We start from the raw sequence: 133,712 nt of genomic DNA, 5'->3' as shown, positions 1-133,712 counted from the left end.
TTTTCTGACGTTAAAAAAGATATGACACTCCACTTAGCATATCTTTGTGATGTGCCAGTGGAGTGTCATCTTGGGACTCTACAGTTTTTCTAAGATCCAAATAGATAATATGCCATATTCTGGGAATATGGTTTTTTTTTTTCATTTTTTGCGTCACTTGACTTGAGTTGCCCAGTAGCATGTTTTGGCTTGGAGTGGAAACCAATTCCATGGAAATTCAATACCTGAGGGCCCATTTGCATGTTGCAGAAAGCTGGGGCTTTCTGCTAAAATGCACAGCATTTGATAAATTTCCGCAGGAGGCATTATGGAAATGCAAACGTGGGGCTCCTTTTCCTTGTCCTCCTCGTAGAAATAGAGCCCCCAAAATCAATGCTGGACCCATGAAGGGAAAATGTTTCTCTAGAGTAGGCAAACGTGCCCTGAACATGCTCATGAAAATCAATGATTATTTCGTGCCCTTTGATTGGAAGAATTGTGCTATGAGTACACATGATGAATGGGAATTCACAACCAATCAAGAAAGAGGCCCATAAGGGCTTCACTCTAGCTAGGCACATCTCAAGTCGAAGATGTGTCACAAATTCGATACCCGTGGCATGTCCTTAGCCACAAGGACAAAGAAATTTTTTTTTTAAAAGGCAGTCTAGGGTTAGGCAGACTCCTACCAGTTATTATTCAACCTACCATTGGGGTTTGAACCTGCAATGTCCCACCACAAGGAGATGTGCATTGACAGCTCCTACCAACCAGGTGGAGCCCCCCATTAGTACCCAAGGCCAAAGATGGAGGCTCCACTCATTGGGCAAGGACTGGATGCAAATAGGTCAGATCCAGTGCTGGAGTTTTGTGATTTTTTATTGTTCTGACCTGATTCGGATCCGACTCTCATGTATTTAACTGATCTGAATCCGATCCGTTTGTAACCGTAGCCGCAAGGTCTCTTACACTCTGGTCATCCATAAATAAGACTTGGTAAACAATATTAGGTATCATCGACCAGCAAATTGATGATTTTCTTCTCGGTTATCTAAAAGAAACTATCAAGAAATATAAGAAAAAATAAATGAACATTTTGTTCTACAAGTGCTGTGCTTATCTAGTAAGAGCAGCTTGTGAATGCCACTAAGTTGACAGGACATTATAAGTTCGAAACTAATGGGGCAACCCCTACCGCAAGGTTGAAGCTGGTGGGAGGGCGACCTCAAGGGTTTTACCAGCTAGAGGCCTGCTAATATGTTGTCAGTGATGGGTGGGTTTTCCCTTGGCTTCGCGAAAGAAAAATCTAAAATATGAGTTTAGAATGCTCTTTCTTCATTTTATGCCACATCCAAAATGCAATTCTTGATAACATGACTTCCATTTCCATAAACCAAACATGTTGATCCGAATTACATAAAACACAAAACACATGCTATATATAAATAATTCATGAGTTTATGTTTATTACCAATGAAGGTATGAAATTATTGAGCTAGAAATCATAGGTACAAGTTGTATTGACTCAATCTAACCACATAGATGTGTTCCACATGGTTTGTTTGCTTAGGATAGAACATTGAATCGCACTGTTTTGACATAAAATATGACTTTTTTCTGTCTTAAGACTTTGGTATATTGTGAGCCATTGATTTTTGGGGACCTTGAAAATGAAACTTACATGCAACAATTACATAACTTTAAACTCATTTTCTACTAAAAAAAAACATTGTAGATGGCAACCATAACCTCCAATATATAAAAAAGAAAAATAAATGAAAGCTATTTCCTATCAATAGTTCTGTACCTTCATTAGTACCAAATATTTATCTATAATTCATTGCATACAGACATGTTCTATAAAGTATAGAGGGTTTTATTGGAATGGTTTGACATATGCCACTTGTCTCAATAGGGAAAATGCATAAATCAAGCAATCTCAATTGAGTGGCATCTTTGGTACCTTGATAGCATCGTGTTGATGTTGAAAGCCTTTTTTTTATTACTTTAATAGATGATTTTTAAAGCCTTTTGGCTTGAAAAGAAATAAAGGAATCCTAGCTCTTGCCAAAGGAAAATATTTTTTTGATTTGTGGTGTTGCAGCTATTTTTCTGCATGTTTAAGAAAGGGGAAATATGTGTTACTAGAAATAACTTCTCAAAATAGCAATTAAGGGCATGTTTGCAAGTGAAAATAATATAATTGCAAAAATGATCACCCTCCATCTTGAGGATGTGGGGCCCAAAGCCTGATGGAGGGCAATCATTTTATGCCATGTGATTGCACGGGATTGTGACTGTTTGCAAGCAGGGAAAGTAAAGTGCTGCATCTGAAAAAGTGGTTGAGATTTGTTCCCCATGGCTAGGGATGGCAATGGACCCGGGTGGAGGAGGGAGACAAGGTCTCCTGGCTCCATCTCAAAATTTTGCCATCCATCTCCGTCTTCATCTCAGCACCAGTTTTTATTTTAACCTCTATCCCTGCCTCCATCCCCAGTGCAAACGGGGCGAGGCGGGTCTCCACGGTCCACTGCCATCCCTAAAGGTATTTTAGTTGTTTTACTAACGGGGATTTGAGACGGAGAAAAACGTAAGTCCATCCCAGCACAGGTTTTGATTTTATACTTTATCCCTGCCTCCATCCCCATTTCATGTCCTCCATCCCTGTTTCAAACGAGGCGGGGCGGGGGCTCATTTTCCCCTGGTCCACTGTCATCCCTACTCATGACCAAGAGTGAAGAACACTTCCACTGTTTCACAGGTATATTTTCTCACCTACAGAATAGCCTGACTTTTTGGGTCATTGTGCTCTGAGAAAACGAATTAGCATGTTTGCAAAGCGGTAAAAAATTTTCTCACCCGAGAAAAAAGTAGTCCAATTTCTTAAACGAGAAAGTGTTTCACAGGGCTTGCAAGAGTGCGCTAAGTTTAATGTTGCAAGTTATCAAATGCACAACTATCTTTTTGAATCAGTTAAATCAAACATGAACCCCCCCATTAGGGAAGTTCGTTTTGCCACAAATCCAAATCCAACTGTAGCTTATGCAAAACAATAACTTTTTACCCACTCAAAACTGAAGCATTGCCTTTCCAACTGCTACCATTATAAGTAGAGATGCATACGGATCAGATCCATGATAGAGGTTTTGTAATTTTTGGCTGTTCTGGATCGACGAATCTGACTTCCCCATCTACTTAGTTCTGGATCCGACCCGTTTGCATCCGGGGAAAGATTGCTATTTCATGGATGTATATACAGTAATCTTGATCTAACAAAAACAGTGAAAAGTGTATACTTGTATCAATTCAAAGAAGCTTAGTTACTTTTCTTTAACTCCTAGAAATGTGAATGTGCTTTTGGAAAAGCTCAAAACATGTGCACATTTGAAATCCTCCCTTATATTTTTATTGCAAAACCGAAGCATCATAGCTGTGAGATTGCACTCGTGAATCACATGAGTTCATTCATTAAATATGTCGGTTGCTTTGGTGTCTATTGATAGGAGCTGAAAATCCTAACATTCCACTTTTTTTTTTACTTTTTTTTTTGACAGAGAAAGCTAGGGTTAGGCAGACCCTACCAGTTATGCAACCATACCATTTGGGGTTTGAACTTCCAACGTCCCAACACAAGGCGACGTACACTAACTGCTCCTGCCAGACAAGCGGAGCCCCCGTTGATCCTATTCCTACCATCCCACTTTGAAGAAACGATGGCACCAACATTTTTCAAATGATATAATATAGTATTGACTAGTGCACATGCCATAAATAACTTCTATACATCATAATTTCCTAGTGTGGCCTTGTAGTTGAAAGGAACAAAGAAGTATTTTAATGCTAAGGAACTTTGAGGCAGGACCTCAAGGGTTTTAACAATTGGAAGCCGGTCAATTTGCGGTTGGTGATGGATTTTTTTAGTAGCCCCCAAAAAAGCCCACATTACTAATTGCTTGTCTCAATGATGAAGGGCCAATTTTCTTTTGTTTTATTTATTGATATGGTACCAATAATTTTCAAATGATAAATAGCATTGGCTAGTGCACGAAAATGATGATATTGTATGACAAATATGATATATTTTTTTAAATGTCCTAAAATTTTCAAAATCTGCTTGTGTCTAATATAACAAAAAAGAAAGTTTTTAAGACCTTTTCACCTTTCGCACAAGCGAACCTTATGAAGTTTGCACAATATATCATATCGCCTATCGGCTAAGGCAAAACCTCACTTAAATGAATATTCACATATATTTTTTTTGGTTCTCAAGAATATATTATATATGTGGTCTTCTTTGTTAATCGTAAAATAAAAAAAAATCTTAGTAAAATTACATATTTTATACCAAAGTCAGAGGACACCGTGCAAATCTTTTTTCTCCTATTTTTAATCATCACTTAAATATATGTTCACACCGAATTTTTTATGATCTTCATGAAGCATACAAATATAACTTATGTGAACCTCCTTATGATCGTAACTTCGTAAATACCTTAGTAAATTCGCATATTTTATAAGAAAATCACATATCTAATTGTGCGGACCGATGCAAATATATTACTAATAACAGAGTAAAATCACATATTTTATAAGAAGATTACATATTTTCTTATTATTTGTTGTAAAATTCTCCAAAATTGTAACTCTTTGTTATTGTTCGCAATAATTATTTGTGGCGTTCCTTAAAATCGTGAATCCATCATTTTTTGTTATAATTCAGCATACATAATTTACTAAGAATGATGAAACTCATAATTTACATCCTTAAGTTTGACAATTCATAAAGTTTAACAAATTTAAACTCATTAAATATGAAAATTTTAATCAATTATAAGTTTTGGCTTAGTTAATCATGAAATATTTAAAGAATAAATTTAAACTCATAATTTACATTATTAAATTTTATCAATTAATAAGTTATAATATTAATCAACATATAGTCCCCAGAATTGCTCACAGTTGTGCAACCTCCATCTTTGCAGCCTTCGTCTCTACAACATTCGTCTTCAGAGCCTCAGTTTTGGCAGGTTTCATCTTTTTGGTATCTGTTGTTTTATGTTGTAGTCTTTTTTTTGTTTTTTGCCTCCTTGTCAGCAACCTTTCTCATTTTTCTTATAGAATGGGATCATACGATTTCTATAATTTATGACATTATTCTGAAAAAAATATTATTAGCAAAGGACTAATATAGCTTAACTCTCATAAATATTACAAACAATGACATATAAATACGTACTTTGGTAAAGGTCAATTCCTCATTTTCGCCCAAGTATTGCATGTACAAAATGATAAATATATCATAGTCATATATGTAACAATCATATTCTAAGTCAATATGTACAAAATATTAATTAAATTAACAAATATATAAGCAAAGTAATTACTTATTTTCTTGCTAAGAAATATCATCCACAAGTGAGACCATCCACTATGAGTAACAATCGTTGCCCATCCACACTGTAAAAAATTCAACCTGAAACAAAACATTAAACCTACTGAGCATGAGAGAGCAATAAGATCATGTTTAAATAAGTAATCTTAACTTACTATGTTGCAAATGTTGTTATGTGCTCAAGTTTTGTTACAAATTGAATTATAGAGCTTGAACTCATTCACCTTCAAGTTCATTTCCTAAAGAACCCAGTGTTGACAAAAAATAAAATCTACAACATAAATCAAATTTAAGGTCTTTTTGGGCACCCAAATATATCTTTGCTATGTACGCAACATTGTCCAATAGATACCTTATCAGCTCTAAATCAAACATAAAACACATCGTCAACATCCAAGCATCCAACAACTCCCTCTTGTTGCCCTTTAGTTTTGAGCATTTGATGTGACCAGTCAATGTTTATAAGTTAGTTTTAGTTAGTCGATAGTAAAACAACAAAAACATCAACTTTCATACTCACAACAACATAAAAGGTAAGGTAAAGGGTCATTAGCAGATTATGTCATTTTTCTATGTCTTGATTGTGGGCTTTTTTGAGACTTTTTATGAATCTTGTTAAATGCTATGTATGTAGTATATTCATGTTAGACTCATTTGAGTATATATACAAACACAACAAAAAAACAAATAAACGAACGTGCAAACCTAACACTTACGTCACTTGCCATCGAAGTATCTTTGTAAAATTTATATTCTTTCGGCTTATTTTCCTCCTACAAAATTTAACTTTCATGACCAACCTATTCTCATAAATAATTAAAATTGAATATAAACACATAAACATGTCGAAACAACTACTTAGAATTAAATATAAACACACAAACATGACTGAGCACATTTACAAGTACCTTGGACACCACAATTGCTTCTTTGCTTGGGGTTGGGGTTGAGGCTGAGGATAAGGATTTGAACTGCTTTCTACTGTGATGTTTTCGATATGGTTTATAAGTATTCATCATGAACTACTTAATATATACATAGAAAATATAAGATATTGGAGCAATTCATTAAAAAAAGCTATATAAATACAAAGAAAAAATCCATTAAATAACTCTTAATGAATAAAGATTTTGCAAACAATCAGTATTCTAACATATTGTTATTTGTGCTTTTGCATGTTGCGGCTGACATCACCACAACGACTCCACTTGTATGACACAACATTTTTGTGTTATATTTTTTTTCTCTTCTTCTTAGGGCACCTCAGTTTATGACTCGCTTTTGTTGGTAAAACAAGAATAAGGTTCGAAGGAGCGACGTGCGAGACATTATCTGACGTCAGCATGAATGAATAAGTATTATATGCAGCTTGATATAATTCAACAATGTAGAACTTGTCACAATAATCCTCTGATAGCTTGCCTTCATACAAAATGCATGTGATCGCATGTTGACACAAAATTTTATTAACCTGCCACACTACAAAAACATGTATATTTCTCAAAATTAATATTGAGATTTTCATATGTCATTAGTGCAATATTTTTAGCAGCAATTATTTGTCTCATGTCATCACCATCTTCATCATCTCCTCTTAACCGCTCACTATATGGTGGCATTGCTCCACCATATACTTACAGGAATCAAATTCTCATATACTTTGAGGTGTGTTTTGTTTCCTTTGGAGGGTTATCTTTATCGGTACTTATGTACAACCAAGATAATATCTTGCCTTGTTCCAAATTCTAAACACTATGTAACATCTGATGTTGCAGGCAATGTTGTCAAAATCGATTCACTAGGTGACCGGTTTAAAAAACAATGTTAAAATCAGTTCAAATTAAAATGAAGTGGATCCTTTTCAATTGAACCATTTCAAAGGTTAATCTTTTCTATAACTTTACTTTTTATAAATATATTTTTTAAAACTATATCAGTAAATTGATTTAGGGCAGAAGTTGCTTATGCAGCAAAAAATCGACTGATTTTTTAAGGGGCCAAACAACTCTTGTATTGCTTATTTGAAGGACCAATTCAGATTGATTTCAGAAACATTAACAAAGACAGACATCCCAGTTGTCTGAATAGGTAGAACCCACCAGTTATACAACCATATCACTTATCCAAATTTTGGTTAATATTCAAGCCTTAAAAGATGGTGCTTTTTTAACAGACAATAACGTCAATGACATCAATTTTTAGCACGATACCATATTTGATTGTAAACTAGAAAATATACCGAATGTGACCAATTTATTAATTTTTTCTCGACAGTTTTGCTCTTTATTTGGTCGAAATCATGGTGCCTGATCTTTTTAGGAGACCCTACAGAGCGCCTGATTTTTTAGGTGACAACTTAGACAAGTGGTTTGACCAAAGCACCTAATTTTCAAGCAACAAAAAGGTAAAACTATAAAAAAAAAAAAATCAGTTAGCTAGATTTTGTCAAATTTTGAGTTGTGAAGTGTCCATGTTTGTTATATCTTTGTGGCCAAAACAGAAAGTGGTGTCAAAAGTGAGTGTCATCCATGTCTTTTCTCATTTGTTTCAATGAAAAAAAAAAAGATTCAAACTGTTGATTCATAGCAAATGAACCATCCCCAATCTGGTGGATCAGATTTGTGAAAAAACTACCAGAAATGCTCCATTTATACGTGATATGTGCCCCAAAGATCTCACACACATAGTTTGTAGATGCATAATTACAACAAACAATTATATGTCCCTTTGCACATCTGGGTCAGGTAGGACAGTTAAGAGTCTACTTAGTAGGGACATTTTGTGCAACTCAGTGTATGTTTGGATGGGACGTTGGTTGTGTTTAAATCAATTGCATCCTATTGTCATTTCTGGTATTGCTTATGTAAAAGCCTGATGTAGTCTCCCATTTGAGGCCAGTTTTAGTGGGCTAGGTATTACCATGCCAAGAGTATTGAGGATCTGTTCTAGTTTGGGATTGGTCGTTCGACTTGAACGCTATAGAAGATGGGAAACATGTTTTCTGGGAAACCTTTTTCGAAACAAGAAGCACTGTGTTTTCGAAACGTGTGAAAAAGCCAAAAAAAATTATAAGAACAATGTTTTCCATACTGTAGAAAGTGTGTTCCCCCATACTGTGGGAAGCATGTTTCCCACCCTAAGGGAAACATGTTTTCCACCCTAAGGGAAATTTGTTGCCCATGCGTTTTCTACATATTTTTCATGTGTTTTCCAAGTGTTTTCCTTTTGTGGGATACATGTTTATCATGTTTGATAAGTTTTTTCTTCTTGTTAAACATTTTCTATTAGGTTTTCGATTTGTTTTTCGGTTTGGTTCCCATTTCTTGTTTCTCATGCACTTGAAAAACCTCATTTCCTGATTCTATTTCCCAAGACTTTTTCGATTTTGGTTTCTCGTTCTGACAACCTTGGTTCTGCCGCAACCTCAAGCAGGTCATGCATTTAGAACTTTTCTTGGCTACATGCTTTTTTAACATAAAAAAAAATTGGAAAAATGAATCAGTTTTAATTCTCGGTTGCTGCCACTAAAGATGAGAAACATGCAGGGTATGCAATGGGCGCTCGGGTAATCGGGACATTTTAATAACACAAAATGATTGTACTGTACGACAAAAATAATGCATTTTCCTAAAAACTCAATAATTTGCTAAAATTTGTCTGATGATCAATACCAAAAATAACCAACTTTATTACTTTTTACCCTTCGCATGTGTGAAATTCACTAAGTTCGTGCAATATATCGCTCCACTCATCGGGTATCTCAAACTCTCTCTTAAAAGGAATTTCATACATTTTTTTTTTGCGGATCTCACGAAGCGTGCAAAAATTATGTTATTTATGTGGTCTTTTCTAATAATCGTAAAATCACAAATATCTTAGTAAAATCATATATTTTATACCAAAGTTGCGAGAAGCCATGCAAACCTCCTTACTCCTTTATTTAACCCTCACCTATATGTATGTACACATATTTTTTTGTGGTCTTCACGAAGCAAAAAAAAAAATGAGCTTTTTGAACCTTCTTATGATAGTAACATCGCAAATACCTTAGAAAAATCACATATATTTGGTACCAAAGTCTTCAGTAAATTTAGGAATCTCTTGTGCACTATTTGCAAAGTTTCGACATGTTTTAGTTATAGGAAGTTTGTAGATACATTTATGCGAACTTCGTTCTATATATGTGAATTTTATGAATATGTGCAAAACTCATAAAGTTTGTGCAATATATCTCTCCACTCACCGAGCATCACAAATTCTCACTTAAAAAAAGTTCCACACGTGTTTTTTTGCGAACCTAATGAAGCATGCAAAAAAAATTATTATTTATGTGGTCTTCTCTGTTAATCACAAATATCTTAGTGAAATCACATATTTAAACTAAAGTCATGTGAAACTATGCAAACTTCATTTTCTTAACCCTCACTTAAATATATGTTCACACATATTTTTTGTGGTCTTCATGAAGTGTGTAAAAACAAATTTTGTGAACCTTTTTATGATAATAACTTCATAAATACCTTAAAAAATCACATATATTTGGTACCAATGTCGCTAAAAATCATGTGAGCTGACATAGAATAAATGCGACTCTTGAAGGGTATATGAAGCGATTGTCTGCATCTAAGGCTATTTTCGCATATTCTAGGGTTTCTTTGTGGTCTCCAACTTGTGATTATCTTCTTGTTCTTCAGCAAAAGAATTCATTGACTTTTTTGACAACTATTTTCGACCACTAATTTTCTTCAGCGATTCATCGACGATACTTCATCATTGAGTTTTTTATATTCATCAATGATGAGTTTTCTGGTAAGCACATTCTTAATGACGAGTTTTTTTTGACAAGTATAGTATTTTTGATGAGTTTTTCGATAACATTTTTTCTTAAGTTGTTGCATATTTTCTCTTGTACCACATTTTATGAGTTTTTCGGTAAACTATTATAGTAATAGAGGCATCACAATTTTTGTTCTCTCTTGTGCTTCTTAGTGTTGTGTATACTTTAATGTTAAGTTTGCAGAGTTTGACAAAATATGACGATTGAGAAGTCTGGTCTGAGGAGTTGACACCCATGTCGTCTACTAGTGTTGGAGCACAACAAGAAATATCAAAGAAGAAAAACTACATACGGGGTCATCCTATCTACTATGATGTATGTAATAAGTTTCACATATGGATAAAATGAGAGCATGCTCCTTTGTCAAAATACTAGTTGCCCAACATTTACCACAAAAAATGGACACTCAGTTATGAGTCATCCCTAATGGAGAAACACAAAACACCTGAAATGTTGGTCAAATTGTAGTTAACAACTCTTGAGTGACGCAAAACTGAAGCAAAATATGCAAAAAAAGGTTGAAGAGTTTGCAAACACAATCATGTATTTATCCCAAAAGCATCTAAGGAGAGAAAGGTGGAAGGGGACTTAGCGAACAAAAAGTTTGATCCATGCACTCACTTTGAGGTTATTGCTAACCTCAATAACCAGATAGATGAAGTATTTGAAGGGTATGCAACATACATGTTCTACAGGGCATCGAGCACATGCATAAAGATATAAAGCCCTTACCTTTATTTGACAAATCAAGTCACCAACTAAACTCCTGTAGTATGCCGGATCAAGAAGGCATCTTTCCCAGTAAGTTGATAGCATTTGACTGTTGAGGAAGAAGAGAGGAGAAGAAGAGAGAGATGGGAGAGAGGAGAAGGGGAATATGAGAGAGAGATGCAAGTTTGAGAGGGTCATGCATGTGATATGGCTTTCAAGTATAAAACGAAAACCTTAAAAAAATCTTGAAAAATGAAAACCCATAAAAAATCTTGAAAGTTTTTTCTTTTGAAACTTCTACATTAATTTTTGATGCCTATATTGTTTAGAAACATCCCAATATGCGTGTGAGAGGGCTAGTCTTTCATTTACACTATATTATTTTTTTATAACACTTGCCTATTATTTGTTTATCCTTTCAACCTTATTCCTTTTTCAGGCATGCTTAATTGGTAGTAATTCATAAAAATGTGTGAATGAGGGAGGAATTCAATTCTTATCATAGTGGGATGAGATTCCCTTATTTTCTCTTTCCTCTTTGTTTCTTTTCATTATTTTAGAGTCAACTCAAGAATAAGAAAATATGTGGGTGAACCTCCACTTACCCATATTTATCTTTTTTTATTTTCTTATATGCCTTATTCAAAATTCTCACTTTTAATATTTTTTTTACTACTTTCCTTATTTTTTAAATCTTCCCTTTGACTTAAAGGTGAACTCTAAAAAACATGTATGGTTTTGAAAGTAAGCCAACAATTTGTCTAAATGGAAAGTAGCATCACCTAAATCTACAAAATGTGTGGGGGGTATGAGAGAAATTCACATTAACTAATTTAAATCTTTATTATCTTATTTTTCCCTCTTAAATAATACATAAAACATGTATTTTAAAAGTAGTTGAAGTTTGTCAAAAAGAAAATATAGCACATCAATTTATATAAACCATGTGTAATGGGATTTGAACCCAAGTCATCCCCTAAAGAGGCAATGAACCCCTCCACAACACTAACATCTCTTTTCGTTGTATTTTATGTCTACAAAAATTTATTTGTATACATTCTGGTTTCTTAAGAAATCTCGGATCTTGGTTGGATCATATAATATTTTGGATTTCTAAAAAAAAATCCATCTCCAATATCCAACTAGATTTCGAATCTATCCAAGATTTAGATCCAATTACCAAGTCCAAAACTGAATACTGAATCTAAATGATTTTATTCTCCAAGATCCATTTAGATCGAATTTATTTTATTTAAATTCATATCCGATATAAAAAAAATCATTTTATTTATTTCAATAATTATCAAAAAAATTCAGGTTTTACGTAAAACATAAGAAATTTGGTCTTTTATGATTATGAGGCAAGCAATCACCCAGGTAGGACTTCACACTCTAGGAGATTATAATATACAAAAAGTTCCCATGGTCGGTTTCCATGACAAACACGTGCACTAGTCCATGCTATTTATCATTTGAAAAATTATTGGTGCCATATCAATAAACAAAATAAAAGAAATTTGGCCTTTTATTATTGAGGCAAGCAATTAGTTACATGGGATTTTTTTTTCGGGCTAAAAAAAACCGTCACCAAACTGCAAATTGGTGGGCCTCCAATTGATAAAATCCTTGAGGTCCTGCCTCAGAGTTCCATACCACTAAAATACTTTTTTTCTTCCTTTCAACTACAATGCCACACAGGGAAATTATGATGTATGGAAGTTATTTATGGTCAGTTTCCTTGAGAAACATGTGCACTTGTCAATACTATTTGGTTGTGTTTGAAAGGAGGCGTTTAGAGGTTTATGAATGGAGTTGCAAGAGAAAGAGAATTGGTTTCGAAGGAAAATGTGGATTCTGTTTTTGGCTTGGAAGCACTAGGAACTCAATTAAGGGAGTTGGGGCATTTTGTTTTCATGTGAATACATGACACTTTTTTCATAAAGATGCTTGCACACAGGAACTATGCCGAAATCCTTTTGAATGAGGGGTTGTAGATACATCCTCAATATTTTTAGCCCATTCTTAAGTCTCCCTCAAATCCATTCTTCCAAACGGCAGGCAAATACATTGTGAATGCTTAATTGCCTGTAACTAAACTGCTTCTGACACCCTCTCATTCCCTCCGATGCCATCCTCCCAAGCACAACCTTATAGTATTTGAAAACTGTTGGCGCCATTGTTTCTTCAAAGTGGGATGGTAGGATTTTCAGCTCGTACGTATGAATAGACACCACAACAGGGGGCAGGTTATATGTTCCCTTACGAAACATGCACTGTAGCTATAGTGTGTGTTTCGGGGTCCCGACTGAGCGCCGCGTGGCGCTCAGTCGGGTGTACAGTCATGTCGTACATCCCTGTACATCCCGCAGGAAGGTGTACGGCATGATCGTACACCCAACTGAGCGCCACGCGGTGCTCAGTCGGGACCCCGAAACATGCACTGTAGCTACAATGCGTGTTTTGGGAAGAACACGCAACACCCTCATTCAACATATTTAATAAATGAACCCACGTAATTCACGAGTGCAATCTCACAGTTGTGATGCTTCGGTTTTGCAATAAAAATATCAAGGAGGGATTTCAGATGTGCACATGTTTTGAGCTTTTCCAAAAGCACATCACACTTTTAAGAGTTGAAAGAAAAGTAACTAAGCTTCTTTGAATTGATAAAAGAATTACACTTTTCACAGTTTTGGTTAGATAAAGAATATTGTTTATATATCCATGAAATACCAAGCTTTCCCCATATAATTAGGGATGCAAACAGGTCGGATCAGGAACAACTAAGTATATGGGAAATTCAGATCCGGCCACATCGAGAACCAAAAATTGCAAAACCTCCATCCTGAATCTGATCCATATGCATCCCTACTTATAATGGTGACAGTTAGAAAGACAATGCTTCAGTTTTGAGTGGGTAAAAAAAGTATTCTTTTGCATAAGCTACAGTTGGATTTATAGCAAAATGAACTTCTCTAATGGAGGTGCATGTTTGATTTAACTGATTCATAAAGATAGGTCTGCATTTGACGGTGTTCCTTCTCTAATGATTGAGTTTTTCATCTATTAGACTTTGTGTTTTGGATTTTTATCATTCATTTAGTGCGTGACATGTTTTAGATTATGAATTTTTTATGTTTAGAAGTGTTTTTTAAAGCATTAAAAATTAACGGCTCACAATACTTTGTATTGTAAAGTTTTAAATGCATTGAGTTGTCGATTTTTCACACTTCAAAAAATATGTCTGTATGTCTTAAAGTATTCGTGTCAAACATATTTCTTACTAAATAAATTATAAAGAACAAATATATGAGGTCTGATTGATGAGATGCTTAAGCATTGGAGGAGGAGAGCCATCTGATCCCCGTTGGTTGCAGATTTTGGACTTTCCTTTGGTTGTATATATATATATATATGTGTGTGTGTGTGTGTGTGTGTGTGTGTGTGTGTGTGTGTGTGTGTGTGTGTGTGTGTGTGTGTGTGCACGCGCACGCACGACTTATCTAGTTAACTTTCAATTTTGCTTCTGGTATCAAATTAAATATGAATGACTCTTTGAAACAAAGGGCGCTTCTGGTTTTATTTGTGCTTTGAGCAATTTTTCTTTATATTACCGTGTCTAGAGTCAATAAGTTTTTACGAGAAACTAGCGAACTCAATCATGCAGGTGTTTAAGCTAAGATGTATAAATTATACAAGTGATTTATTCTCGCATTTGAGTCCCAGTCTTGCAGGGAAATGAATTGGCATTTCCATCAGATTGGAGATGTAACAATGACTCCCTCATAACAAAGCTAGTACATAAGTAGTAGATTTTATCCTCATTTTAAAGGTTGTTTGGCTATTGGATTCGTACTCAAACTTCTATTTAGGTTAGCATGATTTCATGCATGGGCGTCATTATCTTTCTTTCAAGAACTTTTCCCCATTGAAAACAGCTAGTGGAAATTTGATATGCCAAGTTGCATCTAAATAACCCTGCAGTGTGGTGTCGTGTCTATCACAACATATGATTTAATCTTTGTTCCCTTTAAGACGACACAAGATTCTTCACCTTTTTCTTTTTCATAGTCAAGCTGGCGATAACCCCATGAGATTCAAATCCAAGACCCCTCGGTTATGATAGTGCAACTTTAGCATCCAGCTATCTCATTCGACCCCACTGAAGATTCTTCTCTTTCATGCCAAATAGGCATATTTTAGTGTTTACCAACTAACCAAAGGACAACCAAGCTTGTCTGGCAGGAGCAGATAGTGCAGGTCACCTTGTGTTGGGATGTTGCAAGTTCGAATCCCGATGGTATATGGTTGTATAAGGTCTGCCTAACCCAAGATTTCTCCGTCAAAAAAAAAATCAAAGGACAAAGATCTGATCTATGTATTAGATATGCTTGTATTAGTGAAACAAGTATATGTCTTCCAAGGTTAGTCTCCTTTTGCATGTGCTGATCACTTTTGACATATTTTATAGGCTAATCAAATGAAATTCTTGTCCTATTTTTTTCCTTTTTTGCGAATTCACAATCTAATGCAGTCCAAAGACAAATTTTTAGTAAGCAAGCTGGGGATAACTTCCATGGAAATTAAAATCCAAGACCCTTAAGTTATAATAGTGAGACCTTGAGAGATCTTCGTATTTGTCAACTAGCCAAAAGGACAAACGTCAGACCCGATGCATAATCTGATTGTATATTAAACAACAAGCTTAAGTTGTGCAAGATAGGCTTCCTCTTGGAGGGAGGATCTGGTACAATGTGATTGCACACTTTTACTGTGTTGTTGCTGAGGCCTAGATTCCCTCCATTCCACTTCAAGGTTGTTTTCTTTTATCTGACGATGGCCATTGCTCTGCCCCCTCCAGCCGAAAGCCCCCTATTGTTAGGGATGGCAGTGGATCAAGGCGGAGGCAGGGGACAAGGTCTTCACCCCTGCCCTATCTCAAAATCCTATCCTTCATCCCCGCCTTCATCCTTGCACGGGTTTTGATTTTAACCTTTATCCCCATTTCATGACCTCCACCCTCGGTCCAAACTGGATGAGGCGGGGTGGGGCTGAGTTTCCCCTCCACTGTCATCTCTAAAGAAGAATCGAGCACGGGGCAGGGCAAGACGAAGATTGGGGACTGGGCAGGGCGGGGGAAAGCGTAAGTCCATCCCCGCACGGGTTTTGTTTTTAACTGTTTCATGTCCTCTATCCCTAGTCCAAACGTGGTGAGACCCCGTTTCCCCCCGGTCCACTGCCATCCCTACCTATCGTAGTCTCTCTCTCTCTCTCTCTCTCTCTCTCTCTCTCTCCTTCTCTCTCTCTAACTTCACAATCAAATCCCAATCTCCATCTGTTGGCCTTCCGTCCCTCGTAGGGCAGAAGGCCAAGCGGCTGTTTATTTTGGCTTCACTTTTATTCATAATGAATGGTGTAAATTGGGAATACTTTTGTTAATTACTGCTTATAAAGAAAAATTAATGTGCCTTAATCCTTTACTTTGGCAAAAAGAACGTGGATGAGTTGCATCAAGTTGGTATAGATCTGTATAAAAAATATCATTGATATTTTGATTTTTTTAAGGAAACATAGATGTTTTGAGTCCATAGTTACAAATTCACAAAAAGCGAAAATAATAAGATACTTACAAAAAATTCAATTGATCATTTTCTCGATATTTTGTGCATTATCATGATTTATCTCATTTTTATTTTTTTACATTTTCTTATTTTGCATTTGCTAAATTTATTCTAAATTCTAAACATACTAAGACTGTCAATAATTTTCTACACGAAATAAAGTTTTAAAATTATCACAAAAAAAAACTCATGAATGCGACCCACAACATTGGAATAAACATGAAAATGCAAATTATCAAACCTAGATTCTCGCTTTTTCTGCGATGAAAGTAGCCCCCACATTTGTGTTGTTATGGTGGGGGTCCAAAAATAAATAAACGGGTTTTTTTGTGTTTCCACAAAATCCTCAGTTTTTTATGGCACAAAACCATATATTAAGATGAGATGGAAAGCAGCAATTACATTAATGAAAGAAGATTAATTAGGAAATGGGGGAGAAAAAAATACGGTTACTACCACTAGCCATTATATTATTGAAAACAAGTCAGTGTTGCGCACAAGGTCTTTGCCTTTCTGGTTAGAGGTGATGTTGGTTTATCACTTGACATGAGATGACCATGGTTTCATACCAATAGGAAAGGGCATCTGTTTTTTAAACTAAAAATGAACATGAACGGTAAAAATGATGCATTTTCTTTAATTTAGAACCCTATAATTTGTTAAAATTTGCCCGATAACTAAAATCACAAATAGCTAACTTCGTTACGACCTTTTTACCTTTCGCATGTACGAAACTAACAAATTTTTCGTGATATATCACTCCACTCGTCGAAAATAGGTCTGCACTTTTTTTTTATGGACCTCATAAAGCATTAAAAAAATTATGTTATTTATGTGGTCTTCTCTATTAATGGTAAAATCGTAAATATCTTAGAAAAATCACATATTTTATACCCAAGTCACAAAAAACTGCACAAACTTTTTTCCCCTTTCTTTAACCCTCACCTAAATGTATGTTCACACTTTTTTTTTTGCAATATTTATGAAATGTACAAAAACAAGTTTTGTAAGCCTCCTTATAATAGTAACTTCAAAAATACCTTAGAAAAATTGCATATATTTGGTATCTATAGAATGTGATTTTCATGTTTGTGATTTTTCATGGTATAAAAAGTGATTCTCTGCACTCGAGGGCTATTTTCTCGTTTTCTAGGGTTTCTTTGTGGTCTCCAACTTGCTTGCGCTTTCATAAAAAATTTAATGACTTTTCGACAACAATTTCGGGTCTATTTTCAGCGATTCATCGACAATATTTCATCGTTGTGTTCCAATGAGATTGGGTCCATAGTTAGGTCAAAAGATGAGTTTTATACAAACAATATTGTTTTATTTTTATTCATATTTTTTTTGTAGAAATGAGCATCATCTAAGCATGTGCGTATTTGCATGTCATGTATTTTATTTAATATTTTTTACATGATTTACGGTTTAGGATTTATTATGTTTGTGTTGTAGATGATTTATGTGTGCTTGATTGTCCTTTATTTAATTTTTGTCATTTCTGTGTTGGTGTAATGTGCCTAGAATAGTTTGGTGTTTCTTTATTTAATGATGTCTTATGACTTCTATGTATACCTTCGGTAGTTCATGATGGATAATTATAAACCATACCAGAAATATCGTAGCAAAAACTCGTTCAAACTCCCATCCCTAACTCCAAGCAAGAAAGCAATTATGGTGCCCGAGATACTTGTAAAGGTTGGTAAGGAAAGTAAAAATGTGCCAAAATAGTATGAATTTTACAAAGATACTTGGAGGTTTGCATGTTCATTTGTTTGTTCTTTTGTTATATTTGTATGTATACTCAAACGATTCTAAAATAAATTTATCACATACATAGAATTTATCAAGATTCATAGAAAGATTAAAAAAAGCCCACATTTGAGTCATGATAAAGGATATAATTTATCAAAGACCATTTACCATACCTCGTATTTCTTTGTGAATTTTAAAATCGATGTTTTTATTGTTTTATTATCGACTAACAAAAACTAAATTTAAACATTGACTGGTTACAACAAATGCTCACAACTAAAGGGTGGGAAGATGGGGTCGCTACATGCTTGGATGTTGACGATACAAGGAATTGACCTTCACCCAGATACGTATTTATATGTCTCTATTTTTTATATTTATAGGAGGTAAGCTATATTAGTTGTCTTCTAATAATATTATTTTAGAATTGTGTTACAAACTGCAGGTATGGTATGATCTCATTCTATAAGAAATTGAGAAAGAATCCAAAGGCAAATAACAAAAAAGACCGCAACATAAAACAACAGAGGTTGTGGAGATGGATACTGTGGAGACAGATAATGCGGAGATGAAACTATGGACAATTATGAGTTTAAATTTATTATTTTGACTAATAATATAATTTATGAATTGTCAAACTTTAAGGATGTAAATTATGTATATTATGAGTTTAAATTTGTTCTTTAAATATTTTATGGCGATGAAGACAAAACTGTGGACAATTATGAGTTTAAATTTGTTCTTTTCATTAATATTGTAATTTATGAATTGTCAAACTTTAAGGATATAAATTATGTATATTATGAGTTTAAATTTATTCTTTAAGTATTTCATGACTGTGGAGACAAGACTATGGACAATTATGAGTTTAAATTTATTTTTTTGATTAATATTATAATTTATGAATTGTAAAACTTGAAGGATATATTATGTACATTATGAGTTTAAATTTGTTTTTTAAATATTTTATGTTTAACTGAGCCAAAATTTGTTCTTTAAATATTTCACATATATTCATTATTATTCGCAATAATTTGTTATAGATTTTTCAAAAATCGCAACTCTTTGTTCGCAAAACCTTTTTTGAAAGTCATGAATGAGGAAAAATATTTATTTTTTGTTACAAATGTCCAGAATTTCTTCTATATCACATATATTCATCATTGTTTGCAAAAATTTATTAAAGATTTTCCAAAAATCACAATTCCATAAGTTCCCAAAACTATTTTCGAAAGTTGTGAATGAAAAAAAATGCCTATTTTCTATTGTGAATGTCTTAAATTTCTTTTATATCATATATATTCATCATTTTTCGCAATAATTTGTTGTGAATTTCATAAAAATCATCACAACTTGTGTTAAAGGCATATTGGTGGCCCCGCGAGCACGTGAAAGGAGCGGTCCTGTTCCATAAGTTCACAAAATTGTTTTTGAGAGTCACGAATAAGGAAAAACACTTAATTTTTGTTGTGAATGTCCCAAAAAAATTTTACATCGGATAAATTTATCATTGTTCGCAATAACGTTTTTTAGATTTTCCAAAAATCATAATTCTATAGGTTTACAAAACTATTTTTGAAAGTTGTAAATGAGGGAAAATGCTTATTTTTTTTGTGAATGTCTCAAATTTCTTTTACATTGCATATATTTGTCATTGTTCCTTCATCATCGTCGTACCAGCCTTTAAGTTCAAAGAAAAACAAATGGGGTAATCCTTTGTCCTATATATCCTTTATTGTGAGTGGAACGGTTTTACTAACTGCATCCGGTTGGTTGCTAAATATAGCCAAATTGTTGAACCATTCGACTAGTCATTTGACGCTCAACTTCATTCATGTTGTGCAACCAAGTGTTTGTTTTCAAGATGGTCTTTTCTTGCACAACCATATTCTGATTCTCCTCCTCCTACTCTGCATCTTCGTAAGGGCAAAACTTTACCTACATAATAAACATTCATTCATGGTTAGTCATATATTGCATTATTTATAAACAAGTATGAAATATTATAAAAAATATTTATATTTGCCATGCTCATTGTTCACAATAATTTTAAGTAAAAGCCTCTATCCATATGATGACCATACACTCTTCAATTAGTCTCTTCTTTGTTGCTTGACCGGATCCACATTACAACACATGGAAATTCATAAAAAATGTGACATCTCATAGGCCTTCTAATAGATATGTGTTCCCATATCCAAGCCCATAAAGATTCATACAAGGCTTCTAGCCATGTGAATTAGTCATGGCGGATGTGAAATCTAATCGGTCCTCGGTATGGTGAATAATGGACTTGCATACGCGATGGTTGGATCTCGTGTCATGGGTGTCGATCTGTCCTTAATAGGGAGATCGTAGACATAACTCAGGTAGCTAGATCATGCTAATAGACATGTATCATTTGCAAAAACATATATATATATATATAATAAAAATAAACATGTATGCGTAAAATGCTAGATTTGTGTGTTTGTTGTTATTAGTTTTATTACCAAAAACTTCTCAGAGATGCATAAAATGCAATTAACGGCACCATGCACAAAAAAAAAATAGTTGCATATAGATCTTAGGTTGACATACATTTGTTAATGCATATGGTTCTTTTTATCCAAAAATGATTCTGGTATGGTCGATTAAATTAAATTTCTCTAAAAATAATAATGTATATATATATATATATATATATACCAATTTTATCATACAAGGTGCATACATTTATTTGAGTCTATTAATGAATATAGTCATGATCATGCATGAGATCGTAGTGTGTTTGTTTAAATTAAGTTCTAAAAAATATATGATTACAGTAGCATGTATGCCTGATTTGGTGCCACGACTTGCACTGTTGTGTTTTGATTTCTCCCATTCAAGTTCTAAAAATATAAGATTTTAGTTTTTTTATGTGATATGCTTGTTGTTTAATCATATAAACATACACACACAACTTGCACTATCGTGTTTTTGATGTCTCTTATTTAAGTTAAAAAAAATGTAGGTGTCAATAATGTTAAATCTGAATTAAATTCAATCCCTACCTTGTTGTTTTGTTCATATACCTATTCAAAAAAAAATAGTTGTGCCTATGCTATGCGTAGGTGAGTCTGGAAACGGGTTGGGGGCTGTTTGACCTCAGCCCACTTTTAATTGTTGGTTAGAATGGGGTGTCAGACCATACATGTCTGTTCGACCTGGTCCGACCCGACCAAGGTCTATCGACCCCTATGCAAGCTGGGCGCTGCAAACTGCTAACGCACAGCCATTGCTAGTCAGCTTGGCTAGGCGTTGCAGTCCCGATTTAACTGCATTGTCCAGATGATTGGGGACTATCACATCCCAGTTTGTTTTTCAAATGGTAATTTTGTTTTAAAAAAAATACACCTAAATACATATTGCAGACCAGTTGGACCTGTCAACACTCAGTCTACTGCCAATGTTGGCTTGCAGCCTACTGTCACACCCTGCGGGTCACAATTGACTCGTGCTACTGTGATAAACAGGGGCAGCAGTAGCTGCACCCAACATGGGTGCAACGGGTTGGGGTCCACACGGCCTCAGTTTTCTCCTATCTAATAATCAGGTGAACCAACGGAGGCTCCGCTTGTCTAATAGGAGCAACTAGTGCACACCACCTTGTGTTGGGATGTTGCAAGTTAGAACCTAAATGATATCATTGTATAACTGGTAGGTGTCTGCCTAAACCCAGCTTGCCTTTCAAAAAAAAAAAAAAGGTAAACCAAAACATGAATTACCGGTAGTTGGCGTAATATGCATGTCCATGATGAGTGTGTGATAGAACCGAAGGTGGTCCACCGCAGCCCAGTAAAATTGTATATACGTGTGCGTGAAGTACATATATATACATATATATATATATATATATATATATATCACTTATGTCAGTCACAAGGTTTTGGTAAAATAATGGAATAATAGATTTGAAATAGAATGCTCATTACCAGTATGGATTGGATGCACGCTTGGATCCTCAAAGTGTTGTCATTCACTCAACTGAGTGGTCGTACATTTGAAATCCGGTAAAATAATAAAAAAATGTTTATTTTATTATTTTGACCATTATGTTATTGGAATGAGTATACATGTGTATGTTTCGCAAAAATATAATTTTTATTGTATGCACACAAAAATAATGTTATGCTATTAATGAGCTTTGACAAAGAATAAGATATCCATGATGCTAATTGTTTCACATATAAAGTGAATATGTGATTGTCATATGAATGCCATAACCATATCCAGTACATGGACCGCTTGTTGTTAAATACATGATCTTGATAATTGCATAATTATGAATATTGCAAGATCATGAATTATGCAAAAGCTCAAAATTGACCTTGCGGTTTCACAGAACCCTGGTAGTGCCATATGAGAACTTATGAAATTTTGTTCATTAGACATGCCATGGTTGATGCTATGTTTAATGCAAATGTTTGTGTGTGCTTCACCCAGAATAAAGCATGTGGTTGTATGAGCAATGGGGTACGATGCGTACACCCTAATTCAAAATAATATTTAAAATAATGCAAGCACAAGTACTCGGCTTGTATTTGAGCCTGTAATTCTAAGAAACATTATGTTAGTGCCTATTGTACACTATGTTGGTGATGTGCATACACTTAGATCACCCCGAGTGTGGGTTTGGGGTTTCAAAAATCCCTTGTAGTGCAATGACTCGTACTAAAAAATAAACAAAATTTAATCTATGTACATATAACCTAATTTATGGAATTCTAAGTATACCTGATGACAGTATATGTTACTGGTTTTCCTTGAGTTCTGGGTATACATGAAAGACTGTATATGTTATCAGACAACCCTAAGTTATGGGATTCTGGGTATACCTAAAAAATGGTATATGTTACCAATTTTTCTGGGTTTTTGGTATACTTGAAATATGATGTATGTTACCGGACCCATTACCTACCTTGGAGAGGGTAGATGGTACAAACTCCGTGGGATATTTTTGTTCTTGTGAGAGCTAGGCATCTCACCCAGTCCCCAGTCCTCGGAGTTAGGGGACCAAGACTACAAATGTGTCCTAGGTGGTAGATCTATGTCTTCTGCAGAAGTCTCAGAATGCATCATTTTCTAGTTTTTACCATTAGGGAGTATTATCGATCACGAACCATCCTTTCTGGGTATCTGTACGGCTAGTCACACGAGTTATTCAATGAAAGCCTAACAAACCCTCATGTGGTCTCAGTCCACTACGATGTCGAATACCTGTGCGTACCCATAGGGTAAGTTAAAAAGAGAAACATAAAGTCAATTTACTTTTTATATTTTTAGATACATACCTTACTTGATATTGTGATTATTGTAGTATGATTATGAGTCAATTAGATGATGCATAGCTCTCAGTAATGTTTTTCTTTATGTGCTAAACCATAAGATGCTTACATTGGGTGAACATAATAGAACTTATATGAGTTTGGGTATTTCGTACATCATTATTCGGATGTGTTGCACATATACTTGTACACATGACACGGAGCACATTCTTATTGATATTTTGTTTCTTACTTAGACTAGGTGTAGTCTTACTCCCTCTAAGTTATTATTTTTCAGGTAGCAAATAAAAATCACAAAGCAATTACGGGCATCATTGCAGGCACCATGAGACCATATCTTTCTGTTGATGTTCTGTGGAACTCTGATTCAAATCATTATTTTTATTATTTGTGAATTTACGCATGTAATTATCTCAAGACAATGTTTCAAATAATTTGCCTAATGATATAGAAGTATTAATCGCCTGTAACTCGCCCAATATATTTAACCAAATTTTTAGTAATCAATTCTGCTGTGATTCAAAAAAAAATCCTGTAAATTTTTGAGTTAAATATTTTGAGGCGTTACATTTTATGTATTCATACAGACATGTTTGAATTTGATCAGTTGGTTGTATAAAAGGTTGAGATGGCCAATGTGCCAAGGAATCAAATTCCCATATACTTAGTGGTGCGTTTTGTTTGCCTTGGAGGGCTATCTTTATCCGTATTTATGTACAACCATGATAATATCTACCCTTGTTCCAAATTTTAAACACTATGTAACATCTGATTCACTAGGGGATGGGTTTTCTAAAAAAATTTAATAAAATCAGTTCAAATTGAAATGAAGTTGATAGTTTTTAATTGAACCATTTAAAAGGTTTTCTTTTTAACTTTACTATTTATAAATATATTTTTAAAACTATATCAGTAAATTAATTTGGGGCTAAAGGGGTCTGTTCGAGCCAATTTTGGTTAAGCAGCAAAAAAAAATGGCTGATTTTTAAAGGGGACAAATCAACTCTTGTATTGCTTATTTGAAGGACCAATTAGATCTGAATAGGCCAATTCAGTTTGATTTTAGTAACAACAATAATGACAAAAGACAAACATCCCAGTCTAAATAGGCCAATTTAGATCGATTTCAGTAACTACATTGAGGCAAGCAACGCAGATCGGACGACTCCCCTTCTTCAATGTTTGAGTATCTCATCAATCGGACCTCACATATTTATTTTTTATAATTTATTAAGAAATATGCTTTATATAATGACTTTACGACATAAAGACATTTTTTGAAACATGAAAAATTGATAACTCAATGCATTTAAAATTTATAATATAAAGTATTATGGGATATTGATTTTTAGCGCTTTAAAAAATGCATCCAAACATCGAAATTTCCTAATTCAAAACATGTTCACTAAATGAATGATAAAAATCCACATATGTAAAACTCCAATCGATGAAAAACTCAATCGTTAGAGAAGAAACATCGTGGATTATCAGTGGTTATAGATTTTGGACCTTCTTTTGGTTGGATGGTCCATATATATATAGTGAGTGGTAGTTGCACAACTCTTAGGTGCGCATGTAGCAGTGGGACTCCGCTGGTTGTCCATCACAGACATGATGATGACAAAAAATATGGAAAAACTCAATAAAAGTGAGTTTGTTCTCCTTTTTGGCTTTAGTGGTGGCCAAAAACATGTCACTAAAGGCCCTAGCATAAATTGTGGCCTTTAGTGACAAATTTTTAACCATCACAAAAGGTCCTAGTTTTTGTTGGGACCTTTAGCAGCGGTAAAAACCCGTCGCTAAAAGCAAAAAATGCAAAATGTGAGTTTTTTGTGTTTTTTCGGTGTCTGTACATCAAGGCGGCAATGGACGGCCGTTAGAGTTTCATTGATAGCTGCGCACCTAAAGGTTGCACATCAACCACATTTTATATATATATATATATATATATATATATATATATAGAGAGAGAGAGAGAGAGAGAGAGAGAGAGAGAGGGAGAGGAAAATGAAAACCTACTATAACGCCCCCATAAATTTAACCTTAATTATTATTCAAATATTAAAATTTCAAGACCAATTTTATTTGTTTTATAAGTATAAGTAAATTAGATCTTATAATACGAAAATGATTTTAAAAAATGATTAAGACTTTGGGCGGGATTACACTAAAGATAACAATCAAATCAAAATGTACAGAATATACACATTTCAAACACGTATAATATAAGATTGAAATGTGAAGAGTTTTTATTTTATTTCAAATAAGAGTATAAAAACAATAGTTCAGTCTCTACATGATCAAGTACTTAAAACAAAAAGATCATGTCTACCAAGATCGTAAGGTAAGTGTGGACCCTCGAGGATGCAACTTGACCAATCATTTGCTTCAACTACCCATCATACTTTACCTACATTGCCTGTCCCCCATAAAACAGGGTCAGACTCGCTAAAGTCTGGTAGAGCAACCCAAACTCAAACTTAAAGAAAACATATCAAGCATTCAAAGGTAAATACATAGATTATTCATTAGTCATCAAGTGATAGACAAGGAAACCACATCTTATAAGTCATTTATTCAAGCATTTAAACATAAGGCATTTCAAAGTATTCTATCACTTAATATATCATTCAACATGAAATCACATCATAAAGCATAATTCATATGCATTCAAGACATCTCAGTCATGGCTGTAATATATACTTGCATCTAAGACATTCAGGTCATTGCATCATTTCCATATGCAGTCATAATTCTTATAAACAATAGGTCAAATCATATTTGATCATCCAGCGTGAAACACACGTACATACTTTCTAAGTAATTTAGTTAGATATTCGTGATACACATCAATCATGATGCATAGATGTGATATATTCACTCAGACAAATATAATGCAATCATTTGCAATGAAACTATGTAGGTGTGAAGTGTCATTCACCTAATAAGTCAACCTAGTCATTTATAGGCGTGATGTGTTATTCACCTATATGGTAACATCAATGTCACAATCATAACCTCATATCAAGATCTAAAATCAATAAGGATTTGATTTTCACATCTGAGTTCAGCATATAATCATGCTATAACATAAAAGCCAAATCTATAGATTTATAACTAGCTATCTCAATCAACTCAGAAGATCATAACATTTCATTTAATCATATAAATATTCACAAGATCCACGCCGAATCGCCTGATCTGAAAAATGTACAACCTCACAAAGAGTTATCGCCCTAGACGGATGGTTTGCCTGGTTTTGAACAATGCACTTCTTCACAAGAATATACCGTCTTCGCGGGCTACCAGCTCTTGGACAATGTGCTTCCTCACAAGAACTTACCACTTTAGTCAGATTACTTGATCTGGTCATGCATACCTTCATAGAGAATCCTTTGAAAACAGTTCCTCAATGGGTACCATATTCAGTGAAAACTATTGTGATATGTGCATCAATACAATTGACCACTCTCAAGATCGATAGCCACCAACACGGGCACATGCATATATACAATCAATATGCATCACATCATATATCACTTCATATGACACTTAAATCATAAAATCTTATATTTAACCAAATAAGGTTTCATGAACTATAGTTCACTGTTGAACATAAACATTTATTGCATGTATTCATAATTTCACATCACGTGACATTTAAATCATATCATAAAAAAAAATATTATCCTACGTATCATATCATCACTACAAGAAACATTACATTTCGTAAATTGAACCCCAAAGCATTCGTAAACAAACATGAGTTCTATTCATGCATACGTGAACATGCACATTTCATAATATGAAGCAACTAAACCTCAACATACATAACTCCTACGTAGTTCAAGATTTGCATACGGGATAAAAGTTACATGCATTTTTCACCACATGAATCGATATATCACCTTAGATATAATTGCGTAAAGGTAGGTCAAAATCTCATTGACCATCCCACCGTTCATCATACACTCATGTTTCTCCTGCAAACAAGACAATATATATTCAAAACAATCTAAAACATGCACATACATTCTTTCATACAAGAATAAACGAATCCAACATATGACAAGACAATATATAACATTCATAGGATGCATCGAACATGACTTACATGTATCCATAGTAGTTATATGTGCATCATGTATCAAATTCATACATTCACACAAAATAACAAAATATGCGCAAACCAAAGTATAATAGCATACATTGTATACATATTATACATTCATGAGTGCACAAGCATTCAAACTCATACACAGGTGTACCTTCAGCAAACACACTCCATATTTTGTTAACTACAATCATGACAAGCATGATCTCTAAACTACAATCACAAGAGCCCTAGATATCCACAACTAAGTGAAGTGTGTGAACATGACGGTGTTGCATACAATAAAATAAATTTTTGTAAGATGCATTTGCACCATGTACTTACCATAGGCATTTACCCGATTTATATTTCGCATTGCATTACTTTCAATGCATATTGGCTTATAGTCATTTTGATACTTAGCATAAGTATCACATTTTTGGTATATCCTGCATTCAAATCAGTTAAACATATAGGACAACTTATACATGCATAACAACCCTAGGTATCCACGACTAAGTACGGTGTATGCACATAACTTTTATTTGCAATTTATTTAAATATTCAGCGCAACAACATCATGCTTTCACAATTAGTGCCTAAACATACTCTCTACAAGTTCAATTAAGGTATCTTACCTTAATAATATGAAGAACAATGAATCAAAACCCAAAAGATCGAGGGGTTTCGAAGTCCGCAAAGACCGTTACCCAAGCAATACAACGAACCCTTCGTGTGCAATTAAAAATGCTAAAAACTCAAAAAATACCAATTATACCAAGATTAGCCAAAAATGACAAATTACCCTATAAACCATTGCCAAGAGTTACATAACACAAATACACTCCAATAATTTATAAACTCTATCAAAAATATATTTAAATATAATATATATAAATAATGATTTATAGCTTGAAATTGTTTTATAAATGCAAATTATGCCCTGATTGACCAGAAATGAACAAATAAACATGTAATATATCAATAAATGAAATTCAAAAGTTAGAAACATATTTCTAATTTGGTGATAAAAAATAAGTTTTTTATTTATTAATAATCATTAAAAATTATGGGTTTTACACCTACAAAATGGGCACGGTGTTAAATGAAACATGCTATTGGATTTTCAGTGTTTTTCTGAATTTTTAACCACATAGATGTGATCTATATACTTGTCTTTGTAAGAATCACTTCTTGGAGCATTTGATTCCATGCATATATATAGGTGTGTGTGTGTATTTATAAGGTTTCAAAAATTAACAGCATACAATTTTCATAAATTTTTTAGGCTCCAATTACCATCTTTTTCATTCAAAATGCATATCATGCTGAACACATCCATAGGGTTAGAATTTAAAAAAAAAACAAAAATCTAATATCATGTTTTATTTAGCATGGTTCCCATTTTGTAGGTTTTCATATATATATATATATATATATATATATATATATATATATATATATATATATATATATATATATATATATATATATATATATATAACACCGGTTAACAAAATACAAATTTTTGTGATTTAAAAAAACATATTTTTTAATTGAAAAAATTATGATCCAAGGATCAATTTCTGCTAAATCAATTGTGATGAATTCATCCATAAGGTCAGATTTGATCAATACAACTTGCATCATAAGATCTAAGAGGGGTATGAATATGGGGGATGACATTGGGGATGAGTGAAACCAAACTGCAACTACAACTGCAGTGATGACCAACGCTAATTGTGATGTTTGTACAAATGATGCACTGATTGTAAAACGGTAACAATTTGGAAATCATTAGGGACCAACTGGTCTCAAGGATTGGGAAGGGAAACCCCTTTCATTTGAAGTGAACACAAATGGGATCTAGTCATCCCTAACTTCATACCCTGTTATCATACCCTTCATGGGATCTCATTCTTGCAATTTGTTTTGATCAAGTCTGACTTCATAGATATGATTTACATGTTCTGTTTAGTGAAGATCAGCATTAATCACTGTCGAATGATTGTAAAAAATACTAAAATTTTATGGCTTAAAAAATCATGTTTTCCATAAAAAAACCACGACCAAAAGACAATTAGCATCAAATTATCCACACTGAATCTATTTATAGGATCAAATTTAATCAAAACAAGTTGCAGTGATAAAATCTCAGGTTGAGTATGATGTTAGGATGACCGGATCTCATTTCCTTTAAAAAAATACATATGGTTCTGCGGGAGAGTACTTCCCCACGGAGTACTGAACGAGAGGGTTTTCATATGGGCTCCACTGGGACTTACAGTGGCGCTGTGGCGGTATTTATTTCACCCACTACAGGAAAAAAAACCATTTTCATACGAAAATGTGTCCTTTTCCTGATTGATTAAGCTAAGCAAATGGGATCTAAAAGTAAAGTTTTTTTTTTCAGATGAGAACTTAATGTTTCAGACAACAAAAGGGCAAAATTATAAAAAACAATTGGTCATATTTGTCATATTTTCTAATTCAAGGCCAATCTTGGTATTGTACCTAAACATAGTGCTATCTATGTATTTATCGGTAAGCATATTAGAATGAAGTCAAATCACATGACAGTATTGCGTAGCCCCACCACACTTGTTGCTTATGTTTAGACAAGAATCATGTTAGAAAGTTCAAGGGAGAACTAAGGAACTCCCTATCTAGACTCATCAGGGAAGTTTTTTTGAGCAAAATCTAACCTTATATGTGTTCAACATGGTCAGTATAGTAGGAATAGACCACTGGATCATATTTTTTTGACATAAAAATACAATTTCTTGAGTGTTGAAATTTTGTACATTGTAGGTTGTTGATTTTTTAACCCGCGAAAAATGTCACGTACACTTCATAAAAACATGATCCAAAGGTCAAGTTCTATTAAACCAAACACATAAAACACATCTAGAGGGTTGATATGCTAAAAATATTAATGTTTTTCACTAGGGGTTCCTTACCCATGAGGGCAGCAAACTTTGATACAACCCTAAAAAGAGAAACACTCAGGTGGGGGTGGCGATGAGCTAGTAGGGGCTTTGCTTCAAGCGTAAGATAGGGAGGACCACTGACCTCAGCGGCTGAGGGTGTGTTAAGAGGGCGAGGAACCAGGGAAAACACACACACACACACACACACACACACACATATATATATATATATATATATATATATATATATATATATATATAGAGAGAGAGAGAGAGAGAGAGAGAGAGAGAGTAATGCACTCCTTTTGCCCACCTTCTCGTTCTGCCCTCTCAAAAATCATTTTTTCTCACATCTAACACCATAAGTGTGATCTATAGGTTTTGTTTAGTAAGAACCGGCTTTTGGATCACTGGAATCTGACTTGTATGCGGGTTTTTTCAGTGATCCAAAATCAATAGCTCAGAAAATACCAGTTTTTTTCCACTCATATAAACATGTTTTTTGGTCAAAAAAACATGATTCAAGAGTTGATTTCCACTAAATTGAGCATGATAAACACATCTAACTGTTCAGATCTTTCATAAAACACTTCAAAACTATGATTTCAAACAAGAATTGAAACCTAATATGTTCAGTTCTCATATATATATATATATATATATATAGATAGAGAGAAAGAGAGAGATGTTAACAGATCAGATTTTATCTGATATCCATCCAAAGCCGATTCCATTTAATTAGTTGGATTTGGTAAGCCAAAACCATTTCCAACTATAATCAGATGCAAATATGGTTTTCATTTTTTGTTACTGAGTTGGATATCCTAATTTGGTGGATATCTGAATTCAGTTACATGTAAAAAACTGGATATGGTATGAGCTTTTCACCATCCAGATTTGAATCTGAATTCGACTCCGGTTAGCTAACATCCGATTAGTCAAATCTGGTATTGGTCATGTCTAACCCGAATCTGAACAATTTACATCCCTAATGGAAAGGGACTAGCCTTCTTTTTTTGTTTTTACTTTTAGGGAGCTTAGACCCATATAATTTATACGGATCCAGATTTTATATGATTTTTTTTTCTTTCTTTTAAATCTTGGGAGAGCCTGGTCCTTAGGCCCTGGTATTATAAGGCAGTCACCAGCATCCGATCAAACGCCACTGCGTACGAGTGTGTCCATAACTTTCAGAGGTATGCCACATAAGGCAAGGTAGTCGTGGGGCCGGGTTTTTCATCGCTTTGGCAAGGGTTCCCCGTTATTAAAAAAAAAAAAAAGACAAAGTAGTCACCAGCATAGTGACAAACATTTTTTTTTTCGGCAAAATCTCATTTTTCAAAAACTCGTGAGAAATTAAAAAATTCTCATAAATCTTGCATTTTTTCGGCAAAATCTCAGCAATAAAAATAAATTAATAAAAAAATAAAAAATGGTTTTTTATAAGAAAATATTAATAAAAATTATTTAAAATAAAAATACACAGTTTTTTCATGATAAATAGTCATTTGAACATAAATATCACGTTTAAATCGTGGTATTTATGTTTTTTCATAAATCTCGCGATATTTTAAAATTCTCGCAAGAAATTGCCGTTTTAAACTTTCAGGCAATTTCTCGCGATATTTTAAAATTCTCGCAAGAAATTGTCGTTTTAAACTTTCAGGCAATCTCTCGCGATATTTGTAACTATGGTGACCAGAGCAGTTTCCATAATCTCTCTCTCTCTCTCTCTCTCTCTCTCTCTCTCTCTCTCCAACAGCCCCGTGCTACTCTAAACTCTCTCTACACACACGTTACATGGAAAGGAACTTTCTCTAGACACCCACACACACACACACAGTAGGAAGTCCAACAGTAGGGTTGTAGATTGTGGTTAACTTGAAATGGTGAGTTCAATTTCACCAAGCCAACATCTCTCAGGTTCTTTCATCTACAAACCCAACCCAGACATCCCTCTTCTTCGATCACCCACCTCAAATTACAAGCTCAAAACCAACACCAAGAAACCACCATCACCACAACTGCACACCTCAACCTCCACTGCATCAGATGTTCTGCGTCTGATGGACAGCCTCCGACTCCCCATCAACTCAGACATCTACTCTTCACTCTTGCACGAATGCACCCAAACCAGATCCTTGATCGACGGTGCAGAGGTCCATGCCCACATAAACCGGACCTGTTTCGAGCCCGGAATCCGGCTGGCGAACCGATTGATCGTCATGTATTTAGCCTGCGGCTGCTTCGACGATGCCCGGCAAGTGTTCGACGTAATGTCGAAACGAGATTCCGTCTCGTGGGCTGCCATCATACTGGGTGGAGTGGAGCGCAATATGTGCCAAGAAGCCGTTAGGTTATTCGTTCAAATGCAAGAGCAAGGCATTGTGCCAAATGAACTGATCCTAGTTAGCATTCTTAGAGCTTGCCGATCAAGTTTCGGAATCGGAAAGCAAGTTCATGGACTGGCATTGAAGATGGGAATGACAAATCATCCGTTTGTCGCGAGCTCGCTCGTGGACTTGTATGGGAAGAATGGTTGTTTGGAGAACCTGTGCAGATTGTTCAATGAAACAGTGAAAAGAGATACTGTGCTATGGACTGGAATTATGGTATGCTATAACAGAGAAGGGTGTTTCAATGAGGTTATCAGAACTTTCAATGAGATGAGAAGAGCCGGAAAGAAGGGAAACCATTTCACCTTTTCGACTGTTCTTCGTGCTTGTGCTGGAATCGGCAATGGCCAAACAGGAATGCAAGTTCATGCAGGGGCTGTTAAGGCTGGGGTTGATCAGAATGTGTTTGTTGGGACCAGCATGATCAGCATGTATGGGAAGTGTGGGCTTCTGAAGGAAGCTCACCAAGTGTTTGAGGGCATGGCTGAGAGAAACACTGCATGTTGGAATGCCATGCTTGGTGCATATGCCCAACAGGAATGCTGCTATCAAGCGCTCAAGTTACTGTATCAAATGAAGGCTCGAGGTGTGAAACCGCACCAGCCACAGATCGATAAAATCATGATCTCTTGTGGAAGTTCAAGAAATCAATCGTCTATAAACAATGGAGACCATGTATAGTTTAATGTTCCCAAGTATTGAAAAGTGTAAAAGTGCAAGACCATGGTTATACATATCAGCAATATTTTGCAAATAGCGTGATTTTTGTTATGATATTTTTAGAAACGAATAAAGTGTTCATAAAATCGTGATATTTTCACAATCCTAAGAGACTAACACTACGCCCTCCCTACTCTTTATAATTGAAAGAGTAATTTACAGAAAGCTGCCTAACTTATCAGCTATTTACAGAAAAGTCACCAATGTTTCAGTTATTACATTCTACTGCCTGCTTTATTTAAATTCATTTCAAGAATCTGCCTGAGATCTTAAATGGCATTCCTGTTCTTTTTCCATAAACAACTCATCTAATGTCATCTTATCGTGATGCAAATTAATAATGAAGGCATTTCAGTCATTTGTCTGACTAAACGAAGATCAAAGATCAATGAATGATTTTAAGACCAAGAGTCTCCTTGAAACATAACCTAAAAAACAAAAGCAGGCAAGTATATGTTATTTCTGAAATGTTCAACTTTTGTAAATTGCTTTATTTTAAAAATCTGTTCATGTTTTTGTTCGCTCCTTAAATCTCGTCGGTCCAATTGACTTTTTACCAAGATCATACTGGAAAACATAAAATTTAATTTTATTGCAAGATTTTTCCTTACCAAGAAGTGAAGCTGTCAACGGGTCAGGTACCCAACCCGTCTAGGTATACCCGCCAACCCAAATAATATATTGCCGGGTTCAAGTTTTGTAGGGGTCATGAAAATGAAATCCCAAACCCAGACCTGCATAACCGCAGAAACTTTTTTCTGCTGAAAATACATATAAAACACTCAGGTCGGGTTGGTTATCCCGCAAAAAAAATGGGTCAGGCCAGGTAGCTGGCAAAAATCATAACCCAAACCCAGCCTGCATATTTAAGGTCAGGTTGGGGTGGACCCAAATGTTATCCAGGTATGCACTTTTTATGTCCATACCCATAAATTCAGGTTCAGGTCAGATTGCTTAACTCAAATAACATATTTTATGACTCCCTCCCAAATGTTATCTAGATTAAGCATGTTTTGTCTGCGATTCCAAAAATTTTCATGTCGATTTGTGTCATGCCTGTCAACATTGAGCACCAGCTTAAGCGCATCCTGTCAAGGTTTTTGTGATGTAAATGAACCTTATAAGAGGCACTTGGTGGGATGAAACTCCATCGTTATGCCAAGTACTATGGCTGGCTTAAGAATCTTTGTTTTGCGTAAAAGGAATGTGACTTGACTCTGAAGTAGTGTTGGTTGCCTCATACTTCACAGGATGCATGTGCAAACTTCTTCCGACTGAAATATAGTCAAATCGATTCACTTCGTGGACCATACACATCGCATTTGAAGAAAATATGATTTAAGGCATTGCTATTGTTTTTTGACAAGGATTTGAACGTGGGGGTAGACGAATCTTGGCTTCAATGGGCAGTCTTTAATGCAAGAGTTTTCTAAGTCGACAGGGTCTACAGTTCTCTTTTACCTCCAGGGCCGAGCTGACTCCCCAACAATGCTTTATGGGCAAAGAGACCATCTCCAAAGACCAAGGTATTGGCTTGGTTGATTCTTAATGACCGGATTCAGACCCATAACAACATAGGAGGATGGGTTTTCAGTTGGTGTGTGCTTTGTTGACAGGTTGAAAAAACTACATCTTTTTTTGTTATGTGCAATGTTTGCAATGTTGAGAATTGTTTTCTAAAACTTGGACTCCATAAGTTGTTGTGTAGGAGGGTCACTTTGCGTTGGATCTTATCATCGACCCTAGATGCGAAAAGAAGTGGAAGACTATTTGGAGAGTTTGGTTATTTAGAGTGTAGTGATTCAGATGAATGGCCAGAAATGATGCAAATTTTTGAGATATCCCATTCAACCTTAACCGTCTGACTGATAAGGTCTTGGCTTATGTGTATGCTATCCTCCACATATACCTCAAAGACCTGCCTCTGCCACCAACCGATCCCCATCTAGATGTCTCGTCCTGGATGAGTTTTCTGTTTGTGTGCTAATGGTGTTCTCATGTTGCTGTTGTGGTTGTGGGACTCAACACTTTGTTGAGTTTCACTTTTAAGTTGACCGCTTTTCGTCTCTCTCTCTCTCTCTCTCTCTCTCTCTCTCTCTTCTTGTAAGTCACTAAAATTTTTGCATATATTAGGCTCCAATGTGCCTTCAATAGTAAATGGAACACATTCAGCTCTAAATGGTATGCTATAAGCAGAGGGGTTACATGAATCAAAGCTGGACGAAAAGGATACAATCTCAGGCATACAGTGGACAGAACGGAACCTGAGGAGCTCACTTCTGTAATCTTGAATGGTAATGCTTGGCCGAAACCAGGATCTCCAAATATCCAACTGATAGCTGACTGCAGCAGCATCCATTTGTGTCACTGCGAACCAGAATCTTTGACAGCAGGAACTTCTGAAGGGAAGTTGGCCAAGTCCAGATCTATGAGTGAGAGCTCATATGGCCGGGCGTAGGAACTTGAAGTCGCTACCAGCAATGAAGATTTCATTACTTCTGGATCAGCTGATTTCTGCTGATTACCAGCATTTTCCTCAGGGTTTCTGGTTTCAGAGGAAGAATCACTGGAAAGCTGTATATCATCGATCTTATTGTTACCAAAAATATGTCTGTTCTTCCTCACAGTATCCATCTCTTGGCCCATTGGCACAAATGTGCGTGATCGGTACTTTGTTGTTCCCTCATCACCTTCGTTCTTGTAAAGCACGTAGTCGTGATATGTAGGAGCAAACTGAAACACATGAAAGAACAGTATTAAATTCTACTTCAAACAGGGCTGTTAGAAACGGCTCCTACAATCTAATCCAACTTGTCGTCCAAGACAAATCGAGTGTCATGGGGGCTCAGGAAAACAAGCAAACATGATGAACAAAACTAGCCTGTCCATAGGCTAGTGAACAACCTGTTTGACATGGAAGAACATGTCTTCAGTGTCTCCATTCAAACTAATGAATGTGATTCTTCAAGTCGGATAGAGAAGACATGGACAGATTGACAACTGATAAGGTCCGCAGGACCATAACCATATTGAAGTGTAGGACATTAATTTTAGCTCACTTATAAGAATGCAGCTGAGCAACAACTGCATCACATGCAGAAGCTGTGCATGTTCCTTAACAAAGCAACCATGAAATGCGAACCAAGGAAATAGATCAGACTGACCTGATGAACGGTGTCATGATAGAAGTCATTAATCTTCAAAGCATGAGTCAAGCTTCCTGTCAGACCACCTGAAGCACCAATATTTGCACCAGCATACTCCTTATATGGAAATGCATAGAAGTGCCCCACTGCAGCGGCAAGCATCTCAACACAGATGATAAAATTTTGAAAATTGGCAGCTTCTTCAGCAGTCTTTATGATCCCATACTTGGCAGCCAGAAAAACCAAAACCCCCTGAAAGCAAGATTCTCGGATGTTGATTTCCGGTTCTAGTTTAACATGCAAACAGATCAATTTTTGCATTTTATGCAAGTAGTCTTTACATATAGAAGTAAGAATTAAACCTCCTTGCTGAAACAATGATCATTAACTTTATTGTTGTCAGAACTACCTGGCAGAATATGGGTCACAATCGAAAACCCATATCCATAACAAATTATCAGGAACAAACTATTTTCCTGAGAGTTTCCATAGCCTTCAAGGTTAAAATAGCATGTGTCCAACCACTTTACTTCCAAATGCCCTCATTAAAGTCAAGAGGCCAGCATGATTATCAACAACCTGCACAGACTCGTATACAATTTCCACATCCTTATTGTCTTATCAACATCCTCACATTTGGACACAAGATTTCTTTGTAAGTCTTATTATTATCTAATAAGTATTGTGGTACGTGAGTCACTCTCTCTAGTGCTGTCACCTGGGTATGGGTGTAACACGGCAATTCCAAAAAATGTGGGCACGGGGATTCGGCTATGTATATATATATTCAAAATAAACTAGATATAATCTAAATATATATGCTATATCTAAAATATATATTATATAATGAAAATATAATAATAATTATAAATTGAATACAAACTTTTATGTACAGAGTAAACTGGCGTGTTGACACGGGTACGGAGGGCAAAATGAAGTGTTCATGTGACATAGCTCTAGTGCCCTTCCTTCGTATGGCTTTATGTCACTAACAGCCCTTTGTTCAGCTTAAAAGTAGTTAATGAAGGGAATGGGTGTCTGTCGGTGTGGGTGTGGGTGTATACCATGAGTTGTTTAATTGACAAAAAAAAATCATGTCACAATAGAAAGTCCACAACCCCAAGTGTAGGAAACAATATCAACAAAGCAAAAAGACTCAAGGAAACGGTGTTCTCTTGGAAGTTTTAGCAAGTCTTAGGGCGTGTTTGAAAATGGGAGGGAAGTTACTGTTAAAATATGTTGTAATTTCGTATGTATATTTTATATATATAAGGTGATACATATACATATATTACATATGTATATGTATCTACCTATATATATATATATATATAATATATATATATTGCTAAGGGTAGTTTAGGTATTTTACACATATTCATTTTCGTGAATATGGTTTTGTATTTTTACCTTTTTCCTTTTTTACTTTTTCTTTTTTCATTTAATGCATTGTACTTGCATTGGGAGGGGCCCAACCCACTAGTCGTTGGACCCCAATGTGACCGTTGGAGGGGCTCCAACGACTATGTGGAGCCCCTCTCAATGCCTCCAAAAAGCCCTATAAATATGGGCAGCTCCTCTTGTATTTTCTTAAGGGTTTTGGGATTATAGCCCAACCTTTTAGTGGTTTATGAATCTTATGAGTGCAATTGCACATTTGTGATTCCGTGTGTTGTGCTTGTGTGCACAAGTGTTCCAAGTGTTCTTGTTGTGTGTATGTTCGCACATTTATTCTCAAAGTTATTGCGTTATCAACTAAAGTATCTTGTTGAAGATACTTTTATATGGTATCAGAGCCTCGTTGAAAAAGAAGAATTGTGATTCGCCCTCTCTTGCATTCCTCGAAAAGCGTGCCTTCAAGTTTTTTAAAATCAAAGAGGATCACCTTCTTCGAGCAATATTTTAGGAGCCTCTCTTGTCAAGGAAGACGGGAAAAGTAATTGAGGTACGTATTATTCCTTGGCTTCTTTCCTCTCTAATGGGTGAAAAAGACTCTCATTTCTCTCTTGGGTTTAAGCTTAATGGCTCAAACTATCATGTTTGGGCCGGTAATATGGAAACCCATATTAAAAGAAAGGGGCTTTGGGGTTACATTCATGGATCCATACCGGAACCGGAACCCAAAATTACCGTTATTGAAGGAGGGGATATTAAGATCCTTGAAGGGAATGAAAGACAAAAGGCCCATGAAGAGTATTTCAAAAAACATGATGATTGGGAAATGAAGAACTTCAAGATCTTATCTTGGATTTTCTCATCCGTTGAGACCAAGATAAACGCCAATATCATCAAATTTAAAAAGACTTCCGAAGCTTGGGTATATCTTGAGAAAATGTACACCTCAAGAGATCTATCCCACAAGTACTTTCTCCAAAAGAGGGCTTTGACCCTCCAACAAAATGACATGACCATTCGGGAGTACTTTGCCGAATTATCCTCTATTTGGGACGAGCTCGCAATTCTTGAACCTAAATGGAGTGGAGAGGCAATCGAATTAAGGCACAAACAACTTGAGGAAGATCGATTCTTCAACTTTTTAAATGGCCTTAGACCCGAATTTGAACAAGTTCGGTCCTCTCTTCTCTCCGCCTTCACATCCCCCTCACTTGAAGATGTTATCACCAAGCTAAGTGGTGAAGAAACCCGTATGGGGATTGGCAAAAATAATTCTAGCATTCTTGTTACTTCCTCTACTCAAGAAGATGGTGAAATGGCTAATGCCGTGTCAAGACCGGGAAATAACATGAAGTCCTATAGACCTCCTCATTTCAAGAATCAAGGTCAAGGAGGAAATGATCGGTATGGCAAAAGAGACTATAGCAAAGTAAATTGCTACTATTGTAAAGAACCCGGACATATCAAACCTTTGTGTCCTAAATGGAAGAAATTGATTGCAACGGCTATGGCATCCCAAGTTGAAGAACGACCTTCTTCATCAAGTGAGTCTCTTTCTCTTCAACAAATTGTAGAAACATTACAACCTCTTCTCAAAGGAGGTACTTCCGGAGCCGCTATGTCATCCTCTTCCCCCGGTAAGACATCTTGGCTTTTAGATTCTGGGGCATCCTTTCACATGACCCCTAGCTCTTGCTCTCTTTCAAATTTTTCTAAAAATTCTTTTCCATCCTTTGTCTCAACCGCGGACGGAACATCTCTTGAGATTAAAGGAATAGGTAATTTTGAAAAACAAGACTTCTTTGTTCCAAAAATTCATTTTATCCCAAACCTTAACTTAAATCTTCTTTCTGTCTCTCAACTCTCGGACAATGGTTGCGATATAAAATTCTCTTCTAATAAATGTTGGATACAGGATCGCCAGTCCGAGAGATTGATTGGGAAAGGCTCTAGAAGAGGAGACCTCTACTACGTAGATTTTCTTCAACTTCCCAAAAGTCAATTTTGCAACGTCGTCCAAAACAAAGATATTCATGTATGGCATAAGAGATTGGGTCATCCCAATATTGTTAAAATCTCCTATTTGCCTTTTGTTAAACATCTTTGTAAAAGTGACTTTTTGTGTAATGAATGCATTCTTGGGAAAATAAAATGTTTGCCTTTTCCTCAAAGATCCATGTTTACGACAAAACCATTTGAAATTGTTCATTCCGATGTATGGGGACCGGCTCCGATAATGTCAAAAGGAGGATTTTCATATTATGTGATCTTTGTGGATGACTACACTAGGTTTTGTTGGATTTATTTTCTTAAACATAAACATGAAGTTTTCTCAACTTTTAAAAGTTTTCACATGATGATTTCAAATCAATTCAATGGATGTTTAAAAATCTTTAGGTCCGACTCTGGAGGAAAATACCTCTCAAATGAATTTAAAAATTATCTTGAAAATTTTGGTATTCTTCACCAAAAATCTTGTCCGAAAACCCCTCAACAAAATGGGTTAGCCGAACGAAAGCACCGGCATATCATTGAAACAACTAGGACTTTACTCATTTCTCAAAACTTTCCAAAAAATCTCTGGGCTGAGGCAGCCCTTACTTCTGTCTATCTCATAAACCGACTCCCATCAAAAAATCTAAACAAAATTTCTCCCTTTGAAAAACTGTACGATAAGGAACTTGATTATAGCAGGTTAAGGGTCTTTGGGTGTAAATGTTTTGTTCTTACTGATAAGAATGACAAACTTTCTCCTAAAGCCATTCCTTGTGCCTTTCTTGGCTATTTTGAAACCCAAAAGGGGTTTCGTTGTTATGATATCAAAAGTGATAAATTGTATGTTTCCAGAAATGTGAGTTTTTTGGAAAATATTAGTGGATTTGATCGTTGTGACCCTTATAATGAAAATATGGATTATTCCTTTTTATTTGATTTACTGAATAAAGATGATACTAGTGATAATGAGTCAGATCAAAGTAACCCAAATGACTTTGAAACCGAGGAAAACATCTTCTTGCCTCCTCAACCTATTGATGAAGAATTACCTAGAGACCCTATCACCTATTCTCATAGAGATCAAAACAACTTTAAGAGTGCTCTTGACAGATATAATGATGCCAGTCCCAGTGCCTCTCAGAATGAAGTGATCCCTCGTAGAACCGAAAGAAGTAGAAGGCCTCCTTCTAGGTTCATTTCCTATGACTCTTTTTCACCAAGATATAGAGCCTGCCTTAGTGCCATCCACTCTTATATAGAACCTAGAAATTTTGAAGAAGCACGAAAGTGCTCTGAATGGATTAATGCAATGAACAATGAACTTAAGGCTCTGAGAAAAGCCAAAACTTGGGAGTTTCAAAATCTTCCTAAAGGCAAGAAAACAATAGGGTGCAGATGGGTTTTTAAAGTAAAAACTAAAAGTGATGGATTCCTTGAAAGGTATAAAGCTCGCTTGGTTGCAAAAGGATATAGTCAAGAATATGGTATTGACTATGAAGAAACTTTTGCTCCTGTAGCTCGTATGGTCACTGTCCGATGCCTTATAACTGCTGCTTCTATCAACAAATGAAACATCTATCAAATGGATGTTAAAAATGCTTTTTTAAATGGTGATTTAAGCGAAGAAGTTTATATGGATGCTCCTCCTGGAATGGAGACTCATAAGGGAAAGGTGCTTCGACTTCAAAAAGCACTCTATGACCTAAAACAAGCCCCCAAGGCTTGGTATGATAGATTTAACTCTGTAATGATTGAGAATGGTTTTTCCTCTTGTTTTACTGACACTGCTCTATTTGTTAGAAAATCCAATGCAGGGATTGTAATTTTACTTATGTATGTTGATGACATGCTCATCAGTGGGAGTGACTCTAACGGGGTTAAAAGTATAAAATCTATCTTAAAAGATAAATTTGAAATGTCTGACTTGGGTTTTCTAACTTGTTTTTTGGGAATTGAAGTAGCATACTCTCTTAGAGGATATTTCTTATCTCAAACTAAGCTTGCTTCTGAGATCATTGACAGGTCAGGTATTACAGATAAGAAGCTTTGTGAAACTCCTGCGGTAGTAGGAGCAAAGATGAAAATTGATGATGGGGTTCCCCTTTTGGATCCTACACCCTACAGACAGCTTGTAGGATCATTGATGTATCTGAGTATTACCAGACCAGATATATCTCATGCAGTCCATACTGCAAGTCAGTTTCAGCATGCGCCTACATCTGTTCACATGAGTGTCATCTTACGAGTCGTAAGATACATAAAGGGTACTCTGAATAAGGGAGTTTTTTTGTCCTCTTCTTCTGACTTAAAATTGATTGCTTATACTGACTCAGATTGGGAAGGTGACCCAAATAACCGTCACTCCACCACTGGTTTTTGTGTATTCTTAGGTGACTCACTAATATCGTGGAGATACAAGAAGCAACAAAAGGTGTCACTCTCCTCCACAGAAGCTGAATATCGTGCCATGGCAACTACTACCATGGAGATTGTTTGGATTCATCAATTGCTAGAAGACATGGGGATTACAATAGAAGGGTCCACTAAGCTTTGTTGTGACAACAAGAGTGCAATTTACATTGCGAAAAATCACACCTTTCATGAGCGGACTAAACACATCGAAATGGACTGTCACTATGTTCGTGAAGCATATCTCAAAGGAGTCATTGATCTTCCTTATGTCACGTCCGAATATCAGTTGACAGACTTCTTTACTAAAGCCTTGTGCGCTCCGCGATTCAACTTCCTTCTTGGCAAACTATCGGTCATCTTGCCCTAAGTTTGAGGGGGGGTGTTAAAATATGTTGTAATTTCGTATATATATTTTATATATATAAGGTGATACATATACATATATTACATATGTATATGTATCTACCTATATATATATATAATATATATTGCTAAGGGTAGTTTAGGTATTTTACACATTCATTTTCGTGAATATGGTTTTGTATTTTTACCTTTTTTCTTTTTTACTTTTTCTTTTTTCATTTAATGCATTGTACTTGCATTGGGAGGGGCCCAACCCACTAGTCGTTGGACCCCTCCAACGGTCACATTTGTGACCGTTGGAGGGGCTCCAACGACTATGTGGAGCCCCTCTCAATGCCTCCAAAAAGCCCTATAAATATGGGCAGCTCCTCTTGTATTTTCTTAAGGGTTTTGGGATTATAGCCCAACCTTTTAGTGGTTTATGAATCTTATGAGTGCAATTGCACATTTGTGATTCCGTGTGTTGTGCTTGTGTGCACAAGTGTTCCAAGTGTTCTTGTTGTGTGTATGTTCGCACATTTATTCTCAAAGTTATTGCGTTATCAACTAAAGTATCTTGTTGAAGATACTTTTACAGTTACACTGGGGAACTTCCCCGCTTTTCAGTAGGGCCCACACTCCCCCATCAAACATGGGGGAACCGCTTTTCCACCGTTTTGGGGGGAAGTTTCACTACAAAATTGAGGGGGGGAGAGTAGTGAGGTCCCCCTCGTGATTTTTTTCCCCGGGGGAAGTTCCCCAGCATCAAACGTGTCCTTAATGTCAATTAGTTATTGTGGGTATGTGAGTCAACCTCTTGGATTTTTTATATTCAAATTCATTTTGTTATTCAAGAAAAGTCACATTTCTTGAAATATAAAGTTTGTTATTTTTAACATCATAACACCTATATCTCTTTTGATTTTCATTGTAGCCAATAAAAGCGCATTCAAGAGCTTTTAGTGAAAGCTTATTTTGTCCTTTAAAAATAACAAAGCAATTACAACAAAAAAATCTTAATCTTTTGAAATCCAGAAATATTTTGAATAATTTTTCAAAGGGAGAAACATTTTTTAAGGATGAGGATGGCATCTTATTTATAAGATAAATTACGGAAAGAGTGGCTTCAACCCAAAAGTTCTTTGAAACATTTTTAGAAATAAGAAGAGTTCTTGTTGTTTCAATAAGATGCCTATGTTTTCTTTCGGCAAGGTCATTTTGTTGGAGAGTTTTAAGACAAGATTTTTTATTAATAATGTTGTTTTGTTAAAGGTAGTTTTGAAATTCATTTAACATGTATTCTCCTCCGTAATCATATCTAAAAATGACTATATTGCTTTGAAATTGATTTTGAATAAGGATATAAAATTCTTTCAAAATAAAAAAAGCATCCGATTTGTTTTTAATAAAGTAAACCCAAGTGTATTCAGGGAAATCATCATAAGTGTATCTAGGGAAATCATCAATAAAGATAACATAATATGAATATCTTCCTTTAGAGATAATGGGTGACGGTCCCCATACATCCGAATGTACTAATTCAAATGGTCTTTTAGAAATAAAGTTGCTATGTGGATAAGGAAGAAAATACATTTTTCTAATAATACAATCATTGCATGTAAATTCTTTTTCATTACAAAACTTTTTCAAAATAAAAAAGATACAATTTAGAGGCACTAGGATGACCAAATCTTGTGTGTCTAGACAACATATTTAGATTGGACATGATTACAAAATAATTTGGATGGCAAAGACAAAAAATTCATGTAACATAGGTCTCCTTTTTTATGGCCTTGCTCAATCCGCTTTCCGGACCACATATTTTTTGCATAGCAATTTGTAGGTAAAAAAAAAACACAAAATCCAAAATCAGATACTCGATAAACAGAGAAAGTATTTAAGTTAAGTTTTAAAATAATTTTAATTTTTAGAACATAAAATTCTTTGTCTTGGATTAAAAAAATTTCAAAGTTTCTTATTCCTTTAACATCTAATGATGTTCCATCGACCGTGAAAATGAATGATTTAAAAGAATTAAGACTTGGTTTGGATAAAAGAGATGCATTTGGAGTCATATGAAAGGAGGCACCCAAATCAAGAATCCAAAAGGACATACCGGGAGTCGATGAGAATGGGGCACCGGAGGTGGAAGGTGAGGAGGACTTGTTTCTCAAGAATTGTTGGAGAGTTTTCATAAGTTAAGCAATGAAGTCTTTTATGTCTTCATCTCTTCTTGATTCTTCACTTGAATTGTTTGGACTATCTTCAACGGAAGCCACCTTATTTTTAAGTTTAGGACAATCGGGTCTAAGATTTTTTGGTTCATTATAATGGTGACAAACAATTTTTTTGCATCCACCATTGTTATTCCTCCAAAAGTGAGGAGGTTTATATGTCCTCATATTATTTTTCGGGTTTAGATACCGCATGAACCTCATTAAAGTCTTTTTTAAGAGCCAAGTGAGTTTCTTCTTGACATAGAACAGCAAGAACTTCACTAAAAGGATTAGAAGCCCTATGAAAAAGGGAACTTCTCAATTGTTCAAATTCGAAACAAAGCCCATGAATGAATTGAAAAAATCTCTCTCCATTTGTTCTTGCCCTATGGCAATAGTACTTTCTTCCCATTGTGGTTGAAAGAGAGCAATTTCATCTCATAGAGGAGATAGTACTATAATAGTCTTTAATATTCATATCCTCTTGCTTGGTTCCTCTTACTTTTTCTTGTAAAATGAAATGCATAGCAAGATCCTTTTAAATATAGATACTTTTCATGAACAAGTATGCTTTATTTGCCTTATTAAATTTGGCTAGATTCGCACAAATCTTGAGCTCCACATTATTCATGAACCATGCCAATATTTTGGCATGCCCACTTTCCTAATCTTCAACTTTGGATTGGTATTCTTCAATATCTTTAGCTTTTTCTTCATCACCCAAAGTTTTTTCTTTATTCCTTTCCTTCTTAGTGAACTTTAATTGTGGTTCTAGAATGGTGTCACATGCATATCTCCAAAGTTTCTTGCCTTTGAGGTTGTTTTCCATAACGGTCGTCCACTTGGTCCTATTCAATTTGAATGAAAGGTCAATCTTTGCATCTTTGTCGGCCATTGCAAAAGAGTTGAAGAAGAACAAGAGTGTGAACCTCAATCACACTCAAATACAAAACAAAGAAGTCCCAAGAGTATTCAAACGCATAGGAGCTCTTATACCATGTAATAAAATACAAATGTCAAAAAACAATATCACAAAGTGACTAGAAAGCACAATCACATGGGCACAATGTCTTTAATGGACAAGGGCAAACACCAAATACTCACAAGGGAGAAGAGAGAACTTAAAAATATAAGGAATCTTATTATTGAAATGCTTGAAAAAACATTGAAGAGAGAAGGGGAGAAGACCCCTTTATATACACCTCAAGAGGGGCCAAGGGGAGATCCCAAAAGAGTGTGACCGTTGAGGAGAGTCCCAATGACTTAAGGGAATCCCCTTTTTACCCCTTTAATTAATACAAAAAAATTAAGAAAAACTAAAATATAAAAATACAAAAATATTCCTAATGGACATGTCTATTTACAAATGGATGAAAAGACCAAATTGCCTCTAGTGGACATTACAAAAGATATACATAAATATATATATATACATATATATATATGAAATATATATGTATATATATATACATATTTTAACAGTTCCATCACCCTTAAATGATCACCATGCTTGGCTGTTTCAGTTCCTAATGTTCAATCACCCTTAAATGAATAACAATTTCCATCAAGCTAGTAGCTTGACTTGCTATGCTGTGTACAAAACTTACGCGAGGAATATGTCGGCATGTATAAAGGAACTTTCCTGATCCAGCAGAATAAGATATGAAGTATTCTTATTGTTGCATGCTGACATAAAGAACTTCTCTCTATCTCTACTTATAAGAGATTAGAAAAGAAGGTTTTTTCTCTCACCAGAAAAAAAAAGTGTCTTCCCGAAATCTTAGAAAGTTTAAAGGGGGAAAAAGGAATTTGAAGATAAATTTTCTTCTTAAAATTATGGGACCATCCCAACAGATATCAACTGAAATTCATAAAACTACTTGAACTTTGACATTCATCTTTCAAACATCATCCTAAATTCAAAATCCCAAGGAAATATTTAGGAATGCTCTCTTTTTCTTCTCTCCCTGATGAGGGTTGGAAAAATCTGTTACCTCAAGGATGCTCCTTGATTATTATTATTAGAAATGCTTACTCCTCCTCTGTGCTTCACTATATTAGAGTTTGAACATTTGATCCATCTCCAAAAATGATCATCCACATCATATGTTTTTGAAACCAACTATCATGTCTAATGTGATAGTTGTCCATGAAAGAACCGATTGAAGTGCTCAATCATTGTTTTAGGGGAGAGAGAGAGAGAGAGGTTTCCTTATCTACATGCCTACTTATGCATCTGTTATTTGTTAATCATGAAGACAGTTAAAATCCATCAAAAGCTACAGTAAGACAGGATTTGTGAACTTGCTAGAATAAGAATCACGGAAATCTATGGACGATTTATTGCAGTGATGATTCAGAGGGTATTTGTAATCGTTTAGCCCATATGTGGTCCTTAAATTTTGTTTTCACCTCAGCATACCAAAATGGGCAGATGTCTAAACAGAATACGCAATTCTGTAATGGGCACAAATATATGATAACTTGCAAAACATAGAATTGGAATTTTAAAAGATTTACCTGCCAATAGGTAAGGAAAACAACTGATTTGATCAGGATGAACTTTGGAACAGGATTGAATGGACGAAGCAGATCTCTACATGCTACGTAGAACAAGGCCAAAGCGTACAAAGCCATTGAATAAGAGACAGTGTAAATGATTGTGACATACAAATAGGCTTGCATTGGATTGAAATTTCCATCTTCATATTTTCCTTTTGCATAAAGCACAAAAGTGACTGCAACCAAAATAGGCTTAAGGATCACAAATTGCAAACCACCTTGTTTGCACCTCCGAATAAAACGGCTGTTAAACAATTAACCACATCAGCACATGCATAAAATAAAAAGAAAACATTAAAAAATAATTTGCTTCCAAGATTTCCAGAATACTAGGAAAAAAATATAAAACTACAACAATTCAAGAAACATTGACAAATCAAGTACAATAACCTATGATATTCTCAGGTTAGATACACACCCATCAAGAGGTATGGCAGGCAAGCAGCATGTCATGAGAGACCACGATGGTTTCAAGACCCTACCGCTTAAACTCAATACAACAGCACCAGGTCCGCCTACCCATGCAAGGCACAGTGAAAGGAAATTGTAAATGACCCATGCTTCATACCTGGAAGCACATCAAAGAACGTTCCACTTAGAATTCCATAACGAATTTCCACAAATGAAAATCGCTACTACATCACACATTGCTTAAGGAATATATTTTGATGTGTGCCAGAAGGAACTGAAATTGTGCTAAAAGCACAAATTGCATCAATTTCTTGGGCATCTCCAGCAAGTGGCAACAAAATCTCTCTCTCTCTCTCTCTCTCTCTCTCTCTCTCTCTCTCTCTCTCTCTCTCTCTCTCTCTCTCTCTCTCTCTCGATATATATATATATATATCGAGAGAGAGAGACATGCACAAAGCTTCGACATGTACGCTCTACTTACAACATGATGTAGCTCCAAAAGAAACTTCTACTAGAATTGTTAACAGAGGAGTAACATGGGGAAAATCTACTGGTGTAGATATGCCAATGACTGAGTACATATATTTAGAAGACTCCAATAAAATCGGGACCATCATATGTTGTAGAGTGTTGGAAAACAAAGTAGTAACAATAAGATAGAGCACATAACAAGCCTGCAGCACAATGTCAAGAGGGATGACATTAGCTAATGTCAGGAGTGATGACATTAGTAAAGTATATCATATGATAATAGGGTGCCTCTCTGATTCATGACACTTTTCCAAGGCTGCAAGAAAGTCCACATCATTAAGGATGCAGAGTATAAGATAAAAAACAGATGTCAAAATACATGCGATTGAGATACATATGTGAAGATGAATGTCAAGCACAATAAGAGCAAATACCATAATTAGAAGTTTATTGTAGCAAAATAAACATAAAAAATAAGGGACATTATGCAGAATAGGCATGCAATACAAGGACATGAAACAGCATTGTTGTCAAAGAGTGACATGTTAAAGGTGGAAGGAACTAGCAAAAGTGGGAGACCCTAAAGACTTGGGTTGTGACAGCGACACGGCAGATGCAGACATGAAATTTGTGGAGTAAATCATGGTTTATCTATTATATGAAAAAACAGGACTTGGAAAGCTGGGTCCATGCAGATGGACTGAGGCATGCAATGGTGATGATGACATTAGTTCCCAAAACACAAGCTCGTACATGTGGTAGCATTCTGCTAGCATTATGATTTTTAAATTTGAAAGTTGACCAATATATCCATTTTCATTGACATCAATGAAGATTTAATGTAAGATAAAAATCCATTGAACAAAATAAGAAGCCGGAAACACTTTTATTCCAAAAATCCATCACTAATATTTGTAGTTATATGCTATGTCACATAGACAGATGCGGATATGCTTAGTATGACGAGTTTTGTAAAACTAGGACATAGGGACACAGCCATACATTACAAGTGTCTGTGTGTGAGTATATGCATGCTAAATTCTTAATCTACAGTAATAAAGCATGAATATCATCTAAAATGCAAATTCTTAAATAGCAATTCTAAACCATTATGATTAAAAGCATCAAATAATAAAACTAAGTTGAACATCTGAAATATAATGTAATCAATGACCCAAAAAAAAGTGAGTATAAAATGAGCAATGAAGATCATAAAGGAAACAGATAAAGTTAAGAACATGGTGTTAAATGTGTCCAACACTAGTTTGACTGTGTCCATTAAGTGTCATGGTGAACCTGGTGTCATGCCGCATCAACACAGGATACACATGCTAATGAAGCATCTATATGACATAGGTTATGTGAAAAGCTGATGAGCGTTCACACCAGCTTGTGCAATTAATACTCGATAATAAAAAGAGTTACCAAAAGCTTCTTCGATAGGTGGGAAGCCCGCTTCCCGGAAACTCGCTTTGGAAGCGCAATACTTCTCACTTCCGAAACTTGATGAGAATCTCTATTATTCTTATATGTTCTCTCACTCTACTTTTCTTGTTTTTTATGTGTTTCCTCTCACGCTTCTCACTCACTTCCATGTGCTTTCTCTAAATTGGCAGTCATCAATTTTAGATTTTGTTAAAAATTTAATTCTTGCACTAAAATATCATGAAATTTAAGAATAGTCACTTTTATTTTAGTTTTTATTTGCATTCCATTTCGATTCTCATTCAATTTTTATATTGCTTCTTTTTTTATTTCTCGCTTCCCACTTCCTATACATTTTAAAATGCATCGCTTCTCGCTTCTGCTTCCCATATCATTTCCCGTTTCCATTTACTAGTCTGGCAACCTTGAACTTAACCCCCGAAAACAAGTCACTGACTTAAGACCTAGTAGAAAAAATCCATGTAATTAGCCTAGCAAATTTGGCATGGCCATCTACTGAAATAACAAAAAGATAACTTCCATTAGATATACATCATTATGATTCTCAAAGACGTCACATTATGAGTCTAGTTCTGTTCTGCTCCAGATTTAATCAGTATCAACCATTTTGACTACAAGCAAAATCAGAACCTTCAATTGATCGCTGAAGGAACTATGATATGATCTGTATATGGAGCAATGTCAAAACAGCAAGTTAACATTGTTGATGCGAAGGAACATAGTTAAAAAGCATTCAGACCAACATTTTGCAACCTAACACTGCATAATGAAAATATACACTTACACTTCCCGAATTGAATTAAAATAGATTGACTTTTCATTGAGCACAAGAGACATAAAGGACATCAATGCATAAACCTGTGAACAATAACAATAAGTTATTAAGATAAAAAAAACAGACAGGTAAGAATCAAGCAACAATTGGAAGTAAAAATTAAAAAAAGCAAATGATGAATGTTTAGAAAAAAAAACAAAGAAACAAAAGCAAAATCCTTAATAAAACAAACAAGTAGGAGCAAGACAAAATTCAGGGGGGAGAAGGGTAGCAGCCTGCTCATACTTTTTATGATTAGAATAGGACACTATTGACTCACAAGCATCTCAAACATGATGGCTTCAAAAATCTAACAACTACATCATCCTTTTCAGACAGAAACGAGCGTGCATTCTGCTGCAAGTGACTTTAAAAAGAAAAGGCATATCCGGATAACCCCTTCTAAAATACTATATAAATGTAACTAAATGTATTGTATCAGGGGTTAAATAGTAAAATACCCCAGGGTCGTTAGATTTCTTTGAATATAAATGTTTGAGATATCCCAAATGAAGCAGTTATTGGATGTCAACTTAAAATTTTGTGTTTCCTCTTATTCCCCTTTTCTCTTGTTCCTTTCTTCATTCCGATCACTTCATGAAATGAAATACTGAAGAATAAATTTCAGGCAAAGCACAACTCTGACATATTAAGCAGGTATGATGAGAAGATCATAGGCATCCATAGTTGGCTGTGAGATCTGCAACATTTTTTTCACCTTCAAAAGAATGACCAACTGTAGGTATACACCTCCACTGAAAACACACTCGACTGGTTGGCACCATATTCAATCTAGCTTAGTAGACAACCAGAAAACCGATTTCCATATTCTTGGTCATCTCCTAGGGTCCACATTCACTAAATGATGGCTCTCAAACTGTATCTCACAGAACCCTATGTCCCCATTTTTTCCACATCTAGCTGCAATAGTCTATTTGAGTGCCTTGGCTTTTCAATTTCTTTTTTCTACCTTGTGAAAAACAAAAATGTACTTTCTTTATCAGAAAAATACTAGTTCTCTTTTCAGCACTTTTCATACTAAACAATTGGAAATCGCAAAACCCACTCAAGTCACTGATCTGCTAAATCCATCAGTTGCTTCGCAGATCACGGACAGTTAATTTTTGTTTGTTGGTGTGTGTCTCACTAGTATATGCATAGCTCATTCATGGCTTGCATGATGATTTCTTGTCAATTAAAATGCTTTAAATAGATTATCTTGACTAGGTGCATGGTGCATCTGTCTAGATAAAAATTCTTGTAAACAAGTTGAGATTTGATTACCCATATTCCTACTAGAACTACCTAAGAGAATTGATACTGCACCGAGGGTCAGTCTGACACGCTAGTATGTTCAAGGCTAAGAGTTCAATATCATAGAATACTCATATATGATCGAAAAAATACTGTAACAATGTGAAATGACAGAAGCAATCTCCTAGTGATGCCAGTGATCATGAAAATATCATAGGTGATAAGTAGCTTCATGATATGCAATGCATATACTCATGTAGCATTAAGCGCACACCTGATGAATGGAATATAATACCAATTCCAATATTGGGAACTAGTAACTATAATGACCGGCAACTTTTAGGCATTCACCACTCTCTATCTTCTCCAGTTGAACACTTGTCACTCGTTAAAAGGAAAAAAAAATACTGACCCCTTGTTATTCATCTTGACAACCTATATCAAGCGACACACATACGGCATAATTGACCAACACATATATGGAAGAAACATTGTGATAAAGGAATATAAGAAAAACTACCTCTCAAGAAACCATTCAGATAAACGGGAAAAGCGGCAGCAACGACTTACCGGAACCATGAAGATGATGCGAACGATGTAGCGTTGGTACGTAGGTTCAGTGTAATTCAAGAGGTGCCTGTATATGTGCCAAACCGCCAACCCAATTGCCCCAATTGCACAGGGGAACGCCACCAAAATGTAGTAAACCGGACCCATTTTAACCCTCTTAGCGGCAAACCATCAACAAATTTGCCCCAGAAATTTCGAAGAATCACCACAACGATCACGAGTCCGCTATTTCACGAGGAATCCCTTCAGCCGATTGGCGCCACAGACCACGGCCCCGTCATCGTCGCAAGTGAATCGTTTCCGATCATCAGAAACAACCAGAAATCTCATCAACGCGCATCGGAGATGATCGAAATTCCAATTAGGAGGGGAAATAAGATGTTTCGCCACTTCGCCACTGATCCGATCTCTCAACTCTCCGCCCAAATCGATCGCATCAACGTCCTCAGTACCTAAAAATACCGAAACCGACACTTAATAGGGCAGAATGCGTTAAGAGGGAACCCTAATTCACAGAGAAAGCGAGAGAAACCCCCGATTTTCAAAAAGAACAAAACCCCTAACCCTAATTTCCCGAAGAAAACGCGAAGCGTGGGTTTTCACTGCAGCCTTGGAGCAAGTTTCCCAAGTAAAATCGGGAATTCCGAGAGCACACGAACGAAATTCTCGCTGTTCTCAGGGAACTGGAAGGACTTTTCCGGATAAGAAAGAAGTGGGAAAACAGAGAGAGAGAGAGAGAGAGAGATTCGAAGCCTCGAGAAAAGTGAAAATGATGGAGCGCCAACTGGGAAAGTTGGATAGATACGAATGTTCTAATTTTACCCCTGGCTCGTTAGAAACCTTTCGGCAATGTCGTATTTCCGAATGGTTCAATTGGTCAGTTTCCGTAACCAGAAGCCGCCTTGGACAGCGACCCCCGTTAGGGTGATGGCGCTTGCGTAATTTATAGTAAAAAAATGGCTGTTTGATTTGGATGCCCTTTGTTTGCGTACCGTTAACGTGAGCGGGGAATGAGTTGATCACGTGGAAACACGATGTCGGCTTAACGTTTTGTATTTTAAATTATACCAACGCGGCTCAGGCTCAGCCCCTCCCCTCGGCTCTGCGTTTTAAACGGCAGTGAATATCTGCAAAATCTTGAAAAATAAATACATTTAAATTCATAATTATTAATAATATATACACAGATGTAGTTGATATTTGAAGGACGTTGTGCCAAAGCGCAAATAACACGTTTTTTTTTCATCTAAACGATAATTCAAGATATTTACAAACTGTTAGGATGCTTGGGCCGTTCAAGGTGGACTACCTTTTCAAAATATTGTGGATATTGGTGGCACTTCTTCTCTGTGTGAACAGTTCCTTACTCAGCTCGGTTCACAAGCTCGTTCATGATTGGCTCATACAGCTGACAAGCCGAGCAGGAAGCAACTAGTTTAGCTTAAATGACTCGAGACCAAACAGAGGAGAGCAGATCAGGTGACACCGAAAAATTATGGTTGACATTATGTCCATCAATTTCTATTAATTATAGATTATTAGTGCACAAATGTGAACTGCAGAATTGCATAAAAAACGTCCTTTAGATTTTAATCATCAATTTACAATAGTTGACTCCATGCATACTTAAACAGAATTTACAAAGGGCCCGTTTGTCATGGGAAGATGACCCTTTTCCAAGGGGTCCCACCCCAGGCGAAGCAAATCACCAAGGAATTGTACACACTGGCAGGTGTGGGCCCCAGTGTTTTCCACTTCATACCCATTTCATGGGTAAATCCATTCACTTCCCCCTTGAGGAAGGTGTTTCCCATGAATTGTACACTTTTTTTTACATATCCCATGCAACAAACAGGCCCTAAAGGATCAAAAGCAGTACACATCTAACATACAAGTATCTTCTACAAGTTTATCACAATTAAGAAAAGCTCAGTTAGTCACTTGGCGGGTTTCCTCGGCATCAGTTTGCCCTGCGCCCTCTGGCTCTGCATAGCTTGTAGGGCAATGCTATGCAACCAACCTCTCAACTGGAACCTTCTCAACATCTCGTCGAATTCCAATATCAGCTAGAAACCTGCTCATGCAATACATGGCCCCTGAAACCACAGCAAGCCCGGTGAAACTGGTAGTCATGAATCGAAGCGGTGTTGATACAATAGTAGTAGCAGCAGCCACAAATGACGCTGCTTGCCCGCTCCGACCAACGCTTATGCTTGTGATCACCAACAACCCAGTCTTGCAGTAGATTGCAAAATCCTCACAGTTATTTTTGAAGATGTCATAGGGCCCAAAACCATTTTGCAGGAGATAAGTAGCACGATGGAGGACTTCCTCTGGAGTGTCGGATTTGGCAAGTGTGCATGTGCCACCACGGGCTTTTGCAACAAAAAAAGCAGGGGTTACCTGATATTCGAAGCGGTAGAGTTCACCACCAGAGAGGAAACAATCAATGCATGAAATAATGACACCGCTAGCAGCACTATGATCACCACATTTTTCACAAGGGGTGTCAGTGTGTGAGGGAGAAGAGCTGAGGAGGATGCGGTCTAATACAGTTCCGGTCCCAACCTCTTGGCCTGCTCCTCTGGTAAAGTGAATGACTTTACCGTTACCAGTGTATATGCCTGAAAATACCAACATAATGTTAATATTGTACCCACGTCTGCCAAAAAATTTAAGAAATAACATTGGATGACAAATGAAGTAAACCAAATGTGAATTTCCATGAATATTATATATGAAAAAGTTGCCAAAAGTTTACACAATCAAATTATATATATATATATATATATATATATATATATATATATATTGAGGCATAGAAGTGAAATTTATTGCAGGAAAATAATAGAAGTTTCTGACTTTAACATACACAATCTTACCTTTATAACCCTCCTTTTTTTGTCTAGGATTCTGCCCCTTAAAAGATTATGCATCATTCACATTTCTTGCTTTAAAAATTCTTGAAATCATCTCTGTAAAGTTAACCAGATAATCTCTCATTTTCCATACAAGGCATAGGACATGTCCTATTCATGAATTGTCAGGAATGGTAAAGTTGCATCTAGCTTAGCTGAGAAGCCCTCATTGTACAAAAGAATATTGTTTAAATCATGAAGAAGAATACTTTTTAATCTTGATTAATAATAATTAAAGCTCAACAATAGGCTGCTGGCAGGCCTGGCCCTTCATTAAAAGGGAAAGACACCCAGCCTATCTCCATTTTTCACCGGGTCAGCCAGCCAGTTGATAGGTCAAGTCATAGTCCATCAACAGGACAGGCCTAACCCAGCTCAGGCCAAGATGGCCCAGGCCCGGCCCGGCCCACCCTTAATAACAATAGTGATAAAGGGAGGGACCTTCTTTATCAATATTTATGAGCTCGGATTTTCATTTGCAGCTTGCTTTTAAACCCTTTAATTATACTGTTTTCTATGTCCATAGTAATAAGATAAAAAAAATGAATATGAGGTAAAAAAAGACAGTAGTAGGATCCCTACAAAAAGCTACTAAAGGGGTCATCAATGTATCATCAGCATGGTGATTTCTAAGCCACGTAAAGAAACAAGCATAACAAAATGCAGTGGTAGCACAACTTTAAGAGAATGTGCAATAATAAAATCATGAAGATAATTTCAAAAAATTGTGTAACCATTTAAAATGACTAAGAAAGTAGTGATATTTTCACAATATTTTTAAAAAATGATTTATGACACTATAACTATGCAAGTACTCTGACGATCTGATCAGTCAAGATTCTATCTCATTTCGCCCTGAATATTTTTTTTTAGAGAATCATGCCCTCGATTGGATCACGAATCAGGGGCTCTGAAAAGATGCGCTCCAAAAGCCAACACCTTGCAACACAAACTGAGCCACCTCCTTGCAAAACAAACTGTAAACTTTGATGTAAGGATCATGATATCAAGGGGGTAATGATAACCCAATAGGAAACACTGTTGTATCGAGAACAAAAGAAAAGGCAGTCTACAAGCACATGTTGTATCCAACATTCTAGCCAGAATTGAATTGATTGTTCACATATCTTAAGTTGCCACGAATCAAATCTGGCTTTAGTCCTCCTAACAGGAACATCATATCCAAATCATTCTTCTTACATGAAGCTCACAATGCAAGTATGGGATGAAGAGACACTAACAAATAAGACTAGATTGAATTGTTACTCAGCATTGTTCACAAATCTGCCACATTTATATCCAGCATTAATAACTGGAAGCTAATGCTTCCTCTCATTAGCTGGCAAACCCCAATAGCATAATTACTGGAAGTTTCTAAAAAACTCAGAAGCTCGCTGCCCAGGAAACTCGCTTGAGAAGCATGAAACCATGCACTTCTTTCATGCTTTTGAAACTTTACGAGAAGCACTCAGACACCAATATAAAATTGTAATTTCATTGATGTTGAAATGCAGAACTCTTTTTTTCCTTTTGAAAATATTTTTCCTGGTAAAACCTGCATATGTTGGGTATTTTTGTGGGAAAAAAAACGCATCAATATATACTTAAGTAATAATAAGGTTTTATGCTTTTCCATTTTCTTTCAATGCCACTTCTTACCTGCTTCCTCTTATGCTTGATAAATGATTCATGCTTGACACATTAAAGTGGAGGGCCGCTATCAATAATTCGACATCAAATATTAAGACCTTGTAATGGCAATTAGTTTCTGCGGCACCATACCGTATCTATGTCATTCACCACAAGATGATATGTGGATGTCTAACCAGTGTTGTGAAAAGCGTTCATGCGTACCTCGAGGCGTAAAGCGTAAGCCTCAAAAAAATTGAAAACTTAAAAAAGACTATAAAAATATCTAAAATTATAAATAAATAAAAATTGTTTTATTGATAAAGCAATAACCAACAAGAAATAAAAAATCTCAAATAAATACTGAAAAAATATGAGATTAACATATAAAAGTAACATTAATCCAGTTATGATTAATTATTTTGGTTGATTGGATGACATGTATTCGATTTTGGTGCTACTTAAATCAGGCTTTGTAATGCTTGCCAAGTTGTACATGCGTTTAATCTTGTGGTTTTTGGTGTTTGATGCAGAGCACCATTAATGGATTCGACATATCTTCTGATTTTTTTTTCTTCCTCAACCGAATGTAGCAAGTTGTGCACGGCTTGCCAAATCAATTCAATGACGGGCAACTTTTAAATCTTTTTTTCTGTCATCACAATAACATGCTCAACTGACTACTAAAAGAGATAAAAGCCATTAGGAATTGATTTAGGATGATGACGAGCCAGTGATTTATAGTCAAAGAAGAAACAGAAAATACAAACTGAGAACAAGAAAGGGGAAAAAGTGGAACTTACCCAAAATGTAAAAACTGTGTGTTTCAAATGAACGAACTTGTCTCCTCCTTTCTCTCCGGCAACAAACCCTAATACACCCAAACAAATTTTGGCCCTCGAACTCGTCTCCTCAGCTCTCCGTTTTCAGAAAATAATAGGGCCCTCAACTGCGTGTTTCTCAGAAAATATAACATTAGGGTCGGGGGCCCTGTTATTAAAACCTAATTTTTGGTTAAATGAGGGCTTTGACCTTCATTTGACAAAAAATCCGAGGCGTATATGCCTCGCCTTGAGGCGCGCCTCGCCCCGAGGCGTGCACCTCAAGGCGTATGAGGCGCACGCCTTGGGGCATTTGCGCTTTATGCCTGCGCCTCAAGGCACAAAGGCCCTCGCCTTGAGGCGAGGCGCGCTTTTAATAATAGTCTAACAGACCCTACCAAAAGCCTAGACCAAGTCAACTTGGGTCAGACAGGCAAGCTCCATTTTAGAATAACTGGGTTGAGGGCAGACGATGAAGTTTTTAGTGATGTCCCTACAGATCAAAGCATGATAATTTTGTGCCCTAAAAAGAGTCAAGTGCATCATCCAGATCAGATTAAATTGGTCTGCAATGTAGCATCCGACATAAGATAGTTGTGTGCTACAAAGGATGCAGAAGAGCTCATTGTCTCAATGTTGTTTTTTCACCACAGTGATTGGTTACCAAGTACCCCGAACAACGCCATAGTCAAAACATGTTTCAAATTCACTTGGACGAATACATTTGGACAACATTAGGTTCATTTTAGGGGATAAGAACTACAGAGAAGTTTGTTCATTTTATTTATATGTACATACATACATATATAGGAAAAGTTTCAGGTTATCACATGTTATCCTATGATATCACGAAAATATACTACAAGGAAAAAGAAAAAAACTGATTTTCTGATAAAAAAATACCGTGATATTTTCAAATAATTTGAACATTTTTAACTTCACAATATTTACCTTTTGCATGGTTTCCGTAAAACCTTTATAAATGATATATTTTCAAAATATCGCAAGATTTGGTGACTAGGAAAAAAAGACATTTATTTCAACCATAACAAAAAGAAAATGAGAAAATAGCCATGTTTAATTGCATGTTTTTTTTTAAGTAACATGATAAATATGACAATAATATCGAGATAGTTTCTTGTTACTTCTGAGTTTTTGTTTCTTTCAACACGGCGATCTTTTGAAAATATGACGATATTGTGATGTTTTCAAGGTAACGCCAATATCTAAGAATTTGCTATTGAGTTTATATGCACCAGAAGAAAAGGAGATAACAAAGAATCATATCTTCTTTTTTTCTTTGGGGAAGGAAAAAAAAAACAGCATTCCAGCCAATGGTGTATACATTCACGTAAGATGATAATAAGCACAAAAAAAAACAACCGAACTTCATCTAAAAAGCCAAATAACATATAAAAAAAATATCAGAAAAAAAGACCCCACCAGCGTTCTTGCATTAAGCTCTATCCCAATCAAAACGAGGTTTAAATAAGGGGAGATCTTCGGATGCACCGACATAACCGGATAAATGGGGATAAATTGGGGACATTGCATTGTGCTCCATAATTCAATATCCCAACTTATCCCAGTCTTCTGGCTAAGAGGGTGGATACAAAACTTCCATAAAATATCATAGTTCTGCATGCAATGCAAGTCCCAATACCCAAAACCAACCGCATTCTTGCTATATTACAAAAAAAAAACATGATTTCTAATCTTTCCTTATTCTAACAACAAAGTTAGATCCCAAGAATATTTAAAAATAAAAATAAGAAACCAATGAAAAAAAAAATCGAGACCATGATGAAAGATCGATGAGAAGAAGGAAAAGGGAACAACAAAACGAGATTTATACCGTGATGGGCGTAGATGTAGGCGCCCCTCCACGAGTAGATGTGGTCTCCCGGTTGGAGGTGGCATCTTTGTATTTTATTGGAGAGCAGGCCCATCTCGGCAATTTCCGAAAATTCTTCCTCCTCCTCCCTTCTTCCCCTGCTCTGCCACTCAGTCTCAGTCCGCCCCTTCTTATCAACGACCCAATGAAGAAGCATTTTGACGTGTTGGTGACGAGGAAAAATTGAATTTACCAGAGAAGGTTCGCGATCTTGGTTATGTTTACGGAAACGCCCCTCGATGGTTCCTTCTAACAGCGGGCTTTGACTCGTCGGTTCGGATTTTTTTAGGTCAGAACGGGTCGCACATCAGATCCGGTGTATTTCAACTTAGGGCTGTCAATGGGCCAAGTTTGTATCGGGTACCCAACCAGACCTGACCCGAATGTTTTACATGTAATTTTAGTAATAGTAAACATCTGAAATTATGCGGATCTATGTTTAAGATTTCATTTTCGTGACCCGATAAAACTTGACAAATTGTTATTTGGATGGGTTTGGGTATACCCTGATGCCTGACCCGTTGACTGCATTGAGTCTTCAACCCCTCCAAATAACAAACAGTCGTTTTTGGGTTAGGATGAGTCGAGAAAATGGAATCCAAAATCAACTAGGCATAAACTAGGGGTGTTAATGGGGACCAAACCCTATAGGGTCCGGGTATGGTGACAAATAAGAAGACCTGATTATGACCCACAATTTTTTCAATGTAAAAATGATAAAAAAATTATTATTTTACTTGTATGGTCTGGGTCTCGTTCATGTAGCTTTTATTGGGTCCAAGTATGGTTTCTCTTATAGTAGACCCAATTAGACCCAAGGTCTGAACCCGATACCATACCCAAAAATCTAGTCCAAGTCTGATTCTACCTGGATCTAAACCAAACCTGACCCGTTGACACCCCTAGAATAAGCCACTGTTTTGGTTTGGTAAAAAAGCTAATGTTTGCTAAAACTTGGTGAATTTAATTTTTATATTGTATTTTATTTTTAGTACAAATACATTCTGAATTTTTATTTCTATCTATCTTTACCATAAAAACTAACAAATATGCAGATTTTCAGTTTCTCGTGGAATTTTGGTCGTCGTTATTTTGCCGTTTTTAAACGTTTAATCCACTTTAATGAAAGTGGATAAGGACTTGCATCAATCATGATCCGACCCACATCCACCTCATTTCAACTTTAGACCCGTGTGGGCCAAGATTTGGATTTGTATCCTACCTAATCCATGCTAGGAAAAAAGGCTACTCAGTGAGTAGGGATGCAAATGGGTCGGATTCAGGATGGATGCTGTTCCAAATCCGATCTCGATCTGAATCTTTATGTATTTAGCTGTTCCGGATCCAAACCGTTTACATCCAGTAAAGGGCATACTTTGTAATTTGATTGAAAGTTAAGGGTTATTTTGGTGCTGGACCATTGCTTAGTCGTGAAGCATCTGTGAAGACGAAGAACAAAAAGTGAAACACGCTTTGCACACAATCCGGGAAGATGTCACGTCTTCTATGGTCCACACCAGTTCTGGCTGTGAGATTGTGTTGGATTTGGATCGGACTATATCCAGACCCCGGACTGCTTTATCCTATTTAACAAATGGTTTGCTGCTCGCTTGTGGATTTCGGATACAGGGTCTGTTGTATTTCTGATCTTGTCCGCTGTTTGAGTCTACCTTGTTAAGTGAATGACGGGTCAGATATTATCTGTCATCTGACCTGAATCCGAATCTGATTAGTTGGATCCAGTAGCAAAAGTTGGATTTGATTAATAATCGGATCCGGACTCTGCATTGAGTCTGCATCTGAATCCAAGCTCGAGTCCTGCTAAGATCCGAATCTGACTAGAATCTGCCAGATTGGATTTTATCTGGTCCCATCTGACTTTGATTCCAAATACTTATCCCATCAGATTGGACTCAGTATTGCTTAGATCCGACCCGTTTACATCCCTATGACTGCGCCCATGTACACGGAGTCGGGTTGGGCCGGGTTTTACCGAGTGAACAATTTATCCAGACCAAGCCTGGCCTAGAATTAATTGGGTTTTGGGCTGCACGTCCCGGCCATCTGATACCTAATACGATGTTGGAGATGTGGGTCGATATCGGGTCGGGTACCAGATGAGTAGGTAAGTATCTGACCTACTACAGCAGCACAAAGCCCGATAAGTCCTGGGCCTAACACAGCCTGAGTTGTAACTTGTAAAACAGATCTCCAAATAAATTGGATGTGTTTGAATAGAAGGTCCGAATTTGAGACATACAACAACAACTACTACGCCTTCATCCCAAAATAATTGGGGTCGGCGATATGAACCAAAAAAGAAAATCATTCTTGGTCTTTCACATGAATCCTTCTCCTCTAATCATTTCTATCCAATGTCATGTCCTCCAAAAGCATTCATATACTTTTCTATCATCTTCATCCATGTCTTCCTAGGCCTACCTCGACCTCTTTTAACTAATATATTTTTCCATTTCTCCACCCTTTTAACTGGAGCATCATTAAGCCTCAGAATTTGAGACATAATTACCAAAATTTTATCCTTATAGTAGGATTTCAATATGGATTTTAGATTGGATCTGGTGCCCAAAAGAGTTCAAAAGACCTCCTAATCTACATCCGAAGGTAGGCTCAAGTTTGTCTCCAGCCTTTTGGCCCAATCCTACTACAAATTTCAGGTGGCTCTAAATACAATTTGGATCTCACACCTTAGTCCAATTTATTTGTGATTGAACCTGCGTACAAAAGGAATCCAAAAGCTAAATACGGGTTGGTCCACCTCATCATTTGATTTGGATCAGATGTGGACCCAGATATAGATAAAAAAAAATGGATAATGCAGAGGCTTCCACATGAAAAGGGACGTCAACAAATCAGATTTTATCCGATATCCAACCAAGTTCTATTCTGTTTAGTTGCATTTGGTAATCCAAAACGATATCCAATTATGATTGGATGCGGACATGGTTTTGATTTTTTGCTACCGAATCCAAGAAATATCCGAAATTAGTGGTTATCTGAATCCATTCATATGTAAAAAACAGATCCAGTATGAGTTTGTCACCATAGGAACCCAAATCCATCTAGCCAACTTATATGTTATTGACATCCAATCCAAATCCAAACTGTTTACGTCCCCACACGTAAGCATACATTTGAAACCAAGGCGACCCAAACTTCGGTTTGAACTTATATAAGGATTCGATCCAAGACACAAGTCTGTCAATCTTTTCTCGAATGGGTTTACTTCTGTACCCAAACAGCACCAAAAAGTATGACTGAATGTGACTGCATTTAGACTTAGATCGAAACCCAACCTTTGTTTTGAAAAATGGCCTATTATAGAGTTCAGTTTGCTATTATAGTTCAATATCACGCTAGTTTCGCCCTATGGTGGTAAATTAAAAAGATAAAAGTAAAAGAGTTGGATCGGGTAAAGTAACTTCCTATCCAAATCCAGACACGTCAATATTCTATCACCCAATTCATGAACCATAGGCACACAATTCCCGGTGAATTTGTACATGATCCAGTCCCATATAACGATATAACCATACCTCCCTTAAAATTTAATTTCAAATGCCTATCCAAAGATTGATTTTAATTAATATACCCACCATAGTTTGGAGAATTCTCAAAAGGCTCCCAAACTTTTACCATCTTTAAGCAAATTCTCCTGTTTTCCCAACACCCCCATGTAAGCCCTCGGAGTTTTACACTGTCGAGACAGCGACCCTAAGTACAGGAACCAGAGCCAGGTCAACTAGGCCTTTGATTCTGGGGCAGTTTCTTCGAGTAAAAAGAAAAATCAGGGTTAATGTTGATTATAGAACTAAAATTACAATGAATGTGTTGGCCATTTTCATTTTTTTAATAGTCAATATAATTTTGTTTTTTTCTCCTTTTTTGAGTTGAGAACGCGATGACAAAACATTTTCACCATATGATAATTTCATTTATTTATTTTTTAGATAATCATTCTTTCCATTCATTCAAAAATCAAGATTTTCATTCAATTCATTCATTCATTCAAAAATCAAGATTCTCGTACATACATTTATTCAATTCATTAAAAAACTCATATATACATTCATTCAAAGATCAAGGTTCATTTAATTCATTCAAAAATTAACCTCCTCTTTCATTCAGTCAATAATCAACCTCCTCATATATAATTATTCATTCCATTCATTCAAAAATTAAGATTCACATACATACATTCATTCAATTCATTTAAGAAATCGTATATAAATTCATTTCATCCATTCAAAATTCAACATTTTCACCACTACATAATTCATTCAAAAACTCATTCATATATTCATTCAAAAATTAACCTCCTCAACATTCATTCCATTCATTCAAAAACCAACCTTGTCATATATACATTCATCTTATTCACTCAACAATCAACCTCTTCATATATAATCATTCATTTCACATATTTATCTTATCATGTGTAAATGAGTGTATATTTGATAATTTTGGCACACTTGCACATGTATTTAAATTATTTATTTATTATATTTTATATTATATATATACTATGCAAACAATTTACCCCTCAATTTTTTTATGTTTGAAAGTAATTTTAAATGTAAAGAAATCGCCTTCGTTTATTTGGCCCTTCTTTTTTTGTTTGCTAAATAAATTGTATTCATTTGGATTGTAGAGTTGACACAACATCCATTCATATTTAAATCCCCATTTTATTTAAGATTAAATTTTTATTCATAATTTGTTGGATTTGGGTTCGTAATTTTTTTTTACCGTGAGGAATCAACTCTCACTTTTTTTAGTCTTACCTTTCTTTTTTTATGAGAAATCTCCAACATTTTATAAGATTCACACCCTCTTATTTTTAAGATGTGTTTTTCAATTTTTAGGAATTCTTTTAGTACCAAATATTTTAGATTTTTTGTATTTATTTATTTATTTTTAATTATATATTTATTCATGACTAGTAATTTAGGTTACCAAGTTTAGGATTAGAAAATGTGAGACCCAACATCCTTTTTTTATGGTTCTCATCTTTTTAGCTGGTTAGAAACCCAATTAATTGTGATTCCTTTCGAATTAACATTATCATAAGGACTCTCTTACTTATCTCTTAGAAAGTCGTCTATAAATAAGCATCCCTTAACACCAAATAGCAGAAGCCTCCCATGAGTCAAATTTTGATTCATAATTCGAATCTACGGTCCCGTGTTGAGTTGATCGACGAAGGACGTCAGTCAAGCCCACGTAGGTGTATGTATGGGAACCATTTTTTTTCTTTTTTTTTTCTTTGCTTTCTTTCACAACCATAGATGTTGGTTCAGTAGCAGTCCTTGTATTCATCATTTTTTTTCTGTGATTAAGTCGCCCTCTTTGTTATCTTAGAGATTGAAAACTTGCAACCGAAAATTTATTTGTTATGACCTTTGATTCAGGTTTGAGATTGGTTGTAATACTTAGATTGGATCTTTACTCACTTTATAAAAGGGTGCAAGGTTTGTATCTATTTACTTTTTAGACCCGAAACAACTTGAATTGGATTTTCACTCATTTTTTGAAAGGGCATGAGGTTTGGATTTGTTTCTTTTTTTATTGGACCTGAAAGAACTTAAGTTGAATTTTAACTCACTTCTCAAAAGGGCATGAAGTATGGATCCATTTTTTTTCTTGGACCCGAAAGGGCCGGAGTTGGATCTTAACTCACTTCTCAAAAAAGCGTAAGGTTTGGATCCGTTTCTTTTCTTATTGAACTCGAAAAAGCCTGAGTTGGATCTTTACTCACTTTTCGAATGTGCGTGAGGTTCGAATTTGTTTCTTTTCATATTTGACCTGAAAGGGGCTGAGTTGGATCTTAACTTACTTCTCAAAATGGCAAGAGGTTTGGATCCGTTTATTTTCTTATTGCACCCGAAAGGACCTAAGTTGGATCTTAACTCACTTCTCAAAAGGGTGTGAGGTTTGGACTCATTTTTTTTCTTATTGGACCCGTAAAAGCCTGAGTTGGATCTTAACTTACTTCTCGAAATGGTAAGAGGTTTGGATCCATTTCTTTTCTTATTGGACCCAAAAAGGCCTAAGTTGGATCCCTTTACTTCTTGGACCCGAATGGGCGTGGATCAGATCTTAACTCACTTTCTGAAAGAGCATGAGGTTTGGATCTATTTTACTTTTTGGACCCAAAAGGGCTTAGATTGGATCTTTCCTCACTTCTTGAAAGGACGTGAGATTTTGGATCCCTTTACTTATTGGACCTGAAAGGGCATGACATTTAGATCTTTTTCTTTTATGGGACCCGAAAGAGCCTAGACTGGATCTTCACTCACTTCTCAAAAGGGCATGAGTTTTGGATATCTTTATTTCTTAGTCTCGAAAGGGCCTGGATCAGATCTTCACTCACTTTTCGAAAGGGCATGAGGTTTGGATCCATTTTGCTTATTGAATCAAAAAGGGCCTGAGTTGGATCTTCGCTCACTTTTAGAATGGGTGTGAGATTTGGATCCATTTTATTTCTTTAAATTTAGTGTTGACAAATCATGGATCAGGACTCAATCCTCAAAAGGATTCAAGCTAGATTCAAACTTGAACATGTGTGGACATGGATCTGGGCCCATAGCTTATAAGTGTTGCATACTTTAGTCGGCTCCATGAACAATATCAAACAGGTGAAAAGTCATAACTCTAACTTTAATATTAGCATCCAGTGAATTTGTATTACCCACCAAGAAGAGAAGTTTCCCAAAGAGCTCATTAACATTTTTATGAGATGTTTAATTTATAGCTAATGTGGTCAATAACACCGAAGCCAAATTATTCAAGCTATGAATAACCGTTCTTTTCTTTTTCTTTTATTTGTATGGAGAATTGATATTTGCATAAATTTTAGAGTGCTTTAATTTTGTATTATTGTCTTTAATGACATTCTTCATTTCAAACCTTTGACGCTTCTTTAACAACTCCTTAGCCTTTTTCATACTCATCAACAAACTGTATTTGTTATTAAGCCATATATGAAAATGACCTAATAATTATCATGCAGTTTAACCTCTTGTGGCAAGGAGGAAAATTTGTTTAACTTAAACTACAAAGCAATTTATTAGGCACATTTTTATTAGCAGTTTATACTCGTACATAGAGTTACTATATTTAAAAGAGAAAGCAAAACTATTTGATGCCCCTAGGCAGTTTAAACACATGCAAGACTTTTCTTGGAGTAACTATCCATACAATGGTCTCCGTGCAGTTTAGGATCTTGCGGTTAAGAGCATTTTCTTATATGCAAAGTATTTTTTTAGAAAATGACCATTTACGACAGAAACAACAAATTCACCATATGGAGATGTCACCCTATAAGCTCCATTTGCAAACACCTTCTGAACCACATACGATCACTCTCAGTTGGGCTCAAATTTACCATGAGAACATCAAGATGGAATAATAGGGTGCCACATCACCAGCACTAAATCTACCTTTTTGAATGACCTATACTTTACATTTCGATCATAGGCATTAGTCATTCTTGCTTGATAAACTTGTAATGATTGATGAGCTTGGAACATTCTTTCATCTAAAGAATCAAGTTCAGCATAATGAATTTGAGCTCTTTCTTCTTGAGTCAATGAGTTGCTAAGTGCTACCCTTAAGGATTTGAGCTAGACTTCCGAGGGCAATATTGCTTCAGAACCATAGACAAGAGAATATGAGGTACAATTGGTGGTCGTTCTATATGTTGTTCGATACGCCCAAAGAACTTCACCCAACTTTTCATGCCAGTTTCTTTTGTTGTCGCCGACTATATTTTTCAAAAACTTGCATAAAGTTTTATTAAATGCCTCAGCCAATTCATTTATTGGGGGATGATAAGGCAATGAGATTTTTTGCTTAATTTTGAACTTTATGCGAAGTTTTCCTATCACTTATTTTTAAATAAAGTCATATTATCAAAAGTTATTGACTCTAGGATTCCAAATTGATAAATGATGTAGGTCCACAGAAAATTTACTACTATTGCTTTAGTTACCATTCTGACAGATATAACTTCAGCCCATTTAGAAAAATAATCAGTAGCTGTCAAAATATATTGATAAATTGTTGATGATTTGGGAGCAATAGGACCAATAACATCTAGGCCTCAAGCTGCAAAGGGCCAAGATGAGGCCGTAACATGTAGGTAGTCATGTGGTTGGTGTACAAGGTCACAATAAATTTGGCAAACCTTACGATTTCGTGCAAACTTAATTGCATCTGACATCATGGTGGGCCAATAGTAGTTGATTACCCAATTTTGGACCAGGTTAATGAGCACCACAAGATCCTTGATATACTTCATGTAACACTATAGTAACTTCTCTTCTTGTTAAACATCTCAAAAGAATTTTATCATAAGATCTTCGGTAGAGGGTGTCATTTAACACCACGAACTGGGGGGCCATTTTCTGATTCGTATATGTTTTTCTCGCTCTTGAGGTAATTGCCCATTTTATAGGTAGTCATAAGTAGGTTGTTGTCAATCCTCTTCAATAAATTGTATTATTACCATATTAATTGTGGCTACATTATCCTCGTTAGGGATTGGAGAACTACTTTGTGAACTTTGAACTTCTACAAAATCAAAATATTGTACATTATCTCATATGCTTCGACAGGCGATTTCACTTGGTCGTGATTGATAAGCCGCTCTATATTCTGCTTAGCTAACTATGCCAGCTCTTCGAGAAGGTCCTGCTTGCCCCATTATATTGCCTTCATGCTCAATATGTCTTGGCATGGAATGTGTCATAAATGGTATTGGCATATGATTATACATCATGTGTAGCACTGTTTGAGTTCCTATGCTTATCTGAAATTCACCTTCTTCTCGAATTGATATTTTTTTTGGCATATCGGGCTAATTGTAGAGCATGATCAAGTGAAACTAGTTTATTTATACCAAAAGTTATGATATCAAATGAATCTGCTAGTTCTTTGAGTATCCTATGATATGTGGTAAATCAAGGCCATTCAATGCCATTTAAAACACCGATGTGTGCCCTTTTGACTTAATAATCTCTATGAATGATGAGACACCGAATTCTTTTTTTTTAGCCATTTTTAATCCTATTATTAATGCCTCATATCTTGATGAAGGCAAATCTATTGCACTTATGAGAGTGAAGGCATGTAAATACTCTTTTGCCCTAAATAGGATGATGCCAACATATCCTCCTTGCGCGTATATCGCTTTGTAATACAATCTTCAAATAAGTTATTCTCTAGCAACATCACTCAGGTTTGTGTCATCCATATAAGTGATGATGTTCACAGATGCATTAGGAACATGTTGCTGACTTGTTCTAGAATTTGTATTTCGTGGTCTTTTGGTAGTGTGCGATACAATGCCACCGAGACTCTTTCTTGTATTTCCTTGATGATGTCAAATGATGTTGCTAACTTTGCAAGTGCATCTGCTTGCGAATTAAAACTTTTCTATATATGAGTAATGCTGACTTCATCAAAAATTTTGAGTAAACCTTTTACTTTTAAGTAATGAGGCATAAGAGTGGGTTTTTGAACCTCATATATGCCTTTTAATTGATTGATTACCAACTATGAATCGCCATAAACTTCAAGTTTTTTTATTTCTATGGTACCTATAATTGATAATCCTAAAGTGAGAGCAATATACTCGGCCTCATTATCAGAACAAGAGGTAGGAATTGTATATGCATAGGGTATCATAGCATTTTTGGGCGAAATAAATACTACGTCGACTCCAACTTTGTTGTTTATGATGCCCTATCAAAATACAATTTCCATGAAGGCTTTTCTTTTACAATTAACACATCTTCATGTGGTAGATCACACAAAGGTGAATTGTCTGGGACTGGATGGTCAGTAAAAAAATCGTCAATGCTTGCCCCCTGATTGATTTTTGGTGGATAGAGGAAATGCTAAATTCTGATAACATCATTGCCCATGTTTTAAATCTACGAGACAAGACTATTTTTTAGAGCAGATGCTTAAGAGGGTCTATTTTAGAGATTAGTTAGATTTTATATGCAAGTAAGTAATGCCTAAGCTTTTGAGTGACAAACACTAGTGCTAAGCAATACTTTTCAATTGTTGAATACTGAGTTTCTGCATCTAGCAGAATTCAACTAAGGTATTATAGAGCATTCTCATGCCCCTTTTCATTTTGTTAGGCAAGAAGTACACCCAACTATTTATCCAATGCAACAATATATAGGATGGGAGGTCGCTCTTTAATAGGAGCTGACAACACTGGAGGTGATAGCAAAAATTTTTTTATGGCATCAAATGCATTTTGGCATGACTGGTCCCATACAAATGAAACCCATTTTTTTTGTCAAATGTGAGAAGGGTTGGCACCTACTGACAAGATTTGATATAAATCTTTTGATATAGACTAATTGTCTTTGCAAACTTCTTAATTCTTTTATGGTTCTTGACAGAGGCATGTCCACAATAGCTTTTATTTCAATTGGATCAATTTCAATGCCTATGTCGGACAATAAAGCCAAGATTTTTTTTTTGAATTTACTCTGAAAGCACATTTTGATGGGTTCATTCAGAGCTTCATCCTACAAAGTCTATAGAAAACTCTACGCAGATGAGCAATATCAACATCTTTATTTGCAGATTTGACAACCAAGTCATCAACATAGCACTCAACAATTTAATGAAGCATGTCATCAAATATTATTTGCTTTGCACGCTGATAAGTTGCACCTGCATTTTTTAATAAAAAAGGCATAATTGTATAACATAATATACCTATTGGTGTTCAGAACATTGTCAACTCTTCATCACCTGGATGCCTCTTGATTTGGTTATGCCCTGAAAACCCATCCATAAAGGATACAATTTGGTATTTTGTCATATCATCCATAAGCAATTCAGTAATTGGAAGCAGGAAGTCATCCTTTGGGCATGCAACATTAAGATCCCTGAAGTCAACACAAATCTTTATTTGACTATTTTTTTTTATAGGCACAATATTTGCCAACCAAATAGGATATTTGACTTCACAGATAAAACCTACTACAATCAACTTTCTAACTTCAATTTTGACTTGCTTAGCGAGTTCTGGTCGCATTCTCTGTTGGGTTTATTTGATAAGCTTTTTACCTGGTAAAACTGATAATCGATGCATTGCAACATTTACATCTAATCCTAGCATATCTTGATAAGACCACACAAACACATCTTGAAATTTCTTTAGTAGTGTAACATATTGCTCTACTTCTATTTTTGTTAGAGATGCACTTATAAAGGTAATCTTTGGATCTTCTTTTGTGCCAAGGTTTACTTCTTGCAATTTATCAATTGTTGCCTGTGTTTCATCTTCGATGCTAGGAGGTGCTAGTTGTTCTTGAATAAACTCTCTATCCTCCTTTGTATTATTTGCAAATATGTGATATACTCCATATTTCCTTTTCAACATGATGGTTTGTTGGTAACCTATTCCTATTTTATCGTTTTGATTTAAGTCTCCATCTTTGGCTAAGATCTCATTTTCTCTAGGTCTAAGATAGGGCTCTACATGCTCAATTATTCCTCTAGTCTTTAAGCCTTGAGGGTTATCAAGGTCATATCCCATCTTCTACATAATCTTTCTAGCATTTTGACTATATTTTTTAGTAGAAATTTTGACATGTTGAGGCTCTTCTTTCTTTTGGGGGCATTGTATATCTCATATTGTAATATTTTTTCTTTTAGAAAGCAAATTGCCTTATCTTTCTTCTTGGAAGGATCATTATGGCTGAAGATTGAACCATTTCTTGATCCATATCAATTAATGGACAAACTTCACTCCTTGCATTTTTAGATAATGATGTTTCTTTTATTTTGCATCAACAGAGTCTGCTTCAATTCCAAAAAATGGGTTAGGATCAACCTTCTTTGTTTTCATGACCCAATTTTAAAGGAATTTAAAGCACTCTTGTAGTGAAGATGCTACCACTCCATTATCTTGTATTCATGGTCTTACTAAAAGTGCATTATATGATAACATCAATGACATGAAATTTAACCATTGACGAGAGCTCTTCAATGGTTAATTTAAGTTCAATAGCCCCAATGAATTTTCGACCATCTTGATTGAACCCTTGTATCATGAATTTGGATCTCATCAGCTGTCCCACAGAAAATCCAAGATCTAATAAGGCTTTTAAAGAGAGAAGGTTTACTCCAGATCCAGAATCAATCATGATTCAGGAAATCCTTTGTGATTCAACTGTTCCTGTGACAAATAGAGGTCGACTGTGGGGTTTTTTAACATTTTGAAAATCTTTTTCAGAAAATGATAGGAAGGCAAAACAACTTAATATCTCTTCAACAGATTCATCGCCATTTTTCTTAATTTATGTCATATAGCACTCTGATTGACTAACTGCTTGTATTAACGATTGACGTATCTCAGGAGATAACATGAGGGCATCATATACACTTAATAATGCTTGTATCTTTATTTAGATGAGCGGTTACATTATACTCGACAGATGCTTCAACATTTTCATGAACTATAGGCGGACACCCCCTTCTGTTTTGCCTTTTTTTTTGAACTAGTTGATGAGTAGGTGTTTCTCTTTCTAACAATTGCATGCCTGACCTCAGTACCATAGCTCTTACTTCAACCACATCGATATGATTGCATAGTGCGATGAATTTTGATCCTTCATATTTTGCTTGAATTTCTTCAATCTTTATATTGTGAGGTATCATTTCAACTTCAAATTCTTCTCCCCACCTTGTAGGTATGATGGGTTCATAATTTTGTTTTTGACTTTCTTCAATCCAGGCATAAACATGCTCCTGGTCTTGCAACTTTTGGGCACATGTTATATACCTTGGATTGTCGTCATACCCATAAGCCAATTTATCCACTGTATATGAAGTGGTACCAAAACACTTATAGCATGAGTTCAAATCCCAACAACAATCTCTATTTATTTGAACTTGTTGTGTTACTAAAGAATCTGGTTCTGTTATTATTTGAGATTCAGAGAGGGGAGCCATTTGGGGATCAAGAGGCAAAATTGGTTGAGCCAATACAGCTTGTGAAAAGTTTATTAGAGGAAGTGAACCAAATTGTATGGTGGTCATATTTGTCGATACTTCCTTTTTGGATGGTGCACATCTTTCCAAGCTTAGCTTTCTTTTATTAATCTTGTCTTGAATAAAGTCCTTAAAACAAAGCACTCTTTCATCTTATGATTAGTCAGATAATGATATTTGCAATACTTAAGACTGTTTATTTGTTTCACTTCCCTTGATCTCTTGCACTCTGGAAGCTCAATCATTTTCATTTCTAACATATACTTCAAGATCTCTTTTACGTCATCATCATTAAAAGCGTACTTCTTCTTTAACTTCTCTGCCAAGGAAGTCTTTACCTTGCCCTCTTGACTACCTTTCTTGTTACCATCATCTTTGGTGTCTTTACTCTTTTTATTCTTAGGTTCATTAACCTTTGATTTGAGATTTGACACTATGTCATCCATATTGCAATATGCATTACCCTTATTGCGGGTATTTTTTTTCATCAGTATTGATCTTAGGCTTATAATAGGTCATTTCGATGTTTTAAGCAATATCTTAGAGCTGATTAAATGTTTTTTGTTCTATTGACATCATGTAACGTGAGATAGATGGTTGTAAGCTTTTCATATGCATCTTTACAGCTCATGCTTTCATTGATTGCTCTTCACATAAGACAACCATATCCCTCTATCTGGATATAAAGATCATGATTGGTTCATAGGGTCTTTGCTTAGTTTCCACTAAATCATAAGTAGTGATGATTCTTTGTAGACTATAAAACCTAGCCAAGAATTTATCCTGCATTTCTTCCCAACTCATTATCGAGTGTAAACTTAAATGGCTATACCAACTAAATACAGGTCCTTCCAATGACAAAACAATTTGTCTTAAAATATAATCACAGTTATTTCTTGTGTCCTCGCATTGGGCTATGAAATGGGATAAGTGTTCTCTTGGACACCCCAAGCCATTAAATCTCTTAAAGTCTGGGGTTGATAATTTGGAGGATAAGGGACCTTATCCACATATTCTAGATATGGTTTAAAATAATTTTGAGAAGGTCTAGAAGTCATTGTTACCTTAAATTGCTTAAATTTTCTATTAAACTCTTCTAAGAACCTTTCTTCTGAAAGAAATGATTCTCCTCTAGATTGTGATATTGATGATGATGCATGAGGAGGATTTGATGTTCCTTATTTTTTCATCACTTTATTAAGCAAAGCATTTATTTCAAGTTCTTTCTCTTTTGATTTTTTTTTGAGTAATGCAAATTGCTCTTCTAGGGTCAATACTTGTTATGCTCTAGCCATTATAACAGACACTGCCATTGAACTATTTGGAAGTGAGATTGGATCTTATTTAAATAGTGGGTTTGAATATTCAGATCTAGGAGTATTTTTCCAAAATCATTTTTTACATGGCTTGTTAAGAGTAAAATACAGCATGTGATGGTAACTTTTGTCAGTTAATGCAACCTTGCATGGTATATCCAGTTGTGCAGGCGTTGAGAGGCTTTGGCAAGTAGGTGATGTCATCACTTTGTATGCAAGTGTTGTAACACTTTGGCTGATGGCATCATTCTCCAGCCAGGAGTTAATTGACTTTGACTGATAGATGACATCATCTTTCCAGCTGAAGTTTGGTTGGTTGGTGGTGTCACTTTTGTAGCTTGTGACTTCACCTTTGTTCGCACAGGTAAGTTCTAGCTAGTTGATGATATCATCTTTCCAGCTCATGACATTACCTTTTTTGGTACATATGACAATAAACTTTGGCTGGTAGGTGATGTCATTTTTATTATCGCAAGTGTTGGAGAACCTAGGTTGGTTGGTAATGTCACCTTTGCTTTGGGTGATGCCACTTTTCCAACTAGAGAACCTTTGTTGGTTGGTGATGTCACCTTTGCTTTAGGAGATATCACTTTTTCTTGCACAAGTATTGGAGAGCTTTAGCTAGTAGATGATGTCATCTGTGCTGACATAGGTGCTAATGAAGTTTGGCTAGTTGGTGATGTTACTTTTGTTTTAGGTGATTTTATTTTTCCTAGCACAAGTATTGAAAAACCTTGGTTGGTTGATGATGTTACATTTGATTTGGGTGATGTCAATTTTTTTGTTAAAGAGCCTTGGCTGGTTGGTGATGTCATATTTGCTTTAGGTGATGTTAGTTTTTCTATTGGAAAGCCTTGGCTGGTTGGTAATGTTACCTTTGCTTTGGGTGATGCCAGTTTTCCTACTGAAGATCCTTGGTAGGTTGGTGATGTCATATATGTCACTAATGATGTCACATATAAACTTTGGTTGTAGGTGATGTTACCTTTATTGAAAATATTTTTTGGCTTGTTGGTGATGTCACCTTTTCAGCCCATGACATTATATTTTTTTGTATAGGTAAGTTCTGGCTGGTTGGTGATATCATCTTTTCAACCAGTGATGCCTTCTGTTCTGGCACATGTGTGAAAGAAGTTTGGCTGGGTGATGTCACCTTTATTAGCATAAATGCTGGTTTCCCTTCTTGCATCACCATAAGAGACATAACACCAGATGCATTTTTTCAGAAATCTCTTATCAAAAAACGTAATTTTTTGGAAACTACCAAAGTCCAACAATCTTCTTCTTTCATATTAAGGAAATGACTTATCTTTCTTTGAATATAAGCAAAACCTTTCGATATCCCTTTCTTTGAAAATATGTAGAATCCCTTTGACATCCACTTTGTAGGAGAGTCTTTCAACATCTAATTTTTTGATAAAACTGAGGAGTCTTTCAAACATCCTTTGCATAGAAGAGTCTTTCAACATCTTATTTTTTTGTGAAAAACAAGAGCCTTTCAGCATCCTTTGCGTAAGAGAGACTTTCAACATCTCTTTCTTTGGTGAAAAAGAGGCGCCTTTTGACTTCCTTTGCGTAAGAGAACCTTTTGACATCTCATTTTTTGTTGTTGTGAAAATATTTTTTAGCATTTTTCTTTTTAGAGATGCATCAAATTTCAAGGCTAAGCATTCCAAGCTATCGAAGGACGTCGATATGTCTTTGACTATGCTTCTAGTAAAAGGGTTCTTGTATGCAGAAGTAGGCGAAGTGTTGGTGCCATTTAATTGGCTCACGAGCACCAACTTGATTTTTGGACTCTTTCTTCCTACCACTGTTGCAGTTCTTAAAAAGAGATAAAAAGTAGGTAAAGGTCCCACCGGGCGTACCAAACTAAAGCATTGTTTTTTTTAACACTCAAATTGAGATATAAAAGCTTTGAACTTTATTTCAGAATTTCTACACCTTTATAGTAGCCTTTGATTCCTAGGGCTTAGATTACAAGTGAGAAGAAGAAAAGAGAGAGATAAAGGGAGAAGAACATAATGGCTTGTGAGTTGATTGGATCCTCGTGTCTTCTTGGGCTCCCTTTAATGCATAGTCACTTTGGCAACTTTCTTTTCTCTATCTCCTCTTTTTTCTCCCGTTGAACTTAAGTAACTTCTTTCTTTTATAGAATTGTTCCCTTAAGTTTAGCATCCCATGATGAAAGTTATTCCATCATGGATATTATTTTTGCTAGATGGACTGTACTTGTAACAACCCTCATGCTCCTTGTGTTCGTACTTTATGGACACGAGCCACAACATGGGTAGATGCTTAATAGTTAGGGTGATACGTGACTGATTTATTACAACCAACACAAGTTACCCTTCTTTACCATAACCAACAAGCACAGTAAAAGGGGTTTACCATAACCTACATATTTATCTTATCAGGTGTAAATGAGTGTATATTTGGTAATTTTGACACACTTTGCATACATATTTAAATTGTTTATCTATTTATTATTATATTTTATAGTATATATATATATATAGTGTAAACACCTCCTCATAAATACATTCAATCTCATAAAAAATCAAGAAGTATATATGAGTAACATGCAATATTGTGATAACATGAATACAAGCGCAATACTGTAAAGTATATACTTTTTTATATACAGATATAATTACACAATAAACATGAATAACATGCACACAATCTAATAAGAATAACATGAATGCAATAAACATGTATATTAAATATTTAGCATTATGATAACATGTAATATTTGAACATTTAACACTCTTATAACAAACAACATTTCAATTGAAAAAAAATGTATATACACAAAGCAATATTAAATATTTAACACAACGATAACATTAAACAATCAACATAAGCGATTACTTGTGCAAATACATACCTAAACATTGGAAAACATTTTATAGTTCAACTAATCAATCTGACAAGTTGGATCCATGCTCAGAAACATAGTAGTGTTCCTAAGGGCTATTAATAATGCCTTCATGTGCATGAGAGCAGTAATCTCGCCATTATCCAACATTTCTTTTAATACACCATTATATTATGTTGCCAATTTGGAGGGTCCAATCTCCACTTCCCAATCTCAACTCTCCAATCTCCACTCTTCAAGATGAAAGTTAGTGAAGGTCTGATTTTTGGACCCTCCAGGTGCCAACAAACAAAACCCCACTTTCCAGTATCCACTCTCCATCATGTCACTTTTTTATTTTCTTATCAAATAAAATTAATTTTTTAAATCAAATCAAGTCACTTTTTAATTTTTTAAAGAGATTTTGTCAGTAGGTCATGATAGCGTGGTTTGATAGAAAAAAACAATGTCAAAAAAATAATTTAAACTTGCAAAATTACCTACCAACGTTGGTGTGATGCAATCCATATAAAAAAGCATAATAAAATATCTAAATGAGGTTATAATTATAATTACAAAAAATATTGTATTACTTAAAAATGTAATTGTTCTTACCAATCGATTTAAATATTTTTAATTATAAAAATCAAAATATTACAAAAATGCCATCATTATCCACCTTTTAAATATATATAAACAATGAAAATATCATTTCATAGTTATTAATTTGTCATGTTTTATGAAATTTTATATTATGTAATTTATATTGCATTATATATAGAATATTTCAATAATTTATTATATATTTATGGATTAAAATTATAATATATATTATATTTATATTATAATATGTATTTTTATGATGTCGTATAATATTTTATATTTGGGAATATTATGTTACTTTATATATAAAACATTTATTATATATTTACAGTTTATATATTTATGTTGTATATATTTATAATGTCATATACTATTTTATAGCTGGGGTCTTATATATATATATAGCAAAATTGATTCCTTCTATAGTTCGCATGTTGTGCACAATGCTACTTTTGGACCTTTTTTTTATGATGAAGTTCCCCACCAAAGTGGGTACCAACCATGTATGTGGTTGGTGGGCCTGTTAAAGGCTTGAATGTCGATAACTCCACCCTATGGTTACCGACTAATCATTGATTTGAGATGTTTTAAGTCATGTTTTGCAAAACAATCCGCACAAATGTGTTCAACATATTTTATTTGCTATAAATGGATGAATGAATTGTGTTTTTTAATAAAAAATTGATTTGATGACTTATGAGCATTAAAATTTATGAGAATTTTGAATCATCAAATTTTGAAGCCTTATAGAATCATGCTCATATGTGATACTCGAATCCAAAAGTTGATTATTTTTTTGGTAAATGAATTTTTAAAACTATTGTTTCAAAGAATTTGGATTTTCAAAAATATTTTTTCAATGAGTCAGTGTTTCTTAAAATATTCATTTAAACTAAATGAATTTTTGAGTGAGTCTGGACTTTTTTAAAATATTAATTGAATGAGTCAAAACCTTTTTAAAATATTTGTTTGCAGATGAATTTATAAAGATATTTTTTCAAAGTCTTTCTTTTTAAAAATAGTTTTTTTAATGAGTATGGGGTTTTTAGAATATTTTTTGCACTAAATGAATTTTTAAGAATATTTTTAGTGAGTCTGGGTCTTTAAAAAGAATTTTCAATGACTCAAATTTTTTTAGATATTGCTTTGTGCTAACAAGTCTATAAAAATATTTTTCAGTGAGTCAAGATTTTTTAAAATATTGCGTTGCTCTAAAATAAAATTTAATTTTTGTAGCGATTCTCAAATTTTTCATTATGGCAAAATTGCTTCCTTCTACATTTCACATGTTGCGCGTAATACTAATTTTGGTTTTTTGTTATGATGAAGTTTCCAGCCGAAGCAGGGGTACTAGCCATGTATATGGTTAGTGGGCCCCATAAGGGCTTGAATATTGATGACTCTACCTTACAATTACAAATTACCCATTGATTTTTAATGTTTTAAGTCATGTTTTGAATCAAACCTTATAGTTCAACATATTTTATTTGCTATAAATTTACAAATGGATTGCGTTTTTAATAAAAAATAATTTAATGACATATGAGTATTAAAATTTATTAGAATTTCAAAATCTTTGAATATTGAAACCTTATAGAAACATGCTAATGTGTCCTACTTGAATTATCCAAAAGTTGATTATTTTTCTAGTAAGTAAAAATTTTAAATTATTGTTTGGATTTTCAAACATATTTTTTCAATGAGTCATGATTTCTTAAAATATTGCTTTGAACTGAATGAATTTTTGAAAATGATTTCTTAGTGAGGTTGAAATTTTAAAAGTATTGTTTCAATGAGTCAAAACTTTTTAAAATATTTGTTTGCACAAAATGAATTTTTAAAAATACTTTTTCAGAGTTTGGATATTTAAAAATAATTTTTCAATGAGTCTGAATTTTTTTAGAATATTTTTTGCACTAAATTAATTTTTTAAGAATACTTTTCAGTGAGTTTGGTTCTTTAAAAATATTTTTTCAATGAGTCAGGATCTTTTAAATATTGCATGTAGCTAAATGAATTTTTGAAATGTTTTTCATTGAGTCAAGAATTTCTAAAATATTGTTTTGCTTTAAACTAATTTTAAAAATTTTGTATTAAGTTTGGATTCTTAAATTATTTTTCAATAAATTAGGATTTTTTAATGCGAGCATACGAACCTAAATGAGTAACCGAAGTCTAACGAGTTTATGAGCATTAGACGAGACTTGTAAATTGCTCGTTAAGATGACGAGCCTAAATGAGTTGAGCTAAGACGAACATGCACTGTTCCAGTATATATATATATATATATACAGAGAAAGAGAGAGAGAGAGAGAGAGAGAGAGAGAGAGAGAGAGAGAGAGAGCAATCTCCTACCTCTGTTGAGCCGAGCATCGCTGGAGGCCCAAGCCTCCCTGAGCCGAGCACCGTTGTATCCCCTCCCACGACCATCGTATCAGCTCATCCTGGTCTTTCTCTCACATTTCCCTCTTTCAAAAACTTGATTAGCTTTCCATTGTTTTTTTGCTCAACCCACAGAGGAAGAAATGAGGAGAGAGACAGTTCGAAATGCGCGATATCTCTCCTCTTTGTCTGTTATGAGGTTTGAATAAACCCAAAGGGGAAGATCCTGGATATCCCATCTCACTCCCACCGTTGTTTGATTCTCTTACTCAATTATTCCCCTTTCTTCATTCATGCCTTGAATGTGGAAGGAGGTTAGATCATGAATTTTAGTTTCTTCTGTTTAGTTGTATTTCGCCATTTTCTTCTCCTTTGTTGTTTAAACAAGGGGGGAGTTTAGGGTCTGGTTTTTCCCTTTTTACCTGAAATTCTGTGTTTCTCTATTTTTTAAAATAGTTTTTTAATGAGTAGCTCAGATCAATTCCAAGATTTCGTGTGTCTAATTTTTACTTTTCCATCTTATTCTTTGCATTAAAATGTGTAACTGGTTATGGTATGCATTTGTTTCTTGGTTTTAACTTTGCTTTATATTACATAATGAATACGACTCATAGAATCCAAAGTTTATGTTTTTTTATATATCACAAATCAGTTGTTGTCAATAGATTTTGGACCTTTCATATACTTGGTTTTGGAATCTTGTGACTTGATGTGTGGTTATTTTTGTTCTACCATCTTTCATGGATATATGTTTATCAAAAAAATTTGGGGTGTTCCCATCTATTGATTCACTGGGTGATTTCTTTTTATGCTAGTTCTAGGAATACAGATGCTCTTATTTATTTCAATTCAGTGCAAATAGATTGTATTTGATTTATTCAAGTTTTTAAAAATTTGAGCTGGGTTTCTAAATAACACTTACAAGTCTTGCAAATTGAGTTGGATTTTTTTAATTGTTCTTAAAATTGTGATCTACAAGACTATAATATATTAGGTTAAAGAAAAAAAACCCATTAATGGTGTTTGCTATCTTTTTAATCTCGTATTGTCTACATAAATATTTTGTAAAACTTATTAATCTCGTACTGAGATGCAGTTGTTACTGTTTTCATTTATGATGATTCAGGTGTGGATAGATGACATGTTGGTAATTGTTCTGCATCTTTCAATTGGTAGCTCATGCTATTTCTTATAATAACTCAATTCTAATTTGATTTTTACCTTGCATTTTTCTATAGTGAAAATACCAGAGTTATTGCATATGTCAATATGGAAGAGGAGACAATGAAACGGTTACAACAAAAGTTGCTTGATTTCCTCAAGTATGTTTCCATCCCTAATTCTAATATAGTGTAAAATACTTATTTGAAACTTCAAGCTAGTTGGTTTAAGTAAATCGATTGTTAGGTTCCGTGATGCAAGAGAAAACCATGTGTTATTGGCTTGTTAGTCCCCCTTAATCAAGTTACACAGACCAATAACACATGGTTTTCTCTTGCATCAAGGAACTTGTTTGAAGTTTAAAATAAGTTTCATATAAGTATTTTTCACTATATTAGAAATACGGATGGAAACATACTTGAGGAAATCAAGCAACTTTTTCTATAACCGTGTCGTTGTCTCCTCTTCCATATTGACATATGCCAATAACTTAGGTAATTTCACTATAGAAAATGCAAGTTTAAAATCAAATTAGAATTGAGTTATTACAAGAAATAACATGAGCTAGCAATTGAAAGATGCAGAACAATTACCAACACGTCATCCATCCACACCTGAATCATCATAAATGAAAGCAGTAACAAATGCATCTCATAACGAGTTTGCATTAACAAGTTTTACAAAATATTTATGTAGACAGTACGAGATTAAAAGGATAGAAAATATCATTCATGGGTTTTTATATGTAGCAGAACCAGTTTCAAAGAGTAATTAAACCAGTCCAATTGTTTAGACCCTTAAAACCCAAAACATACAACCATTTTACTCAAAAGACTGCACTTGTTTGGGAGCCAACACAAACTCCTTGAAATCCCAAAACCACCTAAAAAAAAAAGAGATCTCCTAAAAAACTTGTAAATTTGTCAACTCTGTGAAACTTGAATTCCATGTTTTGGCAATACATTGGAAGGTCGTTTCCATCCCGATGCAACACTCTCAAACATAGCCTAAATGGATTACCAAGACTTACCTTTTGTCTCAAACTATTTCTAAGATTACATGGTTTCATCATTGCTTGTTGATTTCGGTGTTTCCATATCTACACTCCTCTCCATTGTGATAATAAAAGTTTCATTCACATTGCTAGAATATTAAATTTCACGAAAGGATAATGCATATTGAGACTAATTGTCATTATGTTCACCACCAGTATCTTTCAAGTTTCAAGGAAAATTTCTTTGCCAACACAAGCAGATGACTGATTTTATGAATTCTTGTTCCACGTGTACATCCTCATTTATGCTATCTAAATCTATGGGACAGGTTGAAAGTATAGCATTCTAGAAAATGCGAGAACCATAATTATCATCTATCAACTTTTTGGTGCCTCTCAAAGCAATCAATGCATTGAACATCATCTCCAAGGATAACACAGTTTTGTACAATGCAATAAAAACAATCAAGCATTGGTAAAAGAATTTGACATGACCAAAGAAGTGCTAAAGAATCTCTATTTGTTTTTGCTTCACAACTTAGTTAACAAGATCTTGGACGTTTACCGGTAGACATTGTTTCCTCTACTTGTGGCATTCTTGAGAACAAAAAAACACTAGCTTGGAAATACGCAAGGCCTCTACATTATAAAGGCATAACATGACTCTCAGAGTCTCAGAGGATAGACTCTAATAACATTCTTTCACCAAGAGAAACATTGAAAAGATAAAAAATTTTCATCTTTGTGACATTCAGAAATATTAATGATCCAAGGAACAGGCGACCAAGAGAAACTAAGCAAAGACTAGAAGAACCAATCATGAACTTTATATCTCTAGAAGATGAACCGAACCTGAGAGAGAGAGAGAGAGAGAGAGAGAGAGAGAGAGAGAGAGAGAGAGAGAGAGAGAGAGAGAGAGAGACGGCTGAACAAAGAAAACAGAAAACTTAATCACTCATTAGGGCTTCTCTCTATATTAAATAGAGAGAGGCAAAACAAAGAAATTACAACTAAGACCTTATGAAAAAAGTATTTCAGAAAACCTCTAATAAGGAACAACTTAACCTAAAAACCACCTATTCTCAACACTCCCCCTCAAGCTGGAGCATAGATATCTATCATGCTCAGCTTGTCACAGCATCTGGAAAAATTAGGCCTAGCAAGAGGCTTTGTAAACATATCTGCAACTTGGTCTTCAGACTTTAGGTATTTTGTAGTGGTATGACCAGCTTGAATCATATCTCTTACATAGTGACAATCAACCTCAATGTGCTTTGTTCTCTCATGAAAGACAAGATTGTTTGCTATATATGTTGCCGCTTTGTTATCACACATCATGGTCATTGGAGAGGAAACCTTCACCTGGAGATCATTAAGAACAGTGCGAACCCATATCAATTCAGCAGTTGTTTGGGCCATAGCCCAATATTCTGATTCTGCACTCGACCTGGAAACCACATTTTGTTTCTTACTTCTCCATGAAATCAAGTTGTCTCCCAGAAACACACAGAATCCTGTGGTAGACTTTCTATCTACTACAGATCCAACATAGTCAGCATCAGAATAAGCTACTATCTCCAGAGTTCCACCTTTCTTGAACAGTAACCCCTTTCCAGGAGAGGATTTTAGATATCTAAGAATCATTATGGCTGCATTCCAGTGTACCTCAGTTGGTTTGTCCATGAACTGGCTAACTTTGCTTACTGCTAAAGCAATATCTGGTCTGGTCACAGTTACATATAGTAACTTCCCTACTAGGGAGCGATAGCGTTTGCTATCAACAGGTTTTGACCCTTCTTCAACCAACTGAACTTTATGGTCCATGGGAATATTTGCTGGTTTAGCTTCCAACATGCCTGTTTCCTTTAATAAGTCAAGAACATACTTCCGTTGAGACAGAACCATCCCTTCACGGTTTCTAGCAACTTCTATGCCCAGAAAATACCTGAGTGAACCAAGGCCTTTTGTAACAAAGTGTTTGTGAAGATGAGCTTTTGTGGCTTCAATAGCTTTCACATCATCTCCCGTAAGAATGATGTCATCTACATATACTACCATAACAACTATGCCAGAGCTAGTTTTCTTTATAAAAAGAGTATGATCTGCTGCTGATCTGTTAAAACCAAAGCTTGACATCACTTCAAACAACGTTTGAAACCATGCACGAGGACTTTGTTTCAAGCCATAAATCGCCTTTCTCAATTTGCACACCTTATGACACTCCCCCTCAACCTCAAAACCTGGAGGTTGTTGCATGTAAACGGTCTCGGAGAGATCCCCATAAAGAAATGCATTTTTCACATCTAATTGACACAAGTTCCAGCCATGTTGAACAGCTACTGAGAGAACAAGACGGATGGTACCCATCCGTGCAACAGGAGAAAACGTTTCAAAGAAGTCAATTCCATATGTCTGGGTATATCCTTTCGCGACTAATCTGGCCTTGTACCTTTCAATAGAACCATCAGATTTGTACTTTATTGTATATACCCATTTACAACCAACAATGTCAGCATCTGCTGGGGAATCAACTAGATCCCAGGTATGCTGAGATACTAAAGCTTTCATTTCTTCTTGCATAGCCATCTTCCAGCGATTATCAAGTGCTGCCTGCTGATAGTTCAGAGGAATGGTTTCAGCAGACAAGGTTGAAATAAAAGACTTCATCTTATGTCCAATTCTGGCATGGGAGACAAAATGAGCTATGGGATATAAGGTGCATTGTCTTGTCCCTTTTCGTAGAGCAATAGGCCTGTTATCATCATCCTGAAGAACACTATTGTCAGTAGAACTTACCTCAGGAGAAGAAGAAGATGAAGGCTCTTGCGGAAGTGGAGCTCTACGCACATATACCAATGGAGGATTATTAAATCTGGAAGAGGATGAAGTTTGGTTCGGTAAGGAGGGCACAGATTCCAAAGGAAAAGGAGGTATAGGTAATGGAAAAGACTCAGCTGGATCAACCTGCAGCGGAGAACCAGAACTAGAGTAATATGGAGAGGATTCCAGGAAAGATACGTCCGCACTGACATACTCTCGGCGAGAAATAGGATCATAACATCGATAGCCCTTCTGATTTTTCGGATAACCAATAAATATGCATTTTGTAGCTTGAGCTGCTAATTTATCACGGTCAGGGCCAAGTTTATGAACAAAACAGACACATCCAAATATTTTTGGTGAGAAAGAAAAAAGTGGGGCATTAGGTTTTAGGATATGTAATGGAATTTGATCACCCACAGAAGACGAAGGCATGCGGTTGATCAGATAGCAAGCAGTGGTAATCGCATCACCCCAGTATGACGCAGGAACATTGGATTGAATCATAATGGTCCTTGCAACATCAAGGAGGTGCCGATGTTTTCGCTCAGCCACCCCATTTTGTTGAGATGTATAGGCACAGAAAGTTTGGGGTTGGATGCCATGATCTTGGTAAAATTGTAACAGATCTTTTGATTTAAACTCAAGAGCATTATCAGTGCGAACAATCTTGACACTAGATTCAAACTGAGTTTTTATTTCAAGAATTAGGGATTTGATAAGACTTGGAACATCAGATCGTTCTTTTATTAAAAATACCCATGATAACTTAGAGAAATCATCAACAATAACAAGATAATACCGACACTGAGTCCTAGTAGGAATCTTACTAGGACCCCATACATCTGCATGAAAAAGTTCAAAAACTTTATTACTCGACTGACTCTGACTCAAAGGGAACGAACTTCGATGATGCTTGCCCAACTGACATGCTTCACACTGAAATGATGTGGTGGAAGGAATCTGAGGAAAGACCGACCGAAGCTTTGACAATGAAGGATGACCAAGACGACGATGCCACTGAACAGGGCTGAATGAATGGTCCAATGCAGCATGAACAGAACCCATTGGATGATGTAGGTAGTAAATTCCATTTTCTTCATAGCCTCCACCAATCTTCTTCCCCGTCAGCAAATCCTGAAAATGACAACCCATTGGATCAAATATTACTCTACAATTTTGTTCTTTTATAAGACAACTAACAGAAAGTAAACTTTGAGGAAAGTTTCGAGCATGAAGTGCATTTTTCAACTGTAATGAGGAGGATATAGAAATATTTCCCTGACCAACAACCGGGGAGGAACTCTCATCGGCTAATAAGACTCCAAGTTGAGCCTTAATGACCTTTAGATCTGAAAAAACACGAGAATTTCCACACAAATGTCTGGATGCACCAGAGTCAATAACCCACTTACTATCATTCGGATGAAGATGATTCCCGGTTGAATAGGCAATACCAGCTACAGGAGAACTGGAACTTAAAGGTCGGAGAGCAATCAACTCATCATATTCCGCACGACTAAGAGTGATATTATTTTCATTTGCAGTGATATTCTCTTGTGCATTAGTTGCCTCAATAGTAGTAACATGAGCTTTAGGATTATATGACTTTGATGCAGAAGAGAGTGGCCGACCATGCTTATCCCAACAACGATCTTCTAAATGACCAGATTTTCCACAGAATGTACATTGAAGCTTTCCTCTGCCTCCCATACCACGTCCACGTCCTCGTCCTCTGATATTCTGAATATTTCCACGACCATAACTAGATGGGGCAACAAGAGCAGATGTCTGAGTCACAGGCTGAGATAGTGGCAGAGATATCGCAAGTCTACTCAGACGATTGTAAGCGTCAGCAAGAGTGGGAACATCTGAACCAGTCAACATTTGAACTTTTGCAACCGAAAAATCTGAAGAGAGACCTGTAAGAAAACGAGCAACCATGGTTTGTTCTTGATGATCCTTTTGCTTCGAGCAACACAAAGGCCGGTGAGCATTAAGTCTTTCAAACGCAGCTTTGACAGAGGCATAGTACTGGGCCAAGGTCTGATCTCCCTGTTGCAAGTTATATATTTCCTGTTCGACTTGTAGGACACGACTCACATTCGTTTCTTGTGAGTATGTATCACGAAGATTGTCCCACATTAGTTTGGCTGTATTATAGTAGATCAATCCATCTGCAATATGGGGTTCGACACTGTTCATGATCCATGACATAACTATGTCATTATCTTCATCCCAAGTAACATATTTTCCCAATTTCTCAATGGGTTCGCCTTCCAACAAAATATGTTTTCGACGATGTCCAGATACTGACATCATAAAAGTTCTGGACCACCTGGCATAGTTGGTTTCATTCAACCTAACAGAAGAGCCATACGAGAAGGGGTTGGCAAACGCCTTATACTCCCCAATATGTTCCATTTTGGAATCACCTTTCGACGTTTCAGCCATACCAAAAAAACTCACTTGAACAACAAGTGTTCAAAAAAAAAATTTCTTCAACTCAGCAGGAAACCACTCCTGCTGTTCCACAAAATAAAGATCAATCCAGCATGAAATCACATTTGCTATTTTCCATGACAGAAGAGTAACTTCAACACTCGACACAACAGGGAGTTTAAAAAAAATTTCAGTTGCTGTAGTTACCACAGAAATTTCGATCCTTGTTGCACCCAAACACATCACCACACATGATAAAATGCAGTCGCAAGACACACTGTTAACCAAAACTTGCTCGACGAGAATTCAGCACTCACGACAACAGAAAAAAATTCTGTTATTTCCACCCATCAGGAATATCCTTCGACACCTTATGAACCAACACACAACTCGTCATAGCAGCAGGAAGACTCGGCACCACCAGGTCGCAGCAAACTCCCAACAGCGTAGGTAGTCACGAGGAGAGAAAACAAAAGAAAACAAGGAGATACGACACCCACAGCAGGCATCCACGACGAGCACGAGGAGATACGACCCCCACAACAGGCATCCACGGCCAGCAGATGATACGACACCCACAGCAGATGATACGACACCCACAACAGATGATACGACACCCACAGCAGGCATCCACGACCAGCAGAATGCCAAAAAAAAATATTTAAAGTGCTGCCCTGATTAGATCATTACTCAGCGTGATCGAAGTTTGATCATGATCATGAAAGCCTCCATGAATCGACTGAGTTCTGGTAGAGCACGATCACACCCACGTCACAGTCGATATCTCGATCACGCTCCCACTTCACAGTCGATCACGTTCCCACGATCGGCTGTGGCTTTGATACCATGTAGAAGATGAACCGAACCTGAGAGAGAGAGAGAGAGAGAGAGAGAGAGAGAGAGAGAGAGAGAGAGAGACGGCTGAACAAAGAAAACAGAAAACTTAATCACTCATTAGGGCTTCTCTCTATATTAAATAGAGAGAGGCAAAACAAAGAAATTACAACTAAGACCTTATGAAAAAAGTATTTCAGAAAACCTCTAATAAGGAACAACTTAACCTAAAAACCACCTATTCTCAACAATATCCAGATAGAGGGATATGGTTGTCTTATGCGAAGAGCAATTGATGAAAGCACGAGCTGTAAAGATGCATATGAAAAACTAACAACTATCTATCTCACGTTACATGCTATGTCACATGGGTGCGGGTGTGACACGGGTGCGGCGCAATTTCAAAATTTTTGGACATGGGGACTCTGCTATATATATATGTATATATATATATATATATTTATAATATATATATATATATATATATAACAATAATAAGTCGGCTATAGCCCATTAGGGAACACGGCTATAGCCCAGTCTACAGTTGCACAGTATGTGATTATGCAGTTGCTATATATATATATTTAAAAATATATATAATTTTTTTTTTGTTTTTTGCCCTAAAAAATGGACCAAAATAGACTCGGTCAAAGTTGACCGAGTCCAAAATGTGGACAGACTAGGCCTCAGTGCGTTGACTGAGTCCGACACTTGGTTGACCGTGTCCGCCCTGTGTTCGAAACCGCACTCGTGTCGGGGCATGTCGACGCAGGTGCATTGACCCCCTAGTCGAGTCCGTGTGACATAGGTTACATGATGTCAATAGAACAAAAAACATTTAATCAGCTCTAAGATATTGCTTAAAACATCAAAAGGACCTATGATAGGTCTAAGATAAATAATGATGAAAAGAAAAACAAATACCTACAATAAGGGTAATGCATCTTTCAATATGACTGAAACGGTGTCAAATCTCAAATCAAAGGTTAATGAACCTAAGAATGAAAAGAGTAAAGACACTAAAGATGATGGTAACAAGAAAGATAATAAAGAGGGTAAGGTAAAGACTTCCTTGGAAGAGAAGTTAAAGAAGTACTCTTTTAACGATGATGACGTAAAAGAGATTTTGGAGTATATGTTAGAAATGAAAGTGATTGAGCTTCCAGAGTGTAAGAGATCAAGGAAAGCGAAACAGATAAACGATCTTAAGTACTGCAAATATCGTCTTACTAGTCACAAGACAAAAGAGTGCTTTATTCTAAGTACTTTACTCAACACAAGATCAATAAAAAAGAGCTAAACTTGAAAAGATGTGCACCATCCAAAGAGAAAGTATCGATAAATATAACCACCATACAATTTGCTTCACTTCCCCCAATAAACTTGCCACAAGCTGTATTGGCTCAACCAATTCTGCCTCTTGATCCCCAAATAGCTCCCCTCTTTGAATCTCAAATAATAACAGAACCAAATTCTTTAGTAACACAACAAGTTCAAATAAATAGAGATTGTTGTTGGGATTTGAACTCATGCTATAAGTGTTTTGGTATTGCTTCATATGAGTGGATAAATTGGCTGATGGGTATGACGACAATCCAAGGTATATAACACGTGCCCAAAAGTTGTAAAACCAGGAGCGTGTTTGTGCCTGGATTGAAGAAAGTCAAAAACAAAATTCTGAACCCATCATACCTACAAGGTGGGGAGAAGAATTTGAAGTTGAAATGATACCTCACAATATAAAGATTGAAAAAATTCAAGCAAAAGATGAAGGATCAAAATTCGTCACACTATGCAATCATATCGATGTGGTTGAAGTAGGAGCTATGGAACTGAGGTCAGGCATGCAATTGTCAGAAAGAGAAACACCTACTCATCAACCAGTTCAAGAAGAAAGGTAAAACCGAAGGGGGCGTTTACCTATAGTTCATGAAAATGTTGAAGCATCTGTCAAGTTTAATGTAACCGCTTATCTAAACAATTGGATGCATCTAAACAATTGGACTGGTTTAATTACTCTTTGAAACTGGTTCTACCACTTGTATCGAATTAAGGCTCAACTTTGATTTGGATGTGACCATATTTGCCTATTTGGCTCGGACCCAAATCTGTGTATACCCAACCATGTTCGTTCCATATCTGATCGGGCCATATTCGAATATGTAATATCCAGATCTGATAATCTGAACCAGATCTTATTCATATCCAGGTCAAAACTTCAACCTGTTTTGCACACTCTAGCAGGGTCTCTCTCTCTCTCTCTGTCTTGAGTGCTTTCTGGACAGAATCAGGGAAGAGCACTTGGAGATGCATCGGAAGGGCGTCACATTCAGGAGTTGAAAACCACTTTTTTGTGTGGGTGTGGAATCTTGGTGTTGGGGATGGAGTTTGCGTCATCAAATCCATCCTCAACCCACTGTTTTGACCAAACATAAGCTTCCAAACAGCGGAGGGCACTGGGGAATCCGCATTGCACCTCTGGCACCCTCCGATGCAAGCCTCCCAAACAGAGCTTTAAAGAAAAAGCAAATCTTGGCTTTTGCCTTGATCAATGGGTAAACTTCTTATTTTTTTTGGTTGCCATTTTATGGCATTATTTGTATGATTAAGGAAATGTCATGAGTCTAACTTGAAGAGTACTTTGAAATTCCCGTCTTGATAGCTTCATCTGCCTAGTGATCGCAAAGCCCAAAATTCGTATCTGAACTTTTTTTAATCCAGTTTTAGATGTGGAATATGAGGTATATGTTTACTGCTTATAACAACTTGAACCATCTATATAGAGTATTCTTTTGGCATGTATATTTTTGATGGAAATGAGCTAAAAATTCCTAATTTTGTTTTTCCTTAAAAAAGTAGCAAAGCTGACTGGGAGCCTTGAGCCATAGATACAAATTTTGGAGAGACTTTCACCTTTTGCGTTTTTTTGTTAGTTCTTTTCATTTTGTTGGAGCTGTTACTTGCAAGTGCATTATGTTTTCGCTTTATTGACTTTTCTGGGCTGGTTAGTGATTGCTATGGTGACAATGCTCCAACTATGTGACACAGCAAGAAAATGGCAGAGCTTCTTAACATTGGTATATTATTGGATATTGTTGATGAAGAATGGATGAGAGACACTCTGCCCGATGATGGTACTTCTCATTGAACAATTTTCCTATGTTTAAAGACATAATGTTTTCTCCATCATTTTGGTAAAAAAAAATCTCCAATTGTTGCAGATATCCCGTTACCTCCTGTTGTAGCTGCCAGAACTGATGATACTGAAGACACAAGTACAATTCTAAACTTCTGGATACTGATAACAATCTAATGATTTGAAATTACTTTTAATTTTATGTTCGCATTATTCCAAACTTTTGGTCTCCTTTAAAGTTGATTTTTTTGAGAATATCTATGGGCAAGAAGAAGAAGTTTATTACTAGTAATAAAATTTAAAACATGAGAGCTTGGCTATTCCACTATTAATATGTTACTTCCATGCCTTACAAATATGAGATAATTGATGTAGATATGTTGATTGTTCTTTACCGCTTTCTTCCAAATTATCGAGGTTTTCTTTCTCCTTTCAGATCAGGAAAATCAACTACTTGAAGCTGACACATGGCGTGATCTTGCCTTGGATATTCACCAAATCAGCTAGACAGCATCAGGTAAGATATTGCGGAGTGTGTTTATAATATTGTGAACATGACTGTTTGTTGCCTTAGCTTTACTGTTGAGCTGAGTTACCCTTCTTATAGGACATGATTTGTTTGAAATAGATAGTGTTGCCTTTGTATTCAGTACTTGCTGTTGGTATCAGTATCCGGATGACTTACAAACTTATGCTTATGTTGATGTCCTCTTTAATATTCCCTCATATTTGTAGTTGTACATTCTTTTATTTCTATTGCTCCCCATGGTTGGATAGGCCTTTTGTTGTCTGAAATGGCAGTATATTTGTCAGGTCTAGTTTCCTTTATCTTCTACTATGTCACTCCTTTTCCAATAGATGAATGAATCTCTAATTATCATGGAAAATTGGAGTGCGTGTCTTAGAAAATGATTCGTCCAGAAACTGCATACTTATTACGACTCTTAGTGAGTTAAGGAGAAGTCTGGATTTTCTCCCTGGTGAAAGAACATCTGTATGAGTGGTTGTCTTAGAAAATGAAAGAACATTTGTCCAGCAACTGCAAACATATTTTGACTTTAGTAAGAAAAGTCCAGCATTTTTCCTTGGAGAAAGAGGGGTGACTTTGACTAAATTTAGAAATTCTGTCCACATGAAACAAAAATCCTAGAAGAAAGTTGGATATTCCATGTGTTAAATTGTTGATCTCATTCTGTATATGTAGACTTCTTTTGTGCATTAATCTCTTATGCATCTTAATATTCCAGTTATCCAGGATTTTTTTTCAAAAATCTAATCTTATGAAGTTGCTGTCAGTTATTTGTCCAAGGAGTTTACCTTGGCCCCCACGTATTTTTTTTCCTTTTTCTTTTCTTACTATCATTTAGCATCTGTTTAGCTTTCCTGTTTCTCATCTGGTTGGCAAATCCTTTGCCAACTTATCATGTAGAGTTCTGAGTTGGCTATGCTGTGATGCAAATATTGATCTGATTTTGTGTAGCATTTGAAAACTTAAGCTTTGCACCACTTGGTGTTCTTTTATCAGCTAATACTACCAGTTACTTTGAGTTTATCTTTTCTAGAAATTCCATTCATACCACCATTTATTGATTTTGGTATCAAGTTGCTGTTAATTGTGGCAACTAGCAAGTATTTTGGTGATACATAATAATTGTTTTGATCTAGTGGACGTAATGTAACTTTGGCCACTATGATTTTTTTGCATGTGATACCCTAGTAGGTCACAATTTCATTGATACTGTTGTGAAACAAGGTTGCTGAAGCTGTTGAACCAGTATACTGGCACTATCATAACAAAGGATGGGTTTGAAGTGGAGCCATCTCTTAGCTTTCCTATCAAAAAAATTCCATATATTGGTCAATGACGAAACCAACATAAGATTTTTGAATCTTTCTTCACCTAAGCTTTCCTAGCTTAGTTGACCTGGTCAGGCTAAAGCTGAGGACGACTAGGTTATGGTTTGGTTTTGGACTTAGATGAAGCAAGCTGGTTGATGATTGCCTTCTATTGGACTCTGTCTTAACAATTTGTTCTATGGCTCAACACTGGTAGGTCACTATGTCCGCTAAATCTTTTACTTGTAGAAAATTGGGTGCCATGTTAGTTATAGATTTGATGACAGGCAAAGTCAAGCTAGTGGTTAGGTGTCAATATGCATGACATCTCAATTCAACTGGGTATGTATTTTAGGTTTTCTACTGATGAGTCAACCCTACACCAAGTCCAGCAATCAGAGAATGACCTTTTCCTATAATGTTTCTGTTAGCATATGTTAAACAATGCTCCCCAGGAATCCAAATTGGGTCTTGATCCACATCTAGGTGGGACTGAATCCAACCCAAAGTTACCGGAAGCTTCTTAGGTAGGTGGGAAGCTCGCTTCGGAAGCACGATACTCCTCGCTTTGGAAGCGCGATACTCCTCGCTTCGGAAACTTCATGGGAATCTCGATTCCCCCACGCTTCTTCTATGCTTCCCACACACATGGTCTATTGACTCTATTCTTCCTATATGCTTTTCTCACATTTTTTTATGTTTTTCATGTATTTTCTCTCATGCTTTCACTCACTTTCCATGTACTTTCTTTAAATTAGTAACCATCATTGTTAGATTTTAACAAAAATTTACCTCTTTTACTGAAAAATCACGAAATATAAGAATGATCAATTTTATTTTAGTTTTTATTTGTTTCTTGTTCGATTCCTATTCAATTACCATATTGCTTCATTTTTTTTAATATTTCACTTTTAAATTGCTTCCCGCTTTCTATAAATTTTAAAATGCCTCGCTTCTCTCTTCTGCTTCCCGTTTACTGCATCCGCTTCCTAGTTTGGCAACCTTGATCCAACCTAATCTGATGTATGGAGTCACATCGGCTTCAAATTATCTAAAAAACATGGCTTGATTGCCTTTTGTAAAATTATGTACATATATATTTTCTATTTTTCTGTTTTATGTAAACTGGAATACCCATAAGGGGTATTTTAGTCATTTCACACATGTATAGGTGTCAGCCTATTAGAGGCTTACGTTTCTTTTTCTTTTCTTTTACAGCCCAAATGGACGTTGGGCTGCCCCCCTTCTCTCTCTCTTGTATTATAAATAGGGGATGAAACCCCTTATATCCTTTCCTATGCATTTCTTAGTGAAATTCTATATTTTTTTATATTGTGTTGTTTGTGCCCATGGTGGCTATTGTGTAAGTCCATAGTGGCTAATTGTGTATGGGTGTTATGTTCTTGAGATTGTTCTCACTTTGTATTATCTCTTGGTCAATTAGTGCTTGTGCACTCCTTATTCATTTGTGTTGATCTTTATTGGGATCTCTCTTTTGCATTTCCGCTTGTTTCATTACATGGTATCAAAGGTATGGGCTACTCTTCTTCTCCAAATGTTCGTGATTGCAAAGGAAGGTCCATCCATAAGCAGAATCTCTCTCGATCCAAATGGGCAAAAAAAATCCATGACGGTGATTGCCTTCAAGCTAAATGATTCCAACTATTTGATGTGGGCCGCCGCTATGGAGCACCACATTAAGGGGAATAAATTATGGGGGTATGTGAGTGGTACCACATGTGAACCACAACTCATATTCACCAAAAAAGATGGTGACCAAGTGAAGATTCTCAATAATGAAGAAAGAGTGGTTGCACTCAAAGAACATTACATCAAAGTGGAAGATTGGGAAGCCGAAAATGCCGAATTTTTTTGTTGGTTTCTTAATAGCACGGACCTCAAGATTGTGGCAAGTATAGTCAATTTTAAAAAGGCAAGTGAGACTTGATTTTTTCTTAAGTATATGTTCGTGTAAAAAGACTTTGCACAAAAATATTTTTTACAAGAAAAGATTCGAGGTGTTAAATAAGTAGATAAGGGTGAGAGATTACTATGGTACTCTCTCACCTCTTTGCGATGAATTATCTTTGCTTGAGCATAATTGGGAAGGTCCCACAATTAAAAAGAGACAAAAGCAACTTGCGGAGGAACATTTATTCTCCTTCCTATTCGGGTTAAGACTTGAGTTTGAGCAAGTTAGATCCAATATCTTGCATAGGACCGAAACCACCTCTCTTGATGATGCGTTTGAAAAAATATACCAAGCCGAGACCCGACTTGGCATGATTAAAGAAAGTGCGTAGGTTCTTGCAGTGTCAAGACCTGGTAACAATGTCAAAGCGTATAAACCTCTTCAATTTTAAAAAAATGACAATGGAGGAACATATAACAATGGGAGAAGAAGAATTATTTGTCACTTTTGTCAAGAGGTGAGACGCATTATACCAGATTGTCTTAAGCTCAAAAGAAAGGTAGCAACCGTTGAAGAAACACCACCCCAAAAAGGTGGCGAAGGTACCATGAAAGAAGGAGAACTTAAAGATTCTATTAAACATTTAACAAAAGTTCCTTAAGAATTCCTCTACTTCTACTTCCGGTGCCGCCGTGTCTACTTCTCTTTCAGGTACGCTTTCTTGGATTCTTGACTCCGGTGCCCTTTTTCACATGACTCCTTTAGAATCTTTTTTATCTGAATGCACAAAATCCTTTTATAACTCGTGTTTCTCTGACCGATGAAACTAATTTGGAAATCAAAAGTATTGGAACATTTTCAAACATTTCAAAAAAATTTCTAAGTGCTTAAAGTTAGAGTTGTTCCAAAACTTAATTTGATTCTTTTATCCGTCTCTCAAATCTTGGATTATGGGTATGAGGTCTCCTCATCAAAAAAATGTGGGTGCAAGATCGACAGTCAGGGAAGCTCATTGGGGAAGACTATAGGAAGGTAAACCTCTACTACATGGATTTTCTTCATTTTTCCAAAAAAATCATTTTGTAATTTTGTCAAGGAAAAAAATATTTCTATAAGATTAGGCCATCCTAATATATCTAAGTTATCTCTTTTTTCATTTTTTTAAAAACTCTTGTGATAAAGAGTTTATATGTAACAAATGTATTCTTGGAAAAATGAAGATTCTTTTTAGTCTTAGAACTTTTATTTCTTCAAAACCTTTTGAACTTGTGGATTCGAATGTATGGGAACCTGCACCAGTCATGTCAAACGATTTTCCTATTATGTTATATTCATTGATGATTATACTTGGTAACTTGGATCTATTTTCTTAGGCAAAAATCTGATGTATTCTCGTGCTTCAAAGAATTTTATAAAATTGTGTAAAACCAATTTTAATCTAATATTGTCATTTTTCAATAAGATTTAGGAAAAAAATATTTGTCTAATGACTTCAAAAATTATATAAAAGAAAATGAGATTTCAATCCAAAGTTCTTATCCAAATACCCCTCAACAAAATGGCTTAGCTAAGAAAAAACATCTACGTATCATTGAAACTACAAGAACTTTGCTTATCCAAAAAATTGTTCTAATTTTTTTTGGGCTGAAGGTGCCTTAACTACAGTTTATCTTATCAACTGAATGTTTTCATCCTCTTTGCAAAACATATCCCCAATTGAAAATTTATATCAAATTGTTCCTGATATATGAATCTTAAGAATCTTTAGATGCAAATGTTTTGTACTTATTGACAAAAAAGACAAATTACCTCATGCTAATAACAACAAAGGGTATAGATGCTATGATAAGAAAAATGACATTATATCTTTCATGAAATGTTAACTTTCTCGAAAATGAAAATAGTTTTGACTTTGGTAAGCCTAAGGATAATTTCGAGTATTTCTTTTTGTTTGATTTATTGCCAAAAAAGATCTCTAATGAGGTTATGCATGATAATGATGATATGTATATTGATGACTCTGGTATTCCCATGGAGGTTACCCAGAATCATGATATTCAAACTTATTTCATAAGAACTCTTGATCATCTTCCATGTGTGTTTGATAGATACTGATAAAACCAAAATCTAGGAGAAACTAATGTTAGGAAATCTAGTAGATCCTCTAGACATTCAAAAAGATTTGTGTCTTATGAAACCTTTTTCCCTAGATATAGAGCATGTCTTTTGTCTATTCACTATTTTTATGAACCCGCAACCTACAATGAGGTTAAGGAAATTTCTGAATGGATTGATGTCATGAGCTTAGAACTAGATATCATAGGATGGAGGTGAGTCTACAAGGTCAAAACAAAAGGGGATGGATACTTGGGAAGATACAAGGCTAGGTTAGTAGTCAAAGGTTATTCTCAGGAGTTTTGAATAAACTATGAAGATACATTTTCTCCCCTAACTCGTATGACTAGTGTTAGGGCGTTCATTGCCTTAGTATCTATTAGAAAGTGACCTATTTACCAACTTGATGTTAAGAATACCTTTTTGAATGGTGACGTAAATGAGGTATTGTACATGAATCCTCCTCTTAGTCTTGAGATTGAGAGAGAAAAAGTTCTTCGATTAAGGAAAGCTTTGTATGAGCTTAAGTAAGTTCCCAAAGTATGGTATGATAGGTTTAGCAATATTATGCTAAACTTGGGTTATAAATCTTGTTATACTGATACTGCTCTTCTTGTCAAAGATATAGGTATTGATATTGTCATACTTTTATTATATGTGAATGATATGATCATCACAGGGAGTGAAAAAGAAAATTGATGTAATTAAAAATATTCTTAAAAAAACATTTTGATATGTCTGACCTTGATTTTCTAAGATATTTTTTAGGTATTGAAGTGGCTTAATCTCCTAGAGGATATTATTGTCTCAAATGAAGCTGATCGTAGATATTATTGTCAAATCCGGAATCTCTGAGGATAAAAAGGTTGATACGCTGAAAGTTGTAAATGCAAAATTAAGATTGGAGGATGAAAGTCTACTCGATACAACTCCATACCGGCAACTTTTTGGATCCTTGACCTACTTATCCATCTTCAGACCAAACATCTCTCATGCAGTTCACTCAGCCTGTTAGTTTCAACGTATACCAACTACAATGCATATGAATGCTGTTCTACGAATTGTTAGATATATCAGAATTCTATCACCAAATGGTTATTTCTATCCTATTTCTCTTCTTTAAAGTTAATTGCTTATACTGATGCTGATTATGGAGGTAATCCCAATGATAGATTCTTAACTACAAGTCTTTATGTTTTTTATGCCACTTATATCTTGAAGGTACAAGAAGCAACATAATGTCTCTCTGTCATCCACCGAAACTGAATATCGAGTCATGGCAACAACACCGACGAAGATCATCTGGTTAAAGGATCTTCTCAAATATATGGGTTCAACCATCCCTAGTCCTTCGAAGCAAGATGTGCATTGACAATAAGAGTGCTATATATATTGCAAGCAACTTCGGAATGTCAGCTGACAAATTTCTTCACTAAGGCTTTGCCTTCACCTCGGATTTTATCTATTCTTAGCAAACTTTCGGTGATCACACTGTAAGTTTGAGGAAAAGGGTTAAATTATGTACATATATATTGTTTTTTGTTTTATGTAATCTGAAATACCCATCGGGGGTATTTCAGTCATTTCACCCATGTATAGGTGTCAGCCTATGATTATGTTTCTTTTGTTTTTGTTTTTTTGTTTTATTTCTTTTTTGTATTTTATGGCTGCTGGGACAGCCCAAATAGATGTTAGGCTGCTCCCAACGGTCATACATATGACCGTTGGGGGCTTGCTCACTGTCTAGTTAGGCTGCACCCTTCCCTCTCTCTTGTAATAGGGTATGAAACCCTTTTATCCTCAATGCTTTCCTAAGCATTTCTTAGTGAAATTCTGTATTTTTTATATTGTGTTGTGCGCGCCCATAGTGGCTAATTGTGCATGTGGATTGTTCTCACTTTGTATTATCTCTTTTTTGTATTTCCCCTTGTTTCATTACACCCTGTTATTGTAAATCAGCTTCTGAATATGGTAAAGTCTGTCTTAACCCCCCCCCCCCCCCCCCCCAAAAAAAAAAAAAAAGAAAAAGAAAAAGAAAAGAAAAAAAAAAGAAATCCGTCTTAGTCAGGGAGTCTCAAGTTTGAACCACATGGGAGTTATCCTCTGCTTGGCTATCCAAAAAGGAAGAAAAAGTTGGACCGTTACTAATTTTAGAAGCTCTTTCACATAGTCCTGCTAAGTATGTTTTTAATTGTGATAGGTGACCATAACCCCTCCAGATATAGTGAAATGTATACTAAGGCCAGTGAGTGATCCAGTCCAAGCCTGCACACCTTCGTTTCTTGCCCTGCAGAACAGCATACTAAGAATATGTATCTTTCTAGTGCAGGTGGGGTATTTCATGCTGTTGGGACGACTATCATTGCTGGTGGGTATTAGATGTATCTAAACCTGTACGCTTGCTGGAAAGATGAAATGATGAAGCATGGTTGTTAAGATCAAGACCAGAGTTGACTTTTAGTCTCTTACATAGCTAAAGCTATCTATTGTTCCTAGAGGAAAATGATTATGTATGCTATTTGTATCTGAAAGTGCATCTTCAGCCAAAGTTTGCTTGTGCAAGTAGATATTTCACTATTTTTTAGATAGGCCTAAATATTTCACTATTAGTAACTATCTTTTCCTGAGATATTTGTCTCGGTAACTATCTTTTCTGGATTCTAATTTTTTTTCTATAGCCAATATTTAGAAAATATCATTTCATGAGATACTGTGCAAACAAGGTAATCCCAAAGTTTCTGAATATTTTTCAAATATTGATATGCCATGAAGATATAAATGTGACTTCAAAATATCACAAAATCTTTTGAGTGGTATTTTTCTTTTGAAAGAGTCAATTTAAAGTTTTGGACAAGCTTTTTATTTTTATTTCTTATCTCTATGCTATTGATAGTATTTAGTTTTTTTCTTATTATTATCTTTAAAGGCATTAATAAGAAGCAATTTTCTTATTTTTAGACTTCCCCTAATTTTTCTGCATTTTTTAAAGAAAACAGAATACCCCAAGTTATTGCATCATGGAGATATTTCCAAGATTAATATTGGTGTCTACACTTTGCATGTGTAGCTGCATGGCAAAATTGGCATGATTTTGGGGTGTCGGTTTGACTTGTAGCCAATATTTCAGTGCTCAAAAATGCTATAGTGACCTTTCTTGATCTCTAAAACTACCTTTCCTTTTATTGGTGGCGGTACTTCAACACAAGCATGTCTCAAGGATCTATCCAGTCTTTTACTAATTGCTACTAATACCATGAGAGCTGATCAGGCTCACGTTACCTTGGACAAAACTATTGAAGGGAGCTTGGATAACATCCATCAAGACAAATGACACCCAAAACCTTACAGGTGGACACCCCTCTTATGGATGGGCCCACATGTTTTCCTTGAACGGCATCACTGGCTGTAAAATGAACAGCTAGGATGACTTAATGCAATAGGGTTTGGGTGAATATCTATATATTGTTTGTAGGGCTTTAGCAGTGGTAGAGAAAGAACTGTATACGTCGAACAAAGTGTTGGAAAGAGCCAACAGAATGCAATCACGCATATACCACCATTCTCTTTCCACTCTACAGCCACAATAATAGTGGCAGGATCAGGATCCATATCAGAAACCGTAGGTTATTCGAACTCCAGAACAAAAATAAAGTCTATAGTCATGAACCATATTTTCATACGTTGTTGTCAATGTTTGAAATTCTGACCGACAAACTTTTCAGGCATACCGAACATGTCTACTTTCGGTATAAAACTAGATGAAATCAACATGCTTAGAATCTTCTCTAAGACTGTTAGAATCAATAACAATATCATGATGCAAATCAGATTATAAATCAACATGATATGCATGCTAAACAATTGATTCAAATCGTAACAGGGTTCAAACATGTCAAGTTTCGTTTTAAACCAAAATCCGACGAGGACAACAGATCAAACATATGCATAAAATGGAATAAGAACAACAATGAAAACATGTTAATATTCTGTAATACGCTAAGGCGTATAAAGATACTCTCCTTAGAGAAGATTCGCCCCCACATATAGTGCAAAAAGGGTCTGTCGTCTTTCCCCCAGAATACAATAGCCTCGGCGATCTGGATCGGTGCACTTCGATGGTAGATTACCCTTCGAGAATAACCTCTATGAACGACTACTACAAAACTCTCATTTTCGGGAAATGCTACCAGGGAAGCAAGAGAGAGCAGGGAGAGAAAAAATAAAAAGTCTCGAGAGTCACTAGCATCTGCATAACCGCAACCCTCTAACTACGTTTTATAATCTCTGAACGGATACTAAAAATGTAGAAGAGATCCGTTACCTATTATGAAGTGACGTGACCCGTCAACGGAAGGATCCGTTATTCATTTCTCTTTTCCCTTTTTTTAATCCAAATAAAACAATTAATGCGGGACAAAAAAAATATTGAACTTCGATTAAAGGATATGGCCCTAAAAAACCAATTACTCGAACCCGATGCGGCGGGCAGACCTGCGCGTGTGTGTGGTTAGCATTCCATCTCCTTGTTCTTTGAAACAAGTGATTGAATCACCAAGTAGAATATAAACCCCACAACCATTTTGTGATTCATCAATATGAGACTATTCCACATCATCAAAGTCCAAAAAGTACTTTGTGGTCTCCAAATTGCTTTCTTCTTTGAATTATTTACTCATCTCTTCTTACATCTAACAATAAGATTGATCCATATTAGGGATGTGTAGCCTATTGCTACTAAGGTTCCTGCTAACAAACATGAACGACGTGTGAAAATATTATATACAAGGGAGACACTCTTTGAGCTGCAGAAGTTTCATGTGGTCTGTGGCGTTTGATGTGAATCCACTCTTTGTAGCAATCGTGTAAATAGAACTGTGGGTCTTGAATTATCTTGATATGCTATAGTGGCTCTCAAGTCAGCACCACAATTTTGTTTTATTTATTTCCTGATAATCAAGTTAGCTCCACGTTGTTAGATGAAAAGTTGGGAATGGTGTATGCCGTGTGCAGAATTTGTGCAAGTTCTTTCGGCTGCTGAAGAAGACTCGCATCATGTAGTGAGATCTCTTGATTTTTTTTCCTAGCGATGGATGGGCCGTAAGGTCATATGTATTTGGTAAAACTTTGAGAGTGATGCTACTGATTTGATGGTGTCTGGAGCTCTTTGAGGACGTTTCTGCCTGTTGGAGAAAAGGAACAAAATAAGATTTTGGATTTTGGGTTGGCTTCAGCTCATCTTCTTCATCTTGGTCCTCTGGTGCGGCTGGTGAAGAGGGTTTATGTGCAAGATCGATCTTAGATTTATGCATGTGTAATTTTTATTGCAATGTTCCTCTGACACGTCTAATTGTTCTTTGAAAAATGTCAAGAACCGCCAATTGTAATTCGCATATTCATTCTGAATATTGAGATTAACCGATGTAACCTTGTTTATAGTTGAATGTGATGACTGGTTGATTGAGACAGACTTTCCTGAAGGGGAGAATCATACAAGAAAGTATCAGTTTGGAGCATGACTGACAAGAAAAAGGGTGTTATTTTTAAAAACGGACCTCACTAAGGCTTATGACGGTGAATTGAGAATGCCTGGAAGACACCCTTCTATTGTTTGAACTTTGACACAGATTGGTCTGAGAAAGTAACGAGATGTGTCAGAACCTTTTGTTTTTTTTTTTGCTGTTATCATCAATGGGGAGGACACCAAGCAATTTTGGGGCAGCAAGGGTATGGGATACAATGTCTCTCTCTTTGTTCTTGCTAATCATGGAAAAGACTCACTAAGCACCTCAATGAGTCGGTCTCCAAAGGCTTACTTTGTCCAATTTCCATAAAAGACTTTAGTTGGCATCATTTCTTTTTGGGTGACGATGCATCGTTTTTTTCCATGATAACAAGCATTCTCTCTTCAACTTTCTCAAGATAATGGAGGGCTTTGAAGCAATGCCAAAGTCTTCAAATCGGAAAAGAGAAAACCATATTTGTGCCATGTAACATACCCTATAAAAGAGTTGACACTATCTCACGATGGAGTGGATGGCAACTAAAGGAGCTCCCCTTGACCTATATTTGGGGTTGCCTATGTTCACGGGAAGACTCAAGATGTTGATGTGTGAACCCCTCATTAGCAAATTTTGAACTAAGTTAGCATCTTAGAGTGACCAACTTTTGTCTATGGCAACCAGAGTGGTACTGATCAAGTTCTTACTTTCATTTCCATTATTTTGGATGAGTTCCTTATTCTAATTAATGTCTTTAGAGTCATCAAATCCATCATGCATAAATTTTTTTTTAATGACTTGGCTGACCAAAAGCATGCACACTTGATGAGCTAGGATAAAATTTGCAAACCCCTAGAGAAGGGGGGTCTGGGCATACAAAACTTAGGAAATGAATGTAGCATGGAAGGTAGCCAATCAATATGGAACCCCTTGGATACAGCTGATAAAATCCAAATACCTTAGTGCTGAATCAATGTGGCTTCCGTTGCATCACTATAAAGGTTCGCATGGGTGGAGAGGAATAAAACATGGAGCGACAACAAGTTTGGATTAAGTGAAGTTAGCGAGAGATCCAAAATTGAATTTTGGTTTGACCCCTGGTGCTCGCAAGGTCCCATGCTGAATCAGCTTCTCCCAAGCACGAAAGAGGTTATGTAACATAGCCTGAGATCCCTAAAGTTTAATGATTCTATCGATAGAAACCAGTTCCCTCGATGCTGCTTTGTGGAGTCAATCTTTCCCGTACTGAATGACGTGAAAAGAATTGTCAACATGCAGACATGGAAGCCCAGAGTTCCAAATAGCCTTAGCTAATAGCCATCTAATGTGTTTTGCTCTAAATCGGTTTGGGAGGCAACAAGGGAACTGGGGCAAGAAAGGCCTTTCCAAGGGCAGCTATTACTCTCAGATGGGTTATAGAGGACCGGCTCCTCACGCAAGAGAGACAACATAAATTGGGCTTTGGAATTTGGAAAAAAAAAACTAATCCCAGTATAATGTTTTCAGAATACAGTTAAATATGTTCTAGTTACTTCAACAAATTTCTTGCAAACGTAGCTTAACTAGAGAAGCAGCTCCTGAAAATTTCATCCCAAAACAAGATCAGATTAAACGGAGTTTGTCACTGATTAAAGTCTGTCCAAAGTAGGCCTTGATTTTAGCAAAGTTTATTAGAAGAAGAATGCTATATTTTCCTTTTTTCTTGTAAGCAACCTGACACCATGCAAATCTTGTAACAGTCCACAACTCATTTAAACCTGAGCTGCCTGACCACCTTGTTAATTTCTGCTAAAAACAACCAATATGTGTCAACCGTTCATTATAGTTGGCTGGTTGATGGCTGCCTAAAAGTTAGCATTTTAAAGCAGTTTCAACTCGGCTGTAAATGCAGATGCCGGTAAGCAAACATAAACACATAAAGAACCTGAAATTTTGAAGGCATCTAATCAGCTAAGGATCGCTTCTGGACTCGGGCTTGCTTGTGTCCATATTGGAGAAGCTATCAGCAGTTGCCAATGGTTTTGCACCCATGTGAGGGAGATATGAGTAGGTGAGGAAGCAAGCTCCTACCGAAAATGACAAGGCAACACAACCCCAAAACCATCTCTGCCTCATCTTTCTCCACTGTCTAAGCCTGCGGGAAGCCTCTGCAAAAGGTCAAGATGTGCACTACTTTAGTAGAAGGAAAATCTCAGATGCATCCACCAGCCAATTCACACAAAGTTCACAAGCACATTACCCCAATGAATTTTAAGGCAGTGATTACTTGGAGATCAAAATTTAAATGTTCACCGCAAGGAACATGCTGACAAATTAGGTATAAATTTGTCTACATGGGAAAACTCAGCTATGCTTGAATCTACAAACATCCATGCGTGTGAGAAAAATAAGCATGGCCAATTTTTTTTTTGAGGTTATATTCAGAATTTTTCTAGTGTGGATATTTCTAATGAAGAAACCTCCATTATAAGGAACATGAATCACACAACAGGAGGGAATGGAAACAATAAATTTCTCTCGAAAAAAAGAAATGGAAACAATAAAAGCATGAGAACGGTAATATCATAGAGCATACCAAAGTTTTCCAAATTTCTCCGAGTCATTTCATGATTTACAGCTTCATAGTACTGCAGCCTATCATGAAGTCTTGCAATTTCAACATTTTTTGAGTTAACAAGTGCTTCTGCTGCTGCTTCAGCTTCAGCACGGGCATTGCCTCTTCCAACAGCGTCAGCCACAAGCCTTGCAATAGCAATTTCTTGGGACAGTGCTTCAGCAACATCGCTCCCTTGTACTAAATTTCCAGATTTATCAATCATAGGGAATGACAAACCAACCTGAGACAACTGATTGGCGATCCTATCCCACTGGTCATGCATGTGCTGGATAGCTTCTTCTGCCTTCTTCCGCTTCTCAACTTCCAATGACAGATCTGACCTCAGAGCATCAAGTTCAGCTTGTAGGCCAGTACGAAGAAAAGGGGATCCTTGAGATGGTGAACCATCACGTGAAAAATCTGGGGAGCCACATAGTCAGTGAAGCAGCAAAGTGAGAAAATTATGTTCTAGAAACAATAGTACAACAAATGGCAGTGTCAAGAAATACTGAAACTCTAGAATTATGACTTCATCAAGATATTCCATAAACAAAAGTTTGAATGTATTGGAAAACTATTTCTTACTTTAGATAACACACATGCAAAGACACATTATGGTACTGATTTATGTAGTTAAACCCTTTCACAAGTCAAATCATTGAAGATTAGAATTAGCACTATTGTTGGGTATATCTCATATGGTGAAATTGAGTCTAATATGTTTGATTTCATCTCAGCATTGATTGCCTTATTGCGAAATAAAGGTCATTGATTTTTTTATTGAATCTTGCAAATTATTCATCACTATGTTACCCTGACAGTTCTGGAGGGCCAATGTGTCAATGTCTGAAACTTGGATAGTTGGACGCCGACACCAACACTCCTAGACACTTTATGGATACTTCATTTTTTAACATAGAAGTGTCTAAGAAAAAATGGACACTTGGTATTGTGTGTCCGACACTTTTGAGTATATTAGACATGAAGTTGGACACTTCGCGTCGACCTTGTTTAAACCCTATTTACAAGAAGTTGTTACCTTCCCCATAACTAGATATAGCTGGGACCTGTCTCATAAAGTCATCCAGAGGATCCCTCAACTGTCTCCATGGTAGATGTGTCTTGAATCTTCAAACTTCCAAACTGAACAATAGTGTTTATAATCCTTGTCAATCAGGGGATGATGAGCATTCTAAAAATGAAACTGAGGATATAGTTTTCACTTGGGCAATGGAAATAAGTTTTTGGGCCAATAACTTGAATCATCAGAAAACCTTCACAAAGTACACTTGCATGGCACCTTTTTTCCTAATCATTTGCCCACCACAGGACCTGAAAGACCGAGAACCCATGCATGTTGAGCCAAGAATAACTCGTCTGACAAATTTCTAATTTGAACTATATGAATGAGAGTTTGTGTGAAATTTACAAAAATGAGTTCTTTCAATTTTCTTAATCGCATTGCATCATACATTTGTCTGGTTTAACTTAACATGGAAGGCCAGCCTCACATGTGCAGCTAAGTGATCATTAATCACCCTCGTTTTATTTTTCATATCAAAACATATTATATTGCCAACAAAATGGTGGAAGCAAGTACTTCTTGTTCTGGATCATATCGACACTACGCTATGGTTCATGTAGATTCGCTTTGAAACGTGAATGGAAAATGAACAATATAACTTGAATTCAACTCCTTTTAAATGCAAACATGAGAATTTGATGCCATGAGAAAAATGGTCCCCACTTTTCTCCTCTAACAATACAACCTCCTCGGAAAGCTTTTTCCCACAACATTCCTTCACTTGAATAACTTTACTTGATCCATTCTGTATCATCAGGGCTATGTAATCAAAACATTTGCCTTCGCCATTTGGCTAGGCACAGAATCCAACATAGGCAGTTGGACAGACTCAAACTCCATAATGCCCGGATTGGAACGAGGCCTGCTTTCTAGGTTTCAAATGAGTAGCGTTAGAGGAGATAAACCATGGTAACAATATAGGCTATATATATAGTCTATATGTATCACCATTTGCCTCAGAACCTGTAAATTTCTCAAAAAATAGGTATCGCGATATATCATGATAAGTTTTGAATAAAAACCACAATATTTTCTTTTCTTTTGTTCTTTTTCCAGATTTTATTTTCCAAAATGATGTGGGTTTTTAGAAACCAATTTTTAAGGTATTTATTTGACAGAGTTCATGATTCCTCAATTTATTGATATTTATCACCCATTTTTATAGAAGGTAATTATTTTTTGTTTTCGCTCTGTTATGTTTCTTTTTTTTCCTTTCACTTTGTGAGTTTTCCGTGGTCGGAGGTCTAATCTTCTTAAAATGTACAAATCTTTGCAGGTTGCACTCTTTTTTTTTCCCATGCCATACCTTTCTGTTTAAGCCAAAATTCCTTTAATTCATGGTATAATCTAAGATTTCTTTTGCGTATTCCAATCTTTTAGTAGTTTTTATTTTTCATTTCTGTTTCACTTGAACATTTTCTGCAGTGAGAATTGCCCTCTAAAAAGCACACTTTTACATTTTTTTATCCAAGTCCACATGGGTTTTTATACACATTCTTTGTTTACATTTTTTTTAAATTAACTGATAGTTGCAGTTAGTGAAAGTAATTTAGTGCCTCAAATTTACTGATTTTCAGGTATATTTTAATAGTAACTAAGTTAACGATAAATTAATGATAAATAAGGTATATAGCCGATATGCGATATGAGTGACAAATGCTAAGTTGCCGATATATTAACTTGTGACCATGAGATAAACCACTGTTTCTTATGGAAAATCAAGTTCCCTATGGGTTATGGCAGATTCTTCCGATAAAAATTCTACCCACACCAGCTTTGAGGGTTCAAATTTGTATTCCCCAGTGCCAGGTAATCAAAATCAATTCTTTGTTTTCAGTAGTCAATTAAACATTTTAGTAGGTGATACTTTGAAAAAGACTGATACTTGGAAAATGTGATATTATCAAAATATCACATATTTTGAAAATTCCATGTTTTTGATATGTTTTTTAAGCATTTGTAATATTTTATACTTTTTTTACAATTATACGTTTATATACTTTATATTTTTATTGTGCAGATATTTTCCTGAGAAATTCCAAAAAAAGAAAACAACGTGTTATTTATCGGCTGATTTTTCTGAGAACGATATATATATATATATATATATATATATATATATATATATATATATATATATATATATATATATGACATTGATTAAACACATTTCAACCATATTTTTAGACTTTCAGGAAAACAAGTACTTTGCCCATAAAATAAAAAGTCAGACCATAGACACGACTTAAACGCATTAAAAAGACAACTTCTGGAAAAGATTTCCAAAAGGAAAAAAAGAAAAAGAACAATTTGTGAAAAACACAGGATTCTTCAAAGCATACAAAAACCTGTTACGAATTAGACTACGCAATGAGTTAAACCCAATCACTCCATGCATCTTAACAATTAAACTCAATTAACAGAAACGTGAAAGAAAATAGAGATGGAGATTACCATCGTTGGCATCGAAGAATTCGTTTTGACAAGCTGACGTCGAGGAGACGCATTCATCCTCTGCATCCACACTCCAATTGAAGTCAACCCCATCGCCGATACCCGAAGAAACGCCTATTTCCGATCCTTCCTCCATACCAATCTCAACATTTCTCAACAACTTAACCCCACCGCCATCGGCATCCCTCTTGCAATCCCCAGAACCAGCCGTCTCCATCGAACCAGAATCGCGATTCCCCGGCCCGTCTAAAACAAGCCCCCTTCCCAAACCCGCCGGCCCAGCGATTCCGCAAGCCGGGTCATCGGTCGTCTGCGGGCGGGGCTCTCGCCGCTTGTAGTTGATGACATAGGGAGATGGCGAAAAGAAAGAGGGAGGGTCGGGAATTGGGGTGGGCTCAGGCGTGGTGTAGAGGGCGGGCGAGAAGTAGACGTGTTGGGGCTTCTTCTCGCGATAACTCAGGTTTTTCTGCGCATCTTTTTGTGGGTATCGTCGATTTTGGGAAATGGGTATCGAGTCTTTCGGTTTGGTAGGCTGAGTGACGTTGGGTTCGAGCAGATTCTCGAGAGCAATAGTGCTGAACGTAGGCATCTTTATGTCATTCCCTGAAGAAACGAAGGTGGGGGACGAGGGAGAATGAAGGGGAATCTCTTTGCTGAATGTTTTATAAGTTAATCTTCGTCAGCGAGAAAAGGATATGAAGGAAGCCCAAGAGGGTGAAGTTTTCGTGGTGGAGGAGAAAGGGGAGCCCTGAATCAAAGATGAGTTTCTCAAGATTCTCTCTCTCTCTCTCTAAAGAGAGGGAAGGAAAGAGAGAGATGTGGAAGTATGTTAAGATTCTCTCTCTCTCTCAAGATTCTCTCTCTAAAGAGAGGTATGTTAAGACATCTTGGGGAGGAGGAAACCGAGCCAGCATCATCTGCCATCACATGGCACGCTTTGAAAAGTGTGCTTCTGCACATGGCTGCTCTTCATCTGCTTTTTGGTGTCAGCCAAAAGATGGAGGGCACCAGGTACAGCGGTACACTCAATATGTGCCCTGTGATGGCACCAGAAACCAGTGAGAGTGAGTGGGGCAACTAATTCAGTTGTGGGCCTTTTTTGTTTTTTGAAAGATTTGAAAATGTTTAGTGGATCGGATCCGAACATGATCGACTCAATTGGAATGGTTCAGGTTTGATAAACTAATTGAACTAAGAACTATGGACAAAGTACTCAAGTCACATGGACACATTCAACAGCCGTTTTTGTCCAGTTTCCCAATATATAGGATTAGTATATATGGGACCCCACAATGGCTTGAAGTGAAGTAAGGTTGTCAATAGGTCCAGTTTGTATCCTGTACCTGACCCAACTCGAATTTTCAGGTATGGGCATGAAAAGCTGAATAATATTTGGGTTGACCCGAATTCGACCCAAGCAATATACAGGCCGGGTTTCGTCATGTTTTTATTGAGTTCTTGTACTGACCCAACCTGAGTATTTTATATATTTTTGGAATAAAAATAAAATTTTAAAATTATATGGGTCAAAAATATATTAAAAAGGCGGTTCAGATTTTGGATCTCAAAATATATTGAAAAATTGGATTGATTTGGATCCCAAACAGCCAAAATTTGCAAATGCCTCTTCCTAAATCCGACCCCTTTGCAAACCTAACTTCTCATTATCTGAACAAAAAGAAGAAATACACCAGACCTGATTTGATTTAGGTTTTGTTTGGAAACTGGTAGTGAGAGGGAGTTTATGCATATGGGCAGCTGCTAAATCTTAGAATTGGCAACTACCAAATATAGGTTTTGTCGATTTGGTGCAAATACAAAGAGCCAGTTAGCATAAAATAGTTTGACCAACTTCCTACCCAATTGTTAAAACTTTCAACCCAGCGACAAATGAGCCAAGATCAGGTGCCATCACATGGCACACTTTGAAGTGTGCCGCTGCATCTGATGCCCTCATTCTTTGGCTAATAATCTGTCAGTTGTGGGGCCCAAAAGCAGATGGAGGGCAGCTAGGTACAGAGGCACACTCAAAGTGTGCCATGTGAGGGCACCTGATCCTGGTTCGCTACCAATTTCCATACTGAGCCTTAGATCCAATCTCATGTGCACAAAACTTCACCAATCTGGACTGTCTTCAACCATATAAGCATGAATCTGATTCTGAAGGGCATTGAGATTCTATCATTAGATCCATTTCTAAAATAGTGCACCCTATCCGAATCAAAGACTCACGAAATCTGATCCATTTGCAACCCTACATCAGAACCTTTACATAGTTCAAGTGTTCTTAAACCAAAATAAATTTCTAGATGTTGTATATCCAACTCTTGAAAAGAATATGTGATTTACTTTTTTTTTGAAAGGCAAGCTGGGGTTAGGCAGTGGCAGACCCCTACCAAATATCTCTTAAGCCCCATGTGGCAGAGGGATTCGAACCTAGGCCTTCAGCTTGGCACAAGACCTCGCTTACCACATGGGATACCACCTCGGTAATATGTGATTTACTTGATTAGGAGAAATTGGGCATGTCTAGCTAGCTGGATCCGGACCTTCAGAAGATAGGTGGAAATGGAGCTCGACTAACTCATACTTAACCCGTCTATATAATTTTATGGTACTACTTGCGTGTTTCTTCAATAAGTTGGGCAAGGACGACTGCTTATTAAATGAGGGTAACCAGCTAATGAGGTTTTAGTTAAGACTTAAAGTGAGATTAAAAGGTGGATTTAGTCAAGCTTAACCCATTCTTTTCAACAGTGCAGCAGCCTGATTATTTATTTAGGGCATTTGTCAGGACTCAGGATGTCTAGGCCCCCACACATTACGGGTCTAAATACATAAAAAAATCAAACTCGTGACAAGTATGGATTGTGAAGGTGGGTCCACTCTCCTAATAGGAAGGATCAGTTCAATGAGATTGCATACTTTTAAGTGTACTGCTGCACATGATCACCAAGCATTTAGGGCAAGTTTGCATGTCACAGAAGATGGTGCCATGACAGCAACTGCTGCGGCACCTTCTTCTCCATAATACAAATCGGCCCCCGCTCCCCCCAGCGAGAATTGAATCTGTGGAAAGCGGGGTCCAGCGTGTAAAATGGGAGCTGGTTTGTATTGCACCGTGGGGCCTGCAGAAATGGCACAGTGCCTATGCATTTCCATGCAGAAAACCCACTTTTTTTTTGTGACATGCAAACATATCACTAATGTTGGGCACCAGAGGCAGAGGCTGATAGGATGTATCCAAAGATGTGTTGGGGATAAAGCGAAAACAAACAAACGGATTGAGTCTTTCCCACAAGTATGAATCGATGAAAACAATGCGGAAACAAAATGGCACACAACGATTTACGTAGTTTTCTCTCAACTGAGGTACGTCCACGGCGACCGATAGGTCAGTACCTTCCACTATCTTTCTTGCAAAGATTACAACAGTGATCAAAAGGCATAAGCCTTACAAACACACGAGGTGTAACAAAATGAACAAGAAGATATACTTCACTGAAGAACAATGAACAAATGATCTGAAGAACCAGCTTGACGAAGCTGTCCTGAAAGAAGTGTATCAACACTTCTTACCCTTGCTCTCTCCGCACCATTTCGGTGCCCTAAAAGTGTTTCACACTTTCTTTCTAATGTTCTACGTGCATCCGACGATGCTCTATTTTCTCGCTCATCCATCCCTTAAGTAGAGGATGAGACCCGCAATAAATGCAAAAAGACTAAACGTCTGGCATAACTTACGAAGCGTCAGAAGCACTAATTGATATTCTAGCAATATCCACAAATCACTATGCAGCGATGCCACACATCGCTATCCAACGATGACCACAAATCACCATGTAGTGATATCACGAACCAACTTCCAGCTGAAGCCACAAATCGCTATCCAGCGATACTCCAAATCGCTGTCCTGCTGACAGCACAAATCGCTATCCTGCGATAACCAAATCACTATCCAGTGATACCACAAATCGTTGTCCTACTGACAACACAAATTGCTATCCCGCGATAACCACAAATCGCTATGCAGCGAATACGAAGTCGACTTATGCAACTCCAAACCCAAACCACAAATCGCTGATCCACAAACTCTGAGAGGACTTCTAAAAATCGTTGTCCAGCGAATATGAAAACGTCCTCAACAAGATTAGGTGACGTGCTTGAAAGAGACTACAATGAATAGGGCTTGGAGTGCGGCAAATTGAATAAAGAGGGAAACCCAACAATTTTCCCCCTTCCCAACTTATGTGGAGGCTTCTTCCATTCCTGCTAGGAATTGACACTTCTCATGCTTGTCCGTGGGAAATGACTTTGTCAGCATATCTGATGTATTGTCATCAGTATGCACTTTCTCCCGTTGCAACAATTTTTCATTCAAGACATCCAGAATCCAATGATATTGAACATCAATATGTTTTGATCTTGAATGAAACGATGAATTCTTACTCAAGCGCACTCTGAATATAACAGTGAAGAACATACACTTCTTGCTCCAAGCCTAACTCTTGCAAGAATTTTTTCACCCACAACAATTCCTTACTGGCTTCTGTAATGGCGATGAACTCAGCCTCTGTACTAGAGAGAGCTACACACTTCTGTAATTTCGACTGTCATGCAACTGCTCCCCCTGTAAAGGTAACCAAATACCCAGAAGTAGACTTTCTACTGTCTACATCACCAGCCATATCTGAATCTATAAACCCTTCAAGAATAGGTTTACTCTTTTCAAACACAGACTCAACTTCGAAGTGCCCTGGAGATACCTCAGAATCTATTTCACTGCTGCCCAGTGTTCCTTCCCCGGATCTGACAGAAATCGACTAACAACTCCAGCAGCATGAGCTATGTCTGGTCAAGTACAGACCATAGCATACATCAACGAGCCTACTGCCGAAGCATAGGAAATTTTCTGTATCTCGATTCCTTCTTCATCATTTGTAGGACATTGACTTGAGCTAAGTTTGAAATGGCTTGCAAGTGGATAATTAACAGGCTTTGCTTTGTCCATATTGAACCTCTCAAGAATCTTTCTAATGTACCTCTATTGCGATAACCAGATCAGCCCATGTGACCTGTCACGAACGATTCTCATCCCATGAATCTGCTTTGCTGGACTTAAATCCTTCATAGCAAAGGTCTCACTCATCTCCAACTTCAACTTGTTTATCATGCTGATGTCTTGGCCCATAATCAACATATCATCCACATAAAGCAAGAAAATGATAAAATTGTCATCTAATTTTTTTTTCACAAACACACAATGGTATGTGGAGGTTCTTGAATATCCATGCTCAATTATAAAAGAATCGAATTTCTTATACCACTGCCTTGGTGCTTGCTTTAATCCATACAAACTCTTCTTTAGCTTGCAGATAAGGTGCCCTTTACCCTTGTCAATGAAGCCCTCAGGTTGCTCCATATAAATTTCTTCTTCCAAGTCACCATGCAAAAATGCAATTTTCACATCAAGCTACTCAACTTCCAAATTCATGCTTGCAACTATACCGAGCACAGTTTGGATGGAGGCCATCTTCACAACTGGCGAGAAGATTTCATCAAAATCAACTCCCTTCCTCTGAGCAAAACCTTTCACTACAAGTCGTGCCTTGTATCTAGGTTGGGAGTTGTTGTCATCAGTCTTCTACTTGAAGACCCACTTGTTCTTCAATACCTTCTTCCCTTTAGGTGTCCTTACCAGATCAAAAGTGTGATTCTCATGCAATGAATCAATTTCTTTTTTCATTGCCTTAAGCTACTCAGACTTGTTTTCATCCTCCAAAACTTCTTCAAAAGTTTTTGGCTCACTTTGATCTGTAATCATCACATACTTATTTGATGAGTATTTTTTGGATGATTGTTTCTCCCTAGTAGACATTCTTATCGGAGTCTGAGGAAGTGGCTCTTGGGGTGCAGACTCCCCCTCAATTTCCGTCTCAGCACTTCCTCTACATCATCATGAGGAGGTGGCATCTCCTCCACGGAATCACGAACAACTGGGGAATCAAGGGGATCCATGTCAACAAGATCACCTTTACTGGACTCTGATGGCTCAAACTCACCAATGTCTTCAATGGTTAGATCTTCCAAGAAGACAAATCTCGACTTTTGACCACCTTCTTATTAACAGGGTGTTACAGTCTGTAGCCAAATTCTTTATGTCCATAGCCAAGAAATATGCACTGCTTGGCTTTTGGATCAAGCTTGGACCTCTCTTCCTTCGGAGTATGTACAAATGCTCTATAGCCGAACACTCTTAAGTGTCCATAGGAAGGTTCTTTCCCAGTCCAAACTTTCTCTAGAACATCTCCCTTCAAGGGAATAGAAGGAGACAAGTTGATAAGATCAACTGCTGTCCTCATTGCCTCACCCCAAAAAGATCTTGACAATTTAGAGTGTGACAACGAACATCTGACTCTCTCAAGAATGGTGTGATTCATCCTCTCTGCAACCCCATTCTGTTGAGGTATCATCCTCACAGTCCTTTCATGCTTGATGCCATGATTTATGCAGTACTGATCAAATGACTCAAGGTATTCACCGTCATTATCCGAGCGAACACACTTCAACTGCCTGCCAGTTTCTCTTTCAACCATGGATTGAAAATGCTTGAATACCTCTAGAACTTGGTCTTTAATTCTTAGAGTATAAGTCCATACTTTTCTTGAGTGATCATCAATGAAAGTCATAAAGTACAATGCACCACCAAGTGTCTTGACCTTTAAAGGTTCGCACACATCAGAATGTACAAGATCTAGAACATGAGATTTTCTAAATGCAATGCTTCTATGAAAAGAAACTCTATTATGTTTAACATGGAAGTAATAGACACATGGTTCCAAAGATGTACCTGTTGCACCTGACAGGAACTTATTCTTGGCCAAAACGTGCAGGCTCTTCTCGCTCATATGATCAAGCCTTCTATGCCATAACTCTGTGGACGAGCCAGTCTCCGCAGCATTTACAACACTCATGTAGATCTTTGCTTGCAAAGTGTAAAGAGAACAAGCCTTTGTTCCTCTGTCTACCACCAAGGAACCCTTGGTTAGCTTTCACCTTCCATCACTGAAGGTGTTATTGTAGCCCTCATCATTCAACTTTTTGACAAAGATCAGATTCAGTCGGATGTCTAGTACGTGCCTCACGTCTTTCAACAACAACTTGCAGCCAATACTTGTTTCCAAGCAGATGTGGCTTATGCCAACAATCTTTGACACATCTTTATTTCTTATTCGAACATTTTCGAAATCATCTTGCGAGTAGGAAGTGAAGAAATCAACCTGTGAGGTAACATGAAATGAAGCTTCAGAGTCAATCACCCAATCAGTCTCCTGACAAATTAGATTTATGCTGGTGCCATCACAGACAACCATGAGCTTTTCTTCTGTGACTGCGGCGGTGACACCCTGCTTCTCTTCTAGGCTCTGCTCCTTGAACTTGAGCTTCCTACACTCCCTCTTCATATGCCCTTTCTTGTAGCAATAGTAACACTCGATGTCTTTCTTTGAGCTTGAGTGTGAGTGGCCTTTGGATTTGCCATGAAAGTGCAGAGTATTGCTCTTACTCCTGCCTCTCTTCCTATTTTCAATCACAAGCGCCTTGAAGGTAGAAACAACACCTGATGACCTTCTCTTGCTCTCTTTATTCAGCAGACTGCTGGTAACTTGGCTCATAGTTACCGTTCCATCAGGTGCAGAGTTACTAACAATAACCACCAATGTTTCCCAACTCTTAGGAAGGAAACTAAAGAGCAACAAAGCTTGTAGCTCATCATCAAAAGCGATCTTCATCGTGGCCAACTGATTCACGATGCTTTTGATGTCGTTCAAATGCTCTGTGATAGAGCTACCCTCTTTATACTTGAGGTTTACAAGCTTCCGAAATAGAAAAGCCTTGTTTACTGTCGTCTTTCTGTCGTAAAGGCTTTCTAGTTTGGTTCAAAGACCATGCACCAAAGTTTCTGTAGAGACATGATGAAAGATACTATCGAATAAAACCGATCGCCTTTCGGTCTAGTTTTTTCCATTCGTCATCTTTCATCTCTTTTGGTTTGCCGCTGATACCCTAAATGGGTCCATCCAAATCTTTACAAACTAAGAGGTCTTCCATCTTAGTTTTTCATGTCATCCAGTTTGTGCCATTCAAACTGATCATACGCCCAACAATGTTGTTCTCTATGACTTCACACACAAATATACGAACCAAAGCTTTGATACCAAATGTTGGGGATAAAACAGAAACAAACTGACGGATCAAGTCTTCCCCACAAGTGTGAATCAATGAAAACAATGCGACGATGATAGTGAAAGTAATAAAACCAAACAAACAACGAAAACAAAATAACACACAACGATTTACGTGGTTCCCTCTCAACTGAGGTATGTCCACGGCGACCGATAGGTCAACACCTTCCACTATCTTTCTTGCAAAGATTACAATAGTGGCCAAAAGGCATAAGCCTTACAAACACACGAGGTGTAACAAAATGAACAAGAGGATATACCTCACTGAAAAACAAAGAACAAATGATCTGAAGAACCAGCTTGACGAAGCTGTCCTGAAAGAAGTGTAGCAACACTTCTTACCCTTGCTCTTTTTGCACCCTTTCGGTGCCCTAAAAGTGTTTCACACTTTCTCTCTAATGTTCTGCGTGCACTCGACGACGCTCTGTTTTCCTGCTCATCCATCCCTTAAGTAGAGGATGAGACCCACAATAAATGCAAAAAGACTAAACGTCTTGCACAACTTACGAAGCGTCATAAGCACTAATTGCTATTCCAGCAATATCTGCAAATCACTATGCGGTGATGCCACAAATCGCTATCCAACGATGACCACAAATCGCTATCCAGCGATGACCACAAATCACCATGTAGTGTTATCACGAACCGACTTCTAGCTGAAGCCACAAATTGCTATCCAGCAATACTCCAAATCGTTGTCCTGTTGACAACACAAATCGCTATCCCGCGATAATCAAATCACTATTCAGTGATACCACAAATCGTTGTCCTGTTGATAGCACAAAATCACTATCCAGGTGGGTGATTAGGTGCAACAATACACTAAAAGTGTGCAATCAAATTATGACTAATGTCAGTCTTCACTCGAGGTTTAATGAAAAAAAGATCAAGCACTTTTAGTGTGCCACTGCACCTGATCACCCACCATCTTGCAAATATGGCTTGTTAGTTGTAGGGCCTAATAAATGCAGCAACACATTAAAAATGTGCAATCACATTGCTATAGGGCGGAGACAATTATGGCTTGATCATGATATCCTAAAAAATTCGATGGACTGAGCATTGAGGAGTGGGTGGCATCACTCCACTCCTGCTTTCTCTTCCTCCCTTCATCCTCGCAACACAATCTTTAGTACCTCTCTCTTTCTATTTTTTTTAAACGAATTTGTAAGATTTCTTGAGACAAATTTGGGATGATGAGGCGGATGGGTTTTTGGTGTGCTCAAACAAAAGAGATCTTTCTCTTAATACTTGAAGTTTTAGCTGAATTGTTGTTGGCATTTTGAACCAGGGCAACTCGCTCTAGTAGAAGCCCCTAAATGAGACCTTAATTTTTATTTCATTGTACATAAAAATTCTATTATTTATTAAAGGGATTGTACCTTTTTTTTCCTTAAATTTTAAATACCCTTCTTTTTTTACTAATTGGGTTAATATATAGGAGGCCCCTCCAAAATAGGATCTGAATCGTTTGCATCCTGATCTAGATCCTACTAAAGTACATACTCTAATTGGATACACAATTACAAGTACAAAATTTAGCGCTTGTCCGAATTTGAATTTGAGTTAAACTAGAACCAGACTGCATTTTCAGATGCAAGAATATTGAAATGAAATTAATCCATCCGATTGGTAGTCAAAATAAGATATGACTTTCTTTATTGGGAAAATGCTAAACAGACTCAGAGTCAGTTTGAGATCCAATCCAAACCTTTGGCAATGAGAGCATCTAAGTGATCTGTGGCATCCTCACCATCCACAAATTGACACAATTGTCAGTGAAGATGTCAAATTTGTTCTCTGTAAGATCGTGCAATTTTTTTATAAAAACAAAAATTGGAAAGAAATTAGTTTTGTTCAACTTAGACTAAGTGTGACAAATATCGCGAGATTTATGAAAATCTCGTGATCATATCATGAGAAATTGCCTGAAAGTTTAAAACAACAATTTCTCGCGAGATTTTCAAAATATCGTGAGATTTATGAAAAAACATAAATACCACGATTTAAACGTGATATTTACGTTTTAAACGAATATTTATCATTAATTTTTTATGTTTTTATTTTTAAATATTTTTATTAATATTTTCTTATAAAAAATACTTTTTATATCTTTTAATTAATTTTTTATTGCCAAGATTTTGCAGAAAAAATGCAAGATTTATGGAATTTTTTCAATTTCTCACGAGTTTTTGAAAAACAAGAAATTGCCGACTTTTGTCACTATGCTTGGACTTTCGGTTAGTTGTGGGAATCCTTTCACAGCCTTGTATTTTATTTTTTTTTCTCATTAAATATTAAAACATTACATAATTTGAAAAAAACGCATTCAATTGTTTTTTTTAAATTTTTCTTAATTTTTAATTATTTTGTAGTACACTCTAGCTTGCTAGAAAGTTTTGAAAGAAAAAGAGAGGCCCCTCCAAAATAAAAGATCCTAGGCGGTGGCCCACCGCCCCTGGTTCTGTATGGTCGGAATGAAATTGAAGGGAAGGAGAAATTCTATGGTTACCAAAACCAACAAACCAAAGAAGGGGATCATAAATCACAAGGGGTGAAAGAATGACTAAATTGGTTGAACTTCTAGGGAGTCACCAATGGACTGCATTTTCAGATGCTCTAATTCCTACGAAAGAAAATTATAAATACAATCCAATACTTGTAATCAATACCATGTTGGAAGCTCATTTGAGTTTAACTGTTAAACTAATAGTGCACAATCAAGCAATAGTTTCAAGTTCAAAAATAAATGAAGCCAAACTCAAGTAGCACCAAATTTAGATCGATTTTTTTAGAGAAAGGAAAACATTTCATTAAACTTGTAGCTTATAGAGAGGATGTCGACATGATATTGATTGGACTCGGTAAGGCTTCTATAATGTTATTTAACAACATTTACTTTTATTTTCAAAATAAATCACCATACCCCAATGTTATTCTTTCTATTTCGTAAAACCTTCCTATTTGGACATGGCATTCATCTAAACACCTCTATCATTCTTTTTCACTTCTTCTTTTAAACATGATTTTGTTCTTTCACTATCATTCCATGGCACAACATGCCAAATAGAGTAGCCTAATGTGCCAAAATTGAAAAAGATTACACACTGATATATTATTTAGTGTTGCAATTGTTCTCTTCTGTTTTGCTTTGGTTGAAGTTTTGATGTAAAGTGTCGAGCCACTTGTAATTTTCTCTGGGTCACCCTTACACTTTGGTTCAGGTTGATCAATATCCTGAAAGGTTAGCCCGTAGATCTTAACTGTAATGAGCGGGCAAAATTGTGAATGAATGCAAATGCGTTGAGCTTTCTTTTGTTCACCCTCATTGTCATTGTTTTCAAGTGATTACAATTTCTCTCCCTCTCTATTCTCTCTCACTCTCATGAATTTTCAATTATCAAAGTTTTCGCAATGGCAAGCAAGCAATCAAAAGGTTTGAGGCGGTAAGGAAGGACCATCGCGTCACACTGGCCTATTGAAGAAATATGCTCATGACAAGTGGTACCAGAGCCTGTTCTCGAGCTAGGAAAGGGACTCATGAGTCAGTGTCGAGAGATGCACCAATATGCAGTGATTTGTGATCAAGAAATCGTGGTGCCCCAATACAACTTGCATAGCACCAAAGGTAAGGCAGTTGTCGAAGTCGAGGAGATGGGTTCACCTCAGAGTCGTGAGAAAATGGTTGAGACTGTCAACAGACTGGTGGCTGATGTGACTTCACATGAAGAAGTGATTTCACACGCAGTTGAGTCGTTCGAAGGACTAAACAATGAGGTGATGAGCCAGCGTAAGCAAATAAACTTGATGATGGGACAAGTTACTTTGCTGACTACGACAATGAACACCCTGCAGACTGAAGTAGGGGAGCTTCAGTTAAAAAACCATACTTTGCAGCGAACGATGACCCTAAATGGCAAAAATGGTGATAGGCCATCAAATATAGATGTGCCGAGGCCAACGAAGTTTAATGGTTTAAGGGATAGCAAGGACATAAAGAACTTTCTATTTCAGGTGGAAGACTACTTGGATATTCAGAATGTATTGGCCGAGGACCTCAAGGTGAATGTAGCAACAACTCTACTTGATGGAGATGTTATAGCCTGGTGAAGAAGGAAACATAGCGACATGAAAAGAGGGCATTGTGTGATTGATACCTTTGAGACCTTCAAAACTGAGCTACTAAACTATTTTATGTTGAGGAATGTATAACATTAAGCTTATCAGATGGTGTTAAAACTCAAACATACTGGAGCCTTGATAGACTACATCAGGATGTTCTAGAAGCTTATTCTAGATGTACTCAATACACCAGTTGAAGATAGACTCAACTGGTTTATTGTGGGACTACAACCTTCAGCACAATCTGAAGTGAAAAAGAGCAATCTCGAGACTTTAGAAGATGCGTATGTAATAGTCGAGCGACTAGTGGATACACAATGCAAGTCCTTCACTCCATTGACTAAGGCTGGAAAAAAGTCAAACCATAAAGGTAAGAAGGAGGATTGACGTGATAATAAGGGTGATGCATCGACCCAACACCATTCTGACAAGATGCAGAATTATAAAAAGCACAACACTAACGACAATAAATGGTCGATTATGACTTGTTGGTTTTGTGGCGATAGGCATGTCGTTAGGCAATGTCCAAAGCACCTAATAAGGGACGACAGGCAGGCCAATGCAGTACAAGCAGAGAGTAGTGATGTCGAGGTCGTGCAACCTAGAATGGGAGCCATGTAGACCATAAACACAGTTAGAAGTTGTGCAGCCGAGAGCATGCCGGTTAGCAAATAACTCATGTATCTAGAAGTCATTACGAATGAAAAGTCTATTATGGAAATGGTAGACTCAAGGGCCACACATAACTTCGTCTTATGGGAAGATACAGAGCGGTTGAGCTTGAAGCCCGGGCCAAAGAAGAGGACCATCAAGACGGTGAACTCTGAGGCCAAACCTATCATTGGTGAAACAAGGGATGTGGCTATCCAAATTGGGAGTTGAGTCGGCAAAGCCTACTTCTCAGTAGTGTCCTTGGATGACTTTTCAATGATTTTGGGCATGGAGTTTATTCGCAGCTAGAATATGATACTGTTGCTGAAGGTTAACTCATTGACAATCATGGGGCTAAACTCTTCACACACGGTGTAATGACTTACTCTTAGAGGTAAGTCTTTAATGCTATCAGCTATGCAATTAAAGGGTGTCAAGCGGGGGGAGCAGACATTCCTACTTGATGTGTGCACCGAAGAAAGTAAGGTAGAAGTAAAAGTGTCGCTGACCATTGCCCCACTATTGACTGAGTTTCAAGGAGTGATGCCTTGAGAACTATCGAATCGTCTGCCATCAAGACGTGAGGTCGACCACAAGATAGAGTTGACCCCTGGAGCAAAGCCCTCTGCCATGATCTCTTATCGCATGGGGCCAACTAAATTGAAGGAGCTATGCAGACAGCTGAACAAGATGTTGGAGGCATGCATTATTCATCCTTCTAAAGCACCCTTTGGTGCCTCAATGCTCTTCCAGGTGAAACATGATGGTTCCAAAAGGCTATGTATGGATTACCGTGCATTGAACAAGGTCACAGTGAAAAATAAATATCCGTTGTCATTGATAGCATACTTGTTTGACCAACTAGGAAATGTCTGTGTCTTTTAGATCTGCGATCGGGTTACTGGCAGGTGAGGATTTTTAATGGTGATGAGCCTAAGACGACTTGTGTCACTCATTATGGTGCCTATGAATTTCTAGTGATGCTATTCTGATTGACTAATATGCCAATCACATTCACGACGTTGATGAATAATATCTTCAACCCTTACTTAGACAAGTTTGTGGAAGTCTATCTTGATGACATCGTGATTTACAGCAGTATGAAAGAACATGTCCACTACAAAAAAATCGTGGATTAGCGACAACTTCTATCCATTGCTTATCCGTCGCTAAGTCATCGCTAAACTGTTTAGCAACAGATTAGCGATGGATAGAGGTCATCGCGAATTTTTGCTCACTAATTAGCGAAAAAACTTATCTGTCATTAATTTCGTCGCTAATTTGCGGCAGCTTAGCGACAGACATTATCCGTCGCTAATTTGTCACTAAATTTAAAAAAAAAAAAAAAATTTGATCCCTGTCGGGCGGTATTCCGGCAGCAATAAGCCAGACTTATATCGCACCCGACAGACATTGCACAGAATGATCGCTCTGCCTCATCGCCGGACTTGTATCATCCTCCGTGAACTGGTGCTCTCCGGCGTCGTCGTCCTCCGTAAACCGGCATCGTGGTCCTCCGTGAACCGGCGTCGCCGTCCTCTGTGAACCAATGCTCTCTGGCGTCACCGTCCTTCGTGAACTGGCGTCGTCATCCTCTGTGAACCGGCATTGCCGTCCTTCGTGAATCGGCGTCGTCGTCCTCCGTGAACCGACGTCACCGTCCTTCGTGAACCGGCATGCTCTCCGATGTCGCCGTCCTCCGTGAACCGGCATGCTCTCCGGCGTCGCCGTCCTTCATGAACCGGCGTCGTCATCCTCCGTGAACCGGCATCGCCGTCCTCCGTGAACCGATGTCGTCGTCCTCCGTGAACCGGCGTCGTCGTCCTCCAACGATCACTCTGCATCATCATCGTCCACCATGAACTGACTTGCACAACGATCACTCTGCATCATCGAAGTCAGTTTAAATCGAGCGCGGTCGATTTAAATTTCGAACGGGGAGAGAGGGAAAATTTCGCGCTCGGTTTAAATAAAAAATTAGCGAGGGATTTAGCGACGGAAATTTTCTGTCGCTAATCCATCGCTAATTAGCGACGGATTAGCTATGAAAAAATTCTCTCGCTAAATCCCTCGCTAAAATGTTTTCTTGTATCGAGAATTAGCGACGAAAAAATTATTGTCGTTAATCCGTCACTAATTAGCGACATATTAGCAATGAAACAACTTTCATCGCTAATCCGTCGCTACTTAGCGGCAGATTCATGAAGAAAGTTTTCTCTAGCTAATCTGTCGCAAATTTGCGATGGAAAAAATCCGTCACAAATTTTCGTCGGTAATTAACAGTTTTCTTGTAGTGGTCGGGCACTTACGAATAGTGTTTCAAGTGCTGAAGAAGAATGACCTCTATATCAAGCGAGAGAAGTGTCTCTTTGGCCAGTTGGAGATTAGCTTCCTTGGCCACGTTGTGGGGCGTGGTTTGATGTGCATGGACGAGCAAAAGATAAGAGCCATCTAGGAATAAAATTCGCCGACCAAGGTGCTAGAGTTGCGGTCATTTCTTGGCTTGGCCAACTATTATCGATGATTCTTCGTAGGCTACTCCCTCATTACTGCGGCCCTCACGGATTTGCTAAAGAAGAATCAAGTGTGACTCTAGACAGGAGCCTGCCAAGATGTCTTCGATAGTTTGAAGAAAGCCCTGGTGAGGTGCTACGGTTGCCAGACCACTCAAGACCCTTTGAAGTTCACACAGATGCTTCAGACTTCGTCATCGACGAAGTTATTATGTAGGAGGGACATCCGATTGCTTATGAGAGTCAGAAGCTAAATGATGCAAAAAGACACTGCATTGTGCATGAGCATGAGATGATGACCATTGTGCACTACCTCACGACCTAGCAACACTATCTTTTGGGTGCCTAGTTCATCGTCAAAATGAACAATGTCGCCATGAGCTATTTCTAGATGCAGAAGAAGATGACACCCAAGCAAGCTTGATGACAAATGTTTCTAACTGAGTTCAACTTTGCTTTGGAGTATAAGGTGGAAAAGACCAACGTTGTGGCTGATGCCCTCAGTCACAAGGCAGAACTGACAATTGTGCGGGTGGAGCCTTCCAAATTTCACTTGGATGACTTATTGCTGGACAACATCCGTGAAGGAATGCAACAGGACATAACGACGCAACAGTTTGTCTCTCTGGCACAAGCGAGAAAGACTTGGTGATTCTGACTACGGAACAGTCTCCTTGTGACTAAAGGAGGATGCATCTTTGTACCACAGTGAGGAAACCTTCATCGTGAATTGCTTAAGGAGTGCCATGATACTTTATGGGCCGATCATCTAGGTCAGAACCAAACCTTGTCACTCCTTGAGCATGGTTACTATTGGTCATAGTTGAGAGATGATATGGAGGAGTATGTGCGAACATGCATCGTCTGCCAGCAAGACAAGGGGACAAACCAGAAGACTGCCGACCTCCATGAGCCTCTACCTATTTTAGAACATCTTTAGGAAAGCATTTCCATGGACTTCATTATTAGTCTGCTAAAGGTAGATGGCTTTAGGTCCATCCTGGTGATGGTAGATCGTTTCTCTAAATATGCCACCTTCATCCAACCTTCCAAAGAGTACCTTGCAAAGAAGACTGCAAAATTGTTCGTCAAGCATGTTGCGATCACGATGCTCGTTTCATGGGCAAATTCTGGTGTGAAGTGTTTCGGCTACTCGGCTCTGATATGCTATTTTCAATAAGTTTTCACCTACAGACCGATGGGCAGACATAGCACATCAACATACTATTTGAGTAGTACATCAGACACTTTGTTAGTGCCAATCAAAAAGACTGGGTGAAGCTCCTGGATGTGGCCCAATTATGCTACAATTTTCACAAGAGTGAGTCTTCAGGCCACAACCCATTCGAGATAGCCATGGGGCAGCAACCGTTGACCCCACACACTTTAGCCACAAAGAAGAAGGGAAGGCCATCCTTTGCCTATCAGTTTGTTCAATATTGGCATGAGTAGACTGAGTTGATGTAGACATTTTTGCACAAGGCGGTTAAGATGATGAAGAAGTGGACAAACATGCATCGTCGGCCTGCTGGGTTTAGTGGGGACCGGGTGTTGGTAAAACTTTACCTGAATCGTACAAGTATCTTTCATGGATGACACCGCAGACTGATCAAGAAGTATGAGAGGCCATTCACCATCACCAAGAAAGTGGGCAACCTAGCATACAAGCTGGATCTGCTCCCAGACTTCAAAGTGCACTCAGTGTTTCACGTGTGCAACTTGAAACCATTCTATGCGGACGAGGGAGATCCGGAACATAGCGTGCTACAACGCGCTCCTATCTTATAAAGGGCCCCGACATCACAACAGGCCGATAAGCATCACAGTAAGATCCTTCACCACAAGGTCAACTACTTGAGTGAAACAAAAAAGTATCTAGTGCAGTGGGAGGAGACAACGATGCCGACATGAGAGCCAACATTTCGGATGAAGAGTTGCTACCTGACCGAAGTCAGAGCATACCATGAAATAGATGACATCGAGGGTGACACATGATTTGAAGGGCGGGGCATGTTCCCCTGTGACCTACTTTATACAGTTTTGTCTAGAGTCTGTTTTGCTTTGGTTGAAGTCTTGATGTAAAGTGTCCAGTCACTTGTAACTTTCTCTGGGCCACCATTGCACTTTGGTTCAGGTTGATCAATATCCTGAAGGGTTAGCCTGTAACACTGAACTGCAATGAGTCTGCAGGCAAAATTGTGAATGAATGCAAATGCATTGAGCTTTCTTTTGTTTACCCTTATTGTAATTGCTTTTGAGTGATTACAATTTCTCTCCCTCTCTATTCTCTCTCACTATCTTGCACTCTCAATTACCAAAGCTTTCGCAGCGACAAGCGAGCTATCGGAAGGCTTGCGGCGGTATGGAAGGATCATCGTGCCACACTGGCCTATTGAAGAAATAGGCCTGTGACAACAATTTCATTGTGTATTAACATCATCAGTCACATATATTGTTCAAGATAATTTCTTGGCAAGGGTTTTTCTCATAGATATTTTTAAAAAGTGTTTTTTTGAAAAATATTTTGGATTCTATGAATAATAAAAAATATAAAAAATAATATTTTTATAGGATTTTCTTGAAAAAATATAAAGAAATAATTATAAAATGTTTTAAAATATAAACAAAAAAAATACTTAAAATATATAAAAAGTTGTTTTTTTTAATTCTCAGGAAAATATTGTGATATTTTAGGTTATAGTGATATTTTGAAAATCTCAAAAAAATATCGGCTGACCTTGAAAAGCCAATAATATCACAACATTTTCAAATATCAGCGATATCGATCAACATATATCATCCATGCCGTTAGCTATGCCCTACATGGTTCCTTGGCATGGTGAAGGTTCTCTAATGCGTCATAAGCATTGAGGAAAGGTTATAGGAGTAAATGGTAACTTCAAGACATGAGTTATTGTTAACCCAAAAACAATCCAACGTAGTTTACGATTGGGGTAATTTGATTAAACAATAAGAAAACTTTGGTGGGCATTTGCATGCTCCCAAATTTTTGGTGTATGAATGAATTAGACCAAAAAGTTTGGGGGGTATTTGAAAATTTTTCTTTTTTTTAAGTATAAAAAATTATGATGCCCTTTCTAAAATTCCTGAGCTATTCATAAAAATTTAAATTAATCTTAGCAGCCTTTCTTAATCTAAATTCTCTAGACTTAAAAAAATTTAATCTAATTATCCAGACTTGAAAAAATACTAATATAGATCTTGATTTCACAAGTGACATCAGTCCAATTAAGCAATTTGAGTTCATGATTGCTTTCATCTTGGGAAGCAACTTTCACTTGGTCATTAGGAACTAGTTTTTTATTCTTTTTCAACTCTTTCTCATGTCTCTGTGTCTTGCAAAACCTTCCACTAGTTTTCTTACAGGAATTCTCTACTTCTTATACTGCATTACACCCTTGGATCCTGGTCTTCTAATCTAGTCATTGAACCGGTCCTCCTTTGCACCCAAAAGAGATTCTCAGCAACACATTGTTATTTATTGAAGCTCATTCTCTACAACCATTAACTTAAAGCGAGTTTTGCTTTCGAGATAGATGTGGAATTTACTGAAGCTTTCTTAATTCTAGGGCTTAAATGTTACTAGGCTCCTGTTTGACTTGGATTATCTTGGTAACAACTGGGATTGAATCTGTCTGTTTTGAAATGTGTTGTATCAACCTACTTTAATACAATTTGTTGGGGTTTTGGATTATGGAAGAATTGGATTTTTTACATTCATATAACACCAAAATAAAGAAACTAAACAATTCAAATTGTAAATCAACTGCAAGAAGTAATAAATTGATTAACCTACTTGGGATCATAATATGCTGCATCTTTATGCGCTCAAACCTAAGTAGGCGACTTATATTAAATGGAAAAATAAACCCATATGTATGATCAAATTTTTTCTTGTTATGTTTATTTTCTTATAAATCAACTATTCCAACTCTAGTTTTACTTAATCCACAAGGCATACCATTTTGTGGGGGGTATCGTTGCAATTCATTCGGGCTTTAAATTGTGAAAGATCTTGTTCCACCATCGTTGTGGATTAACAATTCTAACTTAAGTGTTTCGATTTCATCGTGTCTACGACTATGCGATGGAAGGTTGTGACAGTTTCATGTTATGATGCCTTTCTCCTTGCTAGATAATGGAGTTGGGCCTCTCAGTTAAACTCTATGTTAATTTTTCATGTTATGTTTGATTCGTTACCATGGCATTTTGCTGTTACCATCATGACTGTTGTCTGAGTGTGGCTGCATTTCATGGAGAACTTTTTATGATATATATTTGGGAGGCTGAGTGGGAGAAGCGGATTTGATTAACTTTTCTTTTAGTTGATATTCTCAGAAAGGATAATTACAAGAAAGAGCTTAAACGGTAGGCAAAGACTTCCAAGCTGTGTACTGCAAGTTTGGTGAGTAGAAAAATTGTTGCAGCCCAATGTCGAAGAAGGCACCAAGTTTAGTCAGATCCCGACAGTCAGCAACGACTGCTCATGGCATTTTTCTGAAAGTTTCATTTTTGAGAGCTTTAAGGCCTATGTGTAGACTTGGAATTAGACAGCCTTTGTCCTACATAATGCTGAGCGTATTTTATAATTCAGTCATTACTGTTTAATTATCTGAATGTTTAATTCATATGAAAAAGCTGCTTGAAGCATGAAATCAACTTTTTGCTCTTCATTAAGGAAACAAAAAAAGAAAGGCGCAGATAAAATAAAATTTGAAAGGCAGTTTAGCCATTTTATTTGACTAAATCAAACTCAACAACCATGAATATACGACCAGGGCTGATTTACAACTCGTTCAACTCATCCCCTGTCCCTGTCAACCCCATTGTCATACCCCTTGTGGGATCTTAGTTGTTTTGATCAAATATGATCCTATAAATGGATTGATCATGGTCAATTGGATAGGAATCAATTCTTGGATTGTATTTTTTCACAAAAAAATATGAAAATCTGTCCAATGCACAGCTAGACTTTTGGATTTCTGTAGGCTTGCTGTTTGACAAGTTCAGAACTCTGTCCTTGGTCTTTCTGCTAAAAATCTCAAACAATTGTTTTAAAAATGTCAAAAGATTCCAGCAACCTTTCTGCTTCATCTTGGAGAGAAATTGCTACATCACCCTCACCAAAATTAAATCAAGGCTAACAATACCACCGTTTCTCCTTAACAGAAAAATGATATATTTTTTGAACGAATCAATCAAATTTAACAAATCCAGTTTCTCATATATACAGGAGTTTCTATTGGCTCCCTGTTGGTAATTCTGAAGTTTGGTTGTCCACAATCCAAACTACTACACAATTGGAACTGCAACAAATGCTTCTCCTGAACAAACAGAAGAATCGACAGCAACTGAAGAAGATGCATCACCATTTGATGGCATCTCAATAACAACAGAATCATGTATCTTTGAAGCTGGAGATCGAGACTCTGATGCATGGCAAGGCTTGACAGCCAACCTACAAATTGGACAGGTGCAGTGAGATTGGAACCACATATCAATGCAACCAACGTGAAAGCCATGCCCACACTCTGGGAGTTTCCTTACTTTCTCCTTCTCCTTGAACCCCTCCAGACAGATGGCGCAATCTAGGCCGTCCTTCAGCGAATCAAGGGCGAAGATGAAAGTGGGGAGTGACTGAACGGTTGATGGTTCCAGGCCTGTGGAAGAGAGTACTCCAAAAGAAGCAGAGGTTGGAGAAGGGCCATGAGTTGCACCAAAGTGTGTGGAATTATGACCACCTGGAAGGTGGTGGTTGTTACATGTTCTCTCAAGGATTAAAGAAACCAAGAGTCGGAGAACGGGTAAAACGAGAAAGCACGCGATGCAGAGTAGAGCGCCTGTAAAGAAGATGAACAAAGCTGAAGCCATGCCAGTAGTATCCATGGCCAGCAGAAGATGACCCAATTTTTGAGAGGGAAGGAAACGTCGAAATGAAACAAAAGAAGCTGCAGGAAAGATTTATGTTGAAACCATGCAATTGATTTTTGAGTTGTACCTTATGCTTTTATAGGTGATGCTTGGGGGGGAAGTTTGGTTGGTTCCTTCCGTTTGCCGTAGGATAAAATAAACCATGGACTTTTTGGAGTGTTACAAGAATTCAAATTGTTTGATGTAAAATCTTGCAAACAATAAACAGTGGTGTGCATCTGGTCTCATTCCAAGTTGCGTAGAAATTTCATGTGGGCTATGGTGACAATTAGTAGCGCGCCCAAGAATTTGACGCTTGGAAGGTTGACTTATGTCTCGAGTTGAAAAGACTGCATGAGTTTGACACTTTCCAAGTTGTAGAGAAATTTCATGCGGGCTATGGTGACAATTAGACGGCAGACTTTAGGGTGCGTTTGTGTCATCGAAACAGTAGGGTTTTTCCCAAAAATAAACAAAGCATTTTCACAGGCTCCACCACCGTGACAAGGCAAACAGAGAGCTTTCTTTCCTTGCAGAAAGAGAGCTCCAAAATCAACGTGACCACCCTCCTTTCAGTAGAATCGCTTTCGTGTGGGGGTGGTCCGATTGCTCCGCTCCGCTCAGATTGCTCCATCTTCTGTTGGGCTGATGAGATGAAGGGCAGTCAGGTACCGTAAAAGTGTGTAATGTGATTGCACCTGATTTGTCCTTTGTAGCTTGCCCAAGAATTAGATGACTCGGTTTGGAACAAGTTCTATGATTTAGTGTTTCAGGAACCCGTGAAATTGATTACATGGATATATAAAATACAGGATTTTCAATTCTAACAGAAAAAAAGGAATACCTATTAATAAATAGGATGAAGGAGCCTAATCAATCTCATGCTTAATGGGTTTGGAACTTTGTAACTTTTAAAAATATCTGTACTTTTTCTAATTTGGCTACTCTCTCTCTTGTGGTTACTCTAAAATTATCTATATTTAACTTTAAGTGACTGTTAATATAGTTAATAACTTTAACTTTGGTAATTTTGATAGGATTTAACTCTCTCTCTCTCTCGCTGATCTCCCCCATTGGATTCTTTCTCTCATCCCACCTAGATGAGTTTTCCTAATATCTCTCTTCCTCTCCATAATTTTAATTTGGTAACTTTGTTATCTCTTGCACTGTTGTGAGAGGCGTACGCCTCAGTACCTGAAGCGTACGCCTCAGAGGCGAGGCGCACGCTCAAGGTACTGAGGCGTGCTGTGATGCGCAAATTGCCCCTCATCAACCTCCAGAACCCCCTCCATCCCCAAGTCTTCCTCCTCCACCCGATTCGTCGGCTGTGCTAACCCCAAGTGCCGGTGGATCCATCGCCACGTGCCGGCCAGCTGCTCCACCGCCGCTCCCTGCCTCCCCTCCCACCGCTTCACTTTCATACCAGTTGTGAGAGGCGTACGCGCGAAGCGCAGGCTCAACGCCTCGCTTCGCCTCATCGCATTTAACAACCTTGATCTCTTGGGCATGGCAAGGGCATTGATACAAATGTCTTGAAATTTTAAAAATAACACTGAAACCCAACAAACATCTCTGTAATTTTCAAAAAAAAAAATCTTTAACAAAATAATTTGGTGCACCAGTGCCCATCTTCCGAGATTGTTTTGGCTTACCAAATTCAACTAAGGATATGGTGCAACGTAGTGGTAAGCTTTGGAGTGTTGCTGCACCCGATCACTATCCATCATCGCTTGGGCCCCACAACTGACAAGGCTGTATCCCAAGATTGGAGGGTGATCAGGTGCAGCAGCACAATAAAAGTGTAAAATCACATTGCACCTGATCCTTCCTCACTGTGGAACCCTCTTAAGAAAGCTATTAATTATCACCATAGCCTACATGAAACTTCTATGAATCTTAGAATGACAGCAGACACACGCGGCTCATTGTTTTGACACCACAATCAACAATTGAAGTCTTGCAACACTCCAAATATTCCATGGTTTATATCCTCACTAATCACTATAGCAACCGCGAAGCAACCAACCAAACTTCCCCCAAACATCATCTATAAAAACATAAGGTACAACTCAAAATCAATTACATGGTTTCAACATAAATCTTTTGCTGCAGTCCTTTTATTTTTATTTTCCTCTTTCAACTTGAGCCATCTTCTTCGAGGCATGGACATTACTCGCATCATTGCAGTCTTGTTGATCTTATTTATAGGTGGTGCACTTTGCACAATGTTTTTTTTTCTCTCGCCCATTCTCCAACTCTTGGTTGCTTTCATCGTTGAAAGATCATTTAGTGTTGGAATCTATAACAATAAGAAAGAATATTTTCAGTCACATAGATATAGTAATTTTCAAGATCATCATTTATCTTGGAGATCAATTGCAGTCTCTAAAATTAACGCCTATCAATGACTCATCATTTTTCCATCTTGATTATTTCTCATATTAGTTTTATCTAAAAATTATTTATCTGGATCATATTCATGTATAAATATGTGAGTTGAAAGATTGAATAAAAAAAAAAAGAGAAAAAGAGAGGATGTGAGAGCTTTTTTTTGTGAATGTAGGCTTTTGGCTGAACCAGGTATATGTGTGTTATTCTTTTATTTCTCTTCCCTAATTTTTTATTTAATTTTTATTCAATTCATTATTTATTTATTTTTTAACATGGTATTAGAGGAGGATTAGATCCATCTTTACCAACTTCAAGTCTAGTCTTCTTCTCATCAGTAAGTGTGATGAAACATTAATACGATCAATCATCTCCATCAATTTTAGCATATATTTTCATATTTTTAATTTGAGAATTCTCTTTATTCACCTGAGAGAGTGCATTGAAATCTATAATAATATGAAAGAATATTCTTAATCATAGATGGTAGTTTTCAATATCATCATTTATTTCGGAGGGCAGTTGTAGTCCCTAAAATTATCGCCTATCAATCACATATCCTTATCTTATCTTGATTATTTTTTATTTTAGTTGTAGATAAATATTATTTATTTGGATCATATACCTGTATAAATATGTGAGTTGAGTGTTGAATAAAATGAAGAAGAAAAATGAAAAAAAGAGAGACATGAGAGTTTTTTTCTCATGGATGTAAACCTTTGGCCAAACCAT

The 133,712-nt window shown here is 36.6% G+C and overlaps 5 protein-coding genes across 7 annotated transcripts; 2 read left to right on the top strand and 3 right to left on the bottom strand.

Annotated features, from left to right (window-relative positions):
• The first annotated feature begins 32,513 nt into the window (after window positions 1-32,513).
• LOC149843977 (pentatricopeptide repeat-containing protein At1g31790-like) lies at window positions 32,514-33,704 on the top strand. The gene has a single exon (XM_090001003.1). The coding sequence runs from the start codon at window positions 32,514-32,516 to the stop codon at window positions 33,702-33,704; it is 1,191 nt and encodes a 396-aa protein (XP_089857129.1).
• Window positions 33,705-35,850: 2,146 nt separating this feature from the next.
• On the bottom strand, window positions 35,851-53,527 carry LOC149843976 (uncharacterized). Of its 3 annotated transcripts, XM_090000204.1 has the most exons (7): window positions 53,342-53,527; window positions 52,778-53,229; window positions 50,924-50,997; window positions 48,230-48,379; window positions 47,770-48,055; window positions 36,908-37,141; window positions 35,851-36,476 (listed from the first exon to the last, which is right to left on the bottom strand). In XM_090000204.1, exons 2-7 carry the CDS (start codon window positions 52,922-52,924, stop codon window positions 36,108-36,110), a joined length of 1,260 nt encoding a protein of 419 aa, XP_089856330.1. In that variant the 5' UTR covers window positions 52,925-53,229; window positions 53,342-53,527; the 3' UTR covers window positions 35,851-36,107. The 3 variants fall into 3 exon arrangements, with proteins under 3 accessions (XP_089856330.1, XP_089856332.1, XP_089856331.1); XM_090000206.1 differs by lacking the exon at window positions 36,908-37,141 and having other exon boundaries at window positions 53,342-53,525; XM_090000205.1 differs by lacking the exons at window positions 52,778-53,229; window positions 53,342-53,527 and adding an exon at window positions 48,704-48,896 and having other exon boundaries at window positions 50,924-50,950.
• Window positions 53,528-54,315: 788 nt separating this feature from the next.
• On the bottom strand, window positions 54,316-60,142 carry LOC149843975 (protein LEAD-SENSITIVE 1-like). The gene is made up of 2 exons (XM_090000203.1): window positions 60,001-60,142; window positions 54,316-55,401 (listed from the first exon to the last, which is right to left on the bottom strand). Exons 1-2 carry the CDS (start codon window positions 60,092-60,094, stop codon window positions 54,785-54,787), a joined length of 711 nt encoding a protein of 236 aa, XP_089856329.1. The 5' UTR covers window positions 60,095-60,142; the 3' UTR covers window positions 54,316-54,784.
• Window positions 60,143-80,193: 20,051 nt separating this feature from the next.
• On the top strand, window positions 80,194-100,062 carry BNS (bonsai). The gene is made up of 5 exons (XM_090002010.1): window positions 80,194-80,315; window positions 91,550-91,635; window positions 91,723-91,776; window positions 92,074-92,154; window positions 99,830-100,062. Exons 2-4 carry the CDS (start codon window positions 91,557-91,559, stop codon window positions 92,142-92,144), a joined length of 204 nt encoding a protein of 67 aa, XP_089858136.1. The 5' UTR covers window positions 80,194-80,315; window positions 91,550-91,556; the 3' UTR covers window positions 92,145-92,154; window positions 99,830-100,062.
• A 4,664-nt stretch (window positions 100,063-104,726) lies between these two features.
• Window positions 104,727-109,812, bottom strand: LOC149843973 (uncharacterized). The gene is made up of 3 exons (XM_090002009.1): window positions 109,133-109,812; window positions 105,574-106,014; window positions 104,727-105,145 (listed from the first exon to the last, which is right to left on the bottom strand). Exons 1-3 carry the CDS (start codon window positions 109,719-109,721, stop codon window positions 104,949-104,951), a joined length of 1,227 nt encoding a protein of 408 aa, XP_089858135.1. The 5' UTR covers window positions 109,722-109,812; the 3' UTR covers window positions 104,727-104,948.
• Between the last annotated feature and the right edge of the window lie 23,900 nt (window positions 109,813-133,712).

The sequence above is a fragment of the Nuphar pumila genome, chromosome 3, assembly GCF_984573655.1.
Source record: "Nuphar pumila chromosome 3, dmNupPumi1.hap1.1, whole genome shotgun sequence".
NCBI classification, from domain to species: Eukaryota; Viridiplantae; Streptophyta; class Magnoliopsida; order Nymphaeales; family Nymphaeaceae; genus Nuphar; species Nuphar pumila.
The sequence above is the reverse complement of the archived record's forward strand: the minus strand, read 5'-3'. Positions and strand labels throughout refer to the sequence as shown.

Bases quoted from the DNA above. Each gene is read 5' to 3' on its own strand.
- BNS (XM_090002010.1), top strand. From the start codon at position 91,557: ATGGCAGAGCTTCTTAACATTGGTATATTATTGGATATTGTTGATGAA. The intron at 91,636-91,722 runs GTACTTCTCATT...CAATTGTTGCAG, and splicing joins AGACACTCTGCCCGATGATG to ATATCCCGTTACCTCCTGTT. The intron at 91,777-92,073 runs GTACAATTCTAA...TTCTCCTTTCAG, and splicing joins TGATGATACTGAAGACACAA to ATCAGGAAAATCAACTACTT.
- LOC149843973 (XM_090002009.1), bottom strand. From the start codon at position 109,721: ATGCCTACGTTCAGCACTATTGCTCTCGAGAATCTGCTCGAACCCAAC. The intron at 106,015-109,132 runs GTAATCTCCATC...GTGGCTCCCCAG, and splicing joins ATTCTTCGATGCCAACGATG to ATTTTTCACGTGATGGTTCA. The intron at 105,146-105,573 runs GTATGCTCTATG...GACCTTTTGCAG, and splicing joins GAGAAATTTGGAAAACTTTG to AGGCTTCCCGCAGGCTTAGA.
- LOC149843976 (XM_090000204.1), bottom strand. From the start codon at position 52,924: ATGGGTCCGGTTTACTACATTTTGGTGGCGTTCCCCTGTGCAATTGGG. The intron at 50,998-52,777 runs GTAAGTCGTTGC...TATTGTTCACAG, and splicing joins GCATCATCTTCATGGTTCCG to GTTTATGCATTGATGTCCTT. The intron at 48,056-48,229 runs GTGTGTATCTAA...ATTGTTTAACAG, and splicing joins CCTGCCATACCTCTTGATGG to CCGTTTTATTCGGAGGTGCA.
- LOC149843975 (XM_090000203.1), bottom strand. From the start codon at position 60,094: ATGGGCCTGCTCTCCAATAAAATACAAAGATGCCACCTCCAACCGGGA. The intron at 55,402-60,000 runs GTATAAATCTCG...TGGTATTTTCAG, and splicing joins CTACATCTACGCCCATCACG to GCATATACACTGGTAACGGT.
- LOC149843977 (XM_090001003.1), top strand. From the start codon at position 32,514: ATGGTGAGTTCAATTTCACCAAGCCAACATCTCTCAGGTTCTTTCATC.